Here is a 137,986-nt window from a genome sequence, read left to right as displayed (position 1 = left end):
TAAGACATGTATTTGTGCTCAAAAGCTATTTTAACACTACAGTTATTCATTACAAAAGTCTCACAACTTCCAAAACAATAACGCTGCTTACCGTTCAGGTATTACACCGATTCTAAATTGTAAAACGTTCTCCTTTTTTGAATTATGCCATAGAAACTAGGTTTTCATTATATTTTATAATACTTGATCATTTTAACTCTTGTTACATTTGCATTTTTCTGGACTGTATTCAATGCTTTTTGCCCATTTGCAACCTGATTACTTATAATTGGTTTGGAAAAACAGCAGTGCTACAAATAAAAATCATCAGAAAACCAAATTTTTTCTAAAAATTGTTTTATCTAGAATTTAGCTTAAGGTTCAGCCAGTGCTAAAACACAACAGGATTTTGGTTTGTGCAGTTTTATTAGTACAAGTCCAATCAGAATGAATTTGAAGTGTAATTTCACTACCACCAGCAGAAGGCGACACATTCACATGTGCTGAACATGTAAGCAGTCTGTTTTGAATATTACAATTTTTTACTTTTGTTTTCCATGAATGCACCTTTATTTTTGCATACAGGAAAATAAAGCATATATATATATGCTTTATTTTCCTGTATGCAAAAATAAAGGTGCATTCATGGTATATGGTATGTACAGTATATGGTATACTGTTTGTATACATTGTTTTGGTATACATATTGTTTATGATCTCTGTGTACTTGATAAGACCTTATGTCTTGTGAGGCTATATGTTCGTATGTGGCTCCCCGCAGACAAACAAGACATGCTGGACTGAAATCAAATGAAGGATTTGAGCAATAACAGGGTGGAGAGTAGATTAGTCAGGTTGTTTAGGATTACTGCATAGACTGAGTGTTCTTCCAGGTCTGATTATTAAACTCTCTTCTCGATGTTACTCCAAAAGACGACAGATAAACAGATGTTCTGCAATTAGAATACTTACATGTTCATTATAATTTAAACATCCTCCAAGCAGGCATGTGCGTGAGTGTTGAGCCCTGCAGGCCTGCTCTCATTTTTCATGCACAGCCTTGTTAGGATGTGAATGTTGGGTTTAGATTGTCTGACATCATCCGTGCTATGATTAATGTCCTATATTTGGTTTTCTTTTGTGGGAATACTGTCCTTTACTTGTCCTTCTTTTTGAGAGAATACTGCGTGCACATGGATTCTCCCAGAAGGAGGCACAAACTCGAGGCAAGCAAATCATTTGTCAGTTTCCTTTAAAAGGGGAAATTTTAAAGTGGAAATTACTTTCCTAAAGGTGTTTGGGCTGCGGTGTTCCCAATAAAACATCCTGTTTCCATCTACGTCCTTTATGTATTCCATCATCTCACTCTTTCATTTCCCCCAATTTCTTCCCTTCTCCCTCCCATTGTTTGGTTCAGAACTGTTCATCTTGACTGCATTTATTTCGTTCCTCCCCTCACTTTCAAGCAAGGCGTTTGGCATCTAAACGAGCCTAATGTATTGAACGCATCCTCATATATTAGCAGGAGAAGGAGCAATTGGGTCCCATGTTGTCAAGCGTCATCCTGTCTGTTTAAAGATAATTGATGCTGGAGAGATTCTGACTCAAACGCACTTACATCTGTCCTCAGAGAATACACGGACATGTCATTTCAACCTCAGGGTTGATCCCAAGGGAGTTTCCACATGCATTTTACACCCCCATCTGCAGGTTTGGGGATGGCATTAGGCCCAAAGCATAGTATACACAAATACATGAGCTGCATCTGAAATAGCGTACTACATTTAACGAGTAACAAACTTTGCAACAGTTAAAAAAGTATGCTTGTATTATAAATGTTTGTAGTATGAATTAAATGAGGATGTACTACATTTGCCATGTCGTCATTTGTCATGTGACCTGCAGTATCAGTTGGGTCGCTTCCCTGCCATTCAGTAGTAAGTCAAGTACTTTTCACCTACTGTTTTATGAATACAAATTCTGACACACTAATCATTTCATCTACTGTTTTTGCCTGCTGTATAGTGGAGAAGTATGCATATTCAAACACATTACTGGACTCAAACAATTCTAGCTATGCTAGCGAAATGCGTCACTGAGTTCCGAAATGTGTCAGAATTCAATTAGTATTTCAGTAATTCCCTCAAACGTACTTTTTAGAGGTCGTGAAGTACTTATTAAGCATTACTCGAGTGAGTTAGCCATTTTGGACGCAGCCATTGACTTTGTGAGCTCTTGAATGAGCCTTGAGTGACTTTCACAGAAATCATGAATATTTAATCGGGCTTTTTTTAGTTAATGGGAGAAGTCACATTACGCTTCAGCTGATGAAATTACAGGTTAGAGACATGCACTTGGTAATGTCTCAATGTCAAAGGTGTCACAGCTGCTGTTTTGTGTTCTTTGCACTTTCGCGTCTACTAACTTCAGGCAGTTCATCTCCAAGTGAACATGACCTCAAGCCTTTGTGTGTGTGTGTGGCAGCCGTTTTTTGAGGGGTTGGCTACGTGGGGGAGGGTCCACGGTTAGTAAATGTATCTGTGGAAGGAGTGTAATTTAGCCCCACCCTCGGTTTTTTTCGTGGTGGTCCACATATATGGTGGGGGGCCCAGCTGGTGTCCAGCTGCAGAGTCAGATAAACCTTTCCCTGTCCTGTCCTGTGTGGGATCATGATTGTGTTTGATTGGTGTGTGCTGAGTGGGTCTTTTCTGTATAGAGACAGTGATTAAGCACATACGACACCAGCAGACGAGCAGCACTGTTCCCTCAAACACACACAAAAGCTACATTCACTGCACAAGCCAAAGTACAAAATTCAAATTTCTGCTCAAATCCTATTTTTGTGAGGTTGTTCACATGATCTTTTAAATATGGCCAATTTTGGACACTGGTCAGCTAAACTGATTTACTCAGTAACTTCGGGACTTCTTCGCTGTATTCTCGCTTTTTGCTCGCAGGTTTCTCTCTAGAGCTCCCCCCACAGCTTCGGAATAGATATTTGACAACACTGTCGTAAAAACTCGTTGTTGATTCTCAGACACCAGAGGCTATAGATCAACGACATCAAAGCAGATGGGACGTTCTTTAAAACGTCTTCTTCATTCGGGTTCGGACAGCGTGAGGGAGCGCAATAATGACAGCATTTTAGCAGATTTCTTTTGGCCGTAAAGCAATTGTTTACATCGCGAGACCTGATATCACGCGAGACTTCCTGACGCGGCGGCCGGCGGCCCGCCGGCTCAAAGTTGCAAGTGCGTATTTTCCGCTCACGGGCACCAGGGGGGTGCGAAACGACCACCATTCAACCCGAAATAAGTAATATAACCATTCCAATGACTCCGAAGCTGTTCAGTTAAGGTAAAAAAAGTTACTTAGTTCACCTTTAAACCACCCTATCCTTTATATAAATAACATGCTTAACACATTTCATAATCTAATTTATAATCATAAAGTTAATATTGAAAGTATATACTTGGACTTCCAACCCTAATCTATGAGGATTAGAATGAACAATTAAGGCCCGGTTTCACAGACAGGACTTAGATTAAGCCAGGATTAGGCCTTAGTTCAATTAGGGCATTTACGTAGCTTTTATAAATGTGCCTTAGGAAAAAAACATTACTGATGTTCATCTTGAGAAAAAACAATGGCACTGACATATTTTAAGATATATCAGTGTAAGTTGCTTTCAGTTAAAACATCTCAAACATGCATTTTAGTCTGGGACTAGGTTTAAACCTTGTCTGTGAAACCAGAGTGAAACTATTTTCACTGCTCACAACATCTGATACTTGTGGATCTCTATATATTATATATATTTAAATATATATTTTGTGTAGTCATATAGTCAAATTCATAATTCTTATTATTATAATAATATAAACAGTATAATATACGTAGCATATAAATAATTATATGCTAAATATTAAATAATTAAAAAATAATAACACTTTTGTGTTTTGTGTATCTCATATTGTCCAACTGATTCACCAGTGTGAACAGGTTATATTGTGTCCATTTTTAGAAATTATAACCTGTTCACACTGGTTACAAAAATCAGATACTTTATGTATCTTTATTTCCTCACAAGTGTCCCAGATCACAATTAAAAATGTCAGACTCATTATGATTTTTGATGTCCACATAGTCATTATTTTTATTTTATTTTTACAAAATGAGGGGAGGGGAGGGGGGGGGGGGGGGGGGGGGGGGAATTGGCGAAATAATGCTGTGTGAACATAAGCATCGATTTACTTTTATTTCTTGAGATCATGTGACCTTGAGCCTCCATGTCAGTGGCAGTGATAGGCAACACAATGCTGACCAATCATGAGTGAATTACTGTGTCATGGTTCATTTATGTTCATTGAACCGTGACAGGGATCCATCAGTGACACGACTGAGGGTTCTTTTGTCAAAGGAAGATCACATTAATGTCTGCGATGGTGCCTGTAAATTGACGGTGCGGCAAAATCAGGTTAGAGATGAGTCGTTTGCCCTTTCATCATTTCCATGCCCTTTCTCTCTCTCTCTTTCCAGAATGAGGGACGTAACAATGTTACGTTGACAGATCAGATGAGTCTAATTGATAGCATATTGATAGATAGATTTTTATTTTTTAAATGTATCCACCTCAGGAGGTTTTCCTCAACTTAACGTTTGAGTTCAGACTGTGCTTGAGTGACTGGTGTATATTAGCGGCTCAAACCACACAAGGCATAATTCATAAGACTTGCAAACTCTTGGAAAAACGTCATTTTGTTCTTGCTGTTTCAGAGATGTAAGACCCCGTTTCCACAGCTCAGATTGAACGAATTATACATGTAAAGTTTGTGAAGTGGATTTATTATTGATGCTGATAGAAGCTTGGGAAGAAACAACGACTGTAAGGAAAGTAAATGACATCATCCACTGGGTAGAAAATGTCAGAGTTGGTGTAAAAATGAAGAAGAAATATGAAGAATGAAGAAACAAAGTATTGTTTTCAAAGCATGAAACTGAAGAGGAACCAAAGGGTGTGTTATTCTCATGAGTTTGCAGCAAATGAAAGAGTGCGAGGGTGAGAAATGAGATTTGAGTTTCCCAAGTGTGTGAATTTGCACAAACTCACACTGCACCATTCTCACTCCAATCAGTGTCCTCAAAACTCTCCGTCAGTCGCGCGTACCCCCCACCCCCCGGCCCCACCTCCACCTCTCATTGGATGACCTACTGAGGTTGCCATGGAGATTTGTGTAGTAGGGCAAGCGTGTGAAATGAAGGGTGCTGATTTTGAATGGCCAAACCCCCTGTGTGTGATATAATTTCATAAGCACAAAAACACATTTTTCTGATCACGCAATCGTGATGCAGACAAACCAACAAATCTCACTCTTAGTTTTGATCCATTCCTGGTGCCCCAATGGTGTCATCTCATCTTTTCTGAGAGGGTGATCTTGGCGCTCACTTCATGCCCAAGGCATCATGACCAAGAAAAAAAAATAGATAAATAGATATACAAAAATTATATGTACTGTATATACATACATCTTACTATTTAGAATTGTTTTAATATAGTAATTTTCTTGGATTATTAAAATAATTATTTCTTAAATTAGTCATTAAAATGGCAAATCTGCTTAGCATATAGCTTTGCCATTTTAACAATAATGTATATTACATTATTATTAATAATTTTTATAATCATACATTATACAATTATAAATTAACTAACTATTTTCTTTTTTTAAATAATCCAACCAAGAACCGAAACCTTGATATTTTTGGGGTGTTTCAAGGCACATAGCAAATTACTCAATTATGTTAGAGGCCGTTTACACGACACCGTTTTCAACTAAAAACAACTTGTTATGCTTTTTGGCCATTCATTTACACGAAATCAGCATTTTGGGGGGCCTGAAAACACAAACTTTTGAAAACGGGTTTCAGAGTGCAAGTTTTTGAAAATGATACCATTATCGTCACTGTGTAAACTACAACAATGCGAATTTGTGAAAACAGTGACGTCATGGCTCATCCTGATTTATGGGGCTCGTACCCTAGCCCCATAACCCTAACCATAAGTTATCCCGAAAAAAACGTTTCCGTTTTTAGTACATCATTGTCGTGTAAACGTGCCCTTAGACGGGCCAAATTTAGACATGTGACCTATAGACATGAGTGATTTCAGCTGTAGAGTTTTATATTAACACTATTTACCAATAGTAAGCATTCAGCTTGAGGATATAAATAATTTTCTTTGGAAGCTGTATTCAGAATCCACTTGCCTCAAAAATCTGGAATTTTCTCCGTTTGACATGCTTTTATTAAGGAAATAGGACGGAAAAGAGGAGAAAGAGAGGAAGCAGAGAAAGCAAAAAATATTAGAGGTCTACGTTTACTCTGTATCAGGTTACATGTCAACTAAAAGCAGACAAACAGGAAAAACAGGGAGCGTTTCACTCACAGCACTTCAAGTACAAAACAAAAGTTCAGTCTTGGATAGCAGGCAAACCCTTGAGAAGTTTTAAGCAACCGTTTCCAGTTTCCCCTGGAGATGAAGGAAAGAGTGTTTCTGAGAAAAAAGGGGCGTGAGTGAAACTGTCCATGGATTTTTAACACAAGTTGTTCAGAGAAATGCTGCCCTATTTGTCCTATGTTGCTATTGTGTGTTTCTGAATTGTTTAGCTTTTAGGATCATATCAGCCCACAAATGTAGTTTAGTCAAATGGCTTTTCATCAATTCAGACAATCCTCCACTCAGTCTTGAATATACAGCACTCTTTCTCTGCCTTCCTTTCACATGTTTGTGTAAATGCACTCTTATGTATCTTCTCTCTGTTCATTGTAATCAAATTTAATTTGATTCCACCCAAGCAAAGCCCCTTCTAAATAGACCCCCTTGCTCACACTCACTTCATAACACAGTTTTTTGTTTCTGCTTTCTCTCTCTCTCTCTTCTATCCTCTCTCACCCTAGCACAAGCTAAACAAAAGCCACAGGATACAGGATGCAAGCACATAGAACAAGGAGATGCAGAAACTACAATATTATGTGGGCAAAAAGCAACACGAACATTATATTATAGTCGTTTTTTAAGACAATTTGCCAAATGTATTGCTCTTAAAAATATGAAATGTACATGTTTTTACTGTCTACTAAAAAAATAAGTGCCTATTTGAAAAAATAACAATATATATAAACTGTAAAAAAGTAAGAATTCGTGCTGCCTTAAAATTTTAATTTCAGTCAACTCGAAATGTGAAATTGTACTATTTGACAACTTGGATATTTAAGTTGACTAAACTTAACATTTTAAGGCAGAACAAACACTTACTTTTTAAAGTTAAAACTATTTTATTTTTTACACACAATTACTAAAATGTATCATGTTCCCACAAAAATATTAAGTAGCACAACTGTTTACAATTTTGATAGTAATAATGGTGCGTTCAAGTCATGTTGGAAAGGAGTTGAACACAACACCATATATATAGCCTAATGATTCAATTTACAGCACCTTCATAACTTGAACAATACTATAAAGCAAAAACATGCATGCGCATTCTTTATTCAGCATTTTCTAAGCAGAACTTCATTTGTTTTGCTTCGACCAAAGAGACTTGAACACACCTGACATGATAATTACGACTACAACTCTTAAATACGAACTTCCGAGGACTTGAACATACCAATAAGAAAGTTTCTTAAGCATCAAATCAGCATTTTAGAATGATATCTGAAGAATCGTGTTACAGTCAATACTGGAGTAATGCCAGATGAAAATTAGGTTTGGAATAAAGTACATTTTCAAATATTAAAACAGAAATAAGTTATTTTAATGCAGCCTCGGTGAGCACAATCGATTTCTAAACAGCCAGAGTATACCATGAGCATGGTTACCGAAATACCACACTAATGATTCTGCCTCTGGTCCTGGTTTTGGAATAGATTCTGAGCTTATTAAACAGAACCTAAGCCCCTGCGGGTGTCAAACCGAGGATAGAGCCCTGGGGTATCCCATCCGGCTCTCAGGTGCGATGAGAGCTAATGAGAATATGAGCTCAGGGATCATCAGGTTAAGCCACCCCCTTCCGTCAGCCACATTCGTTGATACACCAACACATCGTGGCCCAACTGCCAGTATTGTTGATCTGCTGTCTAATTCGAAGAGATACTATGTTTACATTGTATTAATTCTACTGTTAAAACTGTTTACATATCATTTTTTCGGACATGCCGTTAATACCATGGTATTCTTTGAAGTACATACACAAAAACAAGTACAGTTTAAAAATTATGATATATGAATATAAAATATCATGGTATACCAAATTACCGTAGTTTACCATCACTGAAGCATAGTAACGCTAATGTTTTTTTTTTTTTTTTTTTTTTGTAAATAAACCATGTTTCTCTCCATTTGACCCTGTTCTCTCTCTCTCTCTCTCATTCACAGAATCAGGTCTTTGAAAACTAGGCCATCCAACCATTAGTCACACATACACACTCACAGCCAGCTCTGCTTATGCATACAGCAGTAATGTCTAATTTTCTGCAACCATACACACACACACACACACACACACACACACACACACACATAAAACACATTTTAAAGGGTAAATCCAGATGACCCAATTACAGCGCAGTCATCGCGAATGCTAACTAATTCTTTAGACCATGGCAGTTATAGCAATAGCTTTGCACACATAAACATACACACACTCCAGCTGTTTTCTCGGGATGATATCAGAGAGTTATGGTGTTACATAAGACTTTTACATAAGAAGCCACACTGCAGTGAGAGCTGCTCAGGAGTGAATGTTTTTCGCTGCACCATTACTGTTGGGACTGCACCAAATCCCCCCTTCAGAAACACACACACACACACACACACACACACACATCCATGTCTCCATCCACTTGGCCTTAATGAACAAGCACTAAATCGAGCATAGCTCTTTCTTATCTGTATTCAGTCCACACGCACTTCCTTCTTTCACCTCACCTCCCAAAACCACATCAATAACAGATCCATGACAATGGAAGCACATAATTTCCCCCCATAACCCACAGTAAACACCTCCCTTTGTCAACCGGATTCACACCGACAGCTAAACCCAGACCAACTTTCTTCTTCCTTCCTAACGGGTGGGATTTAAATCCCAGCAGACTGTGGCTGGCTGCAAAAAAGACAACCTCGATGCTCTTTACGTCTCTGCGATTAAAATAGATAACATCTAAGCTGCCCACATGGCCCTGTTATGTGTGTGGAAAATGATGCATGCATTCGCACTTGATAGATAGATGTCCACATCCTGGATGTACACAGAGAGTTGTTTTATTTATTAAATAATGCACAATTTAAAAGGGAACATATCATAAAAGAAAGAGAGCATATCATAAAAGAAAGAAGGCATGTCATAGACCTTCTTAAGAGAAAATGTTTTACAGCTTACAAATAAAATGTCCCAGTGGTGAAGAGCTTTTAAAAAACAGTAAAAAATAAACAGCCAAATACTGCAAAAATAATTTTCTTAATCACTATTTTTGTCTTGTAAAATACTTTAAAATGTAAATTTTATCCATTTTAAGGATACTTTGATTTTTCTATACTGTAAAACAGAAAAAAACACTGATTAAGCAAATGATTTCTGCAGTGATTGCTCACAAATCTGAGAGCCAAAGGGTGATGACATCTCCAAGAGAACGACCACATGACGGAAGACATTTAACTCTTGATACATATGGGCTTCTTCATATCTCTCTATCCATTATTCATTGAGCAGTGAGCAGGCAAAAAAACAGACCTGTGTGTAGAGTCATGCTACATTCAAAATTATCCAGCTCAGTATGTCCAGTTTAGCGAGAGTAGTACAAATCACTGTGAAAAAAGGAGGATACTCATGATCCGGAGATTTATTTTTTGCAAGTAGTGTTTTCCAAAAGACTAAACAAGCAGTGCACACATATCCACAGTGAGGTCACCGGGAGGTCCATGTCCGATATAAAAGAGTTACAAAAGTGGAGATTCAATAAAAAGTATGATTTTCTTTTCATCAATGTCAATAGGAAGTCACGTTGTGTGATACGAAAGAGTGTCTCGAACAAAAGGCTGTTCCCTGATCCAGTTTGAGTGTACAAGACTCCATGCAGCTTTATTTAGGAGTGTCAGAAGTGCTTGGTTTCATCTCACACAGTTCAAAAATTCATTAAATGTAAAATACTGGAGAGATGAAGATCGCAGCTGCGTTTTACACAGTGCTTATGGGATGACAGAGCAAGAAATTACCACAGTTTCACTTATTCCAATGGAAGGGAATGAGAAGATTTTTGATATTAAACATTCTTCTTAGGATCAGCATTCTCACTGTATTATTCCTCTTTAAAAGGCTGGTAAGAAAAAAAAAAAAAAAAAAACTCAAGCTTACATTATTATGAATGTCATGTGTTACATATTGCAGTGCATTCTACAAAAATTATATTAGGGTGTAATATGCAACATCACAATTCATTTAAAAAATGTAAAAACAGTTATAGTAACAGATATAGTCCTCAGTAGACGGGTGAAATAAAAAAAAGTGGAGGTTGATTGCTTCATATAAAAAAAAACATTGTTTTGGCCTAAAGCTCTTGTGATAGATTTCTATTGTCAGAAATTTCTGATGGGCCTCCAAGCTTTCTACTTCCTGCTTTGTGAGGTGGGGGTGCTCTTGTTGCCAGAACGACGGACAGGAACCTTCGAGACAGGGATTCGAGTGCGTGGTGAGGCATCTGTCTTTTTAGGCGGGGTGGTTGAAGTGGGGCTAAGATTAGAAGACAGTGCTCCTTGGCTGGAAGAGTGGGATGGTGGTGTTTGCCTCACACTAATGGGGATCTTGGAATCTCGAGGTAAGCTGGTGCTGCCTTTCATGGATCGGAATGAGGAAGTGACAGAAGACGAGAATTTGGGGGAAGGCAAGTTAGTTTTTAGGTCACCTGCAGATTTTGTTGGTGAACTCACATCATCGTCTGAGCCAGCAGCACTAGGGCTGTCGGGATCATAGAGGTCGTAGAGCGCATCTCCGGAGCAGCTGTCCTTCAGCAGGCCGTCCCGGCGGAGAAAGGTGCTGTCTTCATCCTCTGGGCCAGGTGTGGGAGAGTCCCAGTAGCCTTCATCACTTGGTGGGGCATCCTGGAGTTCTTTATCAACAGGGGGAGGTGAGGGACGAGAGGGTTGCTGCTTTCCCATCTTGCAAACTCCGCTCACAGGGATCTTACTGAGCCCAAGTGCCTTCACTTGAGGTGGCCTCTTCTCAAGACGGGTTGGTGCATGATGCAGAACAGGCTCTGTACGTCGTAGCGCTGGTGAGTCTTCAACCTTCTGGGGCAACATATGCCAAAGACCCTGCATGTCAGCATCATCAACACCCTCAGGACTAGCCATCTCCTCCCCTCCACCCATGTAGGCAACAACTCCACTACCCTGTGGCTTTTTAGGAGCTGCACGTGGTCTTTGGTGGGCTGGAATGTAGCAAGAAGCATGGATAGATGTAAGACTACTGACCTGGGGAGGAAGTGGAGGCTTGGCAGGAGAGCATCTCTCAGAGTTCGTCCCGGCTCCACTTAATCTGCGACCCATGCAGCCCCCACTACTGCTACCAGTTCCACTGCTCGTGGCACTTCCCCCATTCCCAGAATCCTCTTCTGGGTCAGCGATGATGTCACCACAGCCTGTTAAAGAATCAAAGCTTTTTAGTGAAGTAACATCAGTGAACATGGAGCATAAGCGATCCACAGATTGCTCGGATTGTGGGTCAGCTGTGCTGTGCTCCATTGGAGGGGTCAAAGCACAGGTCGGAATGGAGGACAAAAGTTCTGATGCGCTGTGTTTATCATGTTGAAGCCCTTCTGTCTGGACTCGGACTGGAGAAGGAGTAGGAGACTCTTCAGTGACTGTGTGTTGTCGGGAAAGAGGAGGACTAGAGTAACCACACTCCACTTCATTAGTACCCTGTAATTCTTGCATAGACGTTGCCTTCCATTTCTCAGCATCCCCTGGGAGAGGAGTCTTCTCAAATACTTGCGGCAGGGGCTCAAGAGTCAGTGTCATGTCCTTCTCTGTTTCCACGCTGCCAGAGCTAGAGGAAAGTATTAGGTCTCCTTCCTTCACCTCTTTAGCTACCTCCAAGGAGTCCTCTTGAACCTGGGGCTTCCGCCGCCAACGCATGCTGCTAAACAGCCCCTTAAGCCCTCGTCCTCTTCGTCCCACAGTAGAAGTTCCATCCCCTGCACGGCTGCTGCTCCGACGCAGTAAAGAGAAGAAGCTGAAAGACTTGGTGATGGAGCTGCGGAGGGGGGCGTTGGATACACCATCTGGCGTGCCGGCGTGGAGCTGGTCGCTACTGGCAGATTCCTCTTTCCGTTGGCCTTCAAGCTCTGACGGAGTGTCCGTTATTAAGCCATCATGGGTTTTGCTCCTAACCAGCTCCAGTGTCTTGCCAGCGGCTTTACCGGTGGACTCCCCTTTGTTCCTGACAGAGAAAATACTCGGCATGCTGCTGCCGGACTTACGCTTGCCGAACAGCTTGAAGGCGGCTTTGTTGAGTTTTCCTGGTGGCTGAGGGTCACATGGAGGCGGTTCACTGCATTCGTTTTGAGCCTCCATCTCTGCCACTATGTCTGCTGCACCCTCTGTTCTTCTTTCTTTCTTCTTCTCCCTTTATTTTACCTTGTCTCTAACTGCTTCTGTCCTTTTCCTCTCCACTTCTATCTGCTGCCTTTGCTTGTTGGTGTTCTCCCTGCCTCGCTCTTTTTCTCTCTCACTGGTGGCTGCGCCTGACAGTCTCTATGGTAACTGGGAGGGTTAAGCAGCTTTCGTCAGCGCTGGAGGCGAGCCAGCTCTTTTTTCTCCGCCCCCACAGCTCGCCCCCTCCGTACACACAAACACACCCTCATCCCCCACACTGCAAACATCAGATATCCTTCTCCTCTTTCTTGCCTCAATTATTCTCTTATTATCTCACAGAAGACGCATGATATGCATCTATCTGCGGGCAGTAAAGAATGGGTGTATTGATTTTTAAAATAATGATTGTCGTCATGTACATGTGAGTGCAACTGTGTACAAATATGTGTGCGTGTGTACATAATAGACAAAGTTTTTGCATTCCTTACCCGTGTTTTTATAGAGGTTATAATGGTATTAGTGTTGCATTTTGGATTTGTTTTGAAATGCAAATCACATCTGGAACGTTTCCAGAAATGCTATAACGATCAGGAGTGTCAGAGGAAATAAATGGGAGTGAGTACAAACCTCTCAGTGTAAATGAGAATAAGCCACTGAAAATCCCCCTCAGATGAAAAGGCTCAGGAAGAAATTTGAGTTGTCTGGTTGCTGTAGAGTCTGTACTTAGGATTTAAGCAAAAGCTGCTGATTTGAGAAATTACAAGTATGAAGACATGAGGCAGATTTAGATAAACATTTCAGTCACTTATAATGAATGCATGCACAACACACTTGAAATGGTTTAGAGAAATGGCTGATGAAATTTAAATGAGATTAGATCAGCTCACGCTGGTGGTCCTCACCTGTTCTGGGCCGTCTGGAGTGGTTGATCATATTCAACGTATCCTTCAATAAACCCGCAGTCCATCTGCCCCCAGCATATGGGCCCAGGGGGACTCCTGTTACCACACTCCTCCAATGTTACACAAGAGCAATTAGTTAGTCCAATTGTGTGCAAAAGTAGTTAACAACTGAAAGCTTTCGGGTTTTCTTTTTTTAGTGGTTGAAATGTATACAAGGAGACATTTGGTGAGAAACATTATACTTTATAAATGGTGTGGCAGAACTAATAGACAAGGTTCCCACACTTTTAGACAATGACTTTCCCAAGACTTTTCTAGTCTTTCATATATACTGGAGGGACATGTCTCCCCTACTTCTTGTGAAATAATCACCCTAGAAATAAAACATTATACCCAGCCACATGGTCTTTAAGACCAAAAAATAGTCTTTACCAGTCGCTTTGGGCTGCATGAACATGCAATCAGTAAGTGGTAATCTGCTATGGGTAGCCCTCACTTACTTGCCTTTCAGTTGGGATTTCTGGGTGGACCTTACATCAACTAATTAATATTCATGAAGCAAGCTGATAAGGTCTACAATCTGTATTTAAAAAATAATAATAATTACAATTTTATGGAGATTGCATTTGCAAAGTGAAATTTATAACATTCTAAGATTTTATTTATTTTCTGAACAAATAGAAAAAAATGAACACTGAAATAAGACTCTTTGCATTAAGAGTGTATCATGAGCAAACTATCATGAACCAATAATACACAACATTTTTATATTTATTCATCTAGGTTAGTGTTAATTTATTCACTGTTAATTATGTTAATTAATTTATGCCTACTGAAATGCTAAAAATATTTACTATAAAAATAGTCTTTGACTTCGTTTGAGATTTAATTCATTTCTATGTATTTTCCAGGCCTATAAATCTCATTAACTATTTTCATTTCCAGTTTTTCCATGATTGTGAGAAGCCTGAATAGAATGCAAGCGACTCTGAAACAAAGACATCAGGGCTAAATAATGATACCTACATCCTCATTTTGGCCTCTTCCCTTATTTTTAAGTTTCCCCTAAGACAGCTTGAATAAATCCCCATGAAACTGATGTGCCCACCCATCCACCCCTATCTGTATACAGGTCTCCTCTTCCACCTCACTGGTATGAAACAATGTCTACATTCACACAATGTACAGGGGGGTCAGAGCACACAGTGTGTGTATGTGTGAAGGGAAGGCACCGTGCAGCAGTTTCAGCGAGGTCAAGTCTTCCTGGCCTCTGGTTCAGCTTTGGTTCCAGGTCTGCTGCGCTGGACCAAAACTCCCCACCTGTGTTTGTCATTTCTGTCAGCAGCCCCTGAGGCATGGCGGCTGGAATGTGCCACCACGCCACTTGTTTCTTCGGGTCAGTTTTGGTCTGTATACTCATTCTCCAATCTCGGAGCCATGTGAGGTCTGTCTGCTTGAGGGTACAAAGGGAGAAAAATTAACCAGAACCACAAGTTAAGAGACCAACACGAAGAAACAGACAGAAAAAGAAAGAGACCTTAAACAATCTGAAACCACTTCAGTTTGCAGTCCATTTTTTTAGGTTCCACCTTGGTGGATAAACACAGTGCTCACATAACTAACATCCCTGTCACTGCCAAGGACAAAACTCTCATGAGAAACAAGCTAGGACATTTGGAAGAGAATAGAGCGAGACTGTTTGCTAATAAGGGTGTGTTGGCCAGATTTTACAATTCTGCTTTCCCCTCCATTATCTTTATCTGAAAAGGACAAAGGTGTTCACAGATTCTTCAAAGCACAGCATAGCTCTTATTGTGGAGTTTATCAAGGCCAAACTGGATCAGAGACATCAATAATGGCAGTGATTTAAACCAAAGACAAATCTTTTCATGAACTGAGGCATAATGCAGTTGCCACTCAAATAGAGGACAAAGAGTGCTTTAAACTATTTTAGCCTTAAACTGTGTTTAACCTTCCCACAGACAAGTTTAATGTGCAATTGAAAAAGAGATTGTTCAAACATGGTTGTTATGTCAGATATATCATCATCATCTGAATCCACAGCTGTTTATTGTGTTAACAGGTCAGGTAGCATCTTTATTTGCTTATGAGGAGGGAGAGGCACAGAAACGTATCAGGGTGAACTGAGAAAATACTTTGTTTTCCAAGGATTGGGAATTCAGAACAAGTAGGCCAATTATTCAAAACTGGTTTTATTTGTTTAAATACTAAAAGCAAATGATTTTCATAATGTCATAATGGAGATATAAAGCAACATATTGAGATATAAATTAACAATTATGAGATTAAGATAGTCACAGTGTGTGGTATTTATGGCTAAATCCCAATTTCAAGAAATCGTCACAATTGGTCAATAGCGGTTTGTAGAATAGAGGGTTTGTAACTTTAAACAAAATAGGGTCTGTGACGAACATTGCTTGAAAAGGTGTTCACACTTTGTTTTACAAAATGAATAAATATGAAAAAAATCCAACATCAACGTAAAAGCCCACAAGAAATTTCCCGAGGGCACCATGAGGTTCGGAAATATCGCAAAACACGGTTACGGTAGGTTACATTTTTAAATGGCCCCACTCACTCAACAGAAATCCCTTATTCTTGTACTTAGCGCTCGCTGAGAGGCTTTCTTATTAATACGTCCTGACCCGCGGATGGATTTCATGTGCGTCCCGTCACCGGTTTTTAGATTTGCAAACCAAACACGGCTTACGGAGTCACGTGACACAGATTTACACCCCATTGTGACCTCTGGTTGAAGGTGAGATTTTTAGGATAGCTTACAATTAATACCTGAATGTGAGCAAAAACAACTGAAAAGCTTTTATATCATAGGCTAAACCATTCAAAACGAACATGAACATTGGATATTGAAGGGGGAAATCTTGGTAAGTGGCCTGCCTGAAGTTTGTTTACATCCACAGACCATAGTATCACACAGTAGGCTATCACATCCAGGTCAATTACCACCATTTATGGAGACACAGTATAATAAAGAAAGAATAAGTGATTACATCATTCTATGGGTTGTTTGGATGAATCTGAGTGCTTAATACATGGACACATTTCACTTATTATGCACAAATCATTGTTACTTGCTGATTTTTTTAGATGAGGCTACTTCTGCTTAGATGAAGGACAAAAGACTTGAGTGTACACACATTTCACTCACACTGGCCTTTGTGTGTGTAGATCTTTACAGACATACAGCAGACTATCATCTAGGGCCACTTTGCAGGGATTAGTGATAATTCCCATTTCGTCTAGTGATCCTCTTCCAGTCAGTCAGTAATACCTAGGTCCCGAGGGTTTGGGCCCAATAATCACTTTTATGATGTGCTTCCAAACGCAAGATGGATGACAGACGGGTGCTTACATCTAGCAGTGTGGTAAGATACAGACAGCCTCTTAATCATTTTGAGATGGTTCTCAATGAGTTACTCATTTGGCCCTCATTTGACTACATAATATGAAAAATAAGACACTTTTGTAATCAGCTTAACTTGAGCTCTCTATACCAAATTCACATACTGTAGGCTACTATCTGTTCTAAATAGTATATCAGATTAGAATTAGTATGTCCCAAATTATAATATGCTTATACATTTTTTTTAATTGGAATGAGCTCAGTCTAGTTTGACCTAGAAAAATAACCATCCAACCATATATTTTTAAAAATATGATCAATTTAATGCATCCTTGCTGAATAAAAAATTATCTTTGTTAAATCTTACTTACCTCAAACTGTTTTCAACATTGATAATAATAAGAAAGGTTTCTTGAGCACCAAATCAGCATATTAGAATGTTTGAAGGGTCATGTAACAGAGAAGACTGGAGTAATAATTCAGCTTTTAAAATATATTCAGATTATAAACAGTTCTTTTAAATTATAATAATCCTTCAGAATATTAGTTTTTACTGTATATTTGATCAAATAAATGCAGCCTTGGTGAACATAAAAGATTTCTTTAAAAAAAATTCAACAATCACAACACTTATTACATATATTCTTACACATGTATAATAATTTCCGAGGTAGTTTATAATCTGCAGTTGCTTTTGTATGTGACAATGACAGATTGCTGTAGATTAATTCAGATTAGTAGCCGTAATGATTTATTGTATTCTCATATAATCACTTATAGGTAAATATGACCTTTGACCTGCTCTGTGACATCACATTAACCTTCTGAGTTCCTAACTACCACCCCCCCACAATCGACCAGCCCGCACATGGGACACTTGTGTGTAGGGCATCTCTGTAGTCATCCTTCATTCTGGACAGCATCTATCTTTCCACCCTTCAAGATAACAAGTGACATGGAATGAATGAAGTTTTGAGTCTGAACACATGAAAAAAATAAGATATAAATAAATCACAAGTCTATCAGCTCTTTATTTAATCCTTTCTTCTTAGTGCTATTGACATCCTTTAAAAAATGAACCCAAATTTTTTTTAATTTTTTTTTTAAATGTAGATGATGACAGAAATAACATTTAATTTGACAGATATAACAATGAATTTAGTAAGGGATCCACCTCTGAATTCCTTCTTCCATTTATCTTTTTGTCTATCGTACATGAGTGCAGTGCCATCACGTAGAGTAAACAAATGCGCACACGGGCGCTCACACACACTCACACACGCACGCACACACATCAGCAAACATACTTCATCTTTCTCATTACTGAATATACAAATATTATATTATCCTGCTTAATTCCTTAATTCTCAAAAATCAAGTCCTCAAGTGTTCTTAGCAGGTCATTCTGGCCACTCCAAACTCCAAGGTGACCACGGTTGGCTCATTCTTGGGACCGAACGACCCTGGCAGATCTCCATAACCATTCTCTGTGGCACTGCTGCCCTCTACAGTCCGTTCTCCTCCAGTACTGGCCGGAGGATCCTCCAGAGCCTCCTCTCCAAACACCTCCTCGTCTTCGTCCTGCTGTACTTCCTTCCGACTGAGAAGAGGAGCTCCCAGAATGAGGGACTGAGGCCGGGGAGGGAGACTGCGCTCGGTTGGGGGTGTTTTGGGCTTCAGTGGAGACGTGCTCACCCCGAACTTCTGCAGCTTCTGTGGAAACACAGAGAAATAGGAGAGAATGTGTGATTTCAGATGAATGAAGGAAACAAATGGGGCTATTGATGGAAGCAATGAGGATAGAGCAATGAAGGGTTAATTATTTTTATTAGAAAATTATAACTCCTTAATAATAATAATAACATTGTTATTTATATTATATATTATTAATATTATACATTATCATTAATAAAAAATATTTAATTAATTATTATAATTATTATATTATTACTGTTGCTGTAATATAAATTAAACATAATTAAAGTATTATTACTTTTATAATAATAATAACAACATTTTATATTATATATTATTAATTAAATATAATTTTTTATTATATAATTGTTTCAGTAATAATAAATTAAACATTATTATTAAATAAATTTTACTTTTATAATAACAATAACATTATTTATATTATAAATATTATATATTATTAATACAAATATGTAATTATGTTTTTATAATATATTATTATTGTTAAAGCATTATCATTTAACTAAAATAAACAGTACAACACTTAAAATATTAAACAATTATTAATAATTATTATTAATATATGTTATGATAATACGTTTTATATATAGATAGATAGATAGATAGATAGATAGATAGATAGATAGATAGATAGATAGATAGATATTAATTCTATAATTCTTCATGAGATAATTTCATGGATTTAGGTTTAATTCATTTTAATATTAATTACATTTTATGAATTAAACAGCTCATAAGCATACTTTATCATTAGTAATAACTAAATGTATAAGTATTATGCAATAATTGAAGATATTTCGCCCTACATAGCACCTTTTTGCCATAAATGGTTCTTTAAAATTTAGTAAAAAACCCTAGGGTTCCAAATAGAGCCTTTTCTTCTAAGAGTGTAGGATGTTCAGACAATATAACACACTGAGATACTTCACTCCTTCCCAGCCTCATTTGTATCCCTCAGAGGAAACTTAGTGGTATTGCAACACACAAATCCATGACTACTTCTTTTTCATGGGAAGCGAGCGTTCAAGGCTTAATTTTTATCTGGAAACCAAATTCCTGAGGTGAACTCACAGTCTTCAGGGCTTGCACTGTGGCCTCAAGCTCTCGGTTGCTTTCTTTCAAGGTGAGGACTTGTTTGAGAATGGACTGCCGAGGGTGCATGGAACGGTCATACTGATGGTACATGTTTCTCCAGAACCTGCAAAACAAACCGGTTACTGATTAAACCGTTGCAGAGTCTAAATAAAGGAGGAGTCTTACATAAAGAGAAGTGGTTAGTCATTTGTACTTGAAGTGGTAGGCTTGGGTGGATGGCTCCAAAACTGGGTGTGACTCTGCAAAGCTCGGGCTGTACAGGGGGTTCAAGTAGAGCTGCTTTTCACTCAGCAGGTGAGCCCATAATGAATATGTCCTCTCCTTCAACCTTTAATGACAGACAAATGCATTACGGGCTTTGAGATGACGGGAAGGAAGGGAATTCAGGTTTGTTTGACTTACTGAAGGTCCTCTCTCTGTCGTTGGCTGTTGCCCAGGAAGTTCCCAAACTGGCAGGAATGGATATGCTCGTGGATCTGAATGAGGAACCACTCACTGAACTCGAAAGCCTGAGGAAACTGTTCAGTCAGCTGCCATACGCACTCCAGGAACTGTGTGAATATGGGCGACACCTCTTTAGGTTCGGTGTACAATTGATCGCACCTGTGGGGAAATGTTATGCAAGGTTATTTCAGACTCTTCAAGCAACTAGAGTCAAGAACCAAACTGAGAATCTTGCTAACCTGTCTGCAAACTTATGTCCAAAGGAAATCCAGTCTTTTTCAATAAGTACCTGAGAACAAGAGGAAGATATATTAGAAGGTGGAAAGAGACGAACGATAATGTCAGCTTGAACACACAAAAGGCTCTTACCATGAAACCTTTAATGGTGCGATAGTTCGGATCCATCAACAGAGAGCCTAGAGCGCAGACCTGAGCTGTCCGATCCCATCCATCAGAGCAGTGCACTAGGACACTAGCACCTTCCACAGTCACAGCCTGGTATAACAAAAAACATTTATGACAAATCTGCTGAATTCATATCATTGTGGTTATTGTTAATGAAAACCACTAAACTAGATTATTCCTATTAGTCGACTGAACGTTAGTAGACATGAAAAGGCTTAGTCGACCATTATTTTATAAGTCGGTTTGTCACAGAAAAAAAAATTCCACAGGAAGTGGCGAAGTCACGCAGTCCGTGAGGGACAGATCGTTAACAGTGGGTCCTCGTGGTAATTACAGTCATTCAGGCAAGAAAATCCAAACGTTCACCTATCATCCATTGACCTTGAATATGGCTTATTATTTGAAACATGTAAGTAGCTACTCACTCTAACGTTAACCTAGATAAATGTGCGCTATTATTAGACGCATATTCAAGTGTTCGTGCGGAGCATGGAAGATAAAGTATTAGCGCGCTTACTGCATGACATGAAAAAAAAAAAACTTAAAACAGACGACAACTTCATTTTTGGTCATACACATAAGAGTAATACATCATTCGAAATTGTAAAGGACAATTACTTTTATTTCTGTAAACTCACAATAACAACAAAATGTAGTGCTTTTGTAAAATAAAGAAAACAAACAAGGTGCACTTTCTGCCGTCTCGTTCTCCGTCAACTAGATCACGTCACAAAAATGACCCGAAACTAAGGGGACTTGCCTCACAGACATGAGAAATGTATCTACAGAAAGCTTGAAATGTCTACTTTTAAACAAATTAAAATCGAAAACAAATACTGTAATTCGTATGAAAGGTGCATTTCTCTCTAAAGGCGCGTTCACTATACAGCAGAGTCAGCATCGTCAACTTCATGTTTGCAGCCGATACGGACTCAGAAAACTATAGTTTATTTATAACAAATTAAAATGTCTCCTTGCAATTTTTTTCCGACACATTCATAATCATTACTTTTGCGGCAAGCTTTATGTGTGCGCTTGAGCACAAAATAGGCCCATTATGGTTTAGTATAAGTTTAAGTAATTCAATTAATATAAACGTGCGATTAGTCAACTAATGGAATAAATGAACGACTACTAGTCGATTAGAAAAATCTTTAGTCAAGGGCAGCCCTACTGAATACTGAAGAACCAGCAGCAAAATACAACATACAAAGAGTTTTACCTTGGCAAGGAATATTGCTGCATCCATTATGGCTTTGATATGCCGCAACCATCCGCTGTTTTCCAGTCCGACCAGGTAATCTGGCATTGAAAGGGAGCGCGTTCCCACCACTATGAGAGACGCAAATAACAGAGATGTTGACGATCCACAAAATGAGATGAGAATGAACCAAAAAATTCATACTTCGGCGTCTCAGACCTTCCAGAAGCTTCTGCAAACTTCCCCTCATCACATGGATGTTCTCAATGCCCACAAACTGGAAGCGGATATTAGAGTAGTTATCTTCATTCTCATAGCCTTTCCCTGCCGCACGATTCGCCAATGCGTTTAACTACGAAAAAAACAAACAGTGGTTTAATGAACCTGTTATGAACAAGGAACTGGCTTGAAGAACACAATAAAACTCCATGACGTTCTACCTTAGGCCGCGTGTCCATCACGTATATATATCGGCTGTTGTGATTGGCCTTGCTGATGGCCTGAAGCATGTGCTCGTCTTCCAAACAGCGAGCGCTGAAGCCGGACAGAGGCTGACTGCACCGACACACTGCCGCCTGGAGACATGACACAAACAAATATAAATGTTCACCATCCTGGAGAACAATATAAAAGCAGAGTAAATAAGTTAACAAAGACAGTGCAGATGCTGGGAAGAAGCCACTGGCATACAGCCCTGATTTGCCAGTAAAACTACTGTTTATCATAATCAGCATCCTCTGTGTGCTGACAAGCCATTACCTGTTTACCATCTCATTCCTCTTATCTAACACAGCAGAAGCAACTAATGGTCATTACTATGTCAACAGAGACTATTTTCATAATGATTAACAAAGGCCTAATATTCTTCATATCAACCACTGGCTTCCTTTTCTCATTAGTAGAGACAGTATAAACCATTCTTACCTTCTTCTCCTGGTAGAAGTATGTAAGAACAGGAAAACGGCCTTTGCTTCTGAACTTGGAGCTTCCGACTATGATGGGTTTACTGGCCGTAATGGGTACGTATAAGTCTCTTGGATATGTCTTACACACCTAAACATAGAATTTATAGTCAGACACATTTACAATACACAAAAGAAATAATTACCGCATTTTAAACACTGAAGTACCACTCAAAACTATGGGCACACTTGTTTTCTCTTGATCTAAAGACTTATGCTTATTAGTTAGTTGTCATACATTAATGTAATAATTGTTTTAATATTTTTTTTAAATATGCCCAGCATATATAAGAACTCATTCAAAAGCGTTATTTTAGTATTATTTATATACTTAATTCAGTATTTATTACTATTTTGAAATAGCTTTTATTTTTTATATTTCAGTTTAAGTTTAAGTAATTTTGTTTGTGCATTTGTCATTTTATACATTTTTGGGTTTTTGTTACATTTCTGTTTAGCTTTAATTTATTAAATTTTTACTTCATTTTTGGTTTTTGCAATTTTAGTAAGGTCTCTAAAGTCTTTTCGTACCATGAATGAATCACTGAATCATTCACTCAAACAATTTGTTAAGAAACAGAGCCATTCACGACCAAAGCACATCAGATTCATTCACAAATAAAACACCACTAACTCATATTGGCTTGGCCTGGGGTTTGTTTATCTGACTAAATTCAAGTTTTATTCCAACTACATTACTCTAATACTAGTCTTGAGGGACACTACACTCTATTTTAGGTTGCTTGACAGAGTCATGAGAACCAAGTATAGATCAAACACATCCTGAATTAGATTCAATGCTGGTTTAAAGAAAGAAAAAGTGAGGTTGTTTCACAAATGAACCCTCACATCAAACCTTGTACTCCCTGTTAACATCGGTCATTTGCCACTGGTCACATGGCACGCCCATCCGTTCAAACTCAGCTGCGAGGTCTATGAGTTGCCATCCCTCCTCTCTCTGTTGGTCATTCTGCTTTGGGTTGTAGGAGAACGCGTACAGCTCATCATAGGACACTGGAGTACAAAACAAAAGATTCAATAACTTTACAAAAGGTGAAAAAGAAAGTCATACTATTCAGGCGACCATCTGGAGTTCGCAGATGTCCCTGACCTCGAGCATGACCACCATACCTGTCATCCAATCACTGAACAGAGGGTGGCCAGGACTTAATGGTCTCCTCTGTGACTTTCAGGAAACTCTTTCAATATGCAGTCTACTCTATTTATTTTTCATGAGGGCAGACGTGTGAGTTTACCCACCTGGTCTCAGTAGCCTGAGCAGAGAGCTGTAGATGTCATGGCAGTCACGCTCTCTAGGAATCACAAAGTGGACAACACGGAAGTTCCGGCACTGAATGAGGAGCGGGCAGCCACTGGTTGTGAGCGACAGTTTCTCCACGGAGGCGATGTGATGATGCAGGATCTGAACACACAAAACACATAAGGTGCGTTCAAGTCATGTCGGAAAGATTGCATTTATGAGTTGAACGCACATGAACGTCACCACAAAGTCGTAAATATGAGTAGGAAGCTCGGGCCCAGAGTTTACGAGTTGAGGGCGTATCAGTGTGAAATGTGGATACTTAGGTATTTAGAAGTGACATTGTCAGGCTTTTTTATTTACAACAAAACATACTAACTGCATGCACAAAATATAATAACATTGTAATATAACAATATAATATGTAACAAAGTTTATAGTGGCTTAATTAATTAATTAAAAACAAAAAAGCAAAACACCTGATGACATTCTTTGTTCTTCATTTTCTAGAAGTAGAGTATAAAAACCTTGATGTATTTTGGTGTAGTTAATTAAGAGAAGGTACATCGCCATCTTTCTCCAATTAAAGTGTTATGAACGCACCCGTCGTCGTAAACATGACTTCCCAAATCGTTACAAACTTCCCAGGAGGACTTGAACTTATCAATACAGTCAAAATGCATTAACAATATTCAACTATAGCCTAGTGAAAGGATTTGGACCATAACCCTAACCCTATTTAAAAAAATATTAAATGTCATTGCATTAATTACAGCACTTTTCATGTAAAGTAGGAATGTATTGTTAATTCTGGCCGATATCATTTTGCCCCATAATTTTTCAAGATATGGGCGAAAACGGATAAAATGCATTCAGTATTAAAATTCAATACTATTTTGTCTAAATAAATAAAAAATAAAATAAATCCTTTTAAATGCTGCAAGTGAATTTAGACTTCACAACATTATAATACACAGTATGAAAAATGGATATTCACTTCAATTACTAAAGACTTAATTAAACAGTGTAATTACATTACTGTTTTTAAATATTAAAGGAATAGTTCACTTAATGAAAATTCTGTCATAATTTACTCACCCTCAAGTTGTTTCAAACCTGTATGAATTTCTTTCTTCTGCTGAACACAAAAGAAGATATTTTGAAGAATGTCGGTAACCAGACAGTTGTTGAACACCATTGACTTCCATAGTAGGAAAAAAAATACTATGGAAGTCAATGGGGTCCATCAACTGTTTGATTACTGACATTCTTAAAAATAGTAAATGTAAAGTAATTACATCAAAGTAAATGATGACAACATTTTCATTTTTAAGTGAACTATTCCTTTAACTTTTGAGTGTTACATAAAGGCAAAGGCAATCTAAATGTAAAATTGAGTAATGAGCATCCACAGTTATGATACAATATTGTTCAATGCCGATAATTTTAAAACGTCAAATATCGGCTGATAACAAGTATATTGTGCAAAACATTTTTACAAAAATAAGCTTGTTAGGTTTAAAACGACAAAACAATGAATATATACACTGTTTACAATGAAAACATATTTGTGGTTGTCACACCAGGGAACATGTTATTGTGATGAACTATTTTTTATCTAAATACTGCATTACCTACTACATCAACAAGTCTCAGATTGGTCTGGATCCTTTTTTTAAGATATGTTGAAACATCCTTTTTATTCTTCTTCCTCTTCTGCTGTTCCTCTATCTTTAAGACGAATGTAATGTGCATGACAAGGAGAATTCACTACACACACGATTACCATATTCAACTAACTACACAGCAGTTCGGAAGGTCAAAATCTGGGTGTTATTAAAATGCGCATGTATCTGCATTCCCTTTTGCATCGTGACTCAGGGTGCTGTTGTCATTGATCACTGAAGTGTGTTATATAATGCATAATGCATAAGGACCAGAAGGCAGAACTACAAGCAGACGGAGAGACGTTTTGTCAGAGCTAGTCCTGAGAGTGAAGAAGCAACACATGTGGATGCAGAATTTATTTCAGTTGGGTTTCAGACCGTCATGTGAACATCTGTTGCTCCAACCAGTCAGCTAGTTTTTAGAAAGTGCTGGAACAAAGTCTCAAAAAAAGTGCTACTGAGGCCAGATCTCTTCTGCTCATAAATCTAACTAAAATTAGATCAAGGATGACCCTGGAAAAACTGCTAGTATAAACAGAATTCAATATATACCTAATTATGCATTGTGTAAATATTCAAAAAATTGTACTGTAGTTTTCTGGAAAAAGAAGTCTGCATTATTCGATCAAAAAAACAATAAAAAGGTTACAATTTAAAATGTCTATTTTAATATTTAAATGTAATTCATTCCTGTGATGGCAAACCTGATTTTTTTTAGCATCATTCCTCCAGTCTTCAGCATCACATGATTTTTCAGAAATCTTTCTAATGTACTGACTTGGTGCTCAAGAAACATTTCTTATTATTAATGTCATACACCGTTGTGCTGCTTAATATTTTGTGGAAACCCTTAATACATTTTTGCAAGTAAGTAATTTTTGTCACTTTTGATCAATTTAACGTGTCCTACTTGAAAAAATAAATAATATATATATATATATTAGTGCTGTCAAATCAATTACGATTAATCGCATCTAACATAAAAGTTTTGTTTACATAATATGTGTGTGTATGTATTGTTATATTTATTTATATTAAAGATATGTCTGTGTGTGTGTATACTGTATATACACAAACATATATTTAAATGTGTGTGTTTGTGTGTATATATACACAGACATGCACAAACACAGACATACATATACATATATACAGTGCGTGCAGAATTATTAGGCACGTTGATTTTCTGATCATATTTTTTTTTTTAAAGTTAAGGCATGACCATTGGACAGTGAAATGCTCATTGGGTCAGCAGGGTCAGACAAAAACAGGTGGAGAAGAAAAGACATCTTCTAGAATCTGACAGTAAGTTTTGGGAGTTCATTTTTAGTTCATTTTTAGTCCATCTCCTACCCTGAAGTCCGTTTTGCAGAGATGGACTAAAAATGAACTCCCAAAACTTACTGTCAGATTCTAGAAGATGAATTCTTCAAACAGTGGTAGAAGAGGATGTGGTGCTGGTCCTTCAAGAGTCACTCTCAATCTGTCTGTCTATAAAGTCTATAAAAAAAACAGTCTTCATGTATTTTACTACACTTCAGCTTGTGATTCTTATTAAGAGGGGGTACATTTTTAGGATTCTTTATCTAACCTAAGTCTCTGAGATCCTGACACCTTGCTCTTCCGGAGACTCCAGGTAGGTTGCAATTCTGGAAAATGGTGGCACTGGAAACTAAAGGGTTCCTGATGGTTTCACACTTAATTCTTCACCTTAATTCTTCGTTCTTTTACAGTTAACATGTGTCTTTTCTTCTCCACCTGATTTTGTCTGACCCTGCTGACCCAATGAGCATTTCACTGTCCAATGGTCATGCCTTAACTGCAATTTCTAGTATTGCATTAGTATTGCATCTTTCTCATGGGCATTTAATAATTTTTGACTTTTCAGTCTTAGTTAAATCTCTTTTTGGCTTATTTTATCTGTAAAAGAAAACGTGCCTAATAATTCTGCACATCTGAATATAAGGCGTTTTTCATTTCTAGCCTTCATGAACAATTATATATCACTTATAAATGATTAAATACAAAATTAATAGTAGTTATTAAGATTAATATGTTTTGGAATTGGCAAAATGTGCCTGGGAATAAAATATGATCAGAAAATCAACGTGCCTAATAATTCTGCACGCACTGTATATATATATATATAAATTATACAGAAACATACTGTATTAACAAACTTTTACGTTAGATGTGATTAGACAGCACTGATATATATATTTCAGTGCTGTCGCCTTCCTTCTCCTTTTCCCTATTCTTTGTTATTTGTTCATCGGATCGTCGTCTCTTCGGTCGTGTGTCGGCCATATAAAAATTCTCAAGAATATACAATTTTAACGTTAGTCGTTGTTAGTTAGGACATCTCTCCTCTAGCTAACTTCCCTCTTCATGCTTCTCTCTCCTCCACTCCACATACCCCCCTTCATGTGCATGCGCACTAACCCCCCAACCCCCAAATCATTCTTGTCGGTTATTGGCTGGAACACTGTTTGTTATGTTTCGTGGCCAAGGCTGGGCCAGTTTGTTTTTCTTGCCGTTTGTGGAGCAGGGCTGTCTACAGAGACCGCATTTTTTTACAGTGTGTTCAGGGGACAGGCAGCTAGCGGATAGTGAGGAGACGTTTTCTGGATGTGACAAAAAATGTTTTAGCCTAACGCGTGACACCGCTTAGAGCACCTTTAAGTTAATAATGCTTGTCTGAACAATTGCTAGGGTATTCTGGGTGGTTAAGATGTTAACAAGCAGTTACTAGGTTGTTATGGGTGGTTACATACTGGCCGGAATCAAAAGGACCTCCTCAAAGTCTTGCAGGTAATCTATGGGATTGTTTCACAAGTTTTATCATCATCCAGGCAAAAATCGTAAATTCAATCAATTAGATAACTAATAGTATAAAAGCAATAACCTCTCAAGAGTATATTATAATGATAAACTTTGTTTGTCAGTGTTAGCATCTGCTCTGACCTGCTTGCGGAGAAGATGGTGAGATATGGATATTCATCTGCGATACACGCTCACATCCATTCTTTGAGAAGGACAGATCAGTGGACTCAGATGGCTCAGACTCAGTGGCAGATCACGTCTTGAGCTATGTGGGTCATTGGTATTCATGTCCTCTCCTGGCCTCCCCTACACTCTCGTATTCGCTTGGCCTTAAGGGCAAGTTTAGCCGACAGGTTTCCACAGCAACAATGCCTACCGCCAACGTGAAGAACTAGTAACCTCATTCCCATGATCTAATTCACTATTATCCTGTACACAAAAAGAGTGGCTTAGTTGTACTATACCCAAGCTAAACCCTGCCGGTCACACAGGAATTCTTTATCACATCCTGACAGATCATTTAGAGACGGTTAAGGGTGGCTGTTCATACCCATATCTCCTGGGCACTGGCTGAATTACTCTCCACGAAGATCAGATGTGTGGCCGTCAGATGCAGGGTTCCTGTGACAGACTTGTTGTTAAAGCGATCCAGCAGCTTCACTTGCTCTACCTGTGGAAGAAAGCACCAGTTAGTTAACTTTTTTAATTCTTTGAGATTAACTGTGAAAGAGTCAAGCCATAAGTATCTTCCTCCTTGTAAATCATGAGCAATTTAGACATTATAGAAAACGCAAAGAGTGGGGAATTGGGAGTTCATGTGTGTCACATACATCACATCATTTTCAAGCTGATAAACCATCAGTACAACAGACTCCTAGTCCTTACAGTTAAAGTGTTAGTTCACCCAAAAATTCCGTCAATTCTGTCAGACTTTCATTCATCTTCTTCTTCGGAACACAAAAAAAGGTTTTGAAGCATGAAAGTGGAAGGACATAAAGCTCTCCGATTTCATCAAAAGATCTACATTTGTGTTCAGAAGATGAACAAAAGTCTTACGGGTTTGGAACGACATGAGAGTGAGTAATTAATTAAACTAAAGAATTTTCTTTTTTGGGTGAACTAACTCTTTAAATAACTTTGTATTATGTTAACATCACACTAACTGGCAATTCATATGCTATTGGCCGAAATCATATCATAAATGATATTCTACCACGTATTTTGACATTCAGTAAGACAGGAAACATGATTAAAGAATCCATTTAGTAAAAAAAAATGACTGAGACACTGAACACAGACATCAATAGACATCCATTCATATTATCTAAAACTACTGTTTATTACAATTAGATCCAGTTTCCCGGCAACTGGCCTGCAGCTAAGCAACACACTTCCTGTGATTGCAATAAAATCTGCAGACATCACAAAACAAACAGGAATTTGACAAAAGCAACAGAGTGTAGAAACTTTAAACAGTTGTTTATACAGTAGTTCAGATGTCAAATGCAAAACTCAAGACATATTCTACATGAGTGCGACGAGATAACTTTACAGAGATATATATACAGTATCAGTCAAGTTTGGAAACATTGCTATTGTTAACGTTTTTTGTGCTCATCAAGCCTGCATTTATTTGATCAAAAACACAGAAAAAAACAGTAATAGTGTAAAACAAGTTAAAATAATGTTTTTACATTTTTTATATACTTTAAAAATATTAATTTATTTCTGTGATGCAAAGCTGAATTTTCAGCATCATTACTCCAGTCTTCCAGAAATCATTCTAATATGCTGATTTATTATTAATGTTGGAAACAGTTGTGTTGCTTAAAAAAAAAAAAGTATAACCTGTGATACTTTTTCAGGATTCTTTGCTGTACTTTTTATTCATAATTTATTTAAAATAGAATGTTTTGTAACAATATACACTACCATTCAAAAATTTGGGGTCAGTAATTTTTTTCTTTCTTTTTTTGAAAGAAAGTAATACTTCTATTCAGCAAGGATGTGTTAAATTGATAAAAAAAAGTAATAGTATATATATATATACAGACCCCTCACATGAAGATGGAAAAGGAGAAAAAGATACAGTTCAGTACACTGACACTAAAGTTACTGTAAAGTGATACATTATGTCACAACAAAAAAAGACAACTGAGTAAGAAAGAAATCTGTCTTGGGAGCCTTCTATCAGACAACATAAAAATGCAGAATCAGCCTCTAAGGCCTAAGTTAAAGCTTTCAGGACAATCCAGTTCTGCACAGCTTTAGAAATCTGTCAAAATGGCCACAAAGGCAAAGAACATCCACATACGGATCACCGGTACTAGTGCATTCGTCTCAAATAAGGCCAGAAGATATAAATGAACAGAAACACTGATGAGAGCCGCGCGGCATATTTATAAAGTGAAACCACGTTATAGCCTAGTTCAAATACATATATAGATACATACATTCAATGACATTTAACAAGTGTTTGTGACTTTGAAATCATGACTGATTCTGCCATACCAGGACAGATCTCGCAGAATTCTTGTGTTTAGTCAATTCTACCTTTGGTGTGCGAATGTGCTCCATGATGCCGCTGTTTTTCGCCTGGTCAGCACAAGGAATGGATGACAATATCCAAAATAGCTGCGTTCACACATCGGATGAATGAGTGAAGAATAAATCCTTTACATTTGAAGCCACGTTCAAAACATCTCTTCAACTAGCAGCTAACAGTTTCTGCTGCTCTACTCAGCACTTCGTTCACGGGGCGTGTCTGTGTGAAAAACAGACAGGTGCATTCTGGGAAAAGTAGTTTTGTGACTTCCACGTAAGATCAATCATATATGATTTGTATTCGCTTTGTAAGTTAGCCTTTATCCTTATCATTAGAGCAAGGTTTTTCAATCTTTTAGATGCCAATGATCATCCTCGTGCCAGGGACCGCCATTCTAAAATGTAATAAGGAGCTATATATTTCTCATTTATACTCTGACATTTTTATAATATAAATATTTTTTTCTATGAACTACTATTTTTAGTACTGTTAGATTTATTTATTTTGTATTTATTGTTTCTGTAAACATCTATTTAATATTTGTATTTATGTTTGTTTAATTTTTTTATTGATTATTTAGCTAGTTAGTTTTTCTACTTTTCTCTCTCTAAACTTTTCCAAGGACCACCTATGATCCCAGTTTTAAATTCCTTGCATTAGATTTAGAAAAATAATACAAATAATTTATCTGTTTGACTTGATTTTTTTATTTCAGAATATTCAAAAGAAAGTCCTAGAAAGAGTTCAAAATCACACTGCATTTAAAACGCACCTGCATGGACTCTCCAAGCCAGTAGGGGGCAATACGGCGCAGCAAATAATGTTTGAACTATACGGCAAAACCAAAGAAACAGAAGAAGAGAGGAGCTTTTGCGCGGAAACACAGAGCAGCAACGTTTTCAATATTTAAAAACTCATAACGTTAATCGTTTAAAAAAACAACGAAGTAGGCCTTGGCCACTTTGTTTAGAGTCTTTTATTTATATTTTCTCCATACGCTTCAGAATTTTGTGCTAGTTGCTTTTATTATGCTGCGTATGTCCTAGGTAGTGTGTTTAGGGCCTCCACGAGGTCGGACCCGCTTGATTTGATTGTCAAGTTTTGGGAATTTAAGTCCAGAATGTCCAGCTTTAACTTCGGCACAAGTACCCTCGGGTCCAGCGCCACCGGCGGGGGCTTCTCATTTGGAGCTGCGACCAGGTATGATCATGTCAGCTTTCAACGTTGTGTTCAGTTTAAATGAGTTATCCTCAACTAACTAACGTTATGTAAAACATGAACACATATTAACTTGAATTGGCTGGTCAATTACAATTTGCTGTTTACAATGCAAGCTCACAATTAAGAATCCACTTCCAGTTCCACTGGCGTACAGAAAAGTGTATTTCCTAAATGGTTTCTTAAATGGTTCCCTAAATGTATTCTTTAAATGTTTACAATACAAAAAATACCAAAGGTCTGTAATCAAATTCTGTCATTGTCAACCTCTATAGTTGATGTTAAGCATAATGTCAACTTGAGTTATTTAGCCTGTCTCCTTTTCTGTTCATCAACAGATTTAGAATATATAGGCTATAGATACACACACACACACACACACACACACACACACACACACACACACACACACACACACACACACACACACACACCTCTCTCTCTCTCTCTCTCTCTATATATATATATTACACACACACACACACACACATGTGATATATATCACACACACACACATGTGATATATATCACACACACACACACACACACACACACATATATATATATATATATATATATATATATATATATATATACATACATACACGCACACATATTTATACATGCACGTTTTGAGTGATCTATCGCTTTAAGGTGCAGGTATATATTTAATATCACTAGGTAATATTTGAACTTCAAATATTTGAAATGTCTGATATATCCTTTTCCAGCACACCTGCTGCAGGCACGGGTGGATTCACACTCGGAGGTTTTGGCACGCCGTCCTCCGCACCGGCCGCAACTAGTACCACCTCCACACTGGGATTTGGGTCCAGTGTATTTGCACAGAAACCAACAACTGGATTCTCCTTTAACACACCTGCCTCAGGTTCCTGGCTGCTCTTATGACATAAACACTGATTTACTTAACATTGTTATAATTTGGTAGCTTATAAATACGATGTCATTGTTAATTCTTTATTAATTCACCATCTTTTTAACACTTTTAGGGGCTGCTCCTTCCACTACTGGCCTTACTTTAGGTAAGCAGAAGAGATTTAATCATTTCTATATCACTTTATTCCGTTGCTTTTTTATATCACTTTATTCCAGTGGATCTCAACCTTTTTGACTTCAATGCTGCCCCCCAAATTGTCAACAGCAATATTCTTTTTTATAAAATATAATTCATATTTAAAACATAATATCTATATCTATTTTTTACTCACTATTTCTAAATTCTTTATAACTGAAGCATGTTTTATTAGATTGTTAGTTTTAACTCTGAGAAATATTTTTTTATTCAGTTAACTCATTTGAAGACATTTTTGACATTTAAAACAAATATAGTTTGAGTTTTTAGCAAAAATAAAATTCTCACCATGAAAATAGCCATAGAAGCTGGCATGACGGTAAAAAACAAACAAACTCACTATTTCCACCTGATAAAATATTGTAGAGCTTGGCATACCTAGTTGATAGTTTTGTTACAGGAAGTGAGACTGGAATTGCTGATGACTCATTGATGCAGTTTAGAATCAATCTTTCTTTTAGGAGACAGTAACTTTATTTGTTGTGTGCTGAAAAGGGGAATTCTGTTAAATAAAATATCTCCCTTTATAGTGGACTTTGAGTTTTGGAACCTTGCAGATCTTTTTTATGCTCAAACAGCAACATTACACACTAACTAAAGTTAAAAAAAGTGTAAAAGCGTAATAGGACGCATTCAATATTCAAAAACACATTATAGGGGCACTTTAAAAATAGGCTACCTCATACATCCTGTTTTTCCAAGATTGTTTGAACTCTGGTTCTTCAAAGAAAAAAAAGGGCGAATCTGAAGGGCGAGTATAAATAAGAAATATCTTGATTTTTAGTTGTATTAACTTATTTAATTTCTACTTTTGTCTGATTTTAAATCATCTTAAAGCCCCTTGGACATTTGCTGAGGCCCCCTGTTTGAGAACCACCAGTTTAATCTGTCAGTTATGCTTGACTCATTTCCACTTTTTGTTTTTGCCTGTCCTTAGGGAGTCTTACCACCTCTACTGCTGGATCCACTGGGTTCAGCCTGGGTTTCGGCAAGCCAGCGGCCTCTGCTGCACCATTCTCACTGACCACCACCACCTCTGCACCTCCAGGCACAGGTCTGACTCTGGGCTCCGTCCTCAGCTCCACAGCACCCCAGAACAGCTCCACTGGCTTCTCCCTTAATTTGGGAGGAGCAACCACCACTTCATCTGCACCTGCCCCGGGTTTTTCCTTTAGTTCCAGTCTCTTTTCCAACCCTACCTTGACAGGTCAGTCTTTTTTCGCTCTGTGATCATGTTACATTCAGTTTAAACTAGTATTTTTGCTCTCTTACTTATTTATTGTGTGTTTCAGGGTTGGGACAGTCTACATTAGGTGGAGCTCTGAGTCTGGGTGGTTTAGTCTCTTCCTCTGTCGCAGCCACCTCTGTCGCAGCACCCAGTCTCGGCCTGGGTGGAGTGGACTTCAGCACTTCCTCTGAAAAAAATACTGACAAGTTATCCAGCACCAGACCGGAGTAAGAACCACACCACAATGACCTTTTGACTCATCATAGGGTATTATATTATTGTCCTTACCCTGCTGTTTATCTCTACAGGGACAGTAAAGCCCTCAAAGAGGAAAACCTCCCTGGTCCGATCTGTCAAGATGTGGATAACTTTCAGTGAGTTCACCACTTTTTGGGCTGATTGCAAGTTGATCTGTTGCTTAAAGTCACGATGAAATCAAAGTTAATTAAGAAATATTGCAGTGTTTATTTTAAATGATTTATCTCTGCACATCATTATTTATTTTTAATTCATGTGCCCTCCTAATCTTTAATCAGAATTACTCCTTCCTTCCTGCATGACTTCTCTTCTCTGATGACGTTTTTGACATTAGTTAACCTAGTATTAGTTTTTGCTGAAGTATCGATAACTGTGAAATTTCACTGATATTTAAAATGTACTCATATCGTGAAATAAGACTTAGATCATATAGCCCAACAATAATCGTGTTAAATAACTGTGATTTCAATATTGGCCAAAAATAATCGTGATTCTCATTTTTGCCATAATCGAGCAGCTCTAACTGATTATATTTCATTTATGCAGTAAAGACTATGTACTTTTTTTTTCCATTTGAATCTTTGTCCTATTGTATTTGTGTGCTTGTTATTTGTTTAATTATATCTTATTTATCTATGCTGATTCACTCCCCTACAAAACCAACCCAAATCAGTCTAGAATGATTAATTATTTCCAAAGAGAGCTGTTCCTCTGGTGAAACTGTTTTCATATCACAATATATCACAGAAAAACAAAATATCGCAATGTCAGTTTTTTTCCAATATTGTGCAGCCCTAATCACAACTTCTGTTTCATGCAAACTTTAATATCTGTTGTTTCTCAGGAAGTTTGTCAAGGAACAGAAGCAAGTCCAGGAAGAGATCAGCAGAATGTCCTCTAAAGCCATTCTCAAAGTGCAGGAGGACATCAAGACGCTCAGACAGCTCCTCTCTGTCTGTGCCAGCGGGCTGCAGAGAAATTCACTCTCCATAGACAAACTGAAGTTGGAAACTTCTCAGGTTAGACAAATATCCTTTAGACCATTGCAAACAGTTCAGCTAAGCATTGTGCAATCTTGTAATCTATCTTTTTCTTCATCTAGGAATTGAAGAATGCTGATATCGCACTTCGCACCCAGAAGACCCCTCCTGGACTCCAACATGAAAACACAGCACCGTCTGAGTGAGTGAATTAGTGTGCTTCTACTACTGAAGACCATTGATAGCAGTAAAAGTTGCTACTATTAATTGTCCACCAATGTGTTGTCCATCTCTCCCTCCAGTTATTTCCGGTCTCTGGTGGAGCAATTTGAGGTGCAGTTACAGCAGTACCGTCAGCAGATTGAAGAACTCGAGAATCATCTGACCACCCAGAGCAGTGGCTCCCACATCACACCTCAAGGTCTTAATCTGCACTATGCTATCGGTCAACTAAATAAAACACTGCTCTGATTCACATGATAGAAACGTAGATCTTGTATCCTAGTGACTATATGATGTCATCTGTCATGTAGATTTGTCCTTGGCCATGCAGAGACTCTACCAGACGTTTGTTGCACTTGCTGCACAGTTGCATGCAGTTCATGAGAATGTTAAGGTAAGTTTCTTATATGGGATAATTTAATAGTTAAAAAAAAAAAATATATATATTTCATTTAAATATACACACACAGTACTGTTCAAAAGTTTGAGGTCATTAAGATTTGTTTCATGTTTTTGAAAGTCCTGTTCACCAAGGCTGCTTTTGTTTGTTTAAAATTACAGGGGGGGAAAACAGTAATATTGTGAAATTTTTGTGGAAACCGTAGCTACGTTTAATCCTAATAATCTGATTGTAGTCGGACTAGTAGCACAGTCGGAATAAAAAGTCACATGTAACCACGTCAATCTGAATGAAATGGCCATATCCGATTAATATATTTCATTCGGATTGTTAGGGGTGGTTTAAACCATCTAATCTGATCGAGAGGACATGTAAACGAGCTGTTGTTGAATGAAGTGTCATAATTAACTGTCGTGTCATTCTAAAAATGTTCCTTCCGCTCATCGTCTGTGAAGTGGAGCAGAATAACACCCCGCCAGTCCTTGTTTCGGAACAAGTTTCATTGACAGACGCCTTGTTTTGGGCTCGGGAATGGCCGTTTTTACTGCTTGATTAATATAAGCAGCACGACACAAAGCTTCATGTGCTCGTCGTCTCCTAATTAGGACATAAAATAGATAAATATCAAGTTTGCTCTTTAAAACAAAGAAAATTTGCAATTTAGAAGAATAGTATGTGCAAACAGCGGGAAACTCTGTATATGCATGCTGTGTGCACGTCAACAAAAGTTAATTCTGATTTGAAGCTTGTGACATAAACGCGCACATCAGTCCGATCACTTTAGTTAACATTCATCTAAACACTTCGTTCGGATTCATCAATCAAAATGAATTTATTCCGACTGAAAAAAAAGGTGTGCATGTAAATGTAGCTAGTGATACATTTTTTGAGGAGTCTTTGGCAAATAGGAAGTACTTCATTTATTTTAAATATTAATATTTTATATCATAAATGTTTTTACTGTCATTTGATCATTTTAATGCTAAAAGGTATTTTACTTTTCAAAAACATCTTTGACCCCAAAGTTTTGAATGGTTGTCTATTATACACATTCTTTAGAATATAATGCACTAACTCAAGCACAGTAATTTATCAATACATATAGATTTCATGATCGAATTAAAGCAGAATTATTGTGTTTAAAGTATTTTCTTTTGTTCTCTGTAGACTCTCAAACATCAGTACCTGGGCTACAGACGAGCCTTCCTCGATGACTCCTCTGATGTGTTCGAGTCGAAGCGCGTTGCTGGCAAGAAATGGCAGAGCTCTCCGCACGTCACCACAGGCCCCGCCCCCTTCGGCAGCGTTCCCAACGCAGCAGCCGTTGCCATGGCTGCCACTCTCACTCAGCAGCAGCAGCCGGCTCCAGGTCTGACCGCCTTCAAGTTCTAGACATCTTGACCTCTAGACTGATAGAATGACGAGGGAAGGGATGAATAGAAAGATGAGGGAGGGGGGAAATGTCGGAGAAAGGCAGAGCAGACAAAAGAATTCAAGAATAAACCGTAAATTCAGTCAGTGCCATGTCTGTTTTTATTTTATATATTTTTAAACTGTCTCTCTTGGAGATATGGAGCAACAGGGTTCTTTTAACATGCATCAGGGTTCTTTTAACATACATCATGTGACTCTTCGTGTGCCAACTAGTGATGTGAGATTTTTTGCCCACTTCCGTTTTCTTTTTATCTCTTTTCCTCTATCAAGAAAAAAAAAAGATGATGTAAACCAGTAGCATCAAATGCTATTTTGATACAGCCCTGGTCAAATGGGCACATTCCAAATCAAGTAAAGGTTTAGAAGGGGGTTTGCCATCTTAAGGTGGTCTGTTTGTGTTTTGGTGGGACGAGTGGCACCGAACGTCATCGGATTTGAAATCTGATATTCCAACAGCACTAATGTAGCCACACTACACAAAGTAGCCAAACTCTTTGTAGAGTAGACTCATACCCGCTACGCACGGATTGAAACACTTTTATAATAATCATCGACTAAACCTATATTCCATGGAAGATGTGAAAGTTGATATTTTGAAGTGCCAACATACACTTTTCTGCCAACACAACAGCTGAGGCTTTCTGAGCAATATGTTGTTTTTAGATGGCAATATACAGATAAAAGCGGTGTAATTCTGTTCAAAATGAACATGCTATGCAGGAAAGAGATAGTCGTACCTCAGGACAGGAACACATTTAGTTCTTTCCATATTTTTCTCAGTTGGTGGCATTCTACTGCTAACATGCATTTTGTTAGCTGCATACAAAACTCTTCTTGAATAATGTTCATAATTAATAGTTTTAAAGGTAAGCTTTTTGCTTGAGCTTCCACATCTCATCTGCGATCGATCAGTTTAAATACAGAAAACTTGCATTGTAACGTCTTAATCTGTCAGAAGAACAGCAATTAGGTTCTTGTTTGGTTTAGTGATAATGTCAGGCTGTTTTATTCCCAAATATATACATTCACTTTCTTTTTGTGGTTGTGATGATTTGAATTAACTGGATTTCTGTGAGGTTTGCTTTGCATATGCATGTGTAGATATGTATGAAGGGAGTGTGTAAGCTACTGACTCGGAGGTGCATTAAGGTCATTTACTGTATTTCATTCGACAGCTCAGTGAATATGACACAATTTGTGTGTATTTTGTTCTTGATTGAAGTTTCCTTTGCTTTGGTGATACCCTCCATCCGTCTGTAACCATGGTTGCATTTGTGGTTTCCATGGAGACTTGCTGGCAATAATAGCAGGTTGGAGGTGTGAGAGATGTTCCACTTCCACAGAATCTGGGTTCTCAGTCTATAGAGAAGAATCAAGTTACAGACATTTATTATTTGTGATTTTACTAGAAATAAGTCGACAAAAGGGCTTTATCAGTGTGATCCATTAACCAAACTCATTTGACCGAAAACTTGACTGTTCCTCATTCACATTTTGTCGGTTTCCCAATATCTCGATTTTTAACAGTAATACAAATGTTTTTTTGTTTTTTTTAAATGGACGTTGCCTTCGTGCCTAAGAAAGTCTAGGCTGTTGTGGGTGATTTTTGCATATTATATTAACTGTAAATATGTAGTGCGCTAAACCAATGGCATGGCTTATTTAGTTGCACAGTGTATATATACACACAGCACCAGTTGTGAGAGATAATTATTGGCGTTTCCTTATAGAATCAGCCCAATCATAAATGGCTATAAGACACTGCAGTAAAGTCTGATAAAGATGAAAATCATACACAAACACTAGTAGTTGTTCATACTGTAAAAAGTGATCATTTGACTTAACTTAAAAAAGCAAGGAAACCAGTTGCCTTAAAATTAAATAAACTACATGAGTGATTGAATAAACTAGCCTAAGTTATGTGAACTTGACAATTCCACAGCTTATTCTTTTTCAATTACGCATGAATTTTATTTACTTGATAGTTTTAAGGCAGCTGTTTTCCTCACTTTAAGTTAAGTCAAGTGATCACTTTACAGTGCATGGTCTCACTTTATTTAAGGGCTACAACGTTCAAGCCTTCAGTTTGAGTGAACTTGCTGCTTTATGGGACTGTTGAGGGGTCCACGGTGAAGGATTGTGCCAAACTTCAGTATTCAGAACTGCCGTTTTTGTGATTCTCAGCCTTTCGGTGGCTCAAAGCTGCTATTTCATGCTTAAATCCATCTTTCTCTACCATGGCTGTCATAACTTGAAGGTCTGAGTAATAGTAGAGGTGGTAATGCCTTTTCTAACACCGTTTCAAATAACTTTTACTAAAGCGACACACTTTCCAATTTGTGGGAAAGATGTGAGAATCAGATCAGATAGTCCGCCTATAGATGTCCTCTACAGGCCATTGTGAATCTCAGATCTTTCAGGCTTTCTTTTGCTTTTAATCGCCAATCTACTATACGAACAAATGATCTTACTGCATGTCATGGTTTTAAAAAACGCTTTTAGGAAGTTGTGGCTTTTGTGTGTTGGTACTTTATCAAAGCTCTTAAACAGGATGTCTGTTTATAGACATGTCTGAATCTCGGTATACGTTTCCATTCCTTGGAACAAATATGGGGCTTATTATTTTGGTTGTTTACAAATAGTATCATAGTGAATTCTATAATCTAACTTATAATTTGATTTCTTTATTTTTTTGTTTTGATTATGCTTGTTGATACATATGAAATTGTGTGCCTTTTGGATACAGCATTTAGTCCTAACCATTGTTTGAAATGCATATTTGGCACAGGTTGGCTTTAATCGTTTTGAACAGTGTTAATGCCATAGCTACTACTAGGAATCAGTTTGTCCTCAATTGTCTGTCATGTTTAATGTAATTTGAATTGACAATAAATCAGTTTTTTTATTAAAAAAAAGCCCTTGTCTTTGTTTCTTTTTGACTGATAAATCATTGATATTTCTCAATGAATTGGATAAAAAGACTGCATTTGAGATGCTGATTTATCACATCTCTAAATTAAAAATTTAATCAAATTTAAACCAGCTAAAAGGAAACGAGACAGGAGCACATTTTATGCATTAAGTAGCAGCAGGTTCAGCAGATGTAGTTTAGGAATAAGTAACTTTTGTCCCAAGTTAAGTGATTTAGTTAATCCATCAAAATAAGAACACAAGTGTTGCTCCAAGGTAAGTAAAAACTAAACTAGAAGCGGATTAGTGCGTAAATTGAAAAAAAGATTGAAATTGCAACCAGTAGCGCCTATTTTTTGATATTGTAGTTTGCATTTGCTCCATCATAATGAACAGTAATTCAGATGATGCTTTTGTTTAGCTCTTATTTGTTAATTAAAAACCACACTGTGCCACTTCCTTTCAATAAGGACTGTGTCCAAAAGATGCTTTCAAAGCATGTTTTTCTCTCACAAGGCTGTGATCAATTTTTTTGCTCATTGATAATATGGATCTGATATATGAGAGTGCATGAGAGTAAGTTCCTCTGCTCTCTTTCTTTGTCCCAGGACCTCAGGCGCCCTTGGGGGCCAGTTTTGGCACTCCATTTTCCTCGGGTATTGGCACTAGCATGGGCTCATCAAGCCTCGGAGGTACTTCCTGTAATATACCTCTCCTCTCCCTTTCCATCTCTACACTCTTCACAAGTCTTTCACTCTCATTCAATCTTAAAGGGATAATTCACCCCAAAATGAAAATCCTTATTGTTTATTCACCCTCATGCTACACTGAACCCATATGATAAAAAATGAGATATTTTGAGAAATCTTCATGCAGGCCTTTGTCATACAATGACAGTTCATAGTGAGCATGCTGTTAAGCTCCAAAATACTGCATAAAGCAACATAAATAAGGTCCATGCACTGTATTTAAGGTCCTTGCACACAGTCCGAAATTTTCGTATGCGTTTTTTCGTATTTGTCATTCGGTGGCTCAGAATTGACAAAACACCTTTCAAAATGCTTGCTATGGATGCGAAAAACACAACGTGAGGTATTTATTTTTTAAAGTGCAAAATCTTTGGCTGACAATTTCTGACTCTGTGTGCAAGGATCTTAAGTCTTCTGAAGTTATACAATAACTTTGTGTAAAGTTATTCACCTTTAATCTTCCCCTCCAGTTTTCTGTAATTTCAAGAATTGCTGTGACTGGGTCATTATTGAGGCAATGCATGAGTCTGAATTATGAACAAATCGGTCTTAAGAGCTAGTTCTTTTAGTGAGAGATGGTGTGTTCAGTTCACAAATTGTATTAAACTATTAAATCACTAGAGGGAAAGATTCTTAATTTTTTTTATTTTTCAACAAAAAAAAAAAACTTGTGAAAATGTTGAATATAGTGCATAAGTCATTTAGACAAATCTTGATATGCAAGCATGATATCTATAGTGTTTTATTGCAAAAACGGGTTTTAATTTACTTTGAATACATAAAAATTTTTGTTACTGAGTGAACAATTCCTTCAAGGATGTGGAACAAATCAGGACTCTTGTTTTGTCGTAATAATGCAAAGAGAAACTTGTATTTTTCACATTTCCTTCACCATGTTTTTCCTTCATGATTTTTATTTTTATTTTTTTAATTTCATATATAACTCATCATTCATTCCTAGCCCCCATTCCCCTGCCCTATGACTGCGAGGTTATCTCTGGTGTATATGTAGTCGTAACGCCTAAATGCCCCCCCTCTGTCTCTCGGCAGCGTTTGGTAGCGGCCCTGGGTTTGGGGGCGCAACAGGAGGTTTGTCGTTCGGGTTTTCCTCTAGCAAGCCATCTGGAGGGAGCCTGAGCGCAGGTGTGTTTGTTAGCACCCTCCTCCCTCTTCCCCGCTTTCATCAACACTAACCATTACCAACAGCTACCCCTTAAATCTAATCTCCCTTTTCCCCCAGAATGCATTAACATCATGCTGCTTAAGGGCAAGCACTGCATATCAGAGAAACTGAAATGTAAAATTTGCATGGTTTATTTAACTACTGTAATGTGGCTTGCTTAAATGCCCAATAATGCTTGTTGTTAGCAGTGAAAGTTGATCATTTTCTCCACTCTCATTTTAAACTCTATTTCTTTATCAGGGTTTGGAACATCTAACACCTCAGGCTTCAACTTCAGTAACCCAGGCATCAATGCATCGGCTGGGTTGACCTTTGGCGTTTCCAACACACAAACTCCTGGATTTGGGGCAGGTGGGCCACTGCTACAGCTCAAAAAACCACCAGCGGGAAACAAGAGGGGCAAGAGATAAAACAGCAAGTTGTTGTGGGGTAAAGGGAAATGTCACGAGGTAAAGATGATGCGTCTCTCAGATCTTTATTTTTATATATATGTGTGTGTGTGTGCGCATACATGTTTTCTCTGTTGAATGCCATTAAAGGATTTGTTCGGCTCTCCCTTTTACCCCTTGTGATTGTGCTGTGTTCTCTTGTTTACTGTTTTCCAATGAATTGCATAAGAGCTAACTGATGCACAAGAACACCCGTGAAGGAATTTTGATGTAGATGCTCTTGGAATTGAAGATACTTTTGAACTAAGTTTACCTGTGTCAGTGGCTTTATTTTAAACCACATGCGCTGTGATTGTAAATGTCAACCCATTCTATTAAGATGACCTATGTAATCGGTTTCCTGGTAAATTGTACCAAATAGATGTCAGCCTGTATAAGAATGTTACGTTTGTATACCCCATTTTTGTTTTTGTCTCTTTGTTACCAAATAGTGAAAAATTTCTATACTTAAGCAGACTTTGTGCAAACATGTATTTTTCGAAAAGTTTGTGTTATTAAAAGAAGCGACAGTTATATTGTTTTGAGTCTCTTTTTGTATGTATCAGAAATTTGTATGAAGAATGCATTTGGTAATTGCTTATATATATATATATATATATATATATATATATATATATTCATATTTTTATTCATTTGACTAATAATTAAGTGTGCATTTGAAAAGGCAATATGTCAGCTTCTATTTTAACTGTTCTATCAGACTTGTTCTGGAGTTTAAACCTAGCTTAAATGCACCCATACACCATGTCCATGCCAGACTGGCGTGAAATGAACAAAAATTACGTGTGAGAGAAATCTGAGGCTGAATCCGAAATCATCCCCATACCCTCAAATAGGGCGCTTTTGTAGTGGTGTCCGAAACCATAGTGGACGTTACTGAATGCAATCATTCAGTCCCACATTGCACTGTACTAACGTGTGTACAACCGATGTACGCTCAACGGCTGTCCGAATTCGCTCACTCGTTTTAATTCACTCCTTCAAGTGAACAGTATTAGTGGATTAACGTAGAGAATAGTGAATGAGGCTTAGGGTCCGATTTTGGATTCGTGCGGATGTTGCTTGGTAAACTTCCCGGGCGTCGAGGCACGTAACCTAATCAATTCGCCAGTAGACTGGCACCCGCTTAGCAACGTCTGCTTTACAGCCAATCAGATAGGTCTACTGGGTTAATGTCGTGCAACGTCATGAATATTCATAACTCAGTCGTTACCGTAGCACTGCAAAATAGAGGCGGCGCAAAGGCGGAGCCGAACCGCCGAGGTTGGTGGGGCACGGGTGGACGGACAACATCCCTCCCTTTCCCGTCTTTTGTAGTCAAGGAAGAAGAAAGATGGCGCCTACACATGTACTGAGATGCTGCCAGAGGGGTTTGGCGTGGATACCGGTGATATTCATTGCCTTAGTTGTGTGCTGGTCGTATTATGCATACGTGGTGGAGCTGTGTATATGTAAGTGCGCCTTATTTTTCACACTAGACGGGCACACGCCTACCGGAAGTCACTGAACTGAAACCACAATGAATGATTTGTTTACATAAACTGGCGTATTGATTTCAAACTGGAACAAAACAACAAGACATATGGTTTCAATGTGGTTTTGGGGCATATATTGTGCGGTTTAGCATCCGGTAATGTTTGTGGACACTAAGATAATCTTATTTCTTTAATTTACAGTTCATTTTAATGTAAATATTTATGTTAAATAGCCAAACAGGAATACTATACTATTCTATACTATTCTATACTACTACCCCCCCAGTGTTACAGTAGGAAACACATAAATATTTCTTCAGGCGTCCCTGTTTATTCAGTGTCCAGAGCAGACATCAGACACCAGATTGTTGAGTTTCTTACTGAAATAATAGCACAAATTGTATTTTCAATATGGACAATCTGCTTACTATTAGTTTATAAGCAGACATGTTCAAAAGTCCCTGACGTAGGGTAAAGCCTCAAGTCTTATGTCACATGTCCAAGTGAAGTAGCCTATGTCGCAAATCCATATCTTCAAGAAGCAGAAGTGTGATTGATAAGGCAGATGTGCCATGACTCGAGTCACAGTTCTGCTAAACAGTTTATTTCTCTGTTTTTATTTTCTCTGCAGTAACTATTCCCAGCACGGGCGAAAAATGTGAGTACAACTTTTACTCGAGGAATAATGTACAATCATGATGTTTAATCACTTTTAAGGTGTCTAACTCTATGACCTGTATATAATTCTGCTTCTTGTGCGGTAAATTATCAAAAAATAAATAAATAAATGTACATTTATACATTTGGCAGATGCTTTTATCCAAGGTGATTTGCATTGCATAGATTATATCAGTTCTTGCAAAATAAATTAATACATTTGATGTAAATAAATAAATGTACATTAAATATTAATTTGAGTTGAAATGATTGTACTGTATAAATTAGTCGTTGGTCTTAACCAATCAGAATCAAGTATACCAAAGAGCCTAGTAAAAAATATTCTTAAATTCACACCCCAAATAACTATTATGTGTTTTTAGGAGTTACAGATATTTGTATGTATGTTTATAAAAGTACAAAGCCACTTTGGCACAGTTGGACAGGCAATTACGGCTTCATTCGGTCCGTGCTTGTGCTGACTTGTGCGGGCCGGCCCCTTCAGCACAGTCAGACTGCATTAGTAATCACAAACGCCTTTAAAGTGACTGATTTATACTCCGGCTCTTTCTGGCAGGCTTCTCTGCAGGCTCATGCTGTCTTGTTGTTAATAACCGTATACTGTTTGTTCCTTTCAGTCATCTACCTGGTTGTGTTTCACCTGTCATTCATCATGTTTGTGTGGTCGTACTGGAAAACCATCTTTACAAGACCAGCAAACCCTTCCAAAGAGGTACAGCAAGTATAAAACAAACCGTTGCGTATTTGTTTTGGACAGTTTCTATGGAGAGTGCTTTTATGTATCATTTTACACACTGTTGTTGCTCAAAATGGAATATGCTGCTGATATATCACACAATGAGCTGATTGTATTGTATTGTGTCTTAGTTCTGTCTACCTAAATCTGAGAAGGAACAGTATGAGAAGGAACAGCGTCCAGAAACTCAGCAGGAGATCCTGAAGAGAGTGGCCACTAGCCTGCCCCTCTACACCCGCACCGGGGCAGGAGGTTAGAGACTGACTTTACACCCTCAAACACATAGAATATTTAACAAAATATGACCCACTAGCTTCTACCTCAAGGGCATGAGTACTAGATTTTGTCAAACACAGGCATAGCCTCTTAGTCTTTTCTTTTCTTTCTTTTTTTGAGTGAGACGTGTTTTACATTTTAAATGATGTACTTTAATTATTTAATTAAAGTGATTAACTTTAAACTATCTGCACAAACAGCCTGTTTAAGTTTTTAGTTTAGCTGGCAATCCATTTTATAGGCATCCAAGATTACCACCCTAGTTAAGTGTAAATAGTCAGTAGTTATACATCGATTCATTCATTATGGAACTCTTTAAAGTTTTACTTTAAGTATTCTGTCAAATTTCAAATTAAATTGTCTTGTATAGACTTTATTGTAAACGAAAAAAAAAAAACGTTGTCTTTTGTCTGTCTTTCTGTCCGTCTGTCTATCTGTCCGTTCTCATAACTGATTATGTTTATTTCTAATACCACAAAACCCAAAAAATTACCACAATACCACAAAAAATACCACAAAACCCAAAAATTCCACAATTATTATAATTTTTATATAATGTAATTTCAATATTATATAATTTTTTATTATCTTTTAATTTTTTTTGTTGTTATAATTTTATTTCAGTACTGTACAGCCACAATAGATTGTTATGAGAAGTTCTTCAGCATGAATCAGCAGTGTGTGAAGCTTCAAGATTTTCTGTCATTTCTTTCTTTTTCAGATGTCAGTACTGATAAAGTGCCTATCCTCTAATTTCTCACATAAGTTTATCATAATTTGAGGGTTGTTTGTTGGTTGTTTGCTCACTCAAAGCCACTTTAAGACCATCTCTGGCTCACTCCGCCGCAGATCTAAAATCCCTCTGAATCTATCTTTTATTATTATCTATTTATTTTTATTTTTATTACCGGTATAATCTATTCATTATTATTTTATTACCTATTTATTATTATTTATTCATCCATCATTACCTATTTATTATTATTAATACATTTTTACCTTTTGGTATTTTGCCATAAAAAACTGAAACTGGCATGATTTTTTCCCCCTCTTCTTGTAGCTATCCGGTACTGTGACCGCTGCCAGGTCATCAAGCCAGACAGATGTCATCATTGTTCTGCGTGTGACATGTAAGTTACTGTAGTGCCTCATGGTCAGTTCCGAAGGCATTTAGTTTCATTAGTTTCAATTTGTGTCATTTTAGCGACTTCTTTCTTCTAAACGCTTGGTCTTTGTTTCTGACAGGTGTGTACTAAAGATGGATCATCACTGTCCGTGGTGAGTGAGATACAAGTTGTTGACACTGACATTTTAAATAGTAGGTAAACATCTCTTTTTCCCTCCATTATCCACAGGGTAAATAACTGTGTGGGTTTCTCCAACTACAAGTTCTTCATCCTGTTCCTGACCTACTCGCTTGTTTACTGCTTATTCATCGCAGCCTCTGTCCTCCAATACTTCATAAAGTTCTGGACAGTGAGTAGATCCCTCACCTTTCATCATACTCATTCGTGGACCTTTCTTCCTTGTACGTAAAAGTTTTGATTGTCATATTGTGTCATATGTGGGTCATCATGTGTTACACGTGTGGATAGATGTGTGATCTCGGCGGTTTCCTCCATGTGCTAGTCATGCATCAGTTTATTTCCCATCTACCAACCTTGTCCACTCTGTGACCTTCATTCTACTGTTGTTCTGTCATTTCCATTTCATCTGCTTGTTTTACTTGCACTACTCAGGTTAAAATCAGTTAAAAAAAAAACTAAAAAAACGTATATGTAGCAAAGATGCGTTAAATTGATCAAAAGTGACATTGAAGACATTTAAAATGTTACAAAAGATATATATTTCAAATAAATCTGTTCATCAAAATAAAAAAAAATAAAAAAAAGTATCACTGTTTCCACAGAAATATTAAGCAGCACAGCTGTTTTCAACATTGATAATTAAGAAATGTTTCTTTAGCAGCAAATCAGCATATTAGAATGATTTCTGAAGGATCATGTGACACTGAAAAGAGTAATGATGCTGAAAGTTCAGCTTTGCCACCACAGGAATAAATAACATTTTAAAATAGATTAAAATAGAAAAGTTATTTTAAATTGTAATCATTTCACAATATTACTGTATTCAAGTAAATGCAGCCTTGTTGAGCATAAGAGACTTATTTTATAAACATAAACAAAATCTTACTAATGTCAAACTTTTGAGCAGTAGTGTATATGTTTCGACAAGCACTTGTTTGCTGCTTTAAACCCTTCTTCTCGTCAGCTTTTGCTCTCCTGCTGTGTTCTTCCTGTGTCTAACAGTCTGTCTCTGTTTGCAATAAGCTTTGCCGGAGGAAATCGGCAGAGAATTGTCCAAAGGTAATCCCTCACAGTGTTTAGTAAACGTGTCATTGAGTTACGTTGACTGTTTTTTGTCGTTTTATCCCTGTGACCCTAACGTACCCGTCAGGTTGTGTCGGAGTGACATGTTGCCCATGTCTTGCTCGTTGTTGATCTCTGTCTCACAGCTCTCCTTTCTCTCTCCCCCCTCTCTCAGAGTGACCTGCCAGAGTCTCACGCCAAATTCCATGTCTTGTTTCTCTTTTTTGTGGCGGCCATGTTCTGCATCAGCATTCTTTCACTCTTCACTTACCACTTGTGGCTTGTGGGAAAAAACAGGTCCACCATAGGTAACACACCTGACCATACTCACTTCTCTGTATCTTTGTCTACATGTACTGTGTAGATAGATTCACGTTTCTAACAAAGCTGTCATGCATGTAGACAATTTGCTCACTGTAGTTACCATAGCAACAACAGTAGGCCTGCTGTGCACAAGCAAAACCTTGTTCAGATTTATTTCGGTAAACTTGTCCTTCAAATTTCCATGTGTTGACCAAATCAATCAAGCAGTCTTTGAAGCAATTTCCTGCTTGTTTTCCCATCAGCCCCTGTAATTTACAGCATAAATCCACTCAGTCAGCTTCAGTCACAAGAGCTCAGTGATTTCATGTTGTGGTTTTTCATGTATTTACTTGCGTTCAAAAGTTTGGAATCGGTACGATTTTTTTAAAAGGTTTTTGAAAGAAGTGTCATGATCACCAAGGCTGCATTTATTTGATAAAAAATACAGTAAGAACTGTAATATTGTGAAATATTATTACAATTTAATAGAACTGTTTTCTTTCTTAATATATTTTAAAATGTAATTTATCCCTGTGATGCCAAGCTGGATTTTCAGCATCATTACTCCAGTCTTCAGTGTCACATGATCTAATATGAGGATTTGGTTCTTATTATCTTATTATCATCAGTGTTGAAAACAGTTGTGCTGCCTTTTTGGTGAAAACTGTGATACGTTTTATTCAGGATTCTGTGATGAATAGAAAGTCTTTATTTGAAATAAAAATCTTATGTAACATTTTACCATCACATTTAATGCATCCTTGCTAAATAAAAGTAGTAATTTCTTCACTTTTTTTCCCCTCCAAACTTTTGAACAGCATTTTAAACCTTTTTTGGATTGTTCTTTATGTTCAGAAGCGTTCAGAGCCCCGGTCTTCAGAAACGGTCCTGATAAAAGTGGATTTTCCCTGGGCTTCAGCAAGAACATTGCTCAGGTGTTTGGGGACCAGAAGAAGTACTGGCTACTCCCTGTCTTTACCAGGTGAATTTGAATATTAATGTGTGGTTTTTTTTGTGCTGCTTGCTAGGGCAATATTTTGGCTCATACATACGGTTCATGGTTTTGAAAAGCACCCTAAGTATTACATTTGGGTGCTTTCTGTTTTTCTTTTCCACTTGGGTACTACAGTACAGTGCTACCACATAGCAACACACTACTAATCACTCTGAATACCTTAGTAACCACATATAAATGCCCTGGTAACCACTTACAACACCTTAGCCAGACATTCTCTGTTATCGTCATACATTACCGTTGAAAAGTTTGGGGTTGTTGTTGTTTTTTCTTTTGAAATAAATACATTTATTCAGCAAGGACCGATTAAATTGATCTAAAGTGACAGTAAAGACATTTATAATGTTGCAAAAGATTTCTATTTCAAGTAAATGCTGTTCTTTTGAAATGTTATTTTCATCAAAGAATCGTGAATAAAATATGTATCACGGTGTCCACAAAATATTAAGCAGGACAGCTGTTTTGAACATTAATAATAAGAAATGTTTCCTGAGCACCAAATCAGCATATTAGAATGGTTTCTGAAGGATAATGTGACACTGAAGACTGGAGTAATGATGCTGAAAATAAATTACATTCAAATAGAACATTTTTATTTTAAATTGCCATAATATTTCACAATATTACTGTTTTTACTGTATTTTTGATCAAATAAATGCAGCATTGGTAAGCATAAGACTTTTCAAAAACCTTCTTACCAAAGTGTCCTTAAAATCTAGTTCAATAATTGTAATATTTGACTTGTAGAAATGAGATAAAGTATGTTTTTCTTCTGTTATAGTCAAGGAGACGGCCTTTCTTTTCCTACACGGTTGGTCACTGTTGATCCAGAGCAGCCCATTGAATGTCCCCAGCCTGGCGGGTTGGATAAAGGGTGAGGTGACATTTCTGCTCTCACCATTGAGTGGCAGTGTTTGTGGAAAACCAACCAAAAAGAGATGAATACAATAGCGGTAACTCTGTGTCGTTCATTCCCACAGTGCTGTAGAAGGACCTGCTGAGCAAACCAGCCCTCTCAGTGAATCCCAAAACCGCCTGTTAGGCAACGATTACCACATTGAAGAAGATCACAAAGAGATAGATTTCTTAAAATCTGGTACGTTTCTTTTTTTTTTTGCTCCATTCTAGCAAACATTTCCTAAATGGAAAAATTGTTGAGAATATCTTTCATCTTGCCTTTCAGATGAAAGTGAGGCCATCACTATCTCTATTGAGAGCGAGTCATAGCTAGGTAAGGTTATTTCACACTAAGCATTGCTATGTAATATATGCAATATATACTACACTACATTTAAAAAGTTTAGTGTCAAGGCCCGTTTAAACAAAGATGATATAACTATAACTATAATGATAAAGATATAGTTATAAAAATGATTCTAAATATGTAAGAATAGCAGAGTTCACACCAAAACTATAACGGCACCGAGAAATGTCGTCGTTGGAATCACTTTCAGAACAAATTTTTTTTTTTTTTGATGAATGATAAAAACAACCAATTAAAATTCGCCCTATTTTAAGAGCTTGGACATTTAAAAGCGGCAGATGACAAAACTGAATAAACAGAACAATGTCATGCATAGGTGTGGATGCTTATATAGATATCTTTATAGTTATCATTCTTGGTGCAAACGGGCCTTTAGTAAAAAAAAAAAATTTAAGAAATATATACTTTTATTCAACATGTATGCATCAAATTTATCAAAAATAAAAGGAAAGACTTATAATTGTATGCTATTTCTGTTTCAAATAAACACTGTTCTTTTCAACTTTCTATTCATCAGAGAATCCTGAACAAAAATGTATCACAGTTTACACAACAATTGATAATAAGAAATGTTACTTGATTTCTGAAGGATCATGTGACACTGAAGACTGAAGTAATGATACTTTGCCTTCACAGGAATAAATTACATTTTAAAATATATTACAATAGAAACCGATTGTAATTATATTTCACAATTTTAAATTTTTTACTGTATTTTTGATCCAATAAATGTAGCCTTGTTGAGCATAACTGATGTCATTTCCTTCCCTAGGACTGAAGCTGGTGAGGGGTGAGTCCTCAGCGGTTTCGTGCCTTTGACTCCCAGTACTGTTGAGGAGAATCACAGCCATCAAAGCTGATGCCTTAAACAGCGCTTTTTCTCTGAAAGCTCCTAAACACTTTCCATTTCCCATCGATTACAGAGCATCCCAAATCTGTGCTGTACATCATGTCTTTAAAATGACTCCCAGCCCCCCGTTCAACTATAGTAGCTGCACTCTTTTAACAAAGATTTGCACGCATGTCTTTTTCGCATCCATCGTTTTTTGCACAGTAAACCGTTTCGTTGCTCAGGCCTGCAAAGACCCAACAAGACATGAATTGATACAGGCGAGACAGATTTTTGAAACAGTTCCCCAAGTGTTTACCAGGAAATGCACCACATCTGGTACTTTACACCACAACTGTGGTTTACGTGAAGGGAAGGTGATAAAAAAAAAAAAAGTTCTGAATCCATACCAAGTGAACGGTCTAACTGAGCTCATCTGGAATCCCTTGTGCCACAGAGTGTCACCAGCTTCAGAGTTAATGGACACGATGGCTCATTCGCACTTTGAAATTCATTACTAAAGAGTTTTTTTGTTTTTGGAATATACTTTTTTTAAACTTCATTGACGTTCGTCTAAGATATAAACGCACACGTGTTCACAAAGTGCGACAGAGTGTGACCAGGCCGAGGACGCCTGCAAAAGACCCTTTTTGTGTATTCTTAAGCTGCTCCAATTGTATGGTGACTATTTTCTTTTGCCAGTCTTGAGATGATTCTGGTGTGAAATGTTGTGCACACGTCGGCCACTTTACGTATGCCAAATAAAGGGCTTATTACCAGAGCTCTGAACTCTACAGGAGTGTTTACAAAATGTCAGTAATACCTCTCTGCTCTTGCAGTGTAGCCAGTGTCACTTTGGAAACCAAATGAAAATCTTTGTAGGTTCCTCCTGCAGTATCAGAACTGGCCAGCAGGCGGCATTTACACTGTAAATGTTACAGTGAAGATATTGTAAAGATATTGTATTGCGCGGTCAGTGGTCTTTGGTATTGTATCACCAGATTTTTGTTCTCAAGCCTCGATTTAAAGGGTTAGTTCACCCAGAAAAGAAAATTGTTATTAATTACTCTCATGTCGTTTCAAACCTGTAAGACCTTTGTTGATCTTCGGAACACAAATTTATTACACCCTATTGACAGCAACATCATTACCACTTTCAAGGCCCAGAAAGGTAGCAAAGACATCGTTAAAATAGTCCATGTGACTACAGTGGTACAAGTGTTCTGATGGAAGCGCTGCACTGTTTACAACGTGCACAGTGTCAGAATGACACAGAAGAGAAGAAATTGTTGAATAAAGTGGTTATTTTTGTGTTTTTTTGCGCACAAAAAGTATTCTCATCGCTTCATAACATTAAGGTTGAACCAATGCAGTCACAGACTATTTTAACAATGTCTTTACTACCTTTCTGTGCCTTTAAAGTGGTTATGATGTTGCTGTCTATAGGGGGTCAGAAAGCTATTGGATTTCATCAAAAATATCTTAATTTGTGTTCTGAAGATCAACAAAGGAAATACCCACGACACGAGGGTGAGTAATTAATGACAGAAATTTCATTTTTGTGTGAACTAACCCTTTAAATGATGTTTTTACCTTTTTTCCGTATACCTTATATTTTATACATAAGCTTTGTGAATAGCTCTTCAGATTCAAAATGCAAATTTTTTTAGCCATTTTTGCAAAGCGTAAAAAGTGAAACGTTCTTTTACTCTATTTATATTTGTCGCAAGTTAGCATTTGTTACCTTTGGTCCAGCGTGGAATAATAATTGTGCCCGTCGGCTGTGACTGTAGTGTGAGCTAACGTGGAACTGATGTGTGGAAATCCAGATGTGTTATGTATCGCAGTATTGCTTCATTTGTGTTCTGACGTATCTAAAGAAATGACAAATCATGACATTCATGCGTACACGCACTAGCGTGCCACTGTTCTGGAGTGTTTGTTGTTAATGAGGGTGAAGCAAGTAAATAAACCAGTAAAAAGAGATTTTCTATGCCCACAGCATTTATGGAACGATGTACTGTCTCAAATCTGGAATGACTTCTAAGTATTACCAGATGAAGGTTTTTTTTTTTTTTAAGATATCTTTGACTGTTTATCTGCTGAGAAAATCAAAGTTTGTCATCACTTTTACCATCAGTGACCACACATTGAAGATTGCTACTGGTTATGAAGTAATGTTTTATGTGAAATAAATGGTGTACCTGTTTTGTGATCTTAAGGAATGCATATAGTGGTACAGAATGGGTTTAGAGATTGTTTTTGTCTTTTAAACAGCTTTCTTATAGGTATGAATTACACAGCCTTGATGAAATTAAAAAAGATGTTTTTTATGGTGTATCTCAGTTCTGTTTCAAAGCATGGCACCAAAACCATTTTTTATTTTATTTACAGAAAAAAAAAAGAAAGTGTTGTCTTTCATTACATTTTATACTTTATTAATAAGTAAACATGAAGCCATATTGAAATTAATATAGAATATTTGTTGGTGTCTTTGTACCATTTTCTTTATTTCTGTTACAATCCGATAAAAAACTGAAGCATGGTGCTTCAATGCATGGCAAACACAGCTACATATTTGATCTACTGATGTGAAAGTCTGGATTACATGTTTTTAAATGCATATGGTACAGATAATGTAAAAAGAAATACATATTTTTTAATTTTTGTGAACAAAGTACATACATATATGTAACAAGTAACAATAAATGTCAATTTTTTAAAAACAAAACTGATTGTGTTTCTGCAGCATTTATATTCTACAGGTTTGACTTGAGTTCTGTAGAAAAATTCCATTAATCTGGTAGATAAAACGATGGAAGTTTGTGAGATGTCCTCATTAATAATCAAACGTGTGTGTGTGTGTGTGTGTTGGTTTCAAGGGCGGTTCTCTACCCTGAACTCTGTCCAGCTCATTAGCCCAGAGGCCATTCAACTCTTGCAAATCACAAGTTCAGCATTTTAAACATACTATTCTCACACTAGTTTTGAGTTTAACCATCTTTGTAAAAACGTGTATGTATTGTCAGTCTTATGTGAACTTTGGTCTGTCGGATCTTGTAACATACACCCTCCCAGTTACTGTTTATGCTTGTACAACAAACGTTCTCAAGTCTCAGTTTTGTTTCGCTTGCATAGTGGTAGACTAGAGATCTATCTATCTGTTTGTCTATCTATTCTCAGAAGTGATTTTGAACCGTATTTTTACTTAGTAACGTTAGTTCCCTAAACAGTGTGTAAAAAGCTCTCGGTTTTTCTGTCATTTGTTTCCTTTTTCTTATGTCATAATGTCAGTAATGAGTGACTAACTTTAACACTATACTATAGCCTACTCTAGTCTTTTTTTAAGTGAATTAAGTGCCTATCCGCTACATTTCGGCATATTTTGTCGCATATTTTGCTCACTCACTTCTCCGACTCACTTCGCATATTATGATAAAATCCCACAGAAGCCACTCGTGTGCTTGTGTGACACTATTGCGCAGGCGCAGTGTAGTCGGATGAAAGAGTCGTTTTTTCATTGGTCAGTGATCCATCACTATTTACCCCGTGTATGGGCGGCCCTTTAACAAGTGCTGGGATTCCTCTACACACAGTCTACATAACCCGCCTGCTTTCTCCTCAGTTTACTGGTTTCACGCATGCTGAAACCAACAGGTGTTTCGGGCAGTGGGGTTTGCACGGATTACAGTTTGCCCTGGCTCTTATAAACAAACGGTGACTGAAGATGGAAAATTCAAATTTCACACTTTTTGATCCGAGATGCAGACAAGATGCTCCGTTCTCTATCGATGTTATTATGCGTAAGTATTTAATGTGTTGCTTTTCCTTAAAGTTGCTCCCTGATGTTTGTATAAAGTTGCTTTCACTGGATATTTTTGTTGTTGATAGTGTAGTAGATACGTAAAGATATATTAACTATTTGACGTAACCGTATCCACCATTCTCAAAAATTTTAATTTATCAAAAAGACAGTTTCTGGAAGTTTTTTAAAACTATTTTAAGAAGTTTATTTCTTAAAATAAACCATTATTATTAATATTATTATTAATATTATTTTTAATATATACAATTATATTTTAGTGACTCTAGCTAATAACAATGGTACGTTGGAAATTCTAGTCTCCAAATTGGCATATATTACTGTGGTCATATTTTTATATTTTTCCTGAACCTGGAATATTGTGAGATAATCAACTCTTCTGTGATAGTACAACAATGTAGCCTATATTCATTCATACGACTGGATCTGGAATATATATTTTTGATGTATTCAACAAAGTTAAGTTAAAATATTTTGTTCATCATTTACAGTTACTTTTGAATTTGACATTTGATGGCGACACCCATAATTATTCAGATAAAAGTGTTGATTGATAAATGGATGGCATGCTGTATTTTTTTTTTATGTGGTTGTAAAAAAAACTCATAAAGAAAAAAGAAATGCCCCTGAAAACCACTAGTTAATATCTTATGCTGCTTCCCACTCATTGTTGATAAGAAGTGATTATCCTGTAGTTCAGTGCACCTGGACTTGACTTCGTACACATGGCATGATAGTGTTGAATGGCACTGATGTGGATTCTTTCCCGGTGTCACCCTCAACTACAGTAAACTATACGTGTGTCAAACTCGCATTCTTGTTTTAATAGTTCTTACCTTTACTTAAACTTGCAATCGAGGGAAGGTTTCTGGAGTAACAGCAGTGATTGTAAATGTAAGGGTTGATTTGTCCAGAGATGAACTGTGTACATTCACAATTGTTAGGCAGATGTTAGGCAGATGTGCTCTTGTTAAAATGACTTACAGGAAAGTGCATGCGGACGCTTTAGGAGATCAGTTGGACAATGCAAGTTAGGTAATGAAACATCACATCTGTGAACAGAATAAAAAATGATGAGACTCCTGGTTTGTGTAAAACTACACAGCAGAACAATGTGTAAAACAAAAAGTATTATTAAAATGAGAAAAGAGTAATAAGTGCTTTCATCTAAGCTGGCTTCAGCGTAGGTTGGTATAAATTCCTGTGCCACTGATTACAACATTTGACTTTTTAGTGTGTGTGTTTGTTTGAGAAAGTTGTGAAACCGTTATTCCTGAAATTCTCAAGAAAACCCTGACTAGATTTCTCCAGCGTTCTTCATTCTGATTGAAAACACATGGATAGTTATGAAGTGATTTATAAGGTTTCAAAAGGATATAGTGGTTTTTAAAAGAGTTTGGAAACTTTTAAAATGGTTTACTTCTATAAGTCTAGAGTTGTCCTTTTACTCAATGCGATGTGCCTTTAACTGATTATTTTATTGCTTTAATTGGTCCAAATAGTTGAAATAGTCTTTAAAGACAAAGTGGGACAACTAAACTTAATCTTGTATCATTATATGTATATTTTTCCACTTTTAAACAATAAGCATTTAGTACTGCTATTTATTAGTGCTGTCAAATTGATTAATTGCGATTAATTGCATCAAACATAAAAGTTTGTTTATATATATATAATATTATATATATACATATAAATGTGTGTGTGTGTATATGTAGCCTATGTATGTATATATATATATCACACACACATATATTATATATTTACAAACTTTTAATCACGATTAATCGATTTGACAGCACTACTATTTATATAATATTATAGTATGTATCAGTATTGTGAATTAGCACCCAAAAATGAAAATTTTGTCATCACTTACTCCCTCAAGTTGTTCCAAACCTATATGAGTTTATTTCTTCTGTTGAACACAAAATAAGATATTTTAGGAGTAGCCTACTAACTACAGGTAGTAAGTAACCAGACAGACACTGACTTCCATAGTAGGAAAAAATTACTATAGAAATAAATGGCAACTGTCTGGTTACCAAGTTTCCAACATTCTTTAAAATATCTTTTTTTTGGTGAACTATCCCTTTAACAATTGTGTTTTGGTCATTTTTATTCGTTTTAGTAATTTTAGTACTACAACTTAAGTTTTTCAAGTGTAAGTTTTTCATCTAATACTTAGATTCCACCAAACCTACAACCCTATTATACAAAACGTGTTTGTGCTTGTGTTTCTCAGAGTTGGATATCTTTGGCATAGTCCTCTACTCTGTGCTGACTTTAATGGCCACAGTGTCTATGCTGGTTTTCCTTGAAGAATGCATCTACATCTATAAGAAAGTACCGCCAAATAAGAAAAGCATAATCATCTGGGTAACCGGAGCAGCACCAGTAAGTTCTATCAATCAATCAATTTTTATCCTATCGGTTATGTCCCTCCCTGTCTTCTGGTGTTTTTTGTTTTTTAAAAAATCTTTCCTAATAACTACGTATAAGAACTAACATGTCAAAAATGAGTTTTATCTGTAACCCACCCTGATGGAAACTGAGGCAATGGTACGGTTAGTCATTTCTAGTGCGTGACCATGCCTGGATGAGGGATTATGAGTCTGGATGAGTGATTATGAGTCTCAAGTTCATCTTGGCTTCTGAGGCATTATGTTTATCTCTCTCTTTTTCAGATCATTGCTACCATGTCTTGTTTGGGCATGTGGGTTCCAAGGGCCACAATGTTCACTGATATGACATCAGCCACGTGAGTTTACCATTAGTGCTCTACATTTGTCCAGTGTAGTAACTGTAATTCTGTAAACCATTAGTAACTGTAATTCAGTTTTATTTTCACTTTTCAGAAAGTACTTACTGTCCCAGATATATTGTAGTGTACGGAACTTTGAATCGGATTTGTGGGTGTGTACAAGTGTGACACACAACAGCAGCAAGTTATAACATTGACATATCTCTGACTCAATTGGCAGATACTTTGCCGTTGTGGTCTTCAAGTTCCTGATTCTCATGATTGAAGAGGTCGGAGGGGATGATGCTTTTCTCAGGCGCTGTGAGAAACAGTCGTTTAAGATCAGCACAGGACCTTGCTGTTGCTGCTGCCCATGCCTGCCAAATGTCCCCATCACACGGTAAACCTTAAAGTGTGCTTGCCGTCAGACCCAAGAGGATTTTACCTGTTCAAAAATCACTACCACTATGCTATGCTGTTGGGGGTGGTTGCTAGGGTGTTGCTAGGCCATTTTAAGTGTTCTAGGAGTGCATTGCTGTGCAGTTGCAAGGGTGTTTTGGGTGGTTGCTAGGTGATCGTTTATTGGGCCAAATCAAAATAGCCAATCCTGAAGTATCTATGACAGTGGTTCTTAACCTGGGGCCTAGGGCCCACTAGGGGGCCTCAAGATGACTTAAAAGTATTTAACATAAGACAAATCTTAAAAACTCCATGTGCATTTTTTCATAATGAATACATTTTTCTAGTTATGCCAGGCTCTAAAATATTTTATCATGTAGAAATTGATATAAAACTAATGGTTTTTATAAAAACTTTTGTAATTTTGTTGTGTTTTTAACATATTATATAGTTTTTATTGGGAAAAAAAATCCGTTTTACTTTATTTTAGTACATAGTTACTAAATGAAAATTAGAACACCTCTAATCATTTGGTAAATTCTTAGTAGCCTGTATAGAAATAAATTAATCACTCATATTAACTGAATTAGTTAACTAAAACTTGCACCTCTATCTTACTAACAAACATTGAAATTAGCATCTGAAATTTTGGCCAGTTTGCCATTAATTGCCCATATCTTCGACTGAATGTCAACAGGATGAGTGCACCTCTGGCCATTCAACTCTTCTGCAAATATGAGGTCTTTATCATGCTTAGTGCATACCTTTAAATGGGCACCTCTGGGCCATTGCACCCTTTGCTATCTGGAAGAAAGGAGTAGTTTGTGGCTCCTGGAACCATTGGCTTTACACTTTATCAGTGTTATGTAAGACTTCCATTATCAAACTCAACGTAAACAGTTGAATGCAATATAATCCTACTTCATGAGATACCTGTGGGTGGGATCATGTGAACTGGAATATTAAGTGTAACAGATTTTCTTTTTTTTACTGTGCCTTGATTTTTCAGACGATCTCTGTTTATATTGAAACTGGGGTCCTACCAGTTTGCGCTCTTGAAATTAGTCTTCACCATCCTCTCTATAGTCCTTTGGACGAATGGCAACTTTAATTTATCTGATGTAAGTATAGACTGTGCAAGTATTTTAATTGCTAATTTTATTTATGAACTTGAGAAAGACTTGCAGAGTGACTCTTTCTCTGGTCTTTAGGTTTCGGCAACTGGAGGAGCCATATGGATAAACTCATTTGTAGGCGTTCTCACCATTATTGCACTTTGGCCTGTTGCAATCATGTTCATGCATGTGCGAGAGGCTTTACGCACCCTAAAAATTATCCCTAAATATGCCATGTATCAGGTTTGTGTGTGTTTTGTACTTATTCCTTATATTTTAGAACATCATTGATCTTCAGTATTGTACGGAGCCCGGGAAGTCACCTGTGGGAGAAAAAACAACAATCAGTGGCGACGGTTTTGCAATCCGTCCGCTCAGTTTATAAACCGTACTCACGAGTTTCTAATCCGCGCTCTCAGATTTGTAAACCGTGCCTTCAGTTTTTGCAATCTGTACCCACAAATTCATAAACCGTGCCCACGCTTTCACAATCCGTTCCCACGGGTTTGTAATCTGTACTCATGGATTTGTGGCTCACTCTCATTTTAGAAGAACACGTTGTTAACGAATCTTATTGTATATTGTTTTATTGAATATTAAGTGGAATACATCAAATTGTCTTAACTGCGTCTGCATGCTTAAAGTGATTCTCAATTTTAGCGGGTATGGGTGGAATATACAATTTAATATGAATGACGTGCATCAAAATCTTTTGTTTATTTGTGATAATCTTAGCACTTTATTATTATTTTCTAACCTGTAGGCTATTATGACTGATATTTGACGAATTGCTTTGTTCCTTTTTTTGTACGTTTTGGACAAAAGCGTCTTCTAAATATGTAGCCTAAAATGTAATAATAATAATAATTATAATAATAATAATTATTATTATTATTATTATTTGAGTTATAAATGAACTATAAACGAGTTCACTTAGTAATACAGTAATATGTTTGTCATCAAATAATTTATCAATGCTTTATTATTATAGGCTATAACCTAACCTTTTACAGTTTTGGATAAAATAGGCCTACATTTTTTGCATAATTTTTGCTTAAAAATAAAACATTCATAAATTATTTTATGATAAACATATTACTGTCTTAAGTGAACTCATTTATAGTTATTAACTCAAATAATAATAATAATAATAATTATTATTATTATAATTATTATTATTATTACATTTTAGGCTACATATTTAGAAGACGCTTTTTTCCAAAACGTACAAAAAAATGAACAAAGCAATTCATCAAATATCAGTCATAATACAGGTTAGAAAATAATAATTAAGTGCTAAGATTATCACAAATAAACAAAAGATTTTGATGCAGGTCATTCATATTAAATAGTATATTCCACCCATACCCGCTAAAATTGAGAATCACTTTAAGTATGCAGACGCAGTTAAGACAATTTGATGTATTCCCCTTAATATTCAATAAAACAATATACATTAAGATTCGTTAACAACAACGTGTTCTTCTAAAATGAGAGTGAGCCACAAATCCGTGAGTACAGATTACAAACCCGTGGGAATGGATTGTGAAAGCGTGGGCACGGTTTATGAATTTGTGGGTACAGATTGCAAAAACTGAAGGCACGGTTTACAAATCTGAGAGCGCGGATTAGAAACTCGTGGGTACGGTTTATTAATCCGTGGGCACGATTTGTTAAACCGAGGGAACAGTTTGAGAATTCGTGAGTACGGTTTATAAACTGAGCGGACGGATTGCAAAACCGTCGCCACGGATTGTTTTTTTTTCTCCCACAGGTGACTTCCCGGGCTCCGTAGTATTGCTAGAATTAATTAGGGCTGGGTAAAAATATAGATTTCTTGATTTGAATGAACCAATATCGACTCTTAAAGATGCAGTCCTTAACTTTGCTTTTGTGTTAAAATGTATATAATAAGCAAGTACATCATGAATAAATTTTTGTCTTATCCTGAATCACTACGGTACACCTATAATAAGTGTTTATATTCTGACTATGTTAGACTGGTTTGGGTCACCACCGCTGCGGAGTAGCCCAGAACCTGCGTGATGCATGACTTGTCATAGACATAAACAGAGAGAAGTAGCTCAGACTACAATGTTCTTCCGCAAGACACATGCAGTTGTGTTTATTAACCAAAGACTATAGAATTACACAAGACGCGTCACTCGTATTGTTTTGAATGGGGAAAAGTGCAATGCTCAATATGGCGGAATAAGTCCCACCTTCTAAATAAATACCAATCGCCGATTGGTAAAGTCGTCGCGTCACTGCAGCTGCCGTTAGAAGCTCTGGAGCCAGTCAGATGCGCGAATCCACTGCACATGCGCATTAGCTTGAAAATTTTCGTTTTCTGTCATGATTCAGGCGTTTAGAAACAAAATTTATGAGTTGTTGTCAGATTTCATTGGTGATTTCAAATATGAAATATAATCGTAAGCTTGGCGAACAGTTTTGGAAAATTTGATGTTTCCCCATTCAAAAAGATTGTAGCTCCACTTGCATGCCCGAGAGGCGTTTCAAAGATGGCCGCCGAGTGAAATGACTTGTCTTAAAGGGACTTTGTTATTAACCGCTAGAGCGCCGACAGTTACGGACTGCAGCTTTAAATCTTAGTCTATGCTGTTTTCAGTTAATGAATGAACAGAAAATTGTAGCACGCCTGCTTTCCAATAAATCACAATAAGCTTTGTTACTTTTGATATGAAACAAAGTCTCAGATTTCAAATTCTGCCCATTTTATAACGAAATTATAACGAAACCGTTTTGGCGCTCTTTAATGTGGCTTGACAGACCGTTTTTACGACAGCCACCATTTAAATAAATAAAAAAATGAATAGGAGTAGATACATAATCATGTATTATTAGAACTTTATTATTATAAAAACTTCCTTGCGTGTAATTTAAGTGTTTGTATAGTTAATATACCTTCAATATTAGTAATGTAGTACCTGACTCCCTGTATAGTTTACAACATTAGCTGATTTTTTTCCTTGAGAAAATTGGCCTTGTACCTGATAGTGATATGTGTCCAAATAAATCAAATTGAATCGTGAGATTTGTGTCAGTACCCAGCCCTAGAATAAATGTTGCCCATGATTCATCAATTATATCTGCCCGTAGTTGGTGTTGATTCTTAGCCAGCTGCAAACTGCCATCATTAACATACTGGCAATGAACGGGACTATTGCCTGCGTACCACCCTACACCTCCCAGACCCGTGGATACTGTGAGTACCGCCATGTTGCAGAACAAAACACAACAATCCTCTTAAATTATCATAGAGCACACGATTTAAAGGGAGAGTTCACCCCAAAATTTTACTTGCAATAGAAACACACACAAAAAAGAGGTTTAGCAGAATGAGCTGCTCTCTTAATGAAAGTGGAAGGGGACCACCAGGGGTTATCAAGCTCCCCAAAACATCATAAAACTGTCATAAAAGTAATACAACCTGTGCACTTCATTTAAAGGATTTAAGTAGATTTTAAGTCATTATTCTGTGATAATCTTATTGACGGCCACGGTCACCACATTCACTTTCATATAAGCTATGGCATTCTACTGTAAATAACTAATTTTGTGTTCCACTGAAAAAAGAAAGTCATATGACTTTCAAAAGACAAAAATACTTTTTCTTTGGTTGGACTGTCCTTTTAATTTTTGCTTAATTTGTCTACACCTGCTTAAAGAGACTGTCTGGTATTAATGGTTCTCAAAAATACCCTCAATTTCTTTTCACAGTGATGAGTCAACAGCTGTTGATCGTGGAGATGTTCATCATCACGCTAGTGACTCGAGTTTTATATAGACGCCCGTATGACCCCATACCAGATGCGGACGATGTTGAGGAGACAAAGACTGTCCTAACCGCAAAGGATATTGCCTGAGAAGAACAGACTGTTGTGTGTGAATGAGATTGTGTTATATATTTGGGGCCGGTTTGTTGGGGGGAAAAAGTAATGTCAACATTGATGGTCATTAACTTTGTATTTTCTATATGCATGTACATGCTAGATCTAATAATTTGGTAGATAGGTTTTATATTGAGGTTACTAGGCAGCAGAATCTGACTGTAGAGTCAACCATGACTTTGAGGGCCCTGATATTGATGTTTACACTTTGTATTGGGTGCGTCAATCTGGAGATTTACATCAAGATTCTGTTCTTATTTGGAATGCTTGGTCTGTTTATAGGACCACAAAGTATAATAAATCCGTGAGTCACGGTGCACATTCCTGATAAAGTGAGATAAAGTCATCTCTATGGCATAATGATAAGCTGCATAAAAGACTTTTGGAATTGTATAAAGGTCAGGATTTGTTTATGTTGCTAAATTGTATGTCGATATATATATTACCCTTGTAAAATCTGTCACTTCATATTGTTGAATACAGATTTTTGCAGTAATCATGTTATTTGTCTGTTGTTGTTATTGTTAAATAAAAACTATAAAAAAAGTTAGAAACAATGCTGAAATAAAACATAAATATTAAAGGAAAAACTTAAACTGAAATAATAAAATAAATATATATATCAAAAACAAAAAAATGAAAATGAAAGCTAATTCAGAATGTTAATAAATACTATAAGTAGCCTATAAATAATACTAAAATAACACTTGTTTGCCCACGCAACAATAAATGTAAATGCAAACTTTGGCCTTTTTATGCTCAACTTTTCAGTTGGTCAGACTGGGAGACCAGCTACACCATTCTAAATCAGCTAAGACCAGCTTAATATGCTGGTTTAATTTCATTTTTTTTACTGCAGGGTAATGTCCCTAAAATGTAAGTATTTTATAGACAAACAATGTCATGTGGGTCTCAAAAATAATTATAAAAAAATAAATAATCTGTAGTAATAAATTGGTGGGTTTCAGGATGTACACAGAATGTAAATACACATAAATGTCATTTAAAACAACAACAACAACAACAACAACAACAACAACAACTTATACCCGCTGTTCTGCAACCTAACTGCCAACAGAGAGGTGTTCATTCAGGAAAGTAAATAGACCAATCATAAAGCACAGTCTTTTTCCGGGCTCTTCTCAGCAAATCACAGTGCTCGCTGTTTAAATCATGGTTGGTTGTGTGTTCGCTGCTTCGCTCTTGTGTACGTGCTGTTTAGCGCAACAGTGGCCGTGCTAGAAAACATAAGACACTGACATTTAATGCAGTGGCCTGTTATAATAATAATATGAAACCGCGGTAAATGTTCGGATACGGATGTTGCTGTCAGCTCTACTCTTTGGACGACCCCTGCCATGATCCTAATATAAAGAACAGCCTTGCCTCGGTCGTTTAACATTTTCCCTCACAATGAGACTTTACGCATTTCTTCTGAATAACCATTTACCAAAGATAGAATATTATTCAAGGTTTTCACCATCGCCCTTGTCAATTAAACAGTTTCTGGAATTTGGTAAGTGCGAGCGCATCCATCACATGCACAATGACAGACAGACCCTGATAGCGGAACTTGTTACGTTTAATTCAGCATGATTGTCGATCGTCTCATAAAAAAAATGTATAACCTTTTTTATTTATATATATATATAATAACGCTTTTTTAATAAATGCGACAAATTACGTGATCTGATAAACAATAACTTTGTTCAGTTGGAAAACATTCGACGTTTGTATTTTGTATTATTGAGGTAATGGTTCTGTTTTTTATGACTATACAAGGCATGTCATCTAATGACTTTCAAAGTTAATTTTGTTGGGTAGGCCATGTATGCCTAGAAATTTTTCCAACCTGTCATTAGGATTTAATTTATGTTGTTTGCTGACGTCATAAACTATTTGCATATTATAATGATATTAAATATGATTATAATAATATAAAATAGTTGTTCTTTAATCTAACCGTATTCCTTCTAAGCAAAAGGGAGATGCTTTTGAATCTACGTATGTATTCAGTGTGTGATATGAATAATATATTGACTACACCTAGGTGAGTCAAACGCAAAAGTTAGTCAAAATAAATAGTTTTTAATGTATTGTTCACCCAAAAATGGCATTAACTCATATGTTGCCCTATAACTGTATGTCTTATGCAACAAGGATAATTGTGATATTATTTACAAACTTAAATAAATTATTATAGGGATAGTTAAACCTGCTTGATGTTCCAACTAAACATATTGGTGCACTATGAAGGCATATTTGTCACATAAATTAAGTCACACTAAGTCAATTTTATTTGTATAGCACTTTTCACAAAGAAGATTTACACTGTATCAAAGCAGCTTTACAAAAAATGTTTAAAGTCGGCATAAAATGGAAGTTGTGATTAGTCTTTTTTGCGCTATTGTGATGGTAAATCCAAGTGAAACGTCCAATGTCATCAGAGAAGAGGTGTTGATTTTGATTTAAGATTACAAGGGCACGTGGATTTTTTTTAAATAATCATGTGCACGGATAAATCATTTATAATAAATACTGCAGTATTCCAAAAAATTTTGGACTTTGGACTTTAATGTTTGTGGTATCTTAATATCTTCATTACTTATAGCTGCATTTTCCGGAGTAGAGCTAATGTAGATTCCATTTTGCGATGACATAAACAATCAAGTAGTTGCTATTTAAAATATATCGCTTTAAATTACTTCTTTTTTTCTTTTTTTTTGGCTTACGTTCAGCCTGATTAATGAGTTGTTGTTCAGTCCTCTGCAGGTTTCTCAGGTTTCATGTGTGGATGATGATAAAGCATTTTTTTTGTTGCTTTCCCCTCCTGCGTTCGCAGTTGTTTATGTTTCTGGTTGCCTGATTTTCAGGTAGAGATAATGCATGTGAGAAGACATCTTACATGTTCCTGCGGAAGGAGCTGCCGGTGCGCTTGGCTAACACTATGAGAGAGGTCAATCTGCTGCCTGACAAGCTCCTCAGTCAACCTTCAGTCAAACTGGTGCAGAAATGGTGAGTATAAATGAGTTTGAATCGGAGTACGTGCATGCTTCATTGAAGCCTGTCCTGAGCTGTGCCGAATCTCTCCACAGGTACATGCAAAGTTTTTTAGAACTTCTGGAGTTTGAGAACAGGAAGCCAGAAGACCCACATGCCCTGAATGAGTGAGTAGGTGTTTTTTTGCTTTTTGTGAGACATCTAGATAGCATGCCGTGCAACAGCCTGAAAAACAAGAGTATTATATTTTCACGCGAGGTGAATTCAGGCTAGAGTTAACAACAGAGGAATCAGTAACTGAAAGCCACCCTGACAGAGCAAATATGCATGCTGGGTCAGCGAAAAACAGAGAAAGAATCCTACTCGCATACCATTTCTACATACAATGGCATTTATTATTGATACAAACTACTGTAAATGATCTGAATAATGGACAATCTGTGAAGACCTAGACTAGACAGCCATCGGCACAGATCCTCATCGAAGATCAAGGGAACCAGACGAGTCCTCTGCACAGACTCTATGGCCAGCTTCAACTCCTCCTCCCTCCATATGCTGGCGTGATATTCTGGATGATACCAATCCTCAATCTGACTTGTGATACAGCCTGGAATTAAAACCACATCATGTTTGTTCGTCTGGCCAGAGGAGAATTGGTTTTCTCCCAAGGTTTTTTTCTCCATTTCTGTCACCGATGGAGTTCGGGTTCCTTGCCACTGTCGACTTTTGCCTTTCTTAGTTGGGGCAGTAACTTTCGGCAATATTATTGACTTTGAAATCACTGTTTTCTCCAGATCTGCTTTATAGATGAAACTGAACTCATTCCATAATTTTACACAGTTATTGAACTAAACTGAAATAACACAGAAATGATTAACTGAATAATGACTGTTTAACTATTCAGTGTTTCTGTATAACAAAATGTGTTTTCTAAACTTCTGTATCTATAGCTTCTTGGAGACTCTTATTGAGATCAGGAATAGACACAATGATGTGGTCCCGACCATGGCCCAGGGTGTGATCGAATATAAGGAGAAGTTTGGCTTCGATCCGTTCGTCAGCTCCAACATCCAGTACTTTTTGGACCGCTTCTACACCAACCGAATCTCCTTTCGAATGCTCATAAACCAGCACAGTACGTCACCCAAAAGAAAGACAGTCACCACATATTGGACAACAGCTTTTCATCATGTTTTATCGTAATTGCTTTTCTCTTTATTACAGCTCTCCTTTTTGGCAATGACATCAACCCAGCCCATCCCAAACACATTGGCAGTATTGATCCCAACTGCAATGTTGCAGAGGTGGTGACTGGTAAGTTCACTTTTATTTTATTTTTTGTTCTATTACATGCCGTTCAGAAGTTTGATGTCAGTAAGATTTTTCTTTTTCTTTAAATAAATTAATATTTTATTCAGCAAGGGCATATTAAATTGATCAAAAGTGACAGTTAAGTCAATTATGTTACAAAATAATTCTATTTCAAATAAATGCCGTTCATTTGAACTTTCTATTCATCAAAGAATCCTGAACAAAAAAATGTATCAGTTTCCACAAAAGTATTCAACAGCTGAAATGTTTTCAACATTGATAATAATAAGAAAGCGAGCAGCAGATTAGCATAGTAGAATTATTTCTAAAGGATCATGTGACACTGAAGACTGCTGAAAATGCAGTTTTTCCATCACAGGAATAAATTACATGTAAAATATATTAAAATAGAAAACAGTTCTTTTAAATTGTAGTAATATTTCACAATATTATTGTTTTTACTGTATTTTTGATCAAATAAAATGCATCATTGGTGAGCATAAGAGACTTCTTTCTTTATCAAACCCCAAACTTTTCAGCAATAGAGTAGGAAAAGCTTGGAATCTTTAGTTTGGATTTTGTTCTCTACTGATCAAATGCGATGTTGTTTTCAGATGCTTACGAGACCGCCAAGATGGTATGTGAGCAATATTATCAAGCTGCCCCTGAACTGAAGACAGAGGAATTCAATGGTACTTTTTCTTATTATTCTCTCGCAAAACTCAATATGTAATGTTTGTTTCAGAGTTCATTCATTTCTAATTCATGTAACTCAATTTCTGGAGTTAGAATTTCTCAAAAATGTTTTAAATATGTAACTTTTCTGTGCAGCTAAGGCTCCTCAAAAACCCATCCAGGCTGTGTATGTTCCCTCCCACCTATTCCACATGCTGTTTGAATTGTTTAAGGTACGTTTCTAAAACTTGCACACACATATTGAATTTGATACATCAAAGTGCTGGCATCTGTTACGCAATTCAGTTTTCAGCAGCCCTCATCTTTGTGCTTTTCCCAAGGCCCTGACGTATTGCTGTAACGGCTTGTGTTTGTGTTTTCAGAACGCGATGCGGGCCACCAATGAGCTCCACGAGGGTAGTAAAGAGGGTCTTCCTCTTATAAAAGCAAAAGTGACCCTGGGGAAGGAAGATCTCTCTGTGAAGGTCAGTTTGTTTGCGAGTCCGTTTTCTACACGTACAAATGACATGCCTTGATCCTAAACTTCCTGTTATTTTCATCATAGATCAGTGACAGGGGAGGGGGTGTGGCTTTACGGAAGATTGACAGGTTGTTCAACTACACCTACTCGACTGCGCCAACACCCAGTCTGGACTCTAAACGCGTGCCATTGGTAAAAATGAAGTGTGGCTACAGTATTCTTACAGCAACAAACTTCCTCGTGTCATCACTTAGTCACCCTTATGTGTATACGAACCGCCCGTTTGACTTTTTATAAGATTGTGGAACACAAAAGGAGACATTTAGCAGAATGTTAACGCTGCTCTTGGGCTTTCAAACTCTAAAAGAACACATAACAGCATGTATTGAAAATGACTTTAAATTGTCTTTTGAAGTCAAGCAGACCCAAATTTAAGTTGATATTTGTCAAAAATCTTCTATTCTATTGCCAAACTTAAAGGGAAAGTTCACCCAAAAATGAAAATTCTGTCATCATGTACTCACTCTTTTGTTGTTCCAAACCTGTATGAGTTTCTTTCTTCTGTTAAACACAAAAGAAAAAATTTGTAGAATGTTGGTAACCAGACAGTTGACGGCACCCATTGACTTCCATTGTAGGAAAAAAATACTATGGAAGTCAATGGGTGCCGTCAACTGTCTGGTTACCAACATTCTTTAAAAAAAATTGTTTTGGGTGTTCAGTAAAAGAAAGAAACTCATACAGGTTTGGAACAACATGAGGGTGAGTAAATGATGACAAACTTTTCATTTTTGTGAGAACTATCCCTTTAAATCTCATTTGTTCATCCACATATTCAACCTTGCTATGTCATAGTCATTCAAGTGACAGGGCATCAAACCTGGCATTTTTTTTATTTTAATATAATTTGTCTGTTCCTCAATGAAAGCTATTGTATTATTTCAGTACCAGTGTTGAAAGAAAGTAAGCCATAAGGGTTTGGAACGACTCGAGGGTGAGCAAATGACGACACGATTTTAAGTGAACCATTGAACTTTAACCTTGAACAGCAGCTCTAAATGTAGCAGTGTCCTCTGTAACCTGATCTCCATGCGTCTGTAGGCTGGTTTTGGACATGGTTTGCCGATATCCAGACTGTACGCCCGCTACTTTCAAGGAGACCTGAAACTGTACTCAATGGAAGGCGTGGGGACCGATGCCGTCATCTACTTGAAGGTAACAGCAGCTCTCAATTTGCACTTTAGTTAATCGTTTCACTGATAGGATTTCAATGACATCCACCCAATCACCTTTCTCTGACCAGGCCCTCTCCAGTGAATCATTTGAGCGTCTGCCCGTCTTTAACAAATCTGCTTGGCGGCACTACCAAGGAGGCCCAGGAGCGGATGACTGGAGCAACCCGAGCAAAGAGCCCAGAGATGCCTCAAAATACAAGGCCAAAAGATAATTGCACTCACCCCCATCCATGTCCCACTGCACCCATTACAGACCTTTCCGTCTTTAGTCTAGCTTCAGTTGCCGTGGCAACATCACATCGATGCTGAGTGTTCTATACTTGTTAGCATTTCCAGAGCAGAACATCTGATGATGCAAGTGTCATTAAGTCTCTGCTCCTTCCTCCTTTGTGCAGCTACAGACGTAAGACACAGAGCCTTGTTTAAGCGTCTTCCAGGGTGGTGAGAGGAAAGGGTGAGCATTTGTGTCCAGGGTGTAAGATACTTTTTTTATTGTGCCACACAGTAGCTCCCCTGTTTCATTTTCTATAGCAGTCAGAGAAGGAAGCCTGGAGTTTGAGATGGTCAAAAAAGAGCATTTCTTTCACTGCCATTCAAAAATTCGCAGCAATAGAGAGAGAGAGAGAGAGAGAGAGAGAGAGAGAGAGAGCTTGTCCTCAGTTTCTGTGGCTTCCACTATGATTTTCTTGGCAGTGAACTAATGGAGAACTACTTTAAAAAGGCTGAGGAGAAACTCAAAATCTCATGAAATCTCAAACTTGTTGAGGTTATTTTTCACCCCAAAATTAAATGAAAGAAAAATGTATATTTTGCATAAATAATATTGCTTTGTAATACAATTAGTATAATACTGTAGTACAATATACTAATTGAACTTTGTACAATTATACTAAAGTACTTTGTAGTACAATAATGTAGTATATTGAAGTTATATTGCATTATATATATATATATATATATAATAAATAATATAAATAAATATATGTAATAAATATAAGTATAAGATAACTACATGCATAAATAACATAATACATATATTATGTGTATATGTATATATTAGTGCTGTCAAATAGATTAATTGAAATGTATGTGTGTATGTGTGTATATTTTTTATGTTTGATGCGATTAATTGTGATTAATCGATTTGACAGCAATATACATATACACACAATACTATATTTCCTAGTTATGTTTATATATTTATTTATAATAAAATATATACATTAATATATTTATAAATTCAAGTTATTTAAGTTAAAAAATGCTGAATACAATTGTATTACAGTAGTGAGAATTTGAGGAGGAACGTTAGCTTAGTTCTCATGAAAATATTACAATGCAAACAATTTCAGTGATCCTAAAAATAATTTTCTTAATGCAAAATCGTTCTTAATTTTGTTCTTTTAATGTTTTAGATGAAACGTGAGCAGGACATTTCCTCGTTAGATGCGGTCAGGGAGTATGCTGATGAACTGATGTTTCCAAGCATGCAGGAATGCACTTTTAAAAAAATCAATGTTGTTTCAAACATGTATTTATTTATTTATTTAACCCCAATTTATTTAGCATTTCCCCCCCCCAAGACTCTGAGCTGGGCCTCAGTCTTTAAGTGCGACCAGCAGAAGTACATCTCATACATTCACTTATAGGTCAACAATACAGAGCTTCCTACTAATGTAAATGGTGAGAGACTGTGATAAACTTTAAAGAAGAATGCACCACAATAGCCTATTATAGCATTAGTGCTATAGTCATTAATTTGTCTTTTTTTGTCTTCTGCTTTCACAACATTATGGCCCCTGCATGGTGACATTTGATAGTTGATAGAAAGATATTTGCTTGCAGACTTTGATGGACCAGAAAGTTTAGATGTTTGGATTGAGAGAGAAAATGCATAGCTAGATATAAACTCATAGATGTAACTTTTTAGCTAAATATATTTTTATTATACCACTACCTCTCAGTCATTTCTTGTTTTCTAGAGAACCTCATCTTAAAATAATTCCTGACAGGGATACAATTTGGGACCGTTTGAGTGCAATGATTCTTTGACATTAGATGAAATACAGGGCGGCTTGTCTTAACTACAAGCGTAACTTTGCCCAGGCTAGTAAGTTTGTCTGTTACCCTGTCATTGATCACTTAAAAGAGGATTTTGTACGCACAAGTATATTTAGGTGAACCTGAATGATATTTCTATAGTTGCTTTTAGTAAACTCCAATAGGATGAACTTTGTGTTTTTACTGCAACACTCCATGATGAATCTCACGAAACCGGTCAAGAACACGTCTGAATCATATTTCATCCTAAAAAAAATATTCTGCATAAGAAAAATAAATCCTATTTTTACAATGAGATTTCTTTGCATTACAGTACTTGAAATACTTGAGTACTTGAAATCTATTAAATTCTCATGAAAATAGTATTACGGTTCAAAAGACCTTAATGGTCCTAAAGTAGACTTTCCTCTTTAAGCAAAATTTTGAGATGATAAAATATGATTTTCCCCATGATATTTGCTGATGTTCTATTACTGTTCCACATGTCATAATCTTTCCATAGAAATCATACAAAACCATCTACATCTGTCTTAATGCTGGTTTGTTAGTCCTCAAGGGAACTTTTTTTTGGTGACGAAGTGCATACTGTACCTTACATTTTCTCATGTTATTGAAGTGTAGAATTCAGTATTTATTTAAAAATATTTTTTAAATGATTTGTTAGTTTTTATGTTTAAGTCAATGAAGAATGCACTTTGATGCCTTGGATTCAGAGCGTTCAGAAGAGCAGACTGAAGTATGCAAGCATTTTCCTTGTGAAACCAAGCCTTGTCGTCGTCAAGCTCAAACAGTCTTTGATTTAGCTAGTGTACTCTCGTTTATGCATGCGTAAGGTCTGTTCATGCTACAACACAATAGGAAAAACTTTTACCTACAGTGAAATATCTTACCTGATATTCTAGTCTTGACATACAACAATCTTGTATCTGCAAAATGGACATTTTTGTGTGATTATTGTTGTTTTTTTGGATTTGTTTTCTTGTTCTTCTCAAGTAAAACACCACTGCTTATAGATAAATGCTGTTTGAAACAAAAATACAAAATGTGTTAGATGATTTTGTGTAAGCCTGACATTCACACATAAATCATCATGATGAAGACATTCCATAAAGTACTTGTATAAAAGAAGAACAATAAAGAGATCTTCCAGTATTATCATTGATTTTGTGTACTTGAATTTGTAATGAATCTCATAGCTGACAATTGTTCTGTTTCTCAGTTTATTATTTACATTTTAAGCTAGTTTTAATGTAAAAGAAAACATATACAAACCAAATAAAGACAATTTTTACAAAGTACAGATTATGTAAATTGACGAGACTCTTGCATACATATAATGGCATAACTAGACAAGACGGGAGGAATTACATGTAAATTGAGCAGCACAGATTCAAGGGATATTTCACCCAAAAATGAAAATTCTGTCATCATTTGCTCACCCTCAAGTTGTTTCAAACCTGTATGAATTTCTTTTTTCTGCTGAACACAAGAAGATATTTTGAAAAATGTCGGTAACCAAACAGTTGATGGACCCCAATGACTTCCATAGTAGGAAAAAAAAAATACTATGGAAGTCAATGGGGTCCATCAACTGTTTGGTTACAGACATTTTTCTAAATATCTTCTTGTTCAGCAGAAAAAATAAATTCATACAGGTTTGAAACAACTTGAGGGTGAGCAAATGATGACAGAATTTTCATTTTTGGGTGAACTATCCCTGTAATGTGATATCCCTCATTTTCATGATTTTTTTTTTTTTTTTCATTTTATTATCATTTATCTAAAAGCTACTAGACCTTTTTGGCTGTATTATTCTTAAGACCATTCTTAATCGTACCACAACATGTGCAAAGAAATTGCTTTATTTTGTGGTAAAAGCTGCAATAACACAAGTTAATGACTGTTAATGAGAATTAAACACATTCATGCACAGACAATTTAGTGAACGCTAGCGGCCTCCTCATTGGTGCACTGATACATATTCATGAGGTGGATCAGACATCATTTTTCTTGAAAACAAGGAACAGGGATTGGTGTATGTACAGTATGTTACAGTAGGGCAGTCCTGAGCAATATACGACAGAATCAGTCCTCATCCTTTTAAACATTTGGGGCGAATTCACTAAAGTTGTGGTACTTTTGCTCAGTATTTCAGTGCAAAAATCGGTTCTATTTCACTAACCGCACTTTTTTTGGCCACTACTCTGTCATTAACCTAATTAAAGTAAACTTAAAATAAGCAAATAATAATGTTTTCTTGTTTTAGCTGATAACTGATACTAAATCGATACTTCATTTTGTATATTATTTGTTATATTTCTATACTATATTTTGTCTAAATAAAAAACTAAACTAACATTATAATGTACAGTATGACAGATGGACATTTATTTTGAGATTTGCTTAAGGTTACATTAAAGTTATTAAATTATTATTGTGGTAAATATGAACTTTAAGTGTGTGTTAGATAATGACAAAGGTAATTTCAATTTAAAAACACGGTAATTGAGCACACACACAATTAAATATTCAATAAATTCTAATATCATCCAAAAAAAACAATGCTTTACTGGTATCCCTGTTGATTTGCATTCATGTTCAGGGATTTGGGTGTGAAAAGCTCACACAGCGTGTTCAAATGTGGCCACTATTTATTCAGTGAATCCCCCCTCTGTTTACTAAATCTCCTCTCAGGATCTGTTCAGGGCTGCAATGGCTTTTTTGCTGTAATACCAGCACAACTAAACAGGACTTCAACAACCCTGCGCTGTGTACAGTACTTAAAAATTTTCCCATGAGGGTAGTTGACCTGTCATTGCTGCCAGTGTGTGTTATGTATGTGATGTGTGAATGGGTAAAGTGCAGTCTATTCTGTGTGTGATGGGCCACTTTTCACTTCTCATCCTCGTCTCCCTCGCTCATGCTGCTGATGGAGGCTGAAGCACCCTTCGGGGACGAGGGCGGTGAGGTTCTGGGCATGGCCCAGCGGGAGGGGGGTGACGGGGAGCGGGATGGGGAAAATTCCCTTGGTGGGCTGTTGCTGGGTGAACCGCGCGGAGATAACGCCTGGATCATGCGTCCACTACGATCCTGAAACATCTGCTTCTGGAAAAATGAAAAGGTCATACTATATACAAATACACCATTCAAAAGTTTAGGGTCAGCAGGATTTTTTTATTTTTTTATTAAAGAAATTAGTTAGAATGATTTCTGAAGGATCATGTGGCACTGAAGACTGGAGTAATGAAGCTGAAAAATCTGCATTTTAAAATATAATCAAATAGAAAACAGTTATTTTACATTAATAATATTTCACAATATTACTGTTTTTACTATATTTTTGATTAAATAAATGAACCCTCTGTGAGCATAAGTCTTCTTTCAAAAACATTACACATTTTTACTGACCCCTTTTGAACGGTAAAGTGTGTGTGTGTGTATATACATACATATATATATACACACACACAAACAAATACATATTTGCTTACCCATGTCCCATCTGGGCCGAACAGCTCCAGGAAGTTCCCAATGAACTCTCGTGATTTCTCCTCCCACTTCTGGATAAGATCATGGCTCTTCTCTTCCACTCTATATACAAAGTGCTTGGACTTCTCCTCCACCGTCCGCACTTTCTCTTTCATCTTGTCCACCTGATTCTGCAGACGGTACTTTTTTTCCTGTCCATAAACAGTTCAGCGTCAGTTCAGCAAGCATTTTATATATGTCCATGGCATTCAAAACACACTTTACTTTTGTAATGTTTCGTACTTCAGAGAAAATTTGGATTTTCAATGATATCGTTTTATTGATTTTAATTATGGGTCAAATCATGCAACACTTCGTAATGGAATGTTTTTGATCTACTTTTTATATATTTTTCCAAAACTATTTAAACATTCATATTCTCTCACTATATTTATATATTCAGTTCATACATATAGTGACCCAAATACACCCCTCTATGATGAGCATGTTTAAATTTATGAATTAAAATATATTTAGATATATTTTTTTTAGTTCAGGTTGTAACATATGATGTGATGTGACCCCAAAAAGTTCATATTTATGAATTAACAATTCATGATATTTGCCACAAAAAAATGTTTATCTGAAAAATGGTTATTTTGTTTCAGAAAAGTTTTATTTATTAAAATAAACTGAAATTGGATTCAACATTTAAATACATTAAGTTCACTTTCTTACATTAATATAACTGACATTCAGTTCTTTAGCGGTGTAGCCCCTCTGCAAGTTGCGTCTAGCGTACACGTCATAGTCTCTCACTATCCGGGTGATCAGGTCGGACGTTGATATCCCCTCAGTCCTTTTAGTGGGCACAAACATACCTGAGACACTCACACATGTTAGACCTGGTCTGAAGCACAAACATACACATGCTCTTAACCGAAGAATGCTTTTCTTTACCTGCCTCCTTAATATGCTTGTACACGTCCTCAGATCCAGCAGAGGAGTATGGGATGTCATCATGTGCCACAAAGTCAATCTAGAGAATACGAACCAGAGGGTTAATCGCAGGGAATTATGGGTACGGTACTGTGCTAAGACTTGACTAACCTTGTGTTTTTCTAAAAAATCTGGAGTAAGAGTCCATGGCGCATCACGCAAAATCTCATCGACGTAGCGGCAGTGTCTCAACGCCTCGTACCGCTCGTCTTCCGTCATTACGGTGAAACCCTTGAACTTGTGAGTGAGTTCATCACTGCATACTTAACACACACACACACAAACACACACAAATACATATTTCATCAGTTTAGGACCACACAATTCTTAATTCCACATCTCCTACAGAATACTGAAAAGTCTGGATCAGTAAATTAAGTGTGTCTGTACCTCCAACTATAAGGTAGGCGTTTGGGAACAGATTCTTAGCCTGCATCAGGGCGCGAGCGTGTCCAGAATGAAAAAGATCGAAGATGCCATCTGCATAGATTCGCACCGGCCGGTCCACTGAGAATGGGAAATTAGAAATTATTAAACATTTTCCTGAACATACACAAAAAAATTGGTTTATACATTAACGTTCAAAAGTTTTGGGTCACTACGTTTTTTTTTTTTTTTTTGGAAATTAATACTTTTATTCAGCAAGGATGCAAAAGTACCAGTAAAGACATTTAGAATGTTACAAAATATTTATTTCTCAAATAAATGCTGTTCTTTTGAACTTTGAATTCATCAAAGTATCTTGAAAAAAATATTAAGCAGCAGCATAAACTTTTTCAACATTGATAATAATAAGAAATGTTTTTGAGCAACAAATCAGCATATTAGAATGATTTCTGAAGGATCATGTGACACTGAAGACTGGAGTAATTATGCTGAAAATTCAGCTTTGCCATGACAGGAATAAATTACATTTTAAAATATATTTAAATAGAAAACAGTTATTCACAATGTTACTATGTTTACTGTAATTTTGATCAAATTAATCCAGCCTTAGTGAGCATAAAAGTCTTATTTAAAAATGATTGACCCCAAAGTTTGAACGGTATTGAACGCCTTTAAGATGGTCATGTTCAACTTTTTCCTCAGTTTTACCTGCCACAAACTTAAAAAAGTCCTTAAGGGCATCAAAAACCTTTCACCCCTTCTCCTTTGGTCTCTTCTTCACTGTAGCCGAGCTCAGTTATCGTTGCCCAGCAGAACTGTGGTATGCTAGAGCTTTGTGACTGTGAGAATCTGGGTCACAGAATGAACAGGGAATCCCTGAATCTAGTCTTGCTGTTTCTGATCCCAGTGGTGGGCTATTCTACAAGCACTGCATTTTCCTCAGCCACTGATATGGGATCAGTTTAAGTAGCTTAACTTATCAATGTTTGATAGGATTAGAGAAAAGGGTCCAAAAGATAAAAGTAAACTTGTTCTTTTCCAGAAAAGAACTTTGAAATGTTTTTTTGCACATGTACACTTACAACACACTTATACATTTTTTGTTACTTTTTAATAAATCAACTACCATGGGTCTTAGACTTAAAGCCTTACTTGTCTTTGGATTGTATCAATAATTATGCATACATACATACATACATACATAATATATATATATAGCTTAGGTTTCATCCTGTAAATTTTCTTGCAATTATATACAACCCCATTTCCAGAAAAGTTGGGACATATAAAATGCAATACAATTCACAATATTTTATTTGTTAATTCTCTTTAACCTTTATTTAACTGACAAATGTACAAAGAAAAGATTTTCAAAGTTTTCACTGACCAACTTAAGTGTATTCTATCTCTATTTGTAAATAGAAACACATTTTAATTTTGATGGCTGCAACACACTCCAAAAAAGTTGGGAGAGAGGCTAAATAAAAGTGAAAAGCTTATAGAAAATCTAAGTTAAACTCTTTTGAAACAGTCCACAATTAGCAGGTGAACTGGTAATAGGTGAGGGTATTGTGATTGAGTGTAAAAGGACCATCTCTTTTTTTGCAAAGATGGGTCATGGGTCATCACTTTGTGCCAAATATCATGAGAGAATTGTTAAACAATTCACAAATCACATTTCTATATAAGATTGTAAAGAATCTATGTCTTTCACCATCTACCATAAAAAATATTGTGAAAAGATTCAGGGAATCCAGAGAAATCTCAGTCTGTGTAGAGCAAGGCAGGAGACCTCTGTCGAATGTGTGACCTTTGAGCCCTCAGACAGCATTGCATGAGAAACTATCATGCAACTGTGTTAAATATACCCACATGTGCTCTGGAATACTTTGGAAAAATTTTGTCACTTAACACAGTCTGACAGTTGAAATGTGTGCTGTGGTCAGATGAGTCCATGTTTCAGCTTGTTTTTGGAAAAAAATGGACATCAAGTTCTCAGTCCCAAAGACGAAGGGGACCATCCAGACTTCCATCAGCGACAGGTGCAAAAGCAAACATCTGTCAATGTATGGAGTTGCATCAGTCCAAACAGCAAGGGTGACTTGCATTTGTGTGAAGGTATCACTGACATGGAGGCGTATATTGGGATTGTACACACATTTAATGGCATTAAGAAGACATCTTGGGAAGCAAGACAATGCCAGGCCTCATTCTGCACATGCTAAAACAGAGTGGTTTCTAGACTCTCGACACAGTAGACTGGATGTGCCTGACTGCCAAGCAGAAGTCCAGATCTATCCCATCATCAAAAGGAGAATCAGACAACGAAGACCACGGACTGTTGAGCAGCTGTCTTGTATCAGACGAGATTGGGCAAAAATTCCACTTATAAAACTGCAACAATTAGTATCCTCAATTCCCAAACATTTAAAAAGTGTAATTAAAAGGAAAGGTGATGTGACACAGTGTTAAACTAGCCTGGTTAAAACCAGACCATTCTCAGTAGTAACTGAGTTATGGTCTGGCAAAGCTCCATAGACAAATCATTTCCAAAGGGGCGTCACCAACGGACGTCGCTCAAATGCCTCTCGGCGCAATTGGATAGACCTAAAACTCCAAAAACCAATCAGAGCGATCGTCATGTGTAAAGCCATATGCTGCGTCCAAATTCGCCTATGTTACACTACGCCATAAAAGTATGTACTCTTTTTTTGAAGAAAATGTATTTACTTTTGAATGTGTAGCAAAAAAGTAGGCAACTTTTGGACATACTACTTCATCATCTTTATCGGACGGATCTGTCGCGTGCATCCCGTCATGTAAACTGCCCTGTCAATCATCGTGTCACAGTTAAAATCCTCTATTAAATCTAATTTAATTTCCTACCGTTTCGGAGAGAAATGTAGTAGCATATGTTCATCTGCCAGTGGGTCTTTCATGGAGACTGTCCTCATGTGTTTGCAATTTGAATATAATAATGCTGCATTTAAAAGTTGGTGCGCTTCACCAACGGAGTGGACGTCGCTCAAATGCCTCTGGGCACAATTGGATAGGCTAGACCTAAAACCAATCAGAGCGATCGTCATCGTGTAAAGCCCGCCTCAACGTTTCTGATTGGTGCCGCAATTTCCACGGCATGGAAATGGCCTTGAATGAGCTCTTTGCCAGACTACTTGCAGAGCAAATCTAAATTTGCCGGAAGTTATCTGGGTTTTCCCAGGCTAGTGTTAAACATGCCTCTGTCCCAACTTTTTTGGAGTGTGTAGCAGCCATCAAAATCAAAATTTGTTTATATTTACAAAATACACTTAAGTTGGTCAGTGAAAAACTTTGAAAATCTTTTCTTTATACTTTTGTCAGTTAAATAAAGGTTAAAGAGAATTAACAAAATCACAGATTCTTGATTTTATTGCATTTTACAAAACTTTTCTGGAAATGGGGTTGTAATAAATCAAGATATAATGAATGAAGTTATGCGCTTCAATAAAGTCAAGTTTTAGTTACTATGTAAGAGCTTGAGATAGCATATTTCTGAGTGTGTTACACCCAGTTACAGAACTACTTCATGATGTGAGCATATTCATTTTCTTAGGTTATAGCGTAAAAGGAATGACCTTATTACAAAAGTATTTTTTTAAACTAGTGTGTATCTTTTTGTAATGATAAAGTGTGAAGAGAGAAAGTACAGACTGACCGGGCGTTCCGAGTCGAGCTTGCTCTACAGTCAGCTTCTCATGTGGCGCCCGACACTTACAACTCGTCTCGGGGGTAAATAAGGCTGGCTCTATAAGAGTCTAAAGAGAAGAATGAAGAATACATTGATTTGAGAGAAATTATGAGAAATATATATACACATTGTAGCTTCCCAAATAAAATACTGTTTAGGTTAAACAAGCCTAGATCCTGCTGACTTGACATACTATCTAATCTTTTCAAAAATGTTTTCCTTTTTGTACTAATACAGGTTATTATCTGACGTATTGATTTCAAGACAATCTGTGTAACAGTGTAACGCCGAATATTGATTTGTCCAGTAGAGGCTTCTCTGATATCGTTGACTAAAGACAAATCATTCGTCCACAGCAGCACAGAGTGGGGGAGATAGACACAGACATGCTGTACATAACACAGATATTTCAATCTATTCAAACCTCCTAGAGGCTTATTGCATAAACAGAGAACAAAAGGTCTGCAGAGACTGTGACAACACATGGAATTTCAATGTATAGCAAGGCAGCAGGGATACACTTCATTTTTTGTGCATCTTTCAGTTTAAATGTGGGGAAGAATGGGGTTAGTTGTCAAAAGTGTATTGAATTTTGGCTAAAAATGATTGAAATAGGCTAAAATCTATTTCGATATGTAAAGAATTTTAAAAATATGAAATATTATCTTGTTAAAAACACTGTCCACTTCAAGTCTGTATTATGTTAATAGCTGGAGCATATACATATATAATATTTAATAATAATTCATGAAAAAAGAAAGAAAACGGTAACATACAAAAATATCAAATTATTGAAATGTGGTTTTATTGTGCTCACTTTTTTACCCAACATCTAGCAAACTATTTAATAATATAAACTAGCAAAAACATTTTTTTAAGTATTCTAATTTAAGACAGATTTGAATTTGATCTTTTGAAACAATGTTATATTTAATGGGTTTTTGTTTAATAAAAACATTGACCACTTCAAGTCTGTATTATATTAATAATATTATATTATAAATGCATTTTACTTTGATATATTAGGCAGTGGGGTTTTGCCCAATAAAAACATCATCCACTTCAAGTCTTACATTATATTGTATTTTATATATTATATTATACATCATTTATTTTATTTTATATTTTATATAATGTATTCTATTATGGTTTTTGCTTAATTTAAAGAGTAAAATAAACATCATGAAACAACAAAATGAAAAAGGTAACAAAAAATATCAAACCATTAAATTGTGGTTTTCGGAGTTCACTTGTTTACTCAGTAAATTTCAAAAAAAAATTTTGCATTATTATAATTTAAGACCATTTTGAACTTGGTGTTTGAAACCAATACAAAACCTTTTCTACAGAAAAAAAAATATTTATGAAATCAGGAGATATCAAGTATATAGTGGCCTTTGACTTAAAACTTTGTAGTTACAGAGATATTATCCTAAAGTCAACCTTCTATTGTGACAACTAGCCCCGATCTGTTTCCATAAATGTGGGCGGAGCCACCAGATGCTGCTTAAATAAATACTGGTCAAACACATTACAGAAATGTTAAAGAATATTTTCGTTTTTAACCTTCCATTGGCTTTTGGGACCTTTGGGACAATGGTGGCCATCTGTCCTTTCAGGAAATACCCAGTGAGAGCTTATTCCTGCCGGTCAACAGGAAACAGCCGGTACATATGCATTTACATTTTACAATGAAGATATGCAATGTAGGTGTGATATGGAGGAAAAATCTCCATGGAGCAATGCATGATTCATTCCCATAGCAACGGAGATGGTGTTTCGAAGGATGCTGGGTACCTTTCCCAGAATTCTATACAAGGTGAAGAGGAGGAGCAACATCACAAAAGGGCAACCTGCAGATAAATGCAATCTGGATGGTGTCTGTAACATTAGCCCTGCAGCATCCAACCAATGTGTTGGCTCTCTCACTTAAAAACAACATCTGGTAGATGCAAAGGATTAAAAGAGCTGATAGCAGCATTATGACATGGCATTAGCACAAACACACACACACACATTCAGTACAAAACATCTCACTTTAACTGCAGTTTCACAAGCTCAGCGTCACCCAGACAGCAGGACAATAAAAAGGACAGATGAAAACAAAGAAAAAGTGATCCAGCCTCTCCTCAACGTTTCACGGATGCCCCTCGACGACAACAAAACGCATATATCTCACCGTTCGTGGCAGTGGACAGGTATGTTCCAGCTCCTCCATGATTTCTGGAGGGTCCAAGCCAAACAGGATGTGACTCCACCTGTACCTGACTCAGCATCAGTCTGGAGGCGCTTTTCTAGCCGTTAGCCGAGCCTCGGTCAGGGATGCTCTACTCCAGCCTGTGTCTAGATCCCGCCCACTCGCTCTTCTCTTCCTCTCGGCCCCTCCCTGCGCACACACACAGGACCTCTATGATGGCACAACAACAACAAGGAAGAGTCTGTTGATGAGGGCAGTGGCAAGTGTGGGGAGGACCAATCAGCAAAACATGCCCTCCTACCTAATTTACATACGAGAGTGTGATTGGCTGAGCAGGCTATAGCACCATCACTGTGAACCCACTGCTGAGTATCTCTGAGTGCTCTTCATCTTGCTTCCTCATTGTGGTGGATCACAAAGGCTTGCTGAAAGAGACAACAATACAGTTAAGTTGGGATAGTAACGTAGATTTCTCATCTGATCCCCATTTATCAGCCCTAAACTTTAGACATGACAGTGAAGTGTAAGGCGTTTGTAGCTATTTGTATTAATTTTCCTTTTCATACTATTAAAAACAACCATGCACCGTTATATTTTAAAAATAAAGTAAAGATATTTTAATTTCACGTGACGTCTTTTTATATTTATTAGAATTTTGTTCATTAAATTAAGTTTGCAAACATGATTTCAAACATAGGTTTAACCCTTTTAGGCTATGCAAAACAAAGACCTAAGCTGATTTTTGTATTAGTTTTGTGTAGTTCTGAAAACATTTACTACTTGAATTTGATCCGTCTAGCGAAGGTCATATTTTTATATGCAGGTTCGCTATCATTTTTTCAAAAACAGGAAAAAATATAAAACAATTAAATGATTGATGATTATAAATAATTATAATATTTATAATAATATAAATATATTTATGGTAATTTAATTAATATATAATAATTTAACAGTAATCTATTGAAGCTTACCACAGTTCTGTGCTATTTTTATTTGTTTATTTAATTGCTTTTATGTAATGTTTCATTTTTTGTTTCATAAAACAGGTATTTAATAGATTCCATACTACTATACATATAATACACACACACACATATACAGTATATATATATATATATATATATATATATATATATATATATATATATATATATATATATACACATACATATATACATACATACATATATATATATATATACATATAGGAGGAGGAGACTTTACAGAGTGCTGGACTTTTGCACCGTCAATACAAGATCTTGACCAAAATTTGACGCACCTCTTGATGGAAATAAATGTTGTAATGTTATTTCCATCAAGAGATGCATCAACTTTTGGTCAAGATCTTGTATTGAGGATGCAAGAGTCAAGCACTCTGTAAAGTCTCCTCTAGCACTTCATGTGTGAAAATGATTCTTCATGCTCCCTCCCAACCATTCTTTCACAATTTGAGCCTGATAAATCTTGACATTGTCATCCTGGAATATGGTCATGATGTGTCTTCCAACATGGTTGTTTAAGAAATGAAAATCTACTAAATTAGGGTTAGAAGAACTGTTGCACAAATAACTAGAAACATAATCACTGCAATAATGATCCAATCATAGACTCTTAAGCATTTGCCTATTTAAATCCAATTTATTTATTTTTATTTTTTTGCCCAGGCAGTGTATCTAATAAAGCCATAAAATATTGCTGTATTATGTTTTATTTTTCACTGGGATTTACTTCCAGTTCAGAAAACATTTTGAGAACTGTTCAGTTGTTATCCACTTGGTGGCACCATTGTTTCAATTTAAGTTAGTGTGTTTGAACCATAGACTGTAAAAAATAGGTTTGAACATGGCACAAAGTGGTTATTTAAAATAGTTACAAGATGCTACCGAATAAAATAAGGGTTGGAAATTAGACAAGCAGTACTTGTTAATATTTCCCCATACAGCTTCCATCCATTTACTCTCTGCTGTCAGTCCCATGGCTAATCAAGTTAACAAAACCGAACATTTTTAAGTTTCTTAATATTAGTTGACAATGTTTCATGATAAACAGGATCAAGAGTAGCTCCATTCAGCACAAACTTTTCTTCTGACAGCCGTTTCCCTGAACATGTCCTGTGTGCATCTCTCCATTGAGTGCCAGTGTTGCTTTCATTCAGTCTACTCATTCAGCAGGTAATTATTTCAGTCACAGGACAGAACAGAAGTGCTTTGAAGAACCACCCCCTATGTGGTCCAGGAGGGCTGGCGAGACATTCGATATCCTCTTATGTGTTTTCTGTGAGCTCCTCTCCTCATCAGCATGAAGACCAAGTCTCATTTTCCTCTTAGACTGGGGGTATGTACTTTTGACTGCTGTATCCCCAGAGACTCAGAGGGCAACAGTACTGTGAATAACACTTCTATCAGTGGGGCCGTAGCTAATTGATTCAACTCTCACGGCTTGTGAAGCAGCTGCGCTCCAGCTCAAAAAGGTTATCGGTCTGTGTCATAATCAAATAGAGAATAAACAGGAAGATCCTTGACAAAGAGAAGAGACTCTTCCCTCCAAGGCGTTGAGAGGGTCTGGAGAAGAAGAAAAAAACACTTCCTTTTTGAGACAATTCCAATGTGCTACAAGTGTGCTGATTCAAGGTTAAGGATATTCTTTTATCTCTCTTGAATACTGAGATTCCCCTGAGAATTGTTTGACGTAATCTGGCAAAGTAACTTCTTTTAAGTGACATTAATTTCATTCTGGCCTTACAAACAAACTAATTAATTTTTCATTTTCACAGACATGCAAAATAAGACACTGCAAGGGAAATGCATGCTTATTTACTTCCTAATCAATTTAAATGTTAATCAGCATCCACTGTAGCATCCTTGCTAAATGAGTAAGTGCATGCAAGACACACTGTAGGAATATTTCATGCTAAATACTAGTTTTAAAAGAATAGTTCACTAGAATAAAAAAATATATATATATTTATTCATAAACATAAGTTTAAGTCATTTTTTTATTCATCAATTAGTTAGTATGCTAGAATTCGATTTGGCTAATTAGGTATTTAGACAAACTTCACATTGTTTGTATCACTAAGTGGTCTTGGCTGCATTTCACAAAAGCATCGTGAGGTAAGTTGATCGTAGAGACCATTGGTTGCTGGCAGTGGTTAGACATCGTTCTGCCAGTAGGTGGCAGAGTGAGTGATGGTGCATTGAATCATTGACAAAACCGATTTGTTCAAAGTGCAGAGTGATGTCATCAAAATCATTGAAGTGAGAGACTGTAAGTTTTGAATACCTAGGCTATATCTTCTAAATGCTTTTGTTTTGGAGCACACTAGCTTATAGACAACTGTAAGGCTCACAAATTCATACTAAAAGGCAATGTTAGCAATTAGCGTGTGCAATTCTGCACTTCGGATTCTAAGAGTAAAAATATCATCCGGGTATCTTTGAAATACTCACTTCAACATAGGCTACTACGAATTTTGACGCAGTGTTGTTCGGAGAGGCAACGGTCAGTTCTGCTGTAGTTTTGTTTGGAACTATGTTCGTCGGCGCTGCAAAGAGTCGAAGCAACTGTCGATATAAGTTACTGACTTAAATGTAAGTAACGTTAGCTCAATTTCAACGACTTTTTTAATGAGAAATTTCTATAGAAATATCACACTCACCCAGTGGCGGTTCTAGACCACAGTAACTGGGGGGGCCAGGCAGGGGCCACTTGTGCTTTTAGGGGGCACACCTTTAACATTCATCTTAACCTATTTTCAGTATTATTTCAAGTCATTTTTCACCATGTCATGCATGACTGCAATCTCTAGAAAAAGCTAATAAATTATATTAGCTAAGCTAATAAAACAATTTCAATTCAAATGAATGTTTCATTATGTTTAATTGTAGTGTGATATAATGATCAATAATAACACATTTTTAGCATCTAAGCACATCTAGGCACTTTTTTACACCTGGGGTGGGCGATTTGGCAATAATATCATATCACAATTTTTTTTTTTTTTTTTGGAAAATCACGATTTTATCACGATTCTTATTTCATGTTGGTTTTACTATTTTGCATGTGATTGAGCATTACAGCCAAACTAATGTCCCTATTTTAAAAGCAAAGCCTTATAGGTAACAAAATATAGGTAACAAAATATAAAATAAAAAAGAATGGCAGACATTTAGGCCAAAGTGGCGAAGATAAAAATCTTTGTCACTATTTTCTTTGTTATAAAAATTAAGAACAGAGATACATATTACACATACACAACTTAATATACAAATGAAATAAACAGTGCTTTATTTTTTCAGCTATAGGTGTATTTAACAGTAGAATTGAAGAAAGTAATTAAATGAACACATATGAAAATAAAACACAACAGACTTAAAGTTCTCAGTCAAGAGCAGTGAATGATTTCCTCTGTGTGTTTTGTTGTTTTATTAACATTAAAGGGATAGTTCTCCCCCCCAAAAGTCATAATTTACTCTCTTAAGTTGTTTTAAACCTGAATAAGTTTCTTTCTTCTGTTGAAAATAAACGTTATTTGAAAGAATGTGAGTAACCAAACAGTTGATGTACCCCTGTGACTTCCATAGTATATATTTTTCCTACTATGTATGGAAGTCAATGGTGACCAGCAACTGTTTGGTTTTGGGTGAACTATCTCTTTAAGGACAAGCGGCAGCATGTTTATTATTAGGGCTACTGTCTCTTTAAGAACTGCACGCGACGCGTCTAATATACACGCATATGACAAGCAGATTTTAATTAATTTTCTCTGTTTACTTTCACTTTAGACATAACCAACTTTGTTTATGTAAACATTGTCTGTATTGGACAGTATTAGCGCAATATAAGACTCAAAAGATAACTTAGTCCAGTAACAGGCTTTTAGTGCATGTGCGCGTCGAGTGTACGCGCTCAGTAAAGCGCATATTTGAACAGCGCATCAGCAGCGAATGACATGTTTAACCGGCAAGGCTTTAAAGCACATGCAAATAATGAACTTTTGTGAACTGCAGTGTCCCGTTCCTCTGCGTTAACATTTGATGTGAATATACGTCGTGCTGCAGTGTAGCCTATAGATGAAGGCACCGCAACTGATAAAATGCGCAGTTGTTTGGTGTGATTTTACGATTCCAAATTTAGGGGGGCCAGAGGGGGGGCCAAGCTTGGTGACACGGGGGCACTGGCCCCCCCGGCCCCCCCTCTAGAACCGCCACTGCACTCACCTCTGGTGGTGGGTTGCAGAGTGGAAATAAGTAGCAGCTAGGTTGCGCCGAGTGCCAATCCTGATGCGTTCATGGCACGCAGAACTATTAAAACATAAATTCTCGAGTTCATATTAAAACATAAATTCGAGTAAATGCAGTGCTCATAACTTGCATTTACATAATTTTTGGCATGAGGCAGGTCCCTGTTTTCTCTGTTTACCACTTTCAAACGGCTCTCTTCCTCGCTAACAGCACGGGAAAACATGCACCTGTCCTGTGTAAATTAGTCCGATAACGATTCACAAACAAATTATTCTAAGCAGGGGCGTCGCTAGACCCTTTTTTTACTGAGGCACCAGGCACGGGCGAGCGCCCCAGTGAAATATTAGTAACTTAATGAGTAAAAAATGTCCATGATTAGCCCCTTTCACACAGAGATTCAGGAAAATACACGGATAAAGTGACCCGGGATTTGACCCGGGTTCGTTTGATTTTGGTTCATTCACACTGCCAGTGATTTTCCGGAATCAGAGAGTGCGTTCACACACAACCCGTAAAAATGCCGTAAAGACACGTGACATCGATGTGACTTGTAATCTCAGCAGCGTCTTAAGTTTGCTTATGAGCTGCGATCTCTCTCTCTAGAAACCACGCTTGTGCATTTTTTTCTCTGATTCGATCATAAAATTGCGCTTTACGTACCGTTTCACAGCTGGCGAACGATCCCGCGCTTCAGCGTCATCACTATGACACGGCATTATTACGGCTTTTGTTCACACAGCGCGCGTTCCGGGACTGAACACGGCAATGTTACTAGGTCCCGACCCGGCATCGATCCCGGCATAAATCCCGGGTCGAGTTTGCGTTCACACAGAAGGCGCTCTGGCAATTTGCCGGGTTCAAAGCGCTGTGTGAAAGGGGCTATAGTAACTTACTTCATTAATCGCGTTGTGTGATGAAATTAAAAACAGTTTAAAATAAAACTGTTCAATGCACAAGTAGTTCCAGTCAGTTAATCACCTTTCAGTTGGGGATATTTTGGGGATATTTAATTTAATTTTATCAATCAATAAATTCTACTAGAAACAAACCTTGTTGTATTATTTTAATTTAATACTGTGAAGCTGCTTTGATACAATCTGTATTGTGAAAAGCGCTATACAAATATACTTGACTTTCTATATTAATGCGCTCCTTCTTTCATTTATAGGTGTCCCCGGCTTTAAGCGCGCGCACACACACACAGAGATTTTTTTGTACACAGCCTGCACACATAGAAACATGATGGAGCAGAAGCTTGTTATTAACGCGGCCCGTGACTTTTAGTAATAAAATACCTTTGATACTGAATCGCTAACGTTACATTATATTTTTCATCAACAAGGGGTAAAATTGCTGTTGTTACGTTTGCATAAAAGTAGGTTCATGATGGACCCTTTTCACATTTCCGGGTTTCTCAGAAGCGGAAGTCGTCATAGTTGGGTCAACTTCTGTAGTGGTGAATGAGAGACTGTATCAAATATATTTTTTGTGTTCCCATTTGGTCAAATAGCAAAAGAAAAAACTCCACAATAGTGTTTTCAAAACTTTTAAAAGAGAGGAAACAAATTGAGAGTGATTTATACCGTTTGTTAGAAGAGAGAAAGATGTCAATTTGATGCAAAGTTTAAAGTATAGTGTTTATGGACATAGCCTACATTTAAAAAAACAAAAAAACAAAAAAAAAATTAAACCTTGCAGTATTTATGATGTTGATGACTGTTAAAACACAGTCTGTGAAAAGGGTCTATTTCTATTAGTAGGAAAATGCTGCAGACGGAGGTAATTCACACACACGCACACATCTCTCTCTCTCTCTCTCTCTCTCTCTCTTTTTCTCAACAATTAATTCAAATAAATTATCAAATTAACAAATTATCGCCCTACGTTATCCCTATCGGTGTCATTTAAAGCGGTCAGAATAGACCTAAGGAGTTGTAACTGACGAAAATAACCCTGATTTTCACCCATCCAGGCAAATATTGCACTGCAACATCAACAGCTTTAACTTGTTGTTAACTTAGTAAATGACCACGGTATAAGCAGGATAATCCACTGCTAGCTGTGCATTAAACAATTTGAATGCACTCCGCTTCGCAACTAACCTTATTCACTTCGCAACGGGTGGTTCTTCGCCTCCACGTTGTGCATTAAAATAGTTTAATACACCTCTAGCTGTGGATTATCCCTTATGTATTCCTTTCAAATTTCTTATTTTTTTGACAATGCAGTTATGTGGGAGACTATTGCAGGAAAAATCAGGAGAAAGCTGATGTCAGAGTATTATGATGTGAATTCATGCTGACATGCATGTCAACAATAGAGTGCCTTGATTCCCATTGTTTTGTCAGACCTATGTATAGCTATTCAGGCAATATATATTTAGAGTGAAAAAGCTTAAGCCACAAGGGCTTTCTCAGTTTGAAGAGCTCTGTGTGAAACGCGCTCAGGACAATTGATGTAGTTACGGATCGCAGCTAGTTGCAATAAATTAATTAAGTTGCCCGATATAGAGCCTTTGAAATAAAATTCATGTCACAGCAGGAGCAATTTCCTGACAATAAGGGCCTGATCATACATGCTCTGTGTGAAAATAAAGCCTAATTATGTCCGACATCTGGTTTGCATAGTTAAGAATTTTCATATGATAAAACAACAAACAAAGCATCACATACCATTTGTTTGATGAGAAGCCCAAAGCTACACAGCATCCATCTAATCGTTTACTATAGATAGCTTACAGGTATGTGAAGAATCTTGTTACAGCACCCAAAGCTGTGATTCTGGATTTAACAATGTCAACAGATCACCAAATGGCACCGTTTTATTTTGGGCATCACTAATTACACCCGGTATTGAAGGCTTCTTGTGAAAGTGAAGCTTCTGACAGCTATGGAAATGAGAATAGGAATGACGCTCTCGTGTTTGCCTGCAAGTAGTGTGACTGTGAGAATTTTAATGAGGTGAGCGCAATATTAACAGTCGCAAACAGTTTTTGTTTAGGTCTTCGTGTGAAGTCCCATGTTCTGTTGTTCCAGCAGTTTCCATCACTGCTGGTTGTTTGATGACGCACGCAAAGAAGTTGGTTATCGTGAAGGGTTATTGAGTGCTTGTTTTGTAATCGGAGCACGCATGTGTTTTGTTTAGTGAATTTATTTTGTTATTGCACTCTTTGAGTCACCAAGATGTGACGACGAATCACTGTTAAATTTCCCTAAGGCTTTCCGAGCGTTATTTTATTGGATGTATCATGGCCTTAAAGTTAAGTAATATTTCCGCAGCAGAGCATGATCAGTTTTGAGAATGCACATGGACCTGAAGGTCACGCTGTTGTTGTGTCAGTGGTGGGAGTGATCAGGCTCTCCCTGTAACACTTTGTGACTGGTTGCACCTTCGGTGATCCATGAATCATGAAACGGGAGGGACCGACATTTCCTAAATGGAAGGTAAAGCGTTGTTGTGTTGGCCATCCACTTCTCAGGGAGATTGCTGTTGACCTGTCACAAACAGAGGGCATGATGGGCAGAGAAGGGAAGCTAACAAAAGGGCAATGATTTCATGCCCGTCTGACTTAATCCAAGTGACCATATAAAGAAAGACGCTCAGTTGGACGTGTTCTTGTATTTTTAGTCTAGTGTTATATAAATTAAACTGACCCACTTTGCCTGGGACATCCAATTATATGGAATCACATGGAGGGAAAACTGTGTCAGGAAGTCCACAGACCGTGATTTCCCACTGAATCATATTTGTCCCGTCGACTTAGGGGATTCATTGGAGCAGCCGGTTCAAGGTGTCACAAAAATAATGTTTTTAATAAAGAGTCACATTACAAACACTTGGCCATCAAACATGAACATGAGCAATGATTTAATTTTTTGTCTAAGTTGCTTATGAATGCATTGTTGCATTGAATTGAATGTGACAATTTACATAAGAATGGTTAGGCTATACAAACCATTTATACAGAAATTTGTTATAAGAAACAATTTACCCTGAAATTTGTTCTGTTAATATTTTCCTGAATAAATCCCATTTATTTAATAGAAATAATGCACTGGATTGAAGGGTCACATTTGTGTAATGAGAGAAAAGTCTGAAAAGTTTTTATCAAGATGTGTCCATTCACAACCAATGAATGTTAATGGGTTATACATAGGAAATTAGCTTTTTTAGAACACTTGAGATTTCCTCTTTAAAATATTGTTTTGATATTTCTGACATCATACAGTATTTAAGGGAGTGACATAATTTTTGACCACATGGTTAAAACATGTTTCTGAATATTTGTAGTAACCTTGATTTAGTAGTAACCTTTTCCAAAAATTCCCCCAAAATACCACAAATTTCCACAGTTCCCAGAATATAAATTTAGAAAACAAGCTGATTGCACTTACTTAGCTTAAATCTGTTGTTTGGTCAAAGATGAGCACCACGTTCATTCATTTGTTAACTAAAATGATATGATGATGATATAATAATGATACGAATGATATAATAAAGCATTAGGCTATCTTTTCCTTTGTGATAAGAGGTTACCCTATACATTTATTTACTTTATATAAAATGGTTTTCCATATAAAACCACTCTGGAAAAATTAAAATAACATCTGAATCCTTCATAAGAAAGACTGATAACCATTTCAATACATAGCTCCGGTCTTCTCTCACATGATGATGTGATGTTGCGTGTTTCGTAGGGTATTCTCACATGATCAGATATGAGATGGAAGAGACTCTGGCCACATTTGCCATGGCTAACATTCTGCACGATCTGGCTGGTATCCTATAAAATCCCAGCATGCGAGCTTGCGTCCTTGAAATTACATTCCAAGGTTTTTCTAGCATTTTTTCATCCATCTAGGACATGCTGCTACAGCAGGAAGTCATACGCTTTCATGCTGTGGCCTGGACTAACTATAAAGGCAAGCCGCATTAATCACAGAGGTCATCCCCAACCCCTCCACCATTCAAGGCCTCATTAAAAAAACAGTGACATCATTCACCAAGCTCAATATTTTAGCTACAAGACAAATTGTCCCTTTTTTCCCACTTTTCTCTGTTCTCAAACACTCTGACTAATCTCCACAGTGTCAATAAACCTGAGAAATCAGACTATTATTACCCAAACTTGTCAAAAAGCTCAGGGCTAAATTCTTTTTATATTCTCATAATCTCAGCCAGAGTGCAAGACAAAATGGAAATATCATGCATGCAAATATTCGGTGTTTGCCTCTGGGAACAGAGCCCACAGAAATTCCCTTTGAAGTGCCAAACGTGTTGAACCAAAGATCCAGGCAGGAGGTCATAAGCTCTCTTTATTAATTGCTCTTTAATTGGAGTATGACCAGGTTGTAATTTGACCAATGAAATGTAATTAAACAGTGATGTAGTTACAGCATCTAACACCAGGGGCTAAACCATAGGGCTAAACTGACTATGCTAACCAAACAAACCCTGAGAAAAGAACGTATTTGTGCCAAACAATCACCAATAAAAAATATTGTGTGAAATATCTGAAAGTTTTTTTCTTAGAATACCATTAATAATTGATTGCAACAAAACTATTAAAGGCACACTATGCAGTTTCCGTTTTTCTCAAACAGCGACCCTTAGAGTCGCTGTAGAGTACTTGTATTTAACGTTACTGTCGTGAATACCACTCACGCAGAGCCGTCTCTCCACTCTTCCGACCGTGCTTTCTTCGTTTTCTTCGTCGACTCTGCCATGATTCACGTCTGAAATGCGTGCTAGTGTCTTCCATAGAGGCTGCTTCATATGTTGTTGATGTATGTGACGTCGTGCAGCAAAGCAAGTCGTGATTCTCACGAGATTTGGCGGGGCACCACATCTCAAACCTGCATTGCTGGCTTTGCCTGCGGAGTCCCCCCTGCTTTGCTATCGGGATGATTCACCCTACTACGAGTTCGTTTACCATCTAAATTATTTCGAAGCTGTTATATTAGGGTACATAAGGAACTGCCGTAGCCAAGGCGACTTCTATTGTATATATCTATACCCGCCCGCGCTCTCAGATCACTTGGACGTGGCTGTGTACAAGAGGTAAAAACGATATAAATACTGTTCGTTTTCTCACACAAACCGCTCGTTTCGTGTCTTAGGCCATCAATGTGTACTAACGATGGGGAATTGTTTAATTTGGACGACGGGGAATTGTTTTAATTTGGACTCTGTGCATGCTCTTTGAGACAGTGACCATAGACCTGCATTATATGACTGACAGACAAGAACGGTTTTACCTAAAAATATCAAAATTGAAACTACTGCGGAAAAAAAGAAACCTACATCTTGGATGCCCTTGAGGTAAGCTAAAACATACCAAAATTTTATTTCTAAGTGAACTATCCCTTTAATGTCTTTCACTCTTCTCTATTAAAAAAAAAAAGAGAAACTGAGAATGCAAAAATAGTATTTGCTGCAATGTCCCATGTACCTCTAAAGAAGTTAGCGACCATTTTAGTTGCTGACTCCTGATATTAAACACTTAGTTAGCGTCTTGTTAGTGGGCAAAAATATCTGATTGAGTTGTGCGCAATTATGCGAAGATGTCATTTTAACTCAATGGATCTAATTGAGAGGTTGGGCGGTTTGAGAGTTTTAAACATCTAATTGGTCGTCAGCACACCCTCTTCTGACACTATGTGAACTGACAGAGTACGACCGCTGGGAACAGTTAAATCTGAAAGAAATGACTTCTCACCAAATCTGCATTTGACAAGTGACAAATTAGCCTTTTGAGAGATGTTCTGAGGCCATTACAGCGGTTCTCGTATCCCATGGGGCCGCTTACCAAGTGACGTTCACCCTACACTCTACATCCAAATTTGTGCAAAGCTGCATCAAGTATGGAGACAGTTTGATTGCGACTTTTCATTAAGTCATACAGAAAAAAAAAAGAAAAAAAACTCTTTTCATGTATAAACAACCTTTGAGTGTTTGAAAAGTGCAGTATTTCAACACTTGTTAGACCATCTGTTAATTTATGTGATGACTTGAAAGTGACTAACATCAGAAAAAAAGAAAAAAAAATCAAAGTGTGAAAGACTGTTGATACCTCATCAGCAGCTAATTTTAAGGCAGAAGCCTCTATGGAGTTGAGCCCAAAGAATTTTAACCCTTTACAGCGAGTGATCTATTTTAACACACTTACAGAGCTAATTAAACAGCATATTTTTCACAGAACTCCCACACAGCTGGAGTTTGGCTTCATGGACTGGCGACACCCCTGCAAACGCAGTTCTATGTGACAAGCCTGACCTTTTTCAATTTCTTTGTGCTGTGCTCTCCAACATGCCAGGCACGCACCTGCCTGCACGTAAACGCTATTATGTGCTCCTGAGTACGTAGAAAGAATCCCCCTGAACGACTTTCAGTTTCTTGATGTACAAACACAGTCAATGTCAGTCAGAGTTCAGAAGTCAGTAGTCAAATCGCTCACACAATGTGGCAATTATCTCCAGTGGCTGCCAAGCGTTATTGTCGCACATCCACGTCACCTGTGATATTCTGGCACCAAATATTCCAGATCAGTTGCTGGCAGTGATTAATGTAAGGTGTAATGCTCTTGGCCGAGACAAGCCGCCACATTTGCTAACTTGCTGAACCGTCTGTTTCATTGAGCATGAAAGCTTCCGAACTGTGTAAAATCCAGTACCACTCTGGTTTGCCATAAATAATTTAGATTATGTGTACGCAAGACATCCTGTTATGCAAATGACACCTTCAACTTTATTTTTCAAAATTAGATTAAAGAGCTAAAAACAGAAATCAGGTGCTGTGAGCTTCACTTTTGTGGAATATTTAATGCCTCACCTTTATATCTAAAAATAGTTGAAGATCACACATTATTTAATTAGCTGTGGTTTCCTGTTTGCAGTGATAATTGATTTAAAAAGTGTCAAAAGCTCTCTCTCAAAGAATGGGAGATGCAATATACAGTATGTATTAAATAGAAAGCATCACTTTTACTGTTGCTCATATGATTAAGCTACAAATTATGCTGCTTGTTGCAGAGAGTTTATGTAACAACTAACCTTGATTGTGGCTTTTTTTTCTTTTCAGAAAATGTAAAAATGTAGTTTAATAATAGAATTTAGGAATATAAATGTATAATTTATTAATGTGACTGAATGCCTCTCATTAAAAAGTCTCCAGCCTGGCTGCACTTGTTTGTTCCTGCTTTAAATGATGGTCAAAGCCCATACAATTTGTGCTTGGGAAAAGTTTAAACCTCTTGGTGCAGTTAGAGACTAAAGAGCTGTCAGCTGCCAGCAGACCTGCTATTAAAACAAGGGATAATTTGGAATATGTCTCAAATCAGATTTTTCTGTTGAAATGGTGTGTGCTAAAGAAGAGTTTTGGATGAACAGCAAATTGACCCCTGCCATGGTTCTGTTTTTAATTGGCTTCCAACAAAATTAATCTCAAGTTTAGAAAAATTCACTTAAATATTGTCATCCCAGATATGGCAGGAAGATAACATCAAGCGCTGAGAAGGTCTCGGGCTGTCTCCACTGCTGCAAATGACCTTATGATTCTGTAAACCCATAACAAAAAAGGTGCAGTGAAATCTTTGAGGGATACATAAATTCACCACTGCTTCAATTACCCCAGGCAACATGATAAATTTAGTGCTCGATAATTTGTTAATATGTTTTGAATAATCATGTCATTTAATACAGTCACCCCAAAAAGTAATTTGTACATTTAAGCCATGTTTTTATGTCTTTGCATTATAAGTCTCTTTTGCTCACAGAGGCTGCATTTGATCAAAAATACTTATGTTTTCTATTTTAATATATTTTAAAATGTAATTAATTCCTGTGATGCAAAGCTTAATTTTCAGCTGCCATTACTCCACTCTTCAGAAATCATTGTAATATTCTGATTTGCTGCTTAAGAAACATTCCTTATTATTATCAATGTTGAAAACAGCTGTGCTGTCTAATAATTTTGTGGAAACCCTGATACATTTTTGTGCCATGATAACAGGATTCTTTGGTGAATAGAAAGTTCAAAAGAACACCATTTATTTCAAATTTAAATTTACTTAACTCTTTCCCCGCCAGCGTTTTTTGAAAAGAATTGCCAGACAGCGCCAGCATTTTTGATAATTTCTACAAAAGTTTCATGGACCCCAGAATATTTTTGTTGTATGAATATCTGAACATGCAATATATCAAAAGAACAGAAAAGAACAAAAAAATCCAGCTTCATGCATACTGCATACTTCATGCATACTTTTCTTATCAACACTTGGTTGTGGGTAAGTTTCATAAAAAAAAGTTATATTTTGAGCAAAAAACTGAGAAAATCAAAGACTATTTCTGGATCGGATTCAGAATGATGATGAAAACATAGAGTAGATCGAGTCCATCAACACCCCCAAAGCTTGCACTTACCTATAGTTTGTCCTAAGTCGACATTTCATTCAGTAACGTTAGGCAGTTTTGATTTATATGATGTTTAATGTTGATGATCATGTTATTTTACATATGCATAATTACATATGATATCGATTGTTTCTGCTTTTTTTCACATGGGTTCACGGAGATTCTATTCTTTATCAAAGTAAATTATCACTAAACTGGTTTGCAATTCTTCATCAAAATAAATTGAACATTTAACATTCACAATTACAGCTTATTATGAGCAATACAAATTTCCACCATGAATCTTTAATTGACACACCCCCAGCTCAGAAATTGGGCTTATTGAGTTTCATCTGTTCTCATCCCACAATAAGATAATTCCAGCACAACTTAATTGCATCTTAATTCGGCTCCTGTTCTTGGCTTATTATAACATAATTGTGCAATATTCTGACAGTCGTACTGTGAAACTTTTTTTTTCAACTGAAATGCGTCTTTATATTGAAAACAGCAGTTGCACATGATGCATCATGTTCTTCTGTCCAACCACACCAGCCTGTAGACGTACTTAACACATTCTTTGGCATTACAGCAAGAAGACAATGAACTGATCTCCAGGTGTCTGTGACGTTACGATGGGCGGCGGGCGACGTTTCGAGGATGGGGTGATTAATGCTCTGTCAAGGGTTCAGGAGAGAACGTGGTGATGGCTGCGGCATCTGATTTGCATATCTACTCTAAATAAAAGCTGGTGAGTCATTGCTTTGAAGAGTGTTGAGAGGCTCCATGTGTCAACTCCTGTTGTGCTTTATAGATATCATTATGAGCTCCTGGGAAAGCCACTGCGGTGGATTCACGTTTACATTGTTGCACTGCTCTAGAGGTGGTTGGCAGCAATGGCCAGGGGCGAAGCATGCTTGATTTCTCTCTGGCTTCTTCATTCTGGGTTGTGGGATGACTGCTTTTAAACTTCAGATTGAAATAAACATCACAGCTGGGCAACTCACCTGTTTGTTTAGATATAATTTAAAACTGAAAGGAACGTTTTCATTTTGGGCTGAACTATCCCTTTATGACAATCATGATAATTAAGGAAACCTGCTGTTATATTGGAAAACAGTGTATGTACAGTCCAGTAGTCCTGTGGCAATATACTGTTTGCAATATAATGCAGTTCACACAGTGTGAATCATTGTGTTTCTTGCCCATGAGTCATGACTTCACTTTCGCTATTGTTCTTTTGAGTCTTTCCTCAGTATTGCCAACAGAGTCGTTTAGGTTGCAGCTCACTGAACGGAGATAATCTTGAGAAATCGACAACCTACACTTTAATTACTCTGGAGCTCTATAAAGCTTGATGCACATTGAAGCAGAGCTCTAAAAACCCAACTTCCACTGGACAACTTCCGAGACTCGACTGCTTGAAAAGTAAAGGCTTTTTTAGATGCGAGGCAATTCACCTGGAGGTGTGGATTCACCAATCACATTAACAGATCTGAAAGCTGGAGTGTGGAATTTTGTTCCTCTTTGTACATGGCACATGAAGCAAATGCCGCATAATGATGCACACGTACAGCTTTTCCTCAGGGCAAGAATATGCAGAGGTGTTTTCTGTCCCATGAGCATGGGAATAAAGCCGTGCAATTCTTTGGCTTACAAATTTTGACTCATACAATGAAATGGAATATATGGAATAAATGAAACCATTTTAGGACCATTTTGAACGTGAGCTTGAATTCTTCTAACATCAAATCAAAGCTGGTCCCAATAGACTAAAACATCATGAATACATCTCTTTTGACATTGAATATGTGGTTGCTTTCAGTAAATGTTCCAACTACGTCAGAATATGAAAACGATGCTTCAGGAAGAATTACAAGGACACACAGAGCGTACTTTTCTGTCATTTTAGAACTTTGTGAAAACATTTTTAAAGCAGCCAGTCTGTTCTCTGAGAACACACTGACCTGTCGAGTTTAAAATTTTCACTCAAGTTTTAAAATAGGGGAACTGGAGCAAGATCCTTTCGAAACGTTACTTTGTACTGCTGAATTTTTATTTATTTTTGAAAGTCAGTTTCTGTATAGAAACATAGTGAACCAGTAGCAGGGCATGTTGTCACAAAGACAACCTGTATTAAACAGGCTATTTAATGGCTTTCAGCAATAATAATTCATATTAATTGAGCTCAAAACTATGTGTGTGAAAATTATAATATATATATAGCTCAAAACATTGTAAATATGTAAATTATTAAAGATTTATAATTTATTTAAATTAAAATGTATAATTAGTAGATATGTATAAGAATTTTATTGCATAAAAGTACAGCATTTAAATCATGTGCCTAGCCCTGTTTTTTCCCCCAATTTTATAAATCATAGTCTAATATATGCATCTGCTAAGTTTTTTTTATTATAAATTAATAGTTCAGGTTCTTCTAATTCAAATTGATTGTTATTGCTCATTAATGCGTGTTGTGACATGTTTGCACTAAATGCAATCAACAACATCTCCATTAATTGCTCTAATGAACTGCTAATGTGCAGCGTGAAAATACAATTACGACAAAACCGAGCTTCTTGTTTTTACATCGGCTACACGCCGTCCTTGCTCAGTAATGACATAAACCGATATAATAAAGCTTAAGGTGTGTGCTTCAGAGAGAACGCCGGCTCTCCAGAGACGCTGGAGACTTTCTCAATTTTTAGACACGTCAAAGGAAAATTCAATCCACTGTATTTATTTCCTTCATTTTCAGAGACTGGAGGAGATTCTTTTTAGCGGATCGACGTTTTTATTGATTCAGTGCCATATTCTGTCCTCATTTCAGAGAGAACATCAAGCTGTGTTTTTTCCCTGCTTGATGTTAAAAGTTGGAAAGAGGCCTGGAGAGGGAACACTTTTTAAGCCTAAACTATAAAGATACGTGCGCCACTCCCTTGAGAGAAGCTGACTCATCCGATGAGCGCCTGTAACTCACATATCGATAAATTCCACTGCCAATTCACCATCGCATGGCATCTCCTTCTAATTGATCACGGACATCTGTTGTCATTCAGTCCCAAACAAGATGTCAGCTTTGTTTATTGCAATCACTTACGCTGATAACTTCTCTCAACAAGTGAAAAATAAACAGTACACTTACTCCAATGAGAGGTTGGCCGAGCATCTCAATATCTTCGCCTCTCCACGTCCTTAAATTAAGCTTTTTTTTTCTTTTTCTTTTCTAAGAGGTGTCTTCTGATTTATGTTCACATAGAATTGACTGATGTGTCTGTGTAAATCAACAACGTTTAATTAAGCAAATTCAGAGGTGTCTCTCAACATTGGTTTCGGATAGGAATAGGTTGTTCGAAAGTCATTTTTGTACATCCCCTGCCTCGAGTGCGTGAATGAAACATGATTTGAATGCAAAGAGTCGTTTGACGCACAGTGAAGCTTTACGTACGTTCTTTTTGCACAATTAGCAACTTTAATGATGGTGATTAATTAACAGGGTAAATCAAACTGATTGATGGGTGCAATCCTCTGATTCAGTCTGAGATTCGAAGAGAGAGCTCAAAGTATCAACCTTGGAGCTAATGAACAACACCAATTAGTGCAGTGGATGACTTTGGTACGCCTTTGTTTAGGCTCACACTCGCGGTCCCTAATGAAAAAAGCACAACCGTGTTTTGAAATATCCACATAATGATGTGGATGGAGATGACCAAGGAGACCTTTTCACACACCAATTAGACAATTCTTTAATGGCATTGTTCTAAGAATTCTTTTTTTAGCCCTCCACATTCATCTATAGGGAGTGAAATTTTGCCCGAGGTAATTATTCCTCGGGATTTTTAAAGCTGGATGTGTACTCTGTGACTTATTATGAAATTTCACAGTTTTAAGTTGACGTTTCTCGGATGGTATTTCTGTGCATCGTAGCATCGCAGCTTGATTATCTGCTCTGAGGGATGCACACTTCTGCATTCATCGGAAGATGCAATTGGCCACTGATTATGTAAATAACACTATGCTGAATAAAGCATGAAGATGTTTTACTTATCAGTCACTTTGACTCCATGTGCTTATATGCCCATTAAATTGATAGTTCACCTGAAAATGAAAATTGAGTCATTATGTACTCATGTCGTTCCAAATCTGTACAAGTTTCTTTCTTCTGTGGAACGAAATATATAGAAGATATAACAAGAAGATTTTTTGAAAAATGTCTGGGGGGTTTTCTCAGTGAAAGTCAATAGTGTAATTTGTTGTATTGGACCCTATTAACTCGTACACTAAAAAGATGCTGTAGCAAAAACCTGCTAAATGTAATTGTTTACATGTAAGTTATCTTACCATATAAGGTGAAAAACTGTAAATGGTTTAAAATTGCATTATATGTAATTTGACTGTAAAATACAAGCACATTTATAGTTTTAGCAAGTAAATACTATTAATTACTGTATAATTTACGGTGAAATGCAGTAGATGTCCTTGCGTGACACGTCGCATGATGCTATTTTATTTAAATAGTTTTGTTTCTTTGTTTTTGTTATCAGTAATGTAAATTAGTTTTTTGCTACAGTTTATGTTTAGTTAATGTTTTTACTTTAAATTTAACAGCATGTCCTTTACAGTGTTTGTACAAAACCAGTTGAAATATTCTTGAAAATCTTTCAGCAAAAGAAAGAAAGCCAAGCAGGTTTGTAACAACATGGAGTAAATAATGACATAATTTTCATGTTTGCCTGAGTAGACCCTTTCATTTAAAGTTTTGAGTACGTCCTGTGAAAGTTGCAATGATTTTAACTATGCCACAAGGAATTGCAAATATTGCATCTTAATCAATGCATTTTATCCAATAGTAACTAATATTACTAAGATTTGGCTTCAATTTAGAAAGCAATTTGGCTTACACAAAGCCTTGACTCATGTCAATTCTAAATAACGGTCTATTCCCCCCTTCTCTCTCTGACTTTTGCATTGGTGGACGAAGTATACACGCAGTACTTGAGTAAAAGACCTTCCAATTGAGACATTTTATTAAAAAACTGTTTCCCCAACCGCCTTCCTGACTCTGAAATCAGTTTTTCACCCTTGACCATGGCCAAAGATGGCTGATATCTACACATTATGGCTAAATAAATTCCTTATCACCATTTCCCACTAACTCTCAAAGAGCGCTTTAACATTTCATAGAATCGGTATGTACAGTACAGTACATATACAGTATGTTTTGGACTTGCCTGGTGGTAATATTGTTCTGACATTTTATAAAACTCTTTTGCAGGCACTCAAAACCAACACTGTCCCTAACCCCTTAAATGCTCTGTTTGGTTTCTTCACATTTCTGATTATACCTACTACAATGGACCGTGTTATTACCCTTACAACATTGCTAGCCTGTGCCATTCTCCTCAAATGGAAACACTCTTCCCCACCAACGCATGAGTAGAGAATATGAGAGGTATTACAGTGCATCCAATTTGAAAAATTGAGATACGCTCTGAAGGGATCCTTGAGCTCTTTTCATGTGACCTGGAACCCTTTACTTGCAATTGTTGATGGTCTTAATAATAGGCTAGATAATAAAATGGACAGGACCTGCTGATTAGAGGGCTCTGGAGAGAGGTTTGATCTTGTGTCCTAATTTATTATTTATTTACTTGTTTATTTTTCTTTTCTTTTTCTTTTTGGTATGTAGCTGGGATGAAGGGGGTTTGACTGCGTTTGTCTCTGACTGTTTTGTGTACTACTACTTGATTGAATTTTCTTGTCAAGTGCCTTGTTTTATTGTGTTACAGTTGCTGTATCTTTTATAAGTCTTCAATAAAAAGATGTGGAATATAGAAATAACCAATGAAGTAAGAACGTTTTTGGTCAGAGCTCTTGCAAGAACAGTTTGGAAATGATGTTCATAATCATGTTAGACAACAAACTGGGATGAAAAGCCAGCAGAATGGAGCGGAGTGAATATGATGCTCCTAATAAGTGTGTGTGTGTGTGTGTGTGTGTGTGTGTGAGAGAGAGAGAGAGAAGGGGCAGTGACAGGGCAAAGCTGCACGCTCTCTGTGTGGTCACGGAGGAAAAGGCCACAAGTCATTGATTCTGTGTCACTGAAACATGATCAAGGATCGCCGAGAAACATTCCCATGGGATCGAATGCCCTATCTAGAGAAGACACCAAATGAGTTGAAGGCAACAGTGGTCACATTTGCTTTATGATAAATCAATATAAGTCAGGATATTTGATATTCATGCATTTTCTTTTAAGGTATACAAAATAAACAAATTTAATTTTTCACCCCAAATTATGTAGGTGCTGTTTTGAAAAGCCTTTAAATGCGATCAATTACTACTAACACATACTTTAAAAAGTGACTGTGCCTTGTGCAACTACTTCAACCTGACCTGACCCTTAAAATTGCTTTCATTGGTGTTACCTAAAGTAGTCTGATTGATTCAGCTGTATTGAATAATGTATTTGAGTTGAATAAAACTTATATATTTAGGTTACCTAACTAAAAAGAGTGACGTTTTTCTTACGAAACTGCCCTGAACAAAACGTGTTTTACAGTGCAATGCCATGTCTCTAAAGCATTTTAGTTTAAAAGCTGCTGCACAAAAGAAAATTAAGTACACTTTGGTTAAAATATTCATGGAATTGCACTTAGGTAGTGCAGTTAGTTGGCAAGGTACTTCAGTAAACAATCATTGCGTGCAGTACAAGATTTGAATTGCTTACACAGATATGGTTTTAATAATATGATGTTTTATGCATTTCAGGTTTACCAATATAACCATATTCTACAGTACCTAAATTATACATTTATAAACTGAAATACCTGTAAATAATAAATAACTTTTTGCATGCTTTTTATTGGGGTGCTTACAGACATATATTTAATGCTGCAAGCTCTTCTTTAAATCTTAAACTCCTCATAACAAATTCAGAGGGACTGGAAGCCAGCAGCAAGCCCTAAAGGTATTCTTAAGAAAAAAAGGCACCTTGACTTACAAAGAGGCAAAAAGCTGTGATGTGTTTTTTCAACAGGCATTTTTAAACAGTGATGCTTCACCCCATATGTTGTCAAACTCCATTTGAGTTGTAGATCACGATTTCTGTCTGTAACAAATCTTAAATTGGGATTCACAGTTTAATGTCATCGGGGATATTATAAGTTCACATAAAATGTTTTGCTCTGATGTTTTCTTCTAGTGTTCCCAGAAGAGTGGGTCTTCGGATGCTTCTTGAAGATTGCAATGGATTCTGCTGTTCAGGTGAAGTTTATTCCAACTAGGGATTAAATGATTAATCGGCGATTGGTTAATTGTCAATAATTTAATCGATAAAAAGGTCATCATTATAGTTCGTAGGTTTGAGGTGCGTGCGGTCATACGGAAAAATTAAGCGAGCACGCTGTACCTGTCAGTCTGAGCCATTAAACCAATCCAAACGCGTTCCAGCTGTAAAACAGTGTCCGATTGGTCTCTACACATCGTCCCTAACCACTATGCCCACCCACCATACCCGAGATCCAGTTTCCTTTAGCCAAGCAGCATGTCATGTCACTCCGTGATCTACACATTGTCTTGTGTTTGGGCTCATTTGAGACCACCTGCTCTAAATAAAGGAATGCAATCTACTATGGTTTACTAATGTTTCACGACGTTACAAACCAAAACGTGGCGCAAAAGCATCATATATATAGCCTACTGTTAACATGTGCCTCGGCAGGCGCTATTTCATACAAATACTTAGTATAGAACGGTCATATTCGCTATAATCACTGTAAAGCCAAGCTTCTTTTTGTGTTGGTCAAGCAAGTGGTTATTGAGTAACATAACTTAGTAGCGCCCGTCACTTTGGATAAATCGATTAATCGATTATTGATTGTTAATTTTAATAATGATCGATTATGGGAATATATGTAAATTTACATCCCTAATTCCAACATGCACTTTTTAAAGGAACATGCCGTCTTTTTGGGACTTTAGCTTATTCACCGTATCACTCAGCAGAAGTAGCAGTGCTTCGCCTTCTGAGAATATAGTTCCCAGTATGTATACGGTTAGAACATGGCTGTGTCTCATGTGACCTTGTTATTTGTACACGCGGTGACTATACAAATCACAACATGTAAATAGGAAAATGTTGGCGTTATTTTGTCACTTATTGGGAGCAGTATGCTAGCTGGAGCCCTTTAACTCCAGTCTTTGTGCTAAGCTAGGCTAGCGGTGGGTGCGTCAGACAGAGTTACAGCACGCACGGAGATGAGAAGGGTATGTATGGACTTATCTAACTCTGGGGGATAAGCTAAAGTCCCAAAAAGTCGGCGTGTTCCTTTAATAGCAAATTGGTAGTATTCTAAAATAACCCTCATTTGCATAGAAAAATAGACGTGTTTACTTTGATGACGATGATGGCATTTCAGCACAATTCCCGCACATTCAGTGTTTGGTCACACTGGATAGTGGGTGGTTTGAGAATATGATAAGGTTTTTGCAACTGTTGTAACTGTTAAGTGAATCCGCCCCACACTGTTTGTTTCTATCCTTACTGTTTTTATGATCTCCTGCTAAAAGTAACAATTTTAGTATTAAAGACAAGAAGGACATGGGGACTTAAGTTTACAGGATATCTCAGCTTTATAAAGATGTCAGTACAGTTGACTTAAAAGTATGATTGATTCTCATGCCAAACCCAAAGTCTTCTCATGAGGGCTACTCATGTCATGTCATATCAATCACATCACAAACAAGTAGAGAATGTGTTGTCAGGCCCAGCAGAATTGTCAGAAAAAGGTAAAAGACAGGGATCCTACACTGTCTGTGACGGGTACTCAAAACTGGAAGAGTTAAATAAAACCAGAAAGGGACAAGTGCAATAAAGCGTGGCATTTCTGGAAGAATATCTGTGCCTTCTCATTATCTCAAGGTGATTCAACAACAAAGGCCAGCAGTGAAGAATGTGAAAAGTAAAATTTGGACTTTGAAAAATATTTGGTTCATTCAGAGTAAGTTTAAAAGGAATTTCTACAAAATAATGCCCTTAAAATGTGTTTGGCCAAGTGTTCTGTCAAATTAAATATTATACGAGCAGTTTTATCTAATTTTATCTGTATTTATTTTATATTTATTTATTGGAATATTATATTTATTTACAATTATTGCAAAATTGTCTAAATGCAGTGATTCTTTTATTTTTTAGCAGTGTTATGACTGCTTTTAAAAGAGATATACAGTATCTGTATAAACAATTCAAAAGAACAGTGCTTAAAATGGCAAAAAGAACTCATCATTCATGAGTAAAATAACTACTGCACATTGTATTCATATTTGCTGTAAACTAATACATTTCTTAACGAACAGACCTGTGGGTGGCAGAACAAAAGATACATTTCAGTTCTTGTGTAAGACACACTGTTCAGCTTTTGAATTTTAAATCAAGACAATCCTTTGTTCCTTCCCCACAATTAGGCATATGCCTTCGCAAAATATCCATCAATTTAACAAAGCGTCCCATCGCAGAACAACAAGCTTCAAATTATCAATAGAAAACATAATTAGGCCCAGAAATGCAAAGTAACAAATCAAAGATGCATGCGGAGCAGAGGAGACCATCACCTCTCATTCTGAATGAATAATTAAGCCAGATGATATTTTGCTCATGTTTGACGCTGTGTGTGATTTTGGCTTCCCTGTGCTGATCCAGTTGGATTTAGAGTATCGTGGCCTGAGGAGGTCATCTGACCTCATCTGTTCTCCCTGTCAGCCAAGAGCTCCTTGTATTTTAAGAGACCTAATGGACTCGCTGCTCCCAATGAAATGTCCAAATAGAGCAGATTTTGCATGCACCTAAAGGACAGTCGCCTGATGGGGTTGCAGTAACATGATTTTGGAGCTCTCCATTTTTATTTTTATAACTTTCCACTGGTTGGACTATAATCCTGGATGACATTTACAAACCCATGAGAAATTGGATTTTAACAAGCTTATTAAAACTTATGGTACAGCTGATGAATTCAGACATGTCTGTCAGACAATGAAGTCTATGCCGTATTTGCATTATGATTCAATTCATTTGAGATTAAAGACTAGTACAGTCTTTATATTGTTGGCAGTGAAGTGTGCAACAACTGGACACTTTGCTATCCCATAAGCCCACCGGAGCTGAGGGGGCCATCAGATAATAAAAAAAACAGTGCACTGTGAGCCAGGAAGATCTTTTCAAGTGGCATTAAAAAATCGATAGTCAAGAAGCGAGTTCTTCACCAGATTCAGTACATACTATGATAGTATACAAATAATTATTCCATAAAAAATATTGAACATAATATTGATTTACAGTTATTGATTTTACTTTTCGATACAAAAAAAAAAAAAAAATACAAACATATATATTTAGAACATATTAAATATTAATATTTTATATAAAATAATAATAAAAGTGCATTAAGTACCAAGGAAATTCAAATATGGATGGTCAAGAAGTAAGTCCTTCATCAAATTAGTGCATAATGTATGGGAATTCAGACAACCTATTGTTTCATAAAAATATTCGAGCAAATATTGGTTTGCAGTAATTGAATAACTTATGGAAAAAAATATATATGTATGTATGTATATGTATGTGTGTATATATATATATATATATATATATATATATATATAAAAAAATATTAAAATGTATGGTATATAAAAGTGCCATAGCCAAATATTAAAATTAAATATTAAACATTTATATAGAATATTAATGTTTTATTTTTAATGATTTTAAATAATAAATAAGTGCTTTAGGTGCCACAAAAGTTCAAAGATTGACATTCAAGTAAGTTCAAATTCAGTAAATACTATAAATGTATACATGATTTCGGACACAATAAAAATAGGATAATACAGTTTAGTCTTTAACTTAACATCAGTATGGTGTCTATAAACATCCGAGTGTGCTGTTTTTAAACATCTCTGGGCGCCATTAATAATACGTGTCTGAAATCCAGGAGGGAGCCAATATTGTGAGTTTTTCAGATTCAATTAAAAGACACCAATTCATATCAGCAAACACCCCATTGAGAAGACAGATGAGCCTTTCTATTGAGTCAGACCACAGTCTATTTGGAGCAGGGAGATCAGCAGGCTCTCTGAGCCTCTTTATACTCATTTCTAGTACTGACAAGACAACCTTTATTGATATCTCGTCGCAGTTGACCAGAATAGACTATATCTGTTGATGACGGTGCGCAGCTTAACGGCATCATTGTTAACAGCGCTGCCGTAATCCGATGCAATTACAAGGATGAAAGTAAAGTGTCTTATGTAGATGAGAGGAACATATGAGGTAAAGAGTTGAATGAACTTTTTGTTATGCTTCAAGAGCTAGATTTAATGGTTCAGTTACTTTCTGATGTGTGTCAGTCTTTAGAGCCTCTGGTAAACAGCATATGCCTTTATTCTCATTAATCAACAAACACCGGTGAAAACCACATTCATTGCGTGACGTGTATGGATTCGGTGCGCTGGGCCTACGGCACTTCCTGTGTTTCGTCACGTGGCATGTTTTGTGATCCACTTACAGACGTTGATTTGAAATCGTAGTGACATCGATGACCACAAGCGAATCTGCGAATTTTACAGCGAGGTGGTACGTTGGATTTGTGTCAGAAAGCAGCCGCATGTCATGATGGGACTTGACACCGGGCCTGAAGGGAGACGGAAAATTGCTCTACTTTATTTTGCGGAAAAACGCTTAAGCTTTTGACCTCATCATTTGTTTGAATGCTTCATACAGTCAGTCAGAATGAAAACTCCCTCGCAGTGGAAAAAGTATTCAGTCTAAAACATCAATGAATGCCAGGAATTGCTTCATAAAGGTGTTTTGTCTAACTTTTTGGATCACACAGACGGCTGCGCAACGTGGGGCAAATATAATAATAATTAATTTACCGAGTGAATCACCGGCGTAAATTTGAGTGGATTAGGGACTAGGTGCTTTGAGGAGCTGGAAATAGAACCAAGATGTCTGCCACCTTCTTCATCTGTCAGCTTTATCGTAGATGGATGCAGTCATTATCCATAATAACGTTATTCTTGGGATGAATCCACTCTTCTTGTTTAACCGTCACCCTTTTTCCCTTGAGCCTTCCCCATCCCACATATCATAAATGTAATGGCACTTTCCACAAATAGGGTGCAAATTGGCGCCCCATAACTTTTTTTAAAAATTGAACAAATCCCATGCTTTTATTGTAAGAACTATTGAATATCATAAGCATGAAATGTTGGCTAAATATCTGTATCACTCCTTAAAATGGTGATTTTGGTGATTTCTTTGATTTCACGATTTCATCCAACAATTATAATCCCACAATAATGTCCTAATTTTGACCTAATAAGTTGAATTGATATTCATTTCATTGTAGTATTTTTTTCATATTATTTTATATAAGAATATAGCATGAAACACTGAATACACTAAGATTTCACAATTATTTACAGAGAAATGGCAAGTGACAATGAATTAAACGTGAAATTTTGATGTAGAAAGAGCGATATTGTATTTTCTTGTAAAATAAGAATATTTCATTTACAACTTTAGAAATTTTTTTGTAGAATATTTAGTTAGGAATTCTCAGGTTAACAGCTAGCATTTTCTGAAGGTTAAGCACCTCTTTTCAATGCCATTTGTAGAGAAAAAAGAAAGCAATAGAGTTCAACAGTTCCCCCTGTTGTATTTTTTCCATTCGGTTTTTCCCCATAGGGATTTTTAAAAAGTCTTTGTTAAAGAAGTATACGCATGAACCAAGCCAATCAGCTACAAGGTGAATCATAACATTAGAAACTTTGATTTGAAGCAAAAAAAAAATCAACAATTGGACAAAATGACAAAAGTAAAAGATAATGTACTTAATGGCTTTGGTGAGGGAAAGAACTACAATCCCATGAAGCATTGCGAACAGCATACTCAAATTAAAAACGATGGAGAAATATAAAACTTCTCATGTACAAATGTTGATTTTATATATATATATAAACAATATATTTTTCATTTATTGCAAAATATGCATATAAATACAAATATTTAAGTATTTTAAGAGCTTAGAGAGATTAACTTCGCCATTCGCAGTGCTTAAAGGGGTCCTATTATGCTTTTCCACTTTAGTTAGTGTGTAATGTTGCTGTTTGAGTGTAAAAAAAAAAGATCTGCAAGGTGACAAAGCTCAAAGTCCTCTCCAAAGGGAGACATTTTATTTAACAGAATCCCCTTTTCAAGAACTACAATGAACGGCTCGTTTGGACTACAACAAGATTTTTCCCGATCTTATGAAGTCACAATGGTATTCGTTTAAATAATCCCCACCCACGGAAAACGAAAAAAAGGGGGACGAGGTCTGGTTGAGCTGCATTAGAGAAGACAGTGTTGTCGCTATGTCAAAGAGACAGTTTTTTCCACAACATTTCTAAAACTCATTTGTTTGACCTTCCTAATGCTGACGAACTTAGAGTGGTTAAAACTTATTTTTATGATTGTGGCCAAAACTGGTACTGCGATCACTTTCAAATTACTGTAGAGCGGTGTATCCCCTCCCCCTCCCCCCTGACTCGAGGTTGCCAGTTAGGCTGCAGGATCCAGCAGGAACGTAGGCTGCTACAAGGAGCTTCCAATGGCAAGTGACGAGTCCTACACAGTACGTTTTTTTTCGGACTTTGTCACGACGTATTTCGGATTCATAACGAGGTCTTTTAGGTTTCGTAACGTTAGACATTTTTTATCCGACACGTTTGTAGCTGCAGCTGTGGTAACTAGAGCAGAGCTGGCAACCCGGATGCCGAAACACTACTGACTTCGTGATTAGTAGATAGGTGGAGGGTGGAGAATCAGGCCAAAACACAACATGACAACATCAACATCAGTTGAGGGCTGCAACTTCACTTTTAAATGACAATATCCTGGCCGGACTACTGTTGTCAGTGATATAAGTATTTGAAATGAACATGATTTCTTAATGTCTAGTGACATATCAGGGCCATTTTATGATTAATTGAAATACATTTCTTACATACGGTTCCTTTAACACTGTTCCTGAACATTATTACCACAACGTTGATCTGTGCGCTGCACATTTTATGAAGAACAGCTTGTTCTCTGTTGCTTTTGTAAGCTCTCGCTTTTGTAAGACAAAATTACAAAAAAACACACCACTCTGAAACGTCCTGTGAAATCCGTGCTTGCAAAGCATGTGCATGAAATGTGTTCTGCACAGTCCTCTTGTTCGTTAACATTGTCAGGGTCTGAATAGGGATTGAATTGGTTCGAAATTACAATAGAGCAGAACTTGCAGTTATGGAGGGGCGGACATTTCCCAAACACACGTTAAGCGCTGCCAATCACAACACACAGGGCCAGCTAACCAATCACAGCACATTTCGTATTTTGGAAGGAGGGGCTTCATCGAAATCGGCATGTTCGAGTCAGACTGGGGAGAGAGGTGCTGTAATGTTGTAAATATGTGAAAAATAATGCGTTTTTTGAACAATCAAGTATGAAAACACATTCTAGTACACCCCAAAAACAAAATCAAGACTTTGTAAAAGGGCATAATAGGACCCCTTTAATGAAAGTGGGTGGAGCTAAAGAGTTATTTTGGCACGTGTTGCTTTTTTCGACTCACTGATTGGTGTAATTTTCTGTAAACAGCATCATGGGTAATGTAGCTTTTCACTAGGAAATCTGCTGTTAAATACGATTATATAAGCCGATAATCTGAAATATCGCGGGTTGACGGCTTCAAAAGAAGAAAATACCATGGATCAACAGCCTCATAGCTGGAGTTTTAACTTCCGGAACCCGACTGTTCCACTCTATTTTAGACCTTGTTTTATCCTATCCATCCTATGCCTAATAATTACTTCTATTTTTGCATGTTTCTTTAGTGGATAACACACATGACTGGATGAAAGGACAAAGCATCAATGTGGAATTTCCATTCAAATCTAATGGGAAATAAGTAACCTCTGTTTCATTACACGTTAGCATGTATTGTCTAGAAGCTGATTGGGATGCCATCTGATTGGCATTCTGAAAGCAGGTGTGAAGGGGCTCGAGCCAAGTGTTCCATCTCCCAGCCTCCCTCATGGCCAGAGCAGAGAGAGGGGGGAGGACAGCACTTGACAGCAGTGACTGCGAGAGTGACGTGGTCCTGCCGCTGCGCATCTGTAATCGCTGGGACCCAAAGCTCTGTCTGTGCTGTCTGGATAAATGACACCCACTAGAACATTGCCCGAAGTTCACCACGCCTGCGTGGCTGTGTCTGCAACAACTTAACAACCTGCGGTTTAGCGTGACGTATTTGATGATGATTTTAAGGAGGGAACAACCTGGACTGTGACCAAGGAATTGACTACTGCAGTTACACCACATTAAAATGCATCTTTGGTAATTAGAGATGAATAAGCAATTAAGCAGAGATCACAATGTAACCAAATATTCAAAACCAGTCAATGACCCACATTGGTCAAACACGCTGCATTTAAAGGGACAGTTCACCCAAAAATGAAAATTCTGTCATCATTTATTCACCCTCAAGTTGTTCCAAACCTGTATGACAAAAAATATATATATTTTGAAGAATGTTGGTAACAAAACAGTTGATGAGCCCCATTGACTTCCATAGTATGGGGAAAAAAATGAATAAAATGGGTCCCATCAACTGTTTGGTTACAGACATTTTTCAAAATATCTTCGTTTGTGTTTCTTTAGCAGTAGAAAGAAATTCATTCAGGTTTGGAACAACTTGAGGGTGAGTAAATTATGACAGCATTTATATTTTTGGGTGAACTATCCCTTTAAGTAAAGATTATGGATTCATAACAGAAAATCATAAAAGTATTCAATCCGAATTTTATCAATGTTTGTATTATTCAAGCCAGTTGACGTTGGTCTCGCGCACAGCAAATAGGCCAATTTGGCGCCAATTACAGTTAACCGTCTTAAGACATTAAAAAATAAAATTAAAAAACACTAAACACTTTTTGTAATATATTTGTGATATGTAAACCTGTAATAAAGTGATTAATGAAAACAATACTAATGTTTTGACGACGTAACATCCCATAGTGATCTTAACGTGAAGGGCTCGAGCAGCGAATTGTTGCCATGGTTACTTAGTCATTCGAACGGGACTTCTCTTCCCTAACATCTTTTTAGTGCATTCTGCTTTACTTGAAATCTAACTTAGGGAACTTGTGTTAAATAAACTATGTACTTTTAAGACACTCATCCCAAACTTTTGTCTTGACTTTCTTTGGGGGGTTCAAGTGGAGCCTCATAATTCGAACAATGCATTTTATAGCCTACATATTTTTCAAGGTATAAAACTTGCTAAATATTTAAAGGACACCGTCTTACATTTCATTCATTAAAGAGGAGAAAAGATCAATATAAAGGATCCTAAAAATACCGTTGTTTTATGCATCTTCTTTCATACACATACACACACCTCGATGACTCATTCAAACCGAAAACTGTTCACTTACGTTCATTCAAGTCCGCTCTCTCTCTCCTCTGCGCAGACGCAAGCTACTAAATGCGTGACACTTGTCGCTGACCGTGCCTATATAAATGCAAACTCCAGCCTTCCTTTGAAGAAGTCCTAAAAGTAATTTGATAGGCAACAACTGGAAGAGAGACGCACCTCGCAAAGTTCAAAAACCATCCAAGGATATACCAATTACGCACAGGTACGCAACATCTTTTTTAGAATGAGACAGCTCGTATCGAGGTAGCTTAAACCTTAGCAAATAACATGTTACACTGGTAATCTTTATTATAGTCAGTTTTGTATTGCTATGGATGCGTCCTCGTGTTTTGCGCACAATGAGGCACCCATCTATCCAACTTTAAGGCGCGCGTAAATGCCCAAGTGGACTTCAAAATATACAATTGTGCAATGTAAATGTAAGGTCTCTAAAAAAAAATGCATCTGTCATAAATTGAGCTTTGTCCCAGAGTGCGCAAAACAGTTTTTGAGAAGTTGAATTCGTGCGCATAATTGACTCACTTCTCCCACAGATTCTCCTCGCCACTTTTTGACATGAAGCTCAATTTTCTCGTCACCACCGTGGCTCTGCTCGTTGCCTTCCCACCACCGTATGAATGTAGAGCCATCGAAAGCAGCTCCAACCAGCCAGCCACGGACCCCGATGGAGAGCGACAATCCCCGCCGGTTTTGGCACGCTTAGGGGAGGAGTACTTCATCCGGCTCGGTAACAGAAACCAGAATTCTCCCCGATCCTCAGCCGACAGCTTCTCAAAGACATCCCAGTATTCCAAAAGAGCACTGCAGCTCCAGTTAACGCAGCGTCTGTTGGAGGGGAAAGTTGGAAACATCGGCCGTTTGGATGGCAATTACGCGCTCCGGGCGCTCGACTCAATGGAGAGAGAGCGCAGGTCGGAGGAGCCACCGATTTCCCTGGATCTGACCTTTCATCTGCTACGAGAAGTACTGGAGATGGCCAGAGCCGAGCAAATGGCCCAGCAAGCTCACAGCAACCGCAAAATGATGGAAATATTCGGGAAGTAACCACGAGCAAACCCATCAGCCAAAGATATTTTTACATTTAGCACAAACATGAATATTCTGTACCATAGTGCTGCTTTTCATTCATGATCTATTTATACCGGTGACTTATTTATTTGTAGATATTTCAACGAAGGCGAATAGAGTACAGTAGGTGTATATGAATCAAAGTGTTCAGAAGCGCAAAACTGTCATCACTCTCCATCAATGTTATTGTATAAGTGATCATTCAAAACTGTAGATGAAGAAAACGTTTGGGTTTCTTAAAAAAAAAAAAAAAAAAAACTATTTTCCAGTACTGCATTATTTTATCTGACAGACTTGAGTTTCATTGTAACATACAGTACATTGTTTAAGTTTGTTAATAAACTAATGAGCAACCATTAATTTTTGTTGTGCAAGAGAATGTCTTATATTTATATTTTTCAATAAAAATTTGAAAGCCAGTTTGACACCTCTTGTCTAGATTATTGACATGGAAAAAGTAATTAAATAATAAAAAAAAAAAAATCAACTTATATTTCACAATCACTACATGTACACATATTTATAAATACAATCATGTTGTCATGTTGCAAAGAACCATGATACATCTTATGGCATTAATGATCAATGAATGAGTGAGATAATTGACATGCATCTTGTTGCTAATTAGGCTTTACCAGGTGAGAACAATTCTTCCTTCATATTTAATGTTCCCCAAGAATTTAATCCATAATTTCAGTTACAATTAAAAGGGTAAATGTGACCATACAACACTAGAAGGTTAATTTTTACCACCTACCTTCAGATAAACCTTCTAATTAAAAACAGCTCAAAAACAAGTCATAAACACATAACCTCAGAGTATATTGCACATACTGTACACACTGAATTATTAATCAACATACTTGCTTGCAATATACTTAATTTTTCAAAAAGGACATTAAATTCTGTCTGGATTTGGCAGCATGTCTCCAAAAAAAAAATTCACTTAAAAACAAAACAAAAACAGTAGCCATGCATATTATGAATAAGACAACTGATTAAATTGCAGTATAAACACTGGTGCTGACTGAAATGTTTCACACCAGACCAAATAACTGACGTGTGGTGACTCATTCTATCTATGCAGCAACTAGAAAAACCATGGGTGTAGAGTTTCACTGAACCACGTCCTAAATTTGATGGTTGAAGCACATCTATATCGATCAAAACTAAGAACATTTCAGTTCGCTTAAACCTCATGTTTTATGCAGCACCACGAAAGATCCATTCTTTGCCAGAGGTGGAATCCACACATGTTTTGGGGTTGTGCTCCCTGGGCCTCATTATGTTCGTTGTAGATGTTCTCTGTGTGAATCCAGCCACAGATGCACATCCTGTCACTGATCATCCTCCACTGGGCCAGAATATATGGATTACGCAATGTCCTGGCATCGTTATTTCAGCTCGACCACCGAGATGTGTGAACAACACTTGTTTACTCTCCGCCTGCAAAACCAGGGGAAGACAATCCTGTGAGCAATGAGATGTGGAGATTACTTTCACGCCTTGCTATGGATGTTCCTTCAAGTAGACCGGGCATCTACTGTATGTGTGATAAACCAATGCTTTTAGTCCGAATGTTGGTTTAAATTAAATATGTTACAAATGATCCCACTACACAAGGGTAACCTTTTATTCGTCATTGACATTAATATGAAATCCAGAACATTTATAGCAAATCATAACTCAAATACCACTGCTGCGCCAACGTGAACACTCCCTAGGCAGTAAACAACACCACAAATCTTGGAAGGGTTTCTTAAGTCGTCTACATTTATATTTAGTCATGTGCTGACTTAAAGTAACTGAAACAAAAACAAACCAAAAAACAGTACCAGCATCTGAAATTCACTGGTCTGTGATTGTTGTGAAGAGGTCTCAAAAAGACCGTTGGATAAATATGTGTGTTGGTATGTGCACTTTAGTTAGGATGATGTGGCAGGTGTGTGTGCGTTCAGGGTTTGTGGGGGCAGAAGGGGCGGTAGGGTTTCGTTCAACTGGCCCAGTGGATCGGCATGTCCCGAGGCTGTCTGCCCTGCCCGGCCGTCCACATCGATGCCCACATCATCCTCATCCTCCTCCTCTTCATCATCATCATCATCATCATCATCATCATCTGCAAAAGATGAGAGTATAAAGGGTCATTCACACAGAACACGTTTTTGCAGTCCATCGTGCTGCTTTTCCATGGATTTCCAATGCATCGATTTGCGTTTTTTTCAGCGTCTCTCGCATAAACAGTGTTCTAAAAATGCTCAAGATAAAAGAAGTTCAACTTGTAAAAAAACGCATCCTTTTTAACCGCAAAAACACGTTCTAGCAGTTTAAACTGGAAAAGTTCCATTTCCTCAACCCATTCTCAAGTGTGAAGATACCATCAACCCCATACTGATGATCATCTACAGGACTGACAGTTTTTAGCACCATATTTCTGGTGGATTTTGTCTAAAATATGCTTTCAAATCTGATTAATATACTGAAAAGCCAGGGAGGCTTTTGAACTGGTTGCCCATTGAGTCGCAATTTGAAAACATGCTTAGAGAGGCTTCTAAATGGCACATGAAAACGTTTTTTTTCAAACAGTAATCAGTTCAACAAGCTAACTTGATTTAAACCCACATGTTGATAGTCAAAAGTTAATGAGCATTTTAGGCGAGCCGTACCTCTGGCGAAGTCGATATTGCGTAGGGCCATGCACTCTTTCTTGAAGCTCACAGAGTAAAGATCCATGTTCTCATAGCCGCGCTCAACTCTCTCCAGGTGCGAGGTATTCGATGCCTCTGCAATTCTTGCAAACAAGAAACCAATTCAGAGGATGTACAAAACGTGAAATACGCATTAATGTTGCAGAAAGGATCAACACTTACTTTTGAAAGAGGGGTTTGGAACTCTGAATGGCATGTATGAGAGAGAAAGAAGTTTATTTTACAACAAGATAACATAAATAGTATGAATAAAATATATTGAATTTCTACAGGGTTCCCACTCATCAATTTTCATGATCTTGTTCATTGCTGGCATAGATTTTCATGCCATTCATAGATTTAAATAATTATGCTTAATAGTGTACGAATGCCTCCAATAAGACCCTTAAACAGACAGAATGATATTTTCACACTAGTTTGGGGGCAGGTTTTTTTGTCAAAACATTTACAAATATTTTAAAGCACAGCTAAACTAGGAAATAGTATATTTCTCATTTCCATGAATTTTCTATGCTTTAAAAATATATATAATTTATAAGTTTCTATAATCCATCTTAAAGGACCTGTAAGAAAACAGCCATCTCAGGTTCTTCCAGTGTCTGTGTTCCTGTCTCCATGATTTTGGTCATGGTCTCCAGATGATCTCCATACTTCCTTATAAGGCCACGTATGTAATTCAGTTTCTCTTCCTGTTCAGCGTTCACTTTCAGGTTCATCTCTCTCTTCCTGTCCTCCAGGATAGCGTACAAGTGGTCAAACTTTTCACACACATTGGACTTCTGTCGCCTGCCATTTTCCTGTAAATATACAAATAATATACAGGTAAATATGAATACATTCATATTTATAAATGTACAGTATATAATAGATCAAAGTATATGTATATTATGTATTAGACTGTTTCTTGAGTAGCAAATCAGCATATTAGAATGATTTCTGAAGGATTATGTGACACTGAAGACTGGAGTAATGATGCTGAAAATGCAGCTTTGCCATCACAGGAATAAATTATTATTTTTTTAATATATTTAAATAAAAAACAGTAATAACTGTAATAATATTTAACTATTTTTTTTATTTTTTTTTTATAAATGCAGCCATGGTGAGCATAACTTCTTTTGTTATTTTTTTGGAGACTTCTTTCAAAATCATTTCATAACCACTTAACAACCACTTTTGAGCAGTAGTGTATATAATGTACATAATGTACATAATGTGATATGTAATCAGTCCAACTCAACCCGCTCCGAGTGGGATTCGAACCGGTGTCTCCAGAATGGGAGGGCTAACAAGGACGCTAAAGACTGCTCGCGTGCTTCTTGAGGTTTAAAAGCACAGATCTTACTGGCCTACATCCGTTACACTCACCCCCCTAAACCTCACTCCCATCCGGGTCACGGCACCAAATGTAACCGGTCCTATTCGACCCGTTCCCAGCGGGATTCAAACCGGGGTCTCCAGCGTGCAAGGCTGGCGTGCTCACAAGGACACTAAAGACCGCAGCTTCTAGCGTCAGTCGCTAGTGCGCCTCGTGAGGCCAGGGGAGTGAGGTTTACACACACAGCTCTTACTGGCCTCTGTCTGTTACATATAGCATAATCTGTGCATATCATTTTACTAAAGAACGTCACTTCATGGATACAATTTTTTAAAGATTAAGGTTTGAAACTTTCACTTTGCAAATCAATAGTTTGACTACCTGTTTCTTTCCTTCGACCGCATCTAACCCTCAACCTTGCTCACAATGACTTTCTGTCAGAGGAGCCATATGCTCAACAGAGACGGCTCATTTCTGCTTGCTTGTCAATCATGGAGCCTCTGTGAACGCAACTGTGAGGTCTGGAGAGAATCCAGCTTCCTGCCTGCCTGCTCGTCCATGCCAGAGCGCGTGTATCTTTTGTCAGAGGAAGCGTTCTTACGTTCCTCATCAATAATCCTGTTCTTATGCCAGGCTTTAGGGAGGGAGAAGCCCCCACACAGGGTGACTAACCTCTATGGTTCTGCAGGTCTCCTCCAACTGACTGATGATGCCTTGGATTCTGTCATTATTGCCCACCATCATTGATATTCCATCCGTGAGCTCTGTCTGGAGATGAGGACGTGGGTAAGCATATTAACACACACACTGTAAAAATATATGCTGCGCAGACAAACGCATGCACGCTGATGCAAACTCTGGCGTACTTATGCAGACAATCATAAATATTAATAGGCCCCGAAAGCGCTAGATTTTTTACCTTTTGCGTCTGGTAAATACTGTTAAGAGGGGCCACTTCACAGTCCTTATGGGAGCCGAACACTTTACACATTGAACAAGTGGGGACGCTGCAGGTCAGACAGTATATGTTGATTTTCTCGTCCTCATGGATCTCACACATCGGCTGGTCATCCTTCCTCTCAGGAGACGGTCTGCTGCTGTGGAGAATTACAGATCCATGAGTATCAATATCTGACATCTGAGATTAAACACATGCAGCATGAACTCAATACGTTCAATTCAAGTCAGACGTTTACTTTTCAAAGGTTCGAAACCTCTCGGCTTTGCCTCAGATGAGGACATGAGTTCAAAACAACGCTTACTGAAATAACTAGGGTTCACAAGGCCATATTGAAGGTCTGTGATGTGTGTCAGTATGCCTAGGAGACTAAACACTGAGTGGTGGAACTAAAAATAAGTTTCCTGCCAGCTGACCGTCATCCTTAGTCTTCTGACCTGTCTGAGTCACAGGTCTCGGGAGTCACATGGACACAGAGGAATCTGTCTGTACACACTGACAGACACTGACTGAATTATAAAGCTTTAAAAGACAAACCTCTCATCCAAAACAAGCTATTTTTGAATTCATAAAGTGAAACGCTTAAGTGCTATGCAAAGTGACGGGGCGGTAGAGAACTTAATAGTTCAACCCCGGGGGAATTTCATTCTTAAAAGCATGTCTGCTCTTATTTTGAGTTTCTTCAGGTTTCTTAATTTCATGCACTTTACTAAAAGGATAAAGGATTCTTACACTGTAACCTGCAATTATTACTTTAAACAGCTGTTTTAAAATCAGAAAAGTTTTTTGCTGGTATAAATTAATATATTTAGGTTGATTCAATATACCTTTTTCAGTATACCTCAACAAAAGAGGTAACTATGAAAGCCCATTTCCACCACATAAGAGAAAAAAAATCATTCTGCAGTAATTCATGATTATGACAAGAAAGGTCTAAATGTATTATGAGATAAGAAGTCAAAATTCTGACAAATAAAAATTCAACTTCAAAAATTTATATTCAATTTCAACTTTTTGTCTCATAATTATGACTTTTTGGCTCGATTTCACAGACAAGGTTTAGATTAGGCCTTAGTTCAATTATGACAAGTAGCTTTTACAATCGTCCTTAGAAAAAAACATTACTGATGTGCATCTTGAGACAAAACAATGTCACTGCCATATTTTAAGACATGCCAGTGCAAGTTGCTTTCAGTTAAAACATAAATTTTAGCCTGGATCTAGCTTAAGCCTTATCTGTGAAACCGAGTGTTTATGTCACTATGATTTATTTACCAAACTGAAAATGACCCGTGGTTCAAGAGTCATTTGTGCACTCTGTAACGATTCAACCTACTTCATTCTGTATTACACAAGGGATCTTGTTAAACCACATGGACATCCTATTAGAGCTTCCTGAGGTGTCCGTTTCCCAGATCTAACCTGATGTACTCCTGTTTGTACATGTCAATGATGTTTTCCACCAAAAGGTTTCTCTGCAGACCGTAGACACCATGGCGGTCCAGCACAACTTCATGCCTGCAGGATGGACACCTGAAACGGCCCCCGGATGTCACGGAGCCTCCTCTGGTGGGAAGGTATGGATTTGAGGACTGTATGGGGAGTGTGTATAGGACAGCAAATTAATAAAAAATAAAAAAAATAATAAAAAATTTGACTGTTTTGTGACAAATATTCATATATTTTAGCTTTCTGTGTAAGGTACATCCCAATAAGTGAATGAGCCGTAGCAACACTCTGATAACCAATGATAAAACCACAGTAATATAAATTATAATACAAGTAATAGTTAATATTTTAAAATGTTCAAAATAATTTATGAAAACATCCACAACGTTAAAACAATGTATTACTTTTTTTAAATATGGGATATCAATGTTTGTGTGATAGGCTAAATGATGTTGACAAACAAAAAAATATTGAAACTGTACCTGGAAAATGTCATTAGCACATTTCCGGCAGAGATTGTGTTGACAAGGGAGAATCACAACCGGTTTCGTGAACATTTCCAGACAAATGGGACAGATAAGTTGCTTCTCCAAGCTGTCCATCCTGATTTGACTAGCAACGGCTCCACTGAAGTTGAGAATTAGACTGTTGTTGATCGAGGAAATTAAATTGTCCCAATTCTTGTGAACGGGGTGAACTCAGGCCCTCGCCATTGCCCAACCGCCTGTCTGTACCCTCTATAATGAGGCTTGGCATTCCCCCACGCCAGGGCCCACTATCAGCGAGCGCTGTTTTTAGAAAGCCGCACGTCAGAGGATGCCATGTTTACTTGCCCATATATGAAAATGATACTGTTGACTGTTGCATCTCTTATTAAACGGAACAAACACAGGGAATTCATAGAAACATAGAATTTAAACATATTTAATACGTAAAAAAAATAATAATACATAATTCAACTTAAATATAAATTACATTTTTGTACTGGAATGCTAATAGGATATGACAGACTTGTAATGAAAACACGCGATTCAATACATCATGCAGTAACGTTAGTAGCCTATGCAAGTGCCAAGAAAAAAAGAAAAACGCTTTAAAAAATATAAACGTTTAATTTTTTTAAACGTTGATATAGACTATACAATATACCTTTGGCTTTTACCACAATTCAGGTAAGAGAATATAACAGTACAATAATGGCAACCAACGCTGTTAGAAAAAGGACTGGAGAATGCGGGCATCGATCCCGCTACCTCTCGCATGCTAAGCGAGCGCTCTACCATTTGAGCTAATTCCCCATATGAGTTAGCTTCTCGGCTAGGTCTAAGAAAATGACGAAACTGCTGCGAATATCTGGACTGAATTTACTTGACACATTACTTCTCCTATTTCATATGTGGAATTGTTGTAATAGTTTATCATCATCATGTATCAATGTATCTCAATTTTGCTCGTTTGTGAAAGTACTTTTTAGCTAATGTTGAACATTTGGATACATTATTTTTGCCATTCAGTTTTGTTAGATGAAACGACGCGGTTGTTATTTCTAACGAAACTAATCTATTGATAATTCATTACGATCTATATCCTTTTTAGTCTAGAAATTACACATTGTAAAAATAACGGCGCAAACCACGGCATTATTTCCTGGGCTTCTTTTACAGAAATGTACATTTGAGTAAACTGATTATCAGTTAAAAAGATCTCATTTGCAATATCTATCGTAGTCAGAATAGAGTATCTGGGTGTGCACAAGAAAAACTGGGTTTGCTAAATTTATTGTCTGACTAATGTGCAAAAAAACCAGACTAACTTTAAGGTTATCACTAGCCATATGACCAAAATAATACTATATAAAATATAACTCAGGGCTCGACATTAAGCCTTTTCATGTGCTTGTCCTTCGAACAAGTAAATCGGCCATTCACTTGACCAAGTAAAAAATGTGCTTATCTTTTTTTGGGTTGTAGGCTAAATATAATTTATTCTGAAGCAATATTCTCATCAGTTTTCAGTCAGCTTTGACATATTTAAATCTGCATATTTATGCTATTTTAACCTTTATAAAGGGCATTTTTCCCTGATCGTTTTAAATATATGCTTCATCTTTCATTTTAAATTCTTAAATTTGATCAATAAGCTAATAGAATATACAACACTATATGGCTGTTACCAGTGATGTAGTGGTGCCTGGAGAAGTGGGTATACTCTTAATTTATGCCTCCAATATTTTTTGAAGCGTCCCAGCAAAGGATGAATGCTCTGTGTTATAAACAGTGACATGTAAGACCCGTCTTGCATATTAGTTCACCCCCAAATGGGCCAGTAGTATTTGCACATTATCACTTGCAGCTTGACTTTAAGGAGAAAGGATCATTATGAAATTAATATTAGACACAGAAGAGGTGCCGTTTTTGCAATTAATACTGGCCCACAGACTAGGAAGAGACAACTAAATAATTATGAATTTTGAGTGACTATTCCTTAGTCAATCCACACATGAAAATTGGACAACTATTCAAGCCATCACTGCATCACTGTCTTTACTGGGTGCAGGGCCGTACACACTACAAAATGGAAATTCAGAATGTTTGAGCTTATTGTTGACAATACACAATCATATATTTGAAACAGGAATGGCCTTAAATAAGAAATGATTCAAGGATTAGGCCTATTTTGCATAGATGTTACATTTCAAACAAATGCCAATGCAATCCTTCTGTGTCCAGAGGCATATGAGCAATTAGTATGAGCATCAAAGATCAGTTTCAGCTACTTATTCTTTCCTAAATTAATCAATGTTTTTGGACTATTCATTTAATCAATGGTTCAATTGCTCACTCATAAAGACAGTCACTTGTCGCCACCTTCTGGCTTAATGATGCAAGTTGCGCAGACACAGACAAGCGCAGTGATACAAACAGTGAAAAGTCCTAGTGCTGATACTGGGGAAATATTCGAACACATTCGAGGTAACGTTATACAAATATATATACAATTATAATGGCAATATATTTAATAGGGTGCTTGTGTTGTTAAATTGAGCTTATAGTTTCCACTGTCTTTGATCAAACTGATTATTTCTGTCGGTCATTTAAAACTTCTATCGAAAAACAGCTGTTTAGTTTAGCTAAGCTACTTGCATCCTATCTCGCACTGTATGACCGTAAACTGAAGCGTGAAACGTGCGCGTGGGATTGGCGTTCGGCTCGCGCTTCTGTGAACATAAATCCCGCTTGCTTTGATTGGTCTCAAACATTTTGACATTGACGAGCGGGTGTTTGAGTGCAAATGCGATGGGCAAATCATTGCAGCACCAAATTAGAGTTAATATTAGGCAATTATTTCACAACTTTATTTATATACGTTATATGTAACATACAAATTAAATACATTCATTACACTCCGGACCTCAGGGACCTCAGTGGTGGGTACGGCCCTGTCTGGGTGTTTTTTTTATTCATATGAGATTGGATTAGCTACTAAATGATGCACATCAGAGGGGATTTAGAAGTGGATATACCGTATCCACCCTGCACCTCACCAGTGGCTGTTACCAATCAAATTAAATAATTTACACTGAAAAATTACAACTGCTTTAAATAATGTTATGAGATTGTTTAAAATATTTTTTTGGAATATATAAAATTTAAAGGAACACTCCACCGTTTTTTGAAATAGGGCTTATTCACCTTCTTTCCCACATTTAGATAGGTGGGCAAATGCATTTTTGTCTCAGTGCATGCATTGTTTTAGTTTGACAGGGTCGGCGTGAGCTTAGCTTAGCATAATGAATGGAATCCTTTGTTGCCAGCTAGCATGTCCTGAATAAAAGTGATAAAAAAAAAAAAAAAAAAAACTACCTAATTACTTCTTGTGGCCTGTGTATTCACAACAAGCACAAATAGCGATGCAGATTAACACTAGGCGATTTCCTAGGCAGATATTGACTTATATATTAAGGACTATATTAGGGGGAAGCACAGGCGAAGCACTGCTACTTGGGCGTGATATCTCTGCGCCCAAGTAGCAGTGCTTCGCCTGTGCTTCCCCCTAATATAGTCCCAAGTCAAAATCTGCATAGGAAATCGCCTAGTGTTAATCTGCATCGCTATTTGTACTTGTTGTGAATACGCGGGCCACAAGAAGTAATTAGGTGTTTTTTTTTTGTTTTTTTATCACTTTTACTCAGGACATGCTAGCTGGCAACAAAGGATTCCATTCATTATGCTAAGCTAAGCTAGCGCCAACCCTGTCAAACTAAAACAATGCATACACTGAGACAAAAATGCATTTGCCCACCTATCTAAATGTAGGAAAGAAGGTGAATAAGCCCTATTTCAAAAAACGGTGGAGTGTTCCTTTAAATATTGTAAAGAATTATACTTTTGAACACGAAACTAAACCACCAGGTGGCGGCAGGTGACCGTCTTAATGAGTGAGTAATTGAGCCATTTATTCAAACGATTCGTTCAAACGGCGGATTCGTTCAGGAATGAGGCAGTTTAATTGGTCATTGAATCTTTGACTCAACCGATTCGTTCAAAACGCTGAATCATTCAATGAAAACACGGTTATGTGTTCCGGTGAGAAAGATGCGTTAGGTTCTGCTATGATCTTTGTTTGGAACTATTTTCGCTGCTGAAATAGAAGAAAAAACAGTCAATATTGTGTCTAAAATGTAAGTGACTTAATATGAATGACTTTGAACTGTAATATGAAACCAGTGTCACATTTTCAATCGTGATGGTATTCAGCACTCTCGGTCCTGTGATTTTGCTTAAACTGTATCATATGTTATAAATATAAAAACTCCACATTAATTTTTACCGCTGTATTTTCACTGAGTTTCTTTCACGCGCCCATTTGTTTCCATTTCTCCTCATGAAGGAGAACTGGCCGCGCGAGCCTCAACCATAGACTGTAAAAAATAGTCCTCAACAGCACAACCGTCAGACATTCATCGGCTGTTGAAAAAATACAATTACATTTTAAACTAACAAATATTGTAAGAAAACAACAATAGCCCAAGTTTAGACTTTTTAAAAAATTACTATTATTAATTTTTTTTAATATAATTCGCGTATTCAGTTATCATCAGTAACAGACTACGGTGTATTTTTCACAAAATCCGGAGATCGAGCACCACATAACGGGTTCCTTCGATAGCTCAGTTGGTAGAGCGGAGGACTGTAGAGGAAACACTGTAATCCTTAGGTCGCTGGTTCGAATCCGGCTCGAAGGAAACATAGTTTTTGATAATAGTAATTTTTTTATTTAAACTCAATGGAGTTGCAGTGGATAAAATATTCGTTCAATTGCAAATCAAAATCAAAACCTCTGAAGACAGACCAAAGTGCTCTGTGCACATTATATTGCATGAAAATTTTTTTTAAACAAGACCCCAATCTATATTCAAGGTACAGAAATATCTGAATTCTTATTTTGAAAACCTTTAAGACATACATTTATTATTTAAAGGAGAACCATTCATAATTTTTTTAATCACATTATCTGTTTTAATTGCACATTAAGGATAAGAATAATATAATATCTGTTATTTACAGACAGCATGACTAAACAAAGCTTAAGAAGGTGAATATTTTTTTGCTTTCTCTGTCCTAAAAGAAGCAGTATATTGTAAAATACATCGATATATTCAAAAAGAATTTTAAAATTAGTATCTATCAATAACTCGTTTGCATTTAGGTGTATGTTCTGTGTCCATCGCCGATCAGCTGGGTCTTCTCACTAGCATTGGTTGGCTGCAGTACAATCGGAGTGTCGCCATCTGAAAAAAACAAAATCACAGGTAAAAGAGGTCACATATGATCATCAATATGGAATAAACAAGAGGTCTAATGTCATGCCATTTCACACTCCTAATTGAACTTCCTGCTGAAATGAAAAGTGTTTTGTACGCTCCAAGGACGTCCCAGCAATCTGCCGTTAGCCTGCCCCTGCTGGCTGCACTTTTATGACCTCATTGAGCTGGCTCTGTAACACTGGTTTGAAGGGCAGCCCACTGTCCACTGACTTACCTAATGCTGAAAAAATAAGATTCTAAGACCACATGGGTGGATTTTTAGAGACTACTTGAGCAGGATATGACTTGGGCATGACTTTTTTTCACTGCACTAATATAAATGCTATAAAACAGGAATAGGTGCATGCATGGAGTTTCCGCAACGGACTAAAAAATAAAAATGTAATTGCAACTTTTTAGCTCACAATTCTGACCTCATATCTTAAAATAAGTCAGTGCCATTGTTTTGTTTCAAGATTCATACCATGTTTCTTTTCGAATGCATATTTACAAAAGCTAATATGAAAGTCCTAATTTAACTAAGGCGTAATCCTGGCTTAATCTCCTGTCTGTGAAAACGACCAAATATCTCACAAATCAAAAAAAAAAAAAAAAATATATATATATATATATATATATATATATATATATATAATAATAATAATAATAATAATAATGATGATAATAAAAAAAGAATTGAAAGATATAAACTCAGAATTGCAAGAAATAAAGTCAGAATTGTGATTTTATATATCGCAATTCTGACTTTTATAACGTGCAATTCTGAGATTTAAAATTTTTAAAAAAATTAAGTTAAATAAAGATATAAACTAGCACGTGAGAAAAAAAAAAGGTCAGAATTGCAAATTATAACCTTGGAATTGCGAAAAGTGTCAAAATTCTCGCAATTCTGACTTTATATTTTACAATTTCAAGTTTATAAGTTGGAATTCTGACTATTTTTTTCTAGAATTGTGAGATATAAAAGTCTGCAAGTTATAAAGTTCGTACTGTGAGATTTAAACTCAGTTTATATGAACTCACAATTAAAAAACGTCATTGCGACTATTTCTCTCACAATTCTGACTTCTTTCCCACAATTGCGACTTTTTATATCCTGCGAGTTTATATAAACTTACGATTGCGAGAGAAAAAAGTCAGAATTGTGAGAAAAAGTTGCAATAACCTTTTTTATTTTTTATTCCGTGGTGGAAACAAGTTTCCATACACTATAATTTATTAATATTAAAAAGCAGGATATTGTGCCCTTTGTGTTCTCAGGTTGTTTGAGTGAATGTAAGTAAACTAAAACAGAGCAAGTCAAAAGTGTATTTTTACATGGATGATGTAGTTAGGGTCTAAATAAGACAAAAGGCATTTTTGTCAGTACCATCTTGCATGCCGCCTATGAAATGCAAGGAAAGAAAACATTGTTTATTTTTATTGTGAGAATGCTATTAAAAACTAGTATGCAAACGCACTTTGAGAAATGACTCAGATGGCAATTATCACTTTTGTGAGGGACTACAGCACAAGATGTAAAAAAACAAAAAAACTCCTACAGCTCACTGGCAGAAGAACGGCGTATTTTATCCAAACATCTGGCTCAGAAGTATCAATTCTATTTATTTTTGTAAGCAGGATGACTTATACGTTGAAAGCTCTTCCCTCAGCTGATAAGCCATGATCTGCTACATCAAAGCCTATTTTTTCTGTTTAAATATTTCATGAAGTTTTTTAATTAGTAAATTATCATATAAGGCTTTTTTAATTATTATTATAGGAAGATTTAGTTGCATAATGTCATATTTAAGTCTTTATAAAGTCTTTCCGCTTTCCATAGAAGAATCTATTTAGAAGATTACCAGCAGAACATTCACACTTAAGACATGAAGAAGATGCTGTTATCGAGAACTAAATGTGATGCTGTAATTTTGGGATGTGTCCCTTCTAATCATTTTTATCCCCTTTTTTTCTTGCTGTAGAGTGTAGAGTTCTGTAATCATATACCATTTCAAAACTGAGCGTGACCACCTGAAGAACACATCTAAAGTGTTTGCGCATGTCATTTACCTCTCTCGTTGTCCGTACGGATCTGCTCCTCCAGGTCTTCAGGAGACGCATAGCACTCAGTGTCCTCTTCTCCAGGTGTGTGCGGTTTGCACTTTCCACAACAGCAGTTGAAACAGCAGCACAGACAACAACAGAAATAGCAACCTGTCAGCACGCCGCAGATGGCAAACAGACCCTATAAATGAGAATGTTCAAAATCAGACAGGCACACAGCGTCATGGTTTAGTTTAGATAAAAATGCATTAAAAATGTCTACATTACAGTGTCCATGTTATATAATATTATGTTATAAAAAGTTACATAAGTATGTATAAGAATACTATAATGTAAATATAAAATATAGCTTTAAAGTCAGTAGCTGCGTTTACATAAATAATGTTTAAAGTACCCCTGTGGTGAAAAACAAGCTTTTAAATGTTGTTTATATGTCTATGTGGTGTCCTTAATATTTTTTAAGACAAACCATGTGCAAATTCATAAGTAACACCATTGCTAGGTTAGACTTGGTAAACTCAGCCTGATCTGCCGGCGATTTGATTTCGCCCTGCACCTCAGGCTGGAAACCTGTACATTTATCTCTGCTGCTTCCTTTACAAATTTGCGGGAACCAATCACAAAATGTTCAATCTTAAAAGATTGAGCTTGGTCTGGTGATAGCCAGACAATTGCTGAGTATTTTCTCTTTAAAACTCTAGTGAACCAAAGACTGTCTCAAAAACACGGTTTGAAATCGCTGGTGTTTCTGACGTCACAAACTACCTTGTAACCAATCACATCAATGCGTGATCGTCAACGAGTGGATCTCTGAGCTGGTGTGAGTGAGTGGAGGCGGGGCTAATTTGCATATTCATAGAACCGCGTATACTAAATGAGGCCAGGGTATAGAGTTACATTCAAGCTATTTTAAGGCATGAAGAAATTGTTATGAAAATGAAATGTTATTTCAGTGATCAAAGATGATTTTTAAGGGATATAATTATTGACTACAGGGGGAATTTAATTAGTTCTTATTTATATTCCAGCATTTAAGTCACCATGAAATAATTTTTTTATGGAATAGTGCACTATTTATTATAAATCATTTATCTGTGCACATCATTATTTAATTTTTTTTTTGTGTGCCCTCATAATCTTTAATCATTTGTTTGTTATATGTGTATTTATGTAACTGGGCTGCCTATCTTGGCCAGGACACTCCTGTAAAAGAGATTTTAATCTCAGTGAGGTTCTCTCCTGGTTAAATAAAGGCTCAAAAATAAAAATAAATAAAAAATAACTTGCAATGACACCTTCTCTGATTTCATGTTTTTGACATGAGGGCGGGATCAACCTGTCACTCACATGACATCACAGCAATAGTGAACCACAACGATCGAACGATCCAATCAATTCCTGATGGATAAAATCAAGTCCCGCCCTACATTTTTTCTTGTCCGAGAAGCCGTTTCACTCGGATTTACGTCACAATATGGAAGAAAAGACTGCCGATTTCACATTCTAATATTATTTAGTATATAATTATAGTATATTATAGTATATAAAGTAAAAAATGCAAGAATAAAAGAGACAATAAAATGCACTGTAAAAATATATTTTCAGGTAACCAAAAAAAAAACCACCTAAATTTGCTGCAAAAATATTATTAATTTAATATGACTAATTTGTGTTTACATGATATATAATTAAAATAATGTATTGTGTAGATTACACCAACAAGAGAATTTTTTAAGTATCAGGTCATATAATAATAGCTCCTCAAAGTAAAAAAAAATGTCTGTATAGAAACAAGACTGATACCGCACCTTTGCCCACCAGCTGGAGAGCATGAAGTACGTGTTCACATTCTCCTCCCCGAACTGCTGCGACACATACAGACCCAGGGAGCCGTACTTGTCATAAATGTTCCTCTTAGTAATGTCAGACAGCACCGCATGGGCATTGTTGAGCTCTTTAAATTTGTCAGTGGCATCAGGGTTCTCGGGGTTCTTGTCAGGATGATATTTCAAAGCGAGCTTCCTAAAAAAAATATATATAAAAAAAGGTTGAGGACATTTTAAAGATATAAAATGTACTTGAGACATGCAATACAAAAAGCATAACTGACCTGAGGATCATATAGACATATTAGGAATGAAACAGAAGAACATATATATATATTTAAATGACCTCAGAAAAACAGAATGTGCCCTTTGTATGCACCTAATGAAAGTGGCATAAAACAACCGTTATAAAAGGAAACACAAATACTTTTGGTCTCACACACAGTGAGAGAAGACTCATTACCATGTGGCCAGTTTAAAATGCTGTGTCTGTCTGTTTGATGATCTCAGCAGGGTGTGATCTTTAGCGGCTAGCTGTCTTCTGCGCACGCTGCTTGACCTGTCTGTGTGTCGGCAAGACCGCAGACCCCATTAGCGCCTCGGCACACGAGGGGTGGCGAAGAGAGGAACGTCACCAAGGTTGACATTTTTTCCCATTAGAACCAGCAGTGCATTGCAAATGTCTCTGTCTCTGACTCAGTTCAGGTCTGCGCTGAATGAATGCCAGCATGTCCCAAACTCTGCGCAACACTTTTCAAAACTCTCTGCAGCAATAAGGAAGAGTTTGACATTTTATAATGCTGTGAAATGTAATATCCTTCAGCTCCAAATGGTTGTGGATGATCGAATATCAAACTATAAATATTTATAGTAGTTTGTAAAAGCCACGGAGAGCAGTATAAATCTATTTATACCATTTAAAAATAGCCAAGAGTTTGAATCTTAAAAACATTACATGAACATAGTCTCTATTTATTTTTTTTACATATCTTTTGTTGTTGCTGAACCGAAAAAATTAATGTATAATTTATCATTCTCCGAGCACGCTCGCTTGTTAATTTTTGATTAAGCCAATGCCGTCTGCAAGAGTTGTGATGATTATATATTCATTAACAGCAAACAAGTGCTGTTAAAATGCTAACCATTTAAATGCCTCCTTGAACAACGTGTAAATTAGAGCAATTAGATTCTATGATTGTTGGAACATCAGTGCGGCGTTTGAAACACACTTGTCTAATGAAGCTCTCCTACTTGTTGCCTTCATGTTTTAGCGTACAAGATACAGAAGAAGCTGTGCAGCCACAGAAAAGGAAAACTGTAAAAAAAAAAAAAAGTAGTTTCATATATAGTTACCTACAAGTTATGATATTAAACGTCAAGATATTACTCCCAAAGGCAAGGCTGTCGCGTTTCCATGCCGCTATCTAACTTATAGTGCAGAATCATTCATGCACATACACACGTCGTGCACCACGAACATGTGAGATTCTTTCATCATTCCTGATCCCAGTAAAATAAAGGATGCCATCTGTTCAGCATAATGAATATTTCAGTTTTGTGGAAGTCATATTATATTCATGCAGCTCCACTGCAACTGATGGCTGAGATTATAGAAGAACGTGTCACATTTTGGCACTTTCTCCATCTTTTGCTCCCTCGTTTACCCCTGTCTTCCTACATATAGTATCGGAACTTCTTACCTAGTTACCAGAACCCAAAGTAAATGCATCTCGGGACAAATGAGAGTGTGACTCACGTCTTACCTGTAGGATCTCTTGATGTCATCATGGGTGCAGTTCTTGTCAAGGCCAAGAACCTGGTACAGAGCCTCTCCTGATGTGGACAGGGCCCGTTGCCTTTGCTCAGCCATGATCTTAAACCATTACCTTAACATCAAAAGAACAAATCAACCATCAATAAATTGTACAAGACAGTAGGTCAGGTCCGGTTCTCCTGTGTGGTGAACAAGATACAAATGACGTTTGGTTTGAGACTTACAACGTCACTCTTTCCACAACAACCCAGACCTGGTTGACTTTTTGTTTACATAAGTTTGCAAGCAATCCCTCTCTTTGTAAGAAAATACATCCATTGAAAGGTTACTGCAGATAATATATACCTGTCTGTCCAAAACAACCTCCAACCAACCCCCACTCCTGGATAATTCCATCTTTCATAATGAGCCTTCATTGAATATTAAATAGTTCTAAAAAATGATACAGCCTTCATATTTCTGTTGAGCTTTACAATGACTGATTGCTAAAACGTGAGAAGCAAAAATGGGGCAATAAGAGCAATGCTGATCTTAATCTCAAAGAAGAACATTTGTTTTCTTACCTGTTAACAGACTCCAAACCTAAATCCTTCTCCAGGGCAGGTAGACAGGCTAATGGAGTCAGGTTCCTTCTCTGAAGGCAAGTAGATTACTGAGGAGATAAATTATACATGGAACTAGTCATGAGCTCAGGTAACTTTAGGCCAGTTTAACATGGTTATCAACAAGGTGCATTAGGTTTCAGCGCCTGGTGTTTGATGATGACCAGTGACACTGACCACTGTCTGGTTTCTGAGTATGGACACACGTTATCTGCCATAACTGACTTTTAAACCTCCATGATGAGGACTGAGGAGGATAAAAAGGTTAGGTTTCGTGTCGGTTGAATCAGCTAGAGTCTTGTGTGCGTGCATTAATGTGCTTGAGTGTATACATTTCCTTTCTGAAGCAAGATCGCCATCTTGCGGCGCCTTTCTGCAAACGCAGTGACGTCCAAATGCAAATTTAAAAAAAAATACTTTGCTCGAACAAAAATTGTAAAACAGGAAAGTCATATAATTAGTTTGGTCTCAAGTTATATAAACTAATGTCCAGAATTATAAGCATAACCGCCATATTAACTCACGTCAGAAGATGTGCGCATGCGCTGCTCAAATATTTAAAGGGATAGTTGAGGGTGAGTAAAGTAAATGATGACAACATTTTCATTTTTGGATGAACTATCCCTTTAAGCAATATATTCACATTTGCTAAAATAAACTATGATATTCATATTTTGGTACTGTATATTGGAATAAACTAAAGACTGATTCACGTTAATGTCATTTGTGAACAAACAGAACTGTTTCTAAACTAAGAAATTAGGTTTAATCGACTCTGTGACCTTTTTTAATGTTTTATAAAATGTTATATGAATATTAGGCTACACTTTTCATTGAATAAGTAAATGCATATCTAGAACGATACTTAAATTATAGAGGAGGCCTACGGAATTTGTACTAAAGATATCCTTTAACATTAATTTTGTAACTCTAAATGGATTAAAAAAAATGAAAATCTGATTAGAACAGAGATGATGCCAAATATAATGCCAAATTATTCACTGAGATATATTTTATCCACACATTTTTTATTGTTGTATTGCGAGGGACCACATTTAAATTTTAAAATGCAGCTATATATTTTCATGTAGCCCATAAAGACATTATACAGTGAAAACTTAACATCATAAATATTTGAAAATATTTAGTTTCTATTGTTACGTTATTACTTTTTTCTACTTAGCCTACTATAGTACTGTACTGTTAGATGTATTGTTTACTTATTTATTTATTTACTTATTTATTTATTTATCTATTATTATTGTTATTAGTTTTAATTTTTGCTCTACATTTTTACACTCCCTTGAGGCCGCCTGAAAATCCCTGTTGTGTAGCAAAAAAAACCTCTCTAGCACTTATCTTGTATCACCACAAGATGGCATCTGAGCATGAATTTTTGTTCTACCAGTGGTTAATGGAAAAAAAGTTACTTTTCTATAACACTCCTTTTACTCACCCTTTTAAAAATGTCATTAAATGCTGAACGATTTCATATTCCTACATCTTTTTAAATTATGCATAGATGTTTTATGGAAAATATGACAAAACTAATCACATATTCCCAATCCCAAACACATGCAGCAGTCAAAACAAGGGGGGAAATCATCACTGACGTCAACCAGCAGTGTGGAATTATGCGCTCCCCTTGTTTATGATCTCCTGATGACTGCTGCATAGCACAGGTCGTGTTGAAAGTGGATACATGGAGTCTCGAGGGGAATTAAGCAGGTGTGCTGCTCGCCACCCCTCATCATTGTCTCCTCGGGAGGCTGTTCCTGCAAAGCACGTCTGCCTGGGGAATGGCATTTGTGGCAAACTAAGCCTCAGAAACAAACCATTAATGAAATGATTGCCCCTCAGTCAGGAAATGTGAGACTCCCAAATGAGCAACACGCTGGGCCACCGGTAGTGGACGGGAAGCAGTCCTTGACACTGATTAAACGGTATTGTAAAAGTAAATGAATGAACAGATCCGCTAATAACTACACTGGCAGATATGCATGATGCCAGACGTCTTATCTTGTTAAGTGTGTTGTGTTTGCTTTCTCTGTTTGGTCCCGAGGTTTAATTCTTTCTAGCAACATTTAGATTTAAAGAGTGAAGGATGAAAGGGATACTTCCCCCAAAAATGAAAATTGCGTCATCACTTACTCACCCTCATGTTTTTCCAAACCTGTCTGAGTTTCTTTCTTCTGTTGAACACAAAAGAAGATATTTTGAAGAATGTTGGCAACCAGACAGTTGACGTCACCCATTGACTTAGTAGTCAACTGTCTGGTCACCAATATTCTTTAAAATATATTTTGTGTTCAACAGGAGAAAGAAATGAGTAAATTATGTCAAATTTTGGGGTGAAGTATCCCTTTAAGCATCAATAGATCATGAAGAACCTTTAACATCCATGGAATCTTTCCATTGCACAAAAAGGTTCTATACAGTGGAAAAAAAAGGTTCTTCATAGTATAAAAAAAATGGTTCTTTTAAGAACTGTTTACTTTGGGAAACCAAAATGGTTCTTCTATTGCATCATACACAAACCTCCCTTTGGAACCTTTATTTTTAAGAGTGTAGCGACCACATAGATCACACTAGAACCATTAATATATCAACATTAGTTATAACAACAATGCATTTTTCTAGAAAAATTATAATAATTTAAATAATGCTTTTATATCATATTTCCAAGAAGTTCACCGAGGTAAAGCACTCTAGTAGTCTGTGTGCTTTGGCACTGTTTATTCAGGATAGAAATGGATTAGGACTGCATGGTGTGGGGTTTGGTTCTGTAGAATTGTATTGTGAGCGACGGGGAGGGGGTGGGATGGAGCAATTATACTCACTACTGGCATATGGCCTCTGTTGCCATGGCACAGTTCACTATTGTCCCCCTGGTCTCCAGCAACTCGAGTTAAAACATTTGCTAAAGCTTTGCTAACATTGCAAAGCTTTACGACTTAAATTGATGAATTTAAAGAGAGTGAGTCGAACTTGCAAAGATTATTTTCCCTCTATAGGTAAAAATAGGCACTACGTGATTGCAAAAGAAAGGATAACTGTACAAAATGACATAACATGTATTACTACACTATTTGGCCCACACAATCACCATGAAGATGAATTTCAGTTGGTAAACGTAAGTTTATGCTTATTCACGTTAATCGTTTTATTGAAACTGGAACAAGCCATAGTTCATGATGATGACTTTGAAGTGCGTTTCCATGCAAATTGTACCTCAGCACACAATGTGATACTTAGAGACTGCTATTGACTAGTGTTGTCATGCAATTACCTGGTAATGCCTGACAGCACTCTTATTGTTTAAACTTACAAGGTTCTCTGGTAAGCCTCTGCCTTAAAGGGTTAGTTCACAAAAAAATGTAAATTATGCCATAATTTACTCAACCTCAAGCCATCCTAGGTGTATATGACTTTCTTCTTCCAGCCAAACACAATTGCATTTATATTAAAAAATATTCTGGTTCTTCCCAGCTTTGTAATGGGTGTGAATGGTACCATTTTTTCAAGCCCAAAAAAAGCGCATCCATCCATTATAAAAGTAATCCATACAGCTCCAGGGGGTTAATAAAGGCCTTCTGAAGTGAAGCTTCATGCTTTTT

The 137,986-nt window shown here is 36.9% G+C and overlaps 10 protein-coding genes across 18 annotated transcripts; 5 read left to right on the top strand and 5 right to left on the bottom strand.

Moving 5' to 3' along the window:
- Nucleotides 1-9,285: 9,285 nt before the first annotated feature.
- On the bottom strand, nt 9,286-12,778 carry amer2 (APC membrane recruitment protein 2). The gene has a single exon (XM_082185012.1). The coding sequence runs from the start codon at nt 12,605-12,607 to the stop codon at nt 10,643-10,645; it is 1,965 nt and encodes a 654-aa protein (XP_082041138.1). The 5' UTR covers nt 12,608-12,778; the 3' UTR covers nt 9,286-10,642.
- Nucleotides 12,779-17,922: 5,144 nt separating this feature from the next.
- On the bottom strand, nt 17,923-31,253 carry mtmr6 (myotubularin related protein 6). Its single transcript, XM_082183933.1, has 14 exons — nt 31,043-31,253; nt 29,040-29,159; nt 23,999-24,161; nt 23,595-23,752; nt 22,701-22,829; nt 22,217-22,351; nt 21,996-22,128; nt 21,798-21,907; nt 20,540-20,665; nt 20,410-20,459; nt 20,129-20,329; nt 19,920-20,054; nt 19,703-19,829; nt 17,923-18,628 (listed from the first exon to the last, which is right to left on the bottom strand). Exons 1-14 carry the CDS (start codon nt 31,064-31,066, stop codon nt 18,308-18,310), a joined length of 1,932 nt encoding a protein of 643 aa, XP_082040059.1. The 5' UTR covers nt 31,067-31,253; the 3' UTR covers nt 17,923-18,307.
- Nucleotides 31,254-31,868: 615 nt separating this feature from the next.
- nup58 (nucleoporin 58) lies at nt 31,869-43,671 on the top strand. Of its 3 annotated transcripts, XM_082184608.1 has the most exons (14): nt 31,869-32,234; nt 32,984-33,141; nt 33,263-33,295; nt 34,283-34,552; nt 34,638-34,800; nt 34,882-34,947; nt 35,676-35,850; nt 35,934-36,013; nt 36,114-36,232; nt 36,345-36,427; nt 37,601-37,802; nt 41,386-41,469; nt 42,577-42,669; nt 42,950-43,671. In XM_082184608.1, exons 1-14 carry the CDS (start codon nt 32,155-32,157, stop codon nt 43,117-43,119), a joined length of 1,776 nt encoding a protein of 591 aa, XP_082040734.1. In that variant the 5' UTR covers nt 31,869-32,154; the 3' UTR covers nt 43,120-43,671. The 3 variants fall into 3 exon arrangements, with proteins under 3 accessions (XP_082040734.1, XP_082040735.1, XP_082040736.1); XM_082184609.1 differs by lacking the exon at nt 42,577-42,669; XM_082184610.1 differs by lacking the exons at nt 41,386-41,469; nt 42,577-42,669.
- A 783-nt stretch (nt 43,672-44,454) lies between these two features.
- On the top strand, nt 44,455-54,834 carry zdhhc20b (zDHHC palmitoyltransferase 20b). Its single transcript, XM_082184611.1, has 13 exons — nt 44,455-44,609; nt 45,265-45,291; nt 45,929-46,023; nt 46,179-46,299; nt 47,384-47,453; nt 47,569-47,601; nt 47,679-47,799; nt 48,868-49,000; nt 49,851-49,977; nt 50,792-50,884; nt 50,991-51,106; nt 51,194-51,241; nt 52,047-54,834. The coding sequence occupies exons 1-12, from the start codon at nt 44,492-44,494 to the stop codon at nt 51,235-51,237; spliced, it is 1,098 nt and encodes a 365-aa protein (XP_082040737.1). The 5' UTR covers nt 44,455-44,491; the 3' UTR covers nt 51,238-51,241; nt 52,047-54,834.
- An 860-nt stretch (nt 54,835-55,694) lies between these two features.
- Nucleotides 55,695-64,590, top strand: slc51a (solute carrier family 51 member A). The gene is made up of 8 exons (XM_082184287.1): nt 55,695-55,906; nt 58,172-58,323; nt 58,614-58,687; nt 58,911-59,069; nt 60,078-60,189; nt 60,280-60,426; nt 63,304-63,409; nt 63,925-64,590. Exons 1-8 carry the CDS (start codon nt 55,831-55,833, stop codon nt 64,068-64,070), a joined length of 972 nt encoding a protein of 323 aa, XP_082040413.1. The 5' UTR covers nt 55,695-55,830; the 3' UTR covers nt 64,071-64,590.
- A 664-nt stretch (nt 64,591-65,254) lies between these two features.
- On the top strand, nt 65,255-74,015 carry pdk3a (pyruvate dehydrogenase kinase, isozyme 3a). 2 transcript variants are annotated; one of them, XR_014209917.1, is made up of 12 exons: nt 65,255-65,610; nt 66,968-67,109; nt 67,190-67,261; nt 68,045-68,229; nt 68,319-68,408; nt 69,020-69,097; nt 69,237-69,313; nt 69,464-69,565; nt 69,646-69,753; nt 70,663-70,776; nt 70,865-71,250; nt 72,212-74,015. XR_014209917.1 is itself a non-coding variant. In XM_082184286.1 (11 exons), the coding sequence occupies exons 1-11, from the start codon at nt 65,508-65,510 to the stop codon at nt 71,006-71,008; spliced, it is 1,215 nt and encodes a 404-aa protein (XP_082040412.1). In that variant the 5' UTR covers nt 65,255-65,507; the 3' UTR covers nt 71,009-74,015. The 2 variants fall into 2 exon arrangements, 1 of the variants encoding a protein (XP_082040412.1); XM_082184286.1 differs by having other exon boundaries at nt 70,865-74,015.
- Nucleotides 74,016-74,621: 606 nt separating this feature from the next.
- pcyt1ba (phosphate cytidylyltransferase 1B, choline a) lies at nt 74,622-83,824 on the bottom strand. Of its 3 annotated transcripts, none has more exons than XM_082184237.1 (8): nt 83,618-83,824; nt 81,406-81,505; nt 77,715-77,831; nt 77,436-77,587; nt 77,286-77,364; nt 77,064-77,206; nt 76,349-76,537; nt 74,622-75,962 (listed from the first exon to the last, which is right to left on the bottom strand). In XM_082184237.1, the coding sequence occupies exons 1-8, from the start codon at nt 83,654-83,656 to the stop codon at nt 75,750-75,752; spliced, it is 1,032 nt and encodes a 343-aa protein (XP_082040363.1). In that variant the 5' UTR covers nt 83,657-83,824; the 3' UTR covers nt 74,622-75,749. The 3 variants fall into 3 exon arrangements, with proteins under 3 accessions (XP_082040363.1, XP_082040364.1, XP_082040365.1); XM_082184238.1 differs by having other exon boundaries at nt 74,622-75,959; XM_082184239.1 differs by having other exon boundaries at nt 77,079-77,206.
- A 31,010-nt stretch (nt 83,825-114,834) lies between these two features.
- On the top strand, nt 114,835-117,335 carry crhb (corticotropin releasing hormone b). Its single transcript, XM_082184232.1, has 2 exons — nt 114,835-114,998; nt 115,330-117,335. Exon 2 carries the CDS (start codon nt 115,352-115,354, stop codon nt 115,838-115,840), a length of 489 nt encoding a protein of 162 aa, XP_082040358.1. The 5' UTR covers nt 114,835-114,998; nt 115,330-115,351; the 3' UTR covers nt 115,841-117,335.
- A 148-nt stretch (nt 117,336-117,483) lies between these two features.
- trim55b (tripartite motif containing 55b) lies at nt 117,484-123,336 on the bottom strand. 3 transcript variants are annotated; one of them, XM_082184230.1, is made up of 8 exons: nt 122,777-123,336; nt 122,268-122,437; nt 120,807-120,981; nt 120,560-120,655; nt 119,133-119,366; nt 118,732-118,754; nt 118,528-118,652; nt 117,484-117,980 (listed from the first exon to the last, which is right to left on the bottom strand). In XM_082184230.1, exons 1-8 carry the CDS (start codon nt 122,894-122,896, stop codon nt 117,790-117,792), a joined length of 1,134 nt encoding a protein of 377 aa, XP_082040356.1. In that variant the 5' UTR covers nt 122,897-123,336; the 3' UTR covers nt 117,484-117,789. The 3 variants fall into 3 exon arrangements, with proteins under 3 accessions (XP_082040356.1, XP_082040355.1, XP_082040357.1); XM_082184229.1 differs by having other exon boundaries at nt 120,807-120,984; nt 122,777-123,328; XM_082184231.1 differs by having other exon boundaries at nt 117,484-117,972; nt 118,529-118,652; nt 120,807-120,984; nt 122,777-123,328.
- A 4,263-nt stretch (nt 123,337-127,599) lies between these two features.
- Nucleotides 127,600-134,618, bottom strand: dnajc5b (DnaJ (Hsp40) homolog, subfamily C, member 5 beta). Of its 2 annotated transcripts, none has more exons than XM_082184948.1 (5): nt 134,331-134,618; nt 133,757-133,879; nt 131,976-132,189; nt 130,174-130,348; nt 127,600-128,085 (listed from the first exon to the last, which is right to left on the bottom strand). In XM_082184948.1, the coding sequence occupies exons 2-5, from the start codon at nt 133,861-133,863 to the stop codon at nt 128,000-128,002; spliced, it is 582 nt and encodes a 193-aa protein (XP_082041074.1). In that variant the 5' UTR covers nt 133,864-133,879; nt 134,331-134,618; the 3' UTR covers nt 127,600-127,999. The 2 variants fall into 2 exon arrangements, with proteins under 2 accessions (XP_082041074.1, XP_082041075.1); XM_082184949.1 differs by lacking the exon at nt 134,331-134,618 and adding an exon at nt 133,992-134,010.
- Nucleotides 134,619-137,986: the final 3,368 nt, after the last annotated feature.

This window comes from Leuciscus leuciscus (assembly GCF_965113295.1).
Source record: "Leuciscus leuciscus genome assembly, chromosome: 11".
NCBI lineage: Eukaryota > Metazoa > Chordata > Actinopteri > Cypriniformes > Leuciscidae > Leuciscus > Leuciscus leuciscus.
The sequence above is the reverse complement of the archived record's forward strand: the minus strand, read 5'-3'. Positions and strand labels throughout refer to the sequence as shown.

What these genes read in the sequence shown, in the direction of transcription:
- zdhhc20b (XM_082184611.1), top strand. Translation starts at nt 44,492, where the DNA reads ATGGCGCCTACACATGTACTGAGATGCTGCCAGAGGGGTTTGGCGTGG. An exon ending in CAGCAAACCCTTCCAAAGAG is followed by an intron (nt 46,024 to 46,178) that starts GTACAGCAAGTA and finishes ATTGTGTCTTAG; the next exon opens with TTCTGTCTACCTAAATCTGA. An exon ending in ATGGATCATCACTGTCCGTG is followed by an intron (nt 47,602 to 47,678) that starts GTGAGTGAGATA and finishes CATTATCCACAG; the next exon opens with GGTAAATAACTGTGTGGGTT.
- pcyt1ba (XM_082184237.1), bottom strand. Translation starts at nt 83,656, where the DNA reads ATGGAGGAGCTGGAACATACCTGTCCACTGCCACGAACG. An exon ending in CCTGTCCACTGCCACGAACG is followed by an intron (nt 81,506 to 83,617) that starts GTGAGATATATG and finishes TCTTCTCTTTAG; the next exon opens with ACTCTTATAGAGCCAGCCTT. An exon ending in TGAATGTCAGTTATATTAAT is followed by an intron (nt 76,538 to 77,063) that starts GTAAGAAAGTGA and finishes GTTTATGGACAG; the next exon opens with GAAAAAAAGTACCGTCTGCA.
- dnajc5b (XM_082184948.1), bottom strand. Translation starts at nt 133,863, where the DNA reads ATGGCTGAGCAAAGGCAACGGGCCCTGTCCACATCAGGAGAGGCTCTG. An exon ending in TCTCCAGCTGGTGGGCAAAG is followed by an intron (nt 130,349 to 131,975) that starts GTGCGGTATCAG and finishes TCTCATTTATAG; the next exon opens with GGTCTGTTTGCCATCTGCGG. An exon ending in CCGTACGGACAACGAGAGAG is followed by an intron (nt 128,086 to 130,173) that starts GTAAATGACATG and finishes TGTTTTTTTCAG; the next exon opens with ATGGCGACACTCCGATTGTA.
- slc51a (XM_082184287.1), top strand. Translation starts at nt 55,831, where the DNA reads ATGGAAAATTCAAATTTCACACTTTTTGATCCGAGATGCAGACAAGAT. An exon ending in ACTGATATGACATCAGCCAC is followed by an intron (nt 58,688 to 58,910) that starts GTGAGTTTACCA and finishes CTCAATTGGCAG; the next exon opens with ATACTTTGCCGTTGTGGTCT. An exon ending in CTCCCAGACCCGTGGATACT is followed by an intron (nt 63,410 to 63,924) that starts GTGAGTACCGCC and finishes TTCTTTTCACAG; the next exon opens with TGATGAGTCAACAGCTGTTG.
- amer2 (XM_082185012.1), bottom strand. Translation starts at nt 12,607, where the DNA reads ATGGAGGCTCAAAACGAATGCAGTGAACCGCCTCCATGTGACCCTCAG.
- mtmr6 (XM_082183933.1), bottom strand. Translation starts at nt 31,066, where the DNA reads ATGGAGCACATTCGCACACCAAAG. An exon ending in GCACCATTAAAGGTTTCATG is followed by an intron (nt 20,460 to 20,539) that starts GTAAGAGCCTTT and finishes TCTTGTTCTCAG; the next exon opens with GTACTTATTGAAAAAGACTG. An exon ending in ACCCAAGCCTACCACTTCAA is followed by an intron (nt 19,830 to 19,919) that starts GTACAAATGACT and finishes TTTGTTTTGCAG; the next exon opens with GTTCTGGAGAAACATGTACC.
- crhb (XM_082184232.1), top strand. Translation starts at nt 115,352, where the DNA reads ATGAAGCTCAATTTTCTCGTCACCACCGTGGCTCTGCTCGTTGCCTTC.
- trim55b (XM_082184229.1), bottom strand. Translation starts at nt 122,896, where the DNA reads ATGGACAGCTTGGAGAAGCAACTTATCTGTCCCATTTGTCTGGAAATG. An exon ending in GTGCTAATGACATTTTCCAG is followed by an intron (nt 122,438 to 122,776) that starts GTACAGTTTCAA and finishes CTCCCCATACAG; the next exon opens with TCCTCAAATCCATACCTTCC. An exon ending in TCCAAACCCCTCTTTCAAAA is followed by an intron (nt 118,653 to 118,731) that starts GTAAGTGTTGAT and finishes CTTGTTTGCAAG; the next exon opens with AATTGCAGAGGCATCGAATA.
- nup58 (XM_082184608.1), top strand. Translation starts at nt 32,155, where the DNA reads ATGTCCAGCTTTAACTTCGGCACAAGTACCCTCGGGTCCAGCGCCACC. An exon ending in CTTTAACACACCTGCCTCAG is followed by an intron (nt 33,142 to 33,262) that starts GTTCCTGGCTGC and finishes TAACACTTTTAG; the next exon opens with GGGCTGCTCCTTCCACTACT. An exon ending in CACTACTGGCCTTACTTTAG is followed by an intron (nt 33,296 to 34,282) that starts GTAAGCAGAAGA and finishes GCCTGTCCTTAG; the next exon opens with GGAGTCTTACCACCTCTACT.
- pdk3a (XM_082184286.1), top strand. Translation starts at nt 65,508, where the DNA reads ATGAGACTTTACGCATTTCTTCTGAATAACCATTTACCAAAGATAGAA. An exon ending in TGTTGCAGAGGTGGTGACTG is followed by an intron (nt 68,409 to 69,019) that starts GTAAGTTCACTT and finishes TGTTGTTTTCAG; the next exon opens with ATGCTTACGAGACCGCCAAG. An exon ending in ACTCTAAACGCGTGCCATTG is followed by an intron (nt 69,754 to 70,662) that starts GTAAAAATGAAG and finishes ATGCGTCTGTAG; the next exon opens with GCTGGTTTTGGACATGGTTT.